General features: G+C 43.1%; 1 protein-coding gene across 1 annotated transcript; it reads right to left on the bottom strand.

Annotated features, from left to right (window-relative positions):
- Positions 1 to 40,899: 40,899 nt before the first annotated feature.
- On the bottom strand, positions 40,900 to 112,736 carry LOC148016419 (tudor domain protein (DUF1767)). The gene is made up of 6 exons (XM_087663976.1): positions 112,295 to 112,736; positions 82,102 to 82,266; positions 42,812 to 43,070; positions 42,220 to 42,546; positions 41,675 to 42,021; positions 40,900 to 41,548 (listed from the first exon to the last, which is right to left on the bottom strand). Exons 1-6 carry the CDS (start codon positions 112,532 to 112,534, stop codon positions 41,396 to 41,398), a joined length of 1,491 nt encoding a protein of 496 aa, XP_087520102.1. The 5' UTR covers positions 112,535 to 112,736; the 3' UTR covers positions 40,900 to 41,395.
- Positions 112,737 to 144,179: the final 31,443 nt, after the last annotated feature.

Below are 144,179 nucleotides of genomic sequence, written 5' to 3'. Positions count from 1 at the left end.
AAATAGAAGTCTCTCACATCCTACACCTAGCTAATGTGGTAGGTATTTTATTTTTTTCTCGATATTTACATCCTCACAATCCTTTAGTGACTCTATCCACCACCACATATTGTTTGACCCCTTCTTGGTTGTAGCTAAGCTAATAATGAAATCCATGGTTACCTACATCCTGTAAAATATTACACGGCGCAGCGAACAGAATCTGAGAAAGAGATAGAGAGTACACAACAGATAAGAGGAGAATCAGTAAAATTCTTTAACTCCAAACAACTGATACAAAGATGGCTCTGTCCACCCGTGCGCTTCCACTAAATGAAGCTTAGATGGCGATCTAGACAGAAGATAGGTGAAGAGCTTAAGGCTAGCTGGAACAACAACTCTGACTGGGTGAAAGATAAGTGTAAGATGGCTGCGAAGGGGTTTAGCTTTTATAGCCCACGAAGGTCGTTAGGTCGGCCTGCTGACCGACCTACCATATGAGCCTCCACTAGTCGGCCAGGGAATATTCCAGGGAATATTCCCTTTACCATCGGGCCGGGGGCGCTGCCCCCGGACCCCCGCCAGGGGGGCCGCTGGCCCCCTTGGGACCCCCCAGCCAGGGGCCGCTTCCGCGGCCCCCGGACCCCACAATAGGGGCCCCTTTTAACTCCCTTACCACGCAACTCAATGCAATGTGCCTCAAGTTGCTACCAGCTTAACCACTCTGTCTAACCCAAAGATTAGACCCACAACAGTCACCTTTTTTACCATCCGGTCACATAGACCTCATCTGATATACAAGTCAGGACTCAACCAATGTCCGGGCTCACATTTGGCTTCTCCTTATAATGGGGGCCTTACAACTTTGAGCACCATGGATCATTGGTAGCACCTAATGAGGGTGGGGCATTGATCATATCTAACACCCCCCCTCAATGTCCACCCATAGGTGAACTATCTCCTCGGCCCAATGCCGAGTCTCTGAAGATGAACTTGAAGCAGATCCTTCGTAAGTGCTTTGGTGAAGATATCTGCTCCATTCTCCTCTGTTGGACAGTAGACCAATTCCACTAGCCCATCCTCCATCAAATCACGCACATAGTGATACTGGATCTCTATATGTTTGGTGCGTGCATGAAACACTGGATTTTTGGCAATGGCGATGCAACTCTGATTGTCACATCTCAGCACAGTCGGTTCTTCATCCTGCACTCCCATATGCCATAGAATCCTTCTTAACCATACGGCCTCACATGCAGCAAAACAAGCTGCCTTGTACTCTGCTTCGGTAGAAGACAATGCCACTGTTGGTTGCTTCTTACTAATCCAAGAGAAAATTCCTGAACCCAAAGAGAAACAATAACCAGAAACTGACTTCCTGGAATCAATGTCTCCTGCCCAATCTGAGTCACAGTTCCCCACAAGAGAAGTTCCGAAACTGTATGTGATACCATAGTCAAGAGTTTTCTTCAAGTATCTGAGCACCCGCATCCCAGCCTTCCAATGACTCTCATGAGGTTTGTTTGAGAACCTGCTCAAAACACCAACAGCAAAACTGATATCTGGTCTGGTATTACACAAGTAGATTAGACTGCCGACCAACCTCCTATACCTCCCAATGTCTGCTAGTACTGATGTATCCTCAACGGATAACTTTACATTCACCTCCATAGGTGTACCTATCTCCTTGCACTCGGTCATGCCAAATGCCTTCAAGATCTCCCATGCATACTTCTTCTGAGAGATGAAGATTTTTCCTGGCTCTTGCCAGACTTCAATCCCCAAACAATAGTGCAGCAAGCCCAAGTCTGTCATTTCAAACTCAAAACTCAAAGCCTTTCGAGTTTGGTTGATCATATCTTCATAGTCACCTGTAATAAGAAGGTCGTCCACATATAGGACAATCACTACAGACTTTTTACCATCCCTGTAAACATACAAGTTAGCATCTGAGGCACATCTTTTGAAGTTTAGGTTTAAAAAGAACCTATCTATCCGCTGGTACCATGCTCTGGGGGCTTGTTTCAGCCCATACAATGCCTTCTTCAGTTTACACACTTTGTTCTCAGAATGGGGGGCCTCAAACCCTGGTGGCTGAGCCACGTACACCTCCTCCTTGAGGTCACCATTTAAGAACGCTGACTTAACATCCATTTGGTACACTGGCCACTTCTTGTGGGCAGCCACTGCAAGTACCGTGCGAATAGTGGTCATTCTGGCAGTTGGGGCAAATGACTCTTGAAAATCAAACCCTTCAACTTGTGAAAATCCTTGGGCAACCAGTCTAGCTTTGTACTTTTCTAAGGTACCATCAGCCTTGTACTTTACCTTCCAGATCCACTTGGTGCCAATAATCTTCCGCTTTGCTGGCCGATCCACTAGCTCCCAAGTGTCATTCTTCATTATGCTGTCATACTCCGCCTGCATAGCAGCCTTCCATGATGGATCTGCAAGTGCTTCTTCTAAGTCAGTTGGCTCCTTTACTTCTCTCATAATCTCAACCATCAAGGCCATGTTGACTATGTGAGCAGAAGCCCTCCTTTGCTCCTCTATTCTCTGAGACCTCCTTGGTCCGTCTGCCTTCTCCTCAACAGATGCAGGCATAGGATTATTGTGGTCATAGAGCTGCTTCACCCAGCGCGGCAATGGCTTTTCCGGTGGGGTGATGTCAGGTTGGTGAACTTTTTCCTCATCATCTGAAGATGATGCTTCCTCCTCCTTAAGGATAGGGATAGCTCTCGGGACAGGTTCATAGTGGACTACTTCTTCGCTTGATGATAAAGTGGAAGACCTTGCCTTCTCCTCCTCCACTGTATGCGGCTCCTCCTTGAACACCACATCACGGCTCGCGATGATCTTCTTTGCCTCTTGGTCATATAACTTGTAAGCCTTCTGCTCATCACTATAACCCCAAGAAGATACATTTTCTGCTTTTTGGTTGTAACTTGTTTCTCTTCTCATCTGGAACATGTGCATAACATTCACATCCAAAAATTCTGAAATGTGAAACAGATGGTTTCTTACCAGTGTAAGCCTCATGAGGTGTTTTTCCCTTGAGAGCCTTTGTGTAGCTCCGATTTAGAATGTAGACTGCAGTATTAACAGCTTCAGCCCAAAAATGGTTAGGCAATCCCTTGCCCTTTAGCATGCATCTTGCCATCTCCACAATGGTACGATTCCTGCGTTCCACAACACCATTCTGCTGAGGTGTGTGAGGCGTCGTCAATTGACGCTTGATCCCTTTGCTCTTGCAAAAGCCTTCAAACTCCTTTGAGTTGAACTCACCACCACCATCTGTTCTAAATTTCTTCACACTTTTCCCTGTTTCATTCTCAACAAGTATTAGCCATTCTTTAAACTTACCAAAAGCTTGAGCCTTATCACGAAGGAAGTACACCCACATCTTCCTACTGTAGTCGTCGACAATCAACATAAAATAAGAAGATCCCCCCAAGGTCTGTGTAGGCATCTTACCACACAAGTCAGCATGCACCAACTCTAGAGGAGCATGTGCTCTATTCTTGCTTTCTTGTGGAAATGCCTTTCTCTGTTGCTTGCCCATCATACAAGCTTCACATGGTTCCTTCAATTCAGTTATTGTAGGTAGGTGAGCAACCATACCTTGCTTTTGCATCTCCTTCAATACTGCAAATCCGATGTGTCCAAACCTTTCATGCCAAAGCTTACTTGTGCCCACTCCAGCGGTGGCTGTAAGAGCACTTAGCTCATACAGGTTGTTCCTTCTTTCTCCTTTGCCAACAATTGTGCCAGCACTATCAATAATTTCTGCACCTGTCTTCTTGAACCTCACTTCATGACCAAGATCAGTTATGGCAGCAACTGATAAGAGATTTCTCCTGATTTCGGGAACATACAACACATTTGAAAGCTTTTTGACTTCACCATTTGCAGCAACAAAAGAAATAGTACCTGTGCCCGCAGCAGGGCATTTAGCATCATTTCCAACCGTCACAGTGATGGATTCTTGTAGAGGCTGCATAGAACTGTATAGACCTTTCTTGTTGGTCATGTGACGGGAGGCCCCACTATCCAACACCCAAGAGTCAGTGGTAGATTCTTCTTGCGCCGAGGAGCACACTTCCTCAATGGTCGCCATGAATAATTCCAACTCTGCTTCAGCCGTATTGGCTATCTCTTTCCCTTTACTTTTAAGGGTACCATTCTTTTCATCTGCCTTCTTGACACGACAATCTGCAATTGCATGTCCTTTCTTCTTACAGTAGAAGCACTCTCCTTGAAACTTCTTCTTGCCGCCCTTCTTCTTTTTGTCACCATCATTTTTGGTGGAGGAAATACCTTTGCCTTTTGCATTGGCAGAGAATGCAGCATCTCCATTGTTGCTTCCTTCTCGGGCTTTCAGCCTCAACTCCTCCTCCATTAATAATGCACAAAACTCCTCAAAAGTCAAAGCTTGAGGTCTCACCTGAGTATTAAGGGCAGTTACTAGTCCATCAAACTTTTGTGGACAAATCCGAAGACACCTCCGAGCTAGCTCTTCGCTAGTCTTTTGTATCCCAGCGCCAGCCATCTGGTCGCGCAGATTCTTAATCCGAGTGATGAATGCTTCAACCGTCTCTCCTTCAGCAAACTTCTCCGCTGCTAGTTGATTCTCCAAGTTTTGAATCCTTGTTTGGTTTCGTGTTTCATACTGACTCCTTAGTACATTCCAAGCCTCTGATGCTTTGGTTGTATGCTGAATCAGAGTCAAAACACTGTCAGAACAGCTTGTAACTAAGGCACACAATGCATCTGCATTCCTTCGTTTCCAAGCTCGTAGAAGATCTGCATTCGGAGGAATCATCACACTAGGATTTGATGGGTCGGGGATAGGCTGTGGTTCTGCGTCAGTCCCCAGCACAGTCTCCAGAAGCTCCTAAGAATCAAGGATAGTTGTAATTTTGAACTTCCACAAGGTGTAGTTTGTACCATCTAACTTGTCTTCGCTGAAGGTTGGTGGACGAATCCTCAGTGTTTGAATAGCCGGTACAGCAGCACCACCTCCTGCACCGCTTCCTAATGCGCCAGAACTGCTTCCCGGAGTCGACATCGTTTCTCTTTGCTGTTGAAGCCTTTGCCTCTTGCACGCTCTCTGATCTCTAGAGCCCCCTGGGCTCTGATACCATGTAAAATATTACACGGCGCAGCGAACAGAATCTGAGAAAGAGATAGAGAGTACACAACAGATAAGAGGAGAATCAGTAAAATTCTTTAACTCCAAACAACTGATACAAAGATGGCTCTGTCCACCCGTGCGCTTCCACTAAATGAAGCTTAGATGGCGATCTAGACAGAAGATAGGTGAAGAGCTTAAGGCTAGCTGGAACAACAACTCTGACTGGGTGAAAGATAAGTGTAAGATGGCTGCGAAGGGGTTTAGCTTTTATAGCCCACGAAGGTCGTTAGGTCGGCCTGCTGACCGACCTACCATATGAGCCTCCACTAGTCGGCCAGGGAATATTCCAGGGAATATTCCCTTTACCATCGGGCTGGGGGCGCTGCCCCCGGACCCCCGCCAGGGGGGCCGCTGGCCCCCCTGGGACCCCCCAGCCAGGGGCCGCTTCCGCGGCCCCCGAACCCCACAATAGGGGCCCCTTTTAACTCCCTTACCACGCAACTCAATGCAATGTGCCTCGAGTTGCTACCAGCTTAACCACTCTGTCTAACCCAAAGATTAGACCCACAACAGTCACCTTTTTTACCATCCGGTCACATAGACCTCATCTGATATACAAGTCAGGACTCAACCAATGTCCGGGCTCACATTTGGCTTCTCCTTATAATGGGGGCCTTACAACTTTGAGCACCATGGATCATTGGTAGCACCTAATGAGGGTGGGGCATTGATCATATCTAACACATCCACTTGCCTTCAAGGATAGGTAAGGACTATAATAAACTACCTGGCTTATGAGTGCTATCCTTATTCTTTTGACACGGTACATATTTAGAAACATAATCTTTCACATCCTTCCATAAGCCCTTCTAATGAAAACTCTTGGAAATCTTGTCATAAGACTTAAAAACACCCAATGGGCAAAGAATGCATCTCCTCTTTGATCTTCTGCTTGAAGTAAGAAGTGTAAGGGATATCAATCTTGTCACTGAACCAAATGAAGCCATTTCTAAATTAAAAATAAGAGTTTTCCTCCATAATTCCTTATTGTAATTTTTGAAATATATGGAGTTCTTCATCCAAGAGATTGGCTTCTTACAACTCTTCAATCCAATCCCTATATGAAGCTTAGTAATGGATGAAACTATAGATGCCCACATTCTAAAGAAAGAATCAATCATTATATTGCCTTTATCCCTCATATGACTAATGTCAAAATCATAGCTCTTCAGTGTAGCCATCCACCTACACTGCTAGGAAGTAAGATTTGACTAAGAGAGGAAATACTTAACGATCTTGAGACACTCTTAACCCTAAATTGACTGCCATACAAATAATGGTGCAATTTCTTTATTGCATGGAGGATAGCCAATAATCCTTGGTCAGAAACATTCATTGCCACTTTCTTCTCTATACGCTTGTGACTTTTGAATGAAATAATTCCATGCTTCTGTAACAAGACTACACTTGTGCGTCTTCCACTAGCATCACACTAAATGGTAAATTCTTAGAGAAGTCCGAGCAAATGAAAATAGGATTAAAACTTATTAACTCCTTCAACCAATTGAATCTTCTATTAGCAATGGCATCCCAAAAGAAGGTTTCCTTCTTGAGTCTATCAGTCAAAGGAGTTGCAATAGTTGCACAATGCTTAATAACTACAACAAAATGATAACAAACCAAGAAATCTACGAAGGGGAGTAGTATTTGTAGGAGTTGGCCAATCTCTAACACAATATACCTTTTTAGAATCATCCTTGATTCCTTCCTCACTGACAATGTGTCATAAGCATTCCACCTCAATCTACATGAAATAATATTTGGTATCCTTAGCAAAGAGCATGTGGTACTTCCTCATGTGGAGTAAATGATTCTCTAATGATCTACTATAAAGAAGAATATCAATACAAATTTGAAGAGAAATAGCTTAAGTATCTTAGTCACAAGACTTTGGTAAGTGGCTAGGGTAGAGTGCGTGCGAGAAGCGAGCTTTTTGAGCGAGCATTTGAATGAGATTTTTTGGGCAACCTCCATTCCTTATTCCTCATAGTCCACTTATTCTTCCTCTTCTCTTGGGCATATATCAAGCACCACTATTGCCGCCCACTACCACCACTATCTCCACCACAACCTCTACTACCACATCTACCGCCACTGTCACTACCACCTCCATTTCCACCACCATTGTCCCCACTCACGTTCCTCCCCCCATGATAAGTACCTCAAGTATATATATATATATATATATGTATATATATATATATATATATATATATATGTATATATATATCTCTCAAATAGAAACTCCTCTCGTTCTCCCCCTCACACACACACACACACTCTCTCTCTCTTTCTCTCTCTCTCTCTCTCTCTCTCTCTCTCTCTCTCTCTCTCTCTCTCTCTCTCTCTCTCTCTCTCTCTCTCTCTCTCTCTCTCTCTCTCTCTCTCTCTCTCTCTCTCTCTCTATGGAGCCTCAAGAGGAACACCAAGGAAAAGGGGATTCTACTGCAAGAAAATCTATCTTGTAACATCAACAAGCTTTTATTTCATTCTTTCAATGACCAAAACAAAGAAAACAGCAAATATTCACGCAGCATCATGCTAGATATCTCCCGCGAATTTGATAGAACCAATCATAATCTTCAACATCTTCATAGAATCTATCAATATAACAAGGAATATAAAATAATACACCATTTTTGAATGGAAATCAATCACATAGTATTCATCTTCTATGCCTTCACAGTTTTCTCTCTCAATCTCTCATATACAATTACATTGTTTTGATAGAATTGGCTATCTCTGGCTCTCTCTCTCTCTCTCTCTCTCTCAATAGTATATCATCTCCTCACTATAATACTCAATAATAACTCTCAATAATCCTTCTTAGGTAGTGGATGCACCTCCCAAGAGGTATGTCTGATGGGAAGAGACACCAGAGCCACTACAGTGCCTCTTCATAGCTCACTAATGTCACTGTCACTCCAGTCTTCTCTTCAGTCTTCAACAGCTGCTTCTTCCATTTGTTTTAGCTCTTTTGAAATTAGATTCATCCTTTTCAAAAGTTAGAAAAATTTCCCAAAGTCACACATACTTTCTACAGAACACTTACAGAAGATCTACAAAACAGTACAGTACCAGAACTAGAGCAGATACAGAACAGTTATAGAGCAGAGACAGAGCAAAGATAGAGGCTCTACATAAGGTTTACAGAGGGTTACAGAAGGCCATCAGAACCTCATAACTCATACTAAAACCATTCCAAACTATCAAAAACTATTTAATAAGCTTTCAAAAGATCTCAATCTTCATCAATCATCAATTCGTGCTTCATACAGAAGAAAATCAGAACAAAATAGAAGCTATACAGAAGGTATAAAAAGCCAATCAGAACCTCAACAAAACCTATCAGATCATTACAAAGCTTCATATCTCCACTAAGAATCATCATGAACTTCCAAAAAATAATCAATATCATCCAAAGCACTCTCAAATACTTCCATTATCAACCATACATCACTCTAAATCCATAAAAAATCAATCATTCATACCTCAAAAACAACAAAAATCAGTCAAAAATTCAGTCTTTTTCCACTCTCAACATATCCCCACACTTAGAAAGGAAGCATCCTCGCGACCTAAGGAAAATAAGAATATAAGTTCACTAAAAAGCTCAATTTTATCTTCCGTAGTATCTTCAATAATCTTGCCAAACCATGACCCCTACTTATCACTTGTATCTCTAGAAAAAACTACTAAAGGAAAACTTCATTATTTATTAACTCATCTGATAACCAATTAAAAGTCTTAACAAATTTGCAAAGGATATGAGAGGTTCTTGTTTAGCTTTCCACCATAGGCTTTCCATCCACCATTAATAGTTTGAAAAGAGCTCTCAAACAAATTATTCAACCAATACGAACTCATCATATACAATTAATTACAACACACACAAACACTAGCACAACCATCTGAATGACACTTCCAAAAAGAGAGATATATATTATTAAGAATCATTCAAAATACATTGCAAAGGTATCAATGAAGGTGATCCCTTTTGAAGACTTGGTGGTTTCAAAAACGATCCATGGAGAAGCACGAACTCATCATATACAATTAATTACAACACACACAAACACTAGCACAACCATCTGAATGACACTTCCAAAAAGAGAGATATATATTATTAAGAATCATTCAAAATACATTGCAAAGGTATCAATGAAGGTGATCCCTTTTGAAGACTTGGTGGTTTCAAAAACGATCCATGGAGAAGGACTCATCCACAAATGTCTTTGGAGGATTTTGAAAGAATTGAAGGCAGCATATCCTTTCTAGCAAAACAAGTATCTGCTAGGCAGACATAGGGCATGAAAATATAGGACATCCAACTGTTGGGAATCGATGATCACATTGACATTCATACAAAGTTTTGGAATGGCCTTTTGATCATTATGGGAATGCCTATGCATATATGCTAGATACCAAGCAAAATGAGCTGTCAATCTCACTAAAGAATCTAAAGATTGTGAATATTGGTGAGCAAAATGGAGGTAATTTCGGTATGCTTGACTAGTAGTGGTCCAGTTCCCTAGAATTAGTGGACAATTTATTTGTGGTCCCGTGAGAGAATCAGTCGAGCTCCATCCTCTTCTTCTGGAAATCTGCTGATCAAAGCCTTTATACTCACTAACCAACTGAGGGGGTTAAGAAATAGAAGTGGCAGGAGATGGAAGTGGAATAAGTAAAAGAGGATGAAGAGATGGGTAGGAAAAATCATAAAAGGACGAATAAGATAAAGAAGGAGTGGCTGAAAATTTAAGTGAATTGGTTAGGAAATGTGTCAATTGATAAACAGGAAAAGTAGAAGGTATATGGATAGATGGAGAAGGGCATGGTGGAGAAGGGGAAAATACTCGATCTTCAATGAAAGAACAATAGGTAAATATAGGAATTTGAGGAAAACCCTGAGGTTGAAAAAGAAGAGGTAAGATAGCTGCTGAGTTGGTTTGATAAAGGGAAAGATAGGTATCATAGCGATGAGTCATTTGTTGATAGTATAATAGGTTAGGAATAGAGGAACCTAAAACAAATCTTCTTTGGTAGGCATTAAAAAAGGATGAATCAAATGGATGGTTTTTGGAAAGATAAGCTGGGAGATCCATCCTCAGTTGGTTAGTGCTATGTACATAAGTAGAAGCTGTATTCTAACGTTGATTTAGGACCACAAAATTAATCATTGAATGCCATGAATTGTCAGGGCAAGTAGCCACTTTTGAAGAATAACATTGGAACATGTCATCTATCCAACACTCCAAATAGTTGACATACAAGACAGCTTGCAAAACCACATCCCCCACATACCAGGCCAGCTATACATCATTTGAAATCAACAGATCTCATCGTAGATACATGTAAGACAACAATATGGTATCCATCGTCACAGAATCTTCAAAAACCATACGGACCACTTCTGTCAGCAAATCAGGAGACCAAGCCCCACTCCAACCATCCTTGGGAAGAGGAAGATCCATAGTTGAAAGCTTCATATAGAAGGCCAACTTCTACAATTGATAGTGGACAAAGAAAGAATGGTCCGGAGGAACATACTCCTGAAAGTACTCAAATGTAGACCGTAACAAATCCATCCTGGACTGCAAACTTTCCACTTTATCTTGAAACAATGGACACAATGTGGCCTGTCTATGGAGAACTGCCAGGTCTTGCTGAGAGATAGAAGGAATAATAGGAACATTGGGGCTTGGAGGAACGGACCGTGACTGTGTCAATTGGTCTTGTAACTGCTTAATCTGGGAAGCTTGTGATTCCACTGTATTATGAGCAGTCTGTAAAGCTGACAATTTTGCATCTAAAAGAGTCTGAAACTCTTGAGCTTCTTTGGACATTCTCTCTTTCTCCTCCGAGACTCTAGTGACCTTTGATTGAGCTTCTATTAACTGAATCTTTAAAGAAGATATTTCTTCTCTCTGGGTCTCAATCATTTGGGTTTGCTACTCCATCTGCTTAAACAGATCTGCAAGAGTATCTTTAGTAGAGGCTAACTTTGTAGTTGCCTTATGCAACTGGTCTTTGGACTGCATCAATTCTTCATAGAAAGAAGCATATAAATGTTGAACACAAGCTGTCACTGAAAGTTCAATTGAACTCTAGATGTCATTACAAAGGAATGGAATAGCATCTCCTGATACTAAACTGTTCAGTGAAGGGATTGATATTTCCAAAGAACCCTCTCTATGTGCCCTGAATAAATTGTTACATGTAAGGTAGGCAAGGAGGTCACTGCCAAATGTAGCAGAAATTGTGACTGAAGGAAGGACTGAGGGAGTTTTATCTACCACACGCTTCAAGCACTTCCGCCACTGAATGACCAATGGAGGAGGGGAATCAAGATCCTCTATGTCAATAGGGTCTGACTCTTTTGAAGGTGGAGGGGGAGGTACTGGATCAGATGGAGGAGGTGGTAGCACACCCTTCTTAAGGCTTGAGTATGTCAAGAAAGCATATAAGTAGGAACCATAAGTGATATTTGTGACATTTCCTCTGGTCACTTTGACAAAGTGTTGGTCCATCTTTGTAAGCAAGTAAGTACTCCAATCAATAGCAACCCCTTTTAACACCATCCTAGAAGCTGTGAAGAGCTATTTGGACAAATAATGGGATGGTGTTTTGGCAGTCATAAACCTGTTTTGGAGGAACTGGCAGACTAACTTCCAAAGAGGATCAATGATCATGGAAAAAGATACTCCTGAAGTGTTTATCACTTTCTTGACATCCAGAATCTCCTAGGTCTGCTTCTGTAACAGCTTGAAAATCTCATCGTTGGAGAATAATTGTCTAGCTATAATAAAGGGCTCTCCTTTGTAGGGAAGAGACAAAGCCTTCCCTAACCCTCGGGGTGTCAATACCATGAAAGCACTATGAACCAGGCCCAACTTCTTACTATATAATGTAAGAAACTCATCACACATGGATGGATTATCTGGAATCAATGGGAATGAAGCAACCACGAAAGTCGCAAGTCCTGCTTTCGCTATATGCTCAAAAGCCAGTAGGGAAGAATAATCTCGACTGATCACAGCAAGACATACTGGATAGGAGAAGGAGCGTGAGACGCCATTCAGATGGAAAACACACATACCACAAACACAGAAAATTACAAAGAATGCCTGCAAAACAGCTAAAATAGCTTATAAAAAAGAAATCAATCAAAAGAAGGGCACACACACAAACGTAGGTAACCAATTTACCACCCCAAAAAACCCACATTCTAGAAAAAATTCGACATGACCTCTACACATACGCGATCAAAAACTTCATACAATGTAACAAGCAGTCACCCAAAACCCCATATCAAGCAAGAAAAAGAAAGAAAAACTTCAAACCGCACCCATAATCGTAGCACATAAGCAAACCATAATACCATAAAAATCTAAATCAGGGCCTGACCATAACTTTGACCAACAATGTCAGCTAAGAGGATTTTACGCGCCCATCCCACGAAGCGTGTTTATTAAAAAGGGGGGAAAAAGTGTAGTGAGGGGAAATGGTTTTAATGAAGGGTTCATTTTAAGAATTTATTAATAATGGGTGACATTTTATTAGGTTATAAACCTTAATAAGAAAACAACTGTTCCTTCTTAAAATTGTAATTGCAATTTATTAGGGTGAAGCGGTGCTTTAACAAAACCCGAACTGTGATTCCCAAACTGGGGTCTCTAAATATAAATTCATTAATTAAAAATTAATGGTGATGTGGAGCGCTTTTTTGCCAGCGCGTGCTTTCTTGTGACGGCTGGTTCATTCTTATTAAAAATTAAGGTGCCTCTTAAGCGCACGTAGTGCGTGCAAAGTGAACGGTTGGTTGATTGTTAAGTTATTCGAAATTGTGTGTTTAGCGCGAGCACGCGTAGAAAAGTGTTTGAATATAGTTCATTTTAGCAATTAATAGTGGTTAAGGGATAATGGAAATGAATAAAGCAGAAAAAAAAATCCTGGTAGGGATGTGTATGTAATAGACTGAAGACGCACTGACTAGTCCCAAATGTAGGGAATCCAGTAAAAAAAACAAACACCACTAACTGGAAAAAATAAAGCACCTTAGTGTTTTTGTTTGATTTTTATTTTATTTTTATTTTTTATTTTGTTTGTGGTTTTTAAAATTATATTTTAGGTGTGTTTGTATTGTGTATATTGTTTGGTTTGGTTTATTTGTTTTGTTATTATTTATTTATTTTTTACATAATTAAATCAAGATATAGGACACATGAATAAGTTGTGAAGTGTAAGGGTGGAATTTCAGTAATCCAACAAGTATCAACAATGTGTTTGAATTTATCCATGATTTTTCAACTGATTTTTGGAATTTAAAATGAATTTTCATGAGGTGAAGTATTAAAATTTAGGATTTTGGCTTTAAATAATATTTTTTCCATTTATGAAAGAATTTTCAATTGAGAAATTATTGGCAAAAGGGGCAAGGGGATTTGTTGAATTTTTTTGAAAATACTTATGAATTTTTACTAATTTTTAATGAATTTTACTCATTTTGCATGTATTTTTGAAGGAATTTTAAAATTTTAAAATTTTTGCAATTCATTTTCTTGAAATTCCACTTAAAAAATATACCAAATGATTTTAAAAATATTTAAAAAATTAAAAAAATTCCATAATTTTTTTGGATTTTAAATGAATTTTAATGAAATTTTGGAATTTTTTGGTGTTTTATATTTATTTTTATGTGTTTTTATGTATTTTTCGGGTTTGAAAATAAAAGGCGGTACTCGCGCTGCATTTGAACAATGGAGGATAATTGCGTGTGAACGGCTGAGTGCAACACTCCACCGCACGAACAAATCAGAAGCGCGTCCTCGTGCGTAAACACGCGCTAGCCACACCCGTACACCGAGAGCGGTTGCACGGCGTGGGAACAAGGGAGGGAGAAGGGGCAGAAATGGGGGCTTTAAGTGAGTAACCTAAGTGAATTAGGTGAATTGAGTATGGTAAGTCAATGAGGGTAGCATAGTCTGGTAAATCAATTAGGTTAGCTTAGACTGTGAAATCAATTAGGTTAGCTTAGTCGATTAAATCAATTAGGTGAGTTAAGTCATGTAAATCAATTAGGTTAGTTTAGTCTGTTAAGTTGATTAGGTGAGGTTAGTCTGTTAAGGTGATTATGTTAGTTTAAACTAGTAAGGTAAGGAGGTTAGTTTAAACTAACTAGGAGAGGAGGAAACGCTGGCTGGCGGGGTGGGCATCGACAACGGCGGGGAGGAGAGGAGGAGAGGAAGAAAATGGGCGCTGACGGGGCGGGCATCGACGACAGTGGGAAGGAGAGGAGGAGTCAATGCAGAAGCGGAGCTTGAAGCCGCGGAAATGGACGGAGACGACCTCGAAGATGGGATCGTGGGGCCGATGCGGAACAAGGCGATGGCGGCGAGCGTGCAGGACGATAGGACTATGCGTGCTTGAGGTGGCGGCCCAGCGCGCGAGCGAAGCCGAGAGGGAGGAGGGGCCGACGGCCGTAGGGGGAGGAGGAGGAGAAGCTGTCGCGTGGGGGAGGGAGGGAGGAGCGGTGGTGGAGAAGAGAGAAGAGAGGAGGATGGAGAAGGCGTGGGGGAAAGATGGAGGAGGGTGGGGCAAGCCAGGGAGGAGAGGAAAGAGGACAAGGAGCAGGGGAGGTGGTATGGTGGAGAGAGGAGAGAAGGCCACAGTGAAGGACGAGGAGTAGGGGTCGCACGACAAGCAGGAGAAGGTAACCAATTTTTCTTTTCTTTTCTCTTTTTTTGTGGTCCTTTTGTTTTTTCTTTTCTTTTTCTTTTTCGTTTGGCGCTTTGTTGTTGTTTGTGTTATTTATTTATTTATTTATTTATAAATGTAGGATTATTTGTGGTTTTTTTGGTTTTTTTTTAAATGTAAAGATGAATTGTTTGTGGTTGGTTTTTTTTGTGTTTGTTTTTTTTTTAACTTGATTTTGTTACATTGTTGTTGTTTTTTTTTTTAAATATTGTATGAGTATTTTAATTTTTGTTGTTTGTTTTTTTTTGGAAATAAATTAAAAAATAAATTGGGTATGGGTGTGAAAAAGAAACGCACCCCTGTCCCGCGCACATGTGCGGGGCGCGAGTAAAAAAAAAATTACAGCGATGGGATTAGATGGGGCAAGGATGGCGACGCGCGAGCCACAGATGCCACGAGGCGTCCCGAGGCGCGTAAAACCAAAAACAGACATGTTCATGAGCGACACGAGAAACGCGGTCACACAACAAAAAGGAATACAAATTAATAAAACTCAAACCGGACGTCAGATCGAAAAACCATAAAAAGAAAAAATGTGCTGGGAGACGAGGGAAAAACGATGGAAAAATACAACCCAGGTTTCGGGGCAAAATCAGGGTGTTCACATGGGAAAAACGCAAGAAACAAGCCCAAAAACACATACGGGTATTAATCTCGAAAAATCCACGTATCGAAACGAAGTGCGGAAAGAAGGAAAATTGTGCAAAATAAGGTGTCCAACAATCCTATCATAGCAAAACATAGTTCCAATCGAAATAGGACGCGTTTACATGGGAAAAACCTCAAAAACGGACCAAAAAATGGACTCGAAAATTAAGACGGGAAGAACCATGCACCAGAATAGAGGACAGTGTACAGAACAGAGTGACGTGTCCTGTGCTAATGGCAGAGACCCATCCCGTTGGGTGCAGAGGGAATACTGTGGGATCAATCCCCTTTAGATCTTTGTACGACCAAGCAAACACATCTAAGTTCTCTTTGACTAGGTCTCGCAGGACCACTAGTTCTTCTTCTAGAAGATTGAGACCCACTTTCAAGTGACGTTAAGTACCGTCAATATCCAAGAATGTTACTTGCCTTTCACCTTCCACTTCACGGATAAATGTCCCACGGATTGCTTCTGGATAGAGGTCTGACTCTTTCAAGAGAGTAGTATCCTCGTCTAATGTTCCATTAGAACCAGTGTCCTCCTTCTGAACAGATGACTCATTTGTCTGTTGAGGTTGCTGAAAGGGTATCACAGCTTTGCTTGCTTCTGTGTAAGTGGTAATTTCTTCTAGACTTAGGGATTCATCTTCAGAGGATGCGTCCAGGAATGTCACATAACACGGATCTTCTAGAGGCCGTGGCTCTGAGGGCTTTGGCTTCTGTTGGCAGGGGGCATCATCATCATCTTTTCTCTGGACTGAACGGTCAGGGCAACAGGAGCCACTGGCGAACTTAATTTTTATGCTTTTAATCCATTGCTTATACAGATTCTGCATACTTTGTGGTCCATTGGTCAATCCAAATGGAACCATGGTCATTCCGTACAACATCCTAAGATCTTCGGCCTCTGAGGTCTCTGTAGGAACATCAACAAGTTCATCCATTATCAGAGGAAATTCTTCATCTGCACTCTCATAAGCTGCTTCATTTTCTTCCTCATCATTTTCATCCTCTTCCTTTGGAGGCTTTATCTCTACTTCTGTAGAGGCTCTGTTAAGAGAAGAACATATCTTCTACCTCTGCATCTGCTTCTACTTCTATCACAGCTTCTGACTCTGCTTCTGCCTCTGTCTTTGGCTCTGTGTCTGTTACTATCTCTGTGATTGTCTCTGTATCCGCTCTGTCTCTATTCTGTATCTGCTGTGTCTCTGTATCTGTTCTGTCTCTGTGATTATCATGTAACAAGGAGAACAATACATCCATGCTTCTATTTCACTGTTAGAGGTGATTTCAGAAATTTAATTCTAGTTGAGGCAAGTATTCTCCCATGGACAAGGATTTTGCTTCCCTTGGTAGTTGGCTTATAGTGCCCATTGTTAGGGACTGTGCCTTTGTTTTCTTAGGAAAGATCTGCTTAATAGCCTCTTCGTCTCCTGATGTACCATCTATTACCTCGTTGGAGGAGTCAGTTGTGACTTCGATGGATGTGGATCCATTCCCTTTTTGCAATCCATGCAACTTTAACACCACTTTGTTGGGTCCTCTGCCTAGGGTCAGGGGTTCATTTGAACCAGTCCGTCCTGGCTCTCACTTCAAAAAGCCAAGGTCTTCCCAATAACAAAGGGTATGAGGTCCCGTAAGAATTTGGTTTGACCACTAAATATGTCAGCCAATAGTCTCTTCCTGCAAGGGTTGTTTTGATGTATGGGAGGATGCCCAACAGTTTGATTTTGCTTTGGTCTGCCAATCTGATGAGCCACTGTGCAGGTTGAATTCCTTGCAACCCTAAGTCCTTCATTGTCATATCCGTCATTATGTTTACTGATGAGCCTCCATCAATCAATGCATTTGAAATAAAGCATCCTTCAATCCATACACTCATCTCTAGGGTTCTAGGATCTAGGAAGGCATTAGCGATATCAACTTCCTTTACAGGCTCTGGGGCCTTATTGGTCTTGGTCACTGTTGAAGAATAAGGTCTTGGTCACTGTTGAAGGAGCAATCCTTAGTCCACGTCTTCTTGTCAAGATGCTTTTAAATTTCTTTCGGTAGCTGGGAGATATCATCAGTAACTGCCAGAATGTTAATTTTGGTTTAAAAGTGTCTAGGTCTTTTACCAAGTCATAATCTTTGATAGGATCCACATGCTTCTCCAGCCTGTTGGGGAATGGGGCTACACCCATTTTCATCTTTCCTTTTTCTTCTAATAATTACATCATCGGCACTTCTTCTATTTTTGGAAGTGCTTCTGTCTCATCTATCTCCTGGACCTCTGGTCCTGCTTCTGGGACTGTCTCTGTAACTCTCTGTGGCACTACAGTGCTCTGTGCTGCACTGTTCTGTTCTGTACTGCTCTATCCCTCTGTTGACAAGTTGAACTTCACAATCTTGGCAGGAGAGTTATTTTCGTTCTAAACAATTGATTCCTTCTTCTTGGTACACGTGACAACGGCAACTTCCAACTCTACCAAATTGGAGGCCGGCTCTTGTACCTTCTGTTGGCTATCAGTGGAATTGGCCTTTACAAGGGCTGGACTTGGACAGTCCTTTGCAGTGCGGCCTTCTCCTTTGCATACGCTACATAAGGGCTTGTAATCCACATATCATCTAGGGTTTGGACAATTCATGGAGATATGTCTCTTTTCTCCACACCTATAACATTCCACCTCTGATCTCTAACCACCGCCAAACTGTCATCCTCTGTAACATTGAGAGGGAAACCTCCTTGGACCAAAATTAGGACTAAATTCTCTAGGCTTTGGTCCAATATCTTGTGTTGTCATTTTGGATTCCAGCAAGTTGAATCTCCATTTTCATCCTTCTGTCTTTGTTCCTGCATCTCTTTCAGAGAGCAAATATCCTCTATATGGTTCTTCCGCAAACAGTAGGAACAAAAGGCTCCAAGAATGGTTGGTTTTCAGTTACATTTAGTGGCTAAAAGTCCCGCTTGATGACACTTTCTGCACCATGTATTAGAGCGCATCACATCTCTTCCAGCCCCCATAGGGGTGGATATATTGGCAATATTCACCTTCAGTGTCTATAGCTGCTCTGTAATCACATCCAGAAGCTCTTTCTTGATACTTGCAACTGAGTTGGATAAGTAGTCCTTTAGATTTTCACCTCCTGAAGTACTTGTAGTAGGGTTTTGGCAACCTTCTGTAATTACTGCATACACTGGTTGGGTCGATCCAGAAGGTCCTCTATTCTGATTCTAATTTAGAGCTCCTATTGAGACTTGGGGTTGTTGATTCCAGTTGGTAGGGTTCCACTGTTGTTGAGTGGCCATTGGAGAAACTGTTTGAGGCTACTGTTGTTGTGGTTGAACCATCATTTGAGGCACTGTCATCTGTGGTGGTCATAGTGAACTAGGTGCATTATACTGCGGCATTGTTTGCATCTAGAGATAAGGGTAGGAAACTGTCCCTGGAACTGCATTTGGTGGATATACCATTCCTGGCATGGTAGGAGGTAAGACTCCTCTTCCTGGAATCATTGACAACCTTGGTTCAACTTCGTCATACAATCTTGCACCTTTCACTACAACTTGCAGATTGACTAGTCTTCTCAATTCCACGAACTTGCGAACTTTTGGTTGTAGGCCTCTAAGAAACACTCCTTTCTGAATACCTTCATCCAAATGATGGTTAGTCCATCTCTTCAGAATGGATTCCATTCATGAGACATAAGCTTCTACTCTTTCTCCAGAGGACTGACTTAGGTTCATGAACTCCTCTTCCATCCGCTCTTCAAAACCTTCACGCCTGAATTTTATGAGGAAAGCCAACTTCAAGTCGTCCCAAGTGCCAAAAGTTCCTGCTGCTTGTCTCTTATACCACTGAAACGCCGCTCCCTTGAAAGTGGCAGCAAATATTGCTAACCAATGCTCAAGGGTTCTGGCATTGTTAGCCACACATGCTACATGAAGATCAGGGTCTTCCTTGTACTCTCCCTTAAAAACTGGCAATGGGACTACACTTGCTGGCATGTCATCAATATTTTCAGGACGAATCTAACTAGGAAGGGGACCTTGAGTCGCCATGAGGACTTCTGTAAAGAATGCTTTTAAAGCGCCAAAGGAAGCTTCTGCTGCGAGCTCATTCTCAACTTTGATTTTTGCCTTCTCTCTTCTCACGTACCTCTGGATTCGTTCTAACGCTTGCCTCTTGATTGTGTCATTTATCAGGGGCTTGGCTCCAACCAGTTGGTCTATACTCAATAGGATAGAATCAGAGAGGGGCTTCAGTCTCTGGGGGATTCTCTGGCCAATAACTCTTCTACTTCCTTCTTTTCAACATCTCTGAATTCGGCTTTCAAACCACTACAGAGAGGGAGATATTCCATTCTGAAAGTTTCAAAAATCATTCTTTTTAGGATCGTTGTTGTGTCATTATAATAATGCCAGCTTCTGAGGGTTTCAACAGTGTATGTTGTGAAAAACGCTCTGTCTACCAACTTCCAGTGCATTGCTAATTGGACAAGCATAAGATTATCAGTGCACCAAGCATCCCACATGTCTTGCTGTTGAGCATCCACGAACAAATTCCAACTCCTTTCCTTCTTGTTTTCGTAAACCTCCATAGACCACGACTCCTGAAGCTTCTTCACGATCTTCCACTTGATAATGTCTGGAAACTTCTCAATGAATGCCAAATCTTCCATGGATGGTCATTCTCTCTATTTTTGCTCTTCCATTTGTTTCCAAACAGTTTGCCACCAAGATACAAGTTTCTGCTGCTTCAATAGGAAGAGGAAATAGTCCACCACATAGAGCATGCATCATGATGGTAACATGTTTTTGCCATTGTGGGATAAACTTCTTGTGGAAAGTGGATTTGATAATGAGAATCTCCAACTCTTCAGTGGAAGAAGGAACTTTGCAAACATCCATTGGATTCTCCTCTTCTTGGCAATGCCATTTCCTTCATTTTCAGCCTCTTTTGATGCTTGTTGATGGCAAGCTTCCCCGACTGCGCACCAAAAACATGGAGTCCCAAGAGGAAGACCAAGGAAAAGGGGATTCTACGTCAAGAAAATCTATCTTGTAACATCAACAAGCTTTATTTCATTCTTTCGATGACCAAAACAAAGAAAACAACAAATATTCACGCAACATCATAGTAAATATCTCCCAGGGATCTAATAGAATCAATCATAATCTTCAATATCTTTATAGAATCCATCAATATAATGAGGAACATAAAAGAATACACCATTTTTTAATGGAAATCAATCACGTAGTATTCATCTTCAATGTCTTCATAGTTTTCTCTCTCAATCTCTCATATACAGTTACATTGTTTTGATAGAATTGGTTATCTCTGGCTCTCTCTCTCTCTCTCTCTCAATAGTACATCATCTCCTCACTACAATACTCAATAATAACTCTCAATAATCATTCTTAGGTCGTGGATGCACCTGCCAAGAGGTATGTCTGATGTGAAGAGACACTAGAGCCACTACAATGCCTCTTCATAGCTCACTAATGTCACTATCACTCCAGTCTTCTCTTCAGTCTTCAGCAGCTGCTTCTTCCATTTGTTTTAGCTCTTTTGAACTTAGATTCATCCTTTCCAAAAGTGAGAAAATTTTTCCAAAGTCACACATACTTTCTATAGAACACTTAGAGAAGATCTACAAAATAGTACAGTACCAGAACTAGAGCAAATACAGAACAGTTACAGAGCAGAGACAGAGGCTCTATAGAAGGTTTACAGAGGGTTACAGAAGGCCATCAGGACCTCATAACTCACACTAAAACCATTCCAAACTGTAAAAAACTATTCAATAAGTTTTCAAAAGATCTCAATCTTTATCAATCATCAATCCATGCTTCATACAAAAGAAAATCATAACAAAACAAAAGCTATACAGAACCTCAACATAACCTATCAGATCATTACAGAGCTTCATATCTCCACTAAGAATCATCATGAACTTCCAAAAAATAATCAATATCATCCAAAACACTCTCAAATACTTCCATTATCAACCATACATCACTCTAAATCCATCAAAAATCAATCATTCAGACCTCAAAAACAACAAAAATCAGTCAAAAATTTCACTCTCAACACACTCTCTCTCAATTAGCAACTTCTCACTTTCTCCCTCTTTTATACTCTCTCTCTCTCTCTCTCTCTCTCTCTCTCTCTCTCTCTCTCTCTCTCTTTGTGTCACTCCCAGGGACATATACACACACTCTCTCTCTCCCTCTCTCTCAAATAGCAACTTCTCTCTTTCTCCACCTCTTACACCGACCCACCCACCCACCCACCCACACACACACACACACACACACACATCTCTCTCTCTCTCTCTCTCTCTCTCTCTCTCTCTCTCTCTCTCTCTCTCTCTCTCTCTCTCTCTCTCTCTCTCTCACAAATAGAAACTTCTCTCTTTCTCCCCCTCTTATACACATAACACACACTCTCTCTCTCATTAGCAATTTATCTCTCCCCCCTCTTAATTTTTCAAGGATCATGTATATGTTTCTTCTATCAAAATGTTACTATAGATAATATTCTTGAGGCACGTTAGTTCACCAGTGTCTATGGTTGGTACATCCTCCACCATTATATGTTCATAATTAAAAATTGTATCCCCCCTGCAAAAAGGCATATATTCTTATTGACATTGAATTGTGGGGGAAAAAAAACCATGAGTCATGCTTGTTCATCGGTAGTAGCTGCCACACCCACTGGCACGATTAGTCCATGTTCTTGAATTCTTTCCTTCTAATAGAATGTTTTTAAGCTCTGATATTATCTAATCTTGGCATCTGTAAAATTCATGAGCATCATTTCTTTAACTCTATGCACATGGGCCACGTTTGTCGATACTACAAATCCAAGTCCTTCAATTCTTTCACCCTGTGCACAATACAAAATATTCTTGTTGTTACTTCAATGATGAACAAGATTTACATGCTTTCATATCATGAGTTTTGTGCATAAGCAAGCTTACCATCTCGATGCTTTATAATACGTGTGTCAGTTAGATACAATGTCATGTCCTCGGTTATTGCCTCACCTCTTTTCATTGTTGTCATGCATCTCTCTATAGTGGTGTGTAAGGTAACCCTCTCCATTGTAAGGTCTAGAAGAACTTGCTCTATCCTTCTATCCATGCCAATGACATGGACCTCCTTAGTGGTGCCTTCCACTACAAATCAAGTCCATTAGAAATATGTCAAGGGATAGAATTTTACAGATCCTTTGGAACAATATGGATGAACATGTTATAAATGGCAAACTTGCAACTTTCAATTGTCGTAGATCTATTGCTTAAGTGCATTGTTTGTTGCATCTTGGGGATTGCAATTTGCTCTTCATGGTATCAATCAAGGGGCCTACATGGTTTGGTGGTTACGATTTATATTCAGTAAAATACTTTCACTACAGGAATACAAGAGATGCTTAGGCTAAAGTACTTTAAAACATCAAATATTTTGGATGTGGAGAAATTGATTGGCCTTTATTCAATGATATTAGATTTGCACTTACTCTTATATTTTCTTTTTTCGACAATTGCACTAGTAGTATCAGTCTCTTGTAAACCAATTTTAGTATATTTATTAAGAGACACCCAAGTCCAATATACTCCTAAGAATGCAACTCATTTTACTTACCATGCCTCTGGAACCTTGTGTCTCTTATGTTTGTTTTTTCCTTGAGTATTTTTGGCACAAATCTTTCTCATTGGAGGGGTATTTACATTCTGGGTAGTCAAGAAAGATAGGGCATCTTTAATATACATTCTCATCCCATTCTTGCTCTATCTGGTAATCCTCATACATGCATCGATCATCCTATAGGTCCACCCATTCCTCGCATTCTCCTGGCAGAGTTTGTATAGCCCTCCTCTCCATCTGCCCATACATGAGCCTAATATGCAAAGTTGCCATTATATTTCTCAAATGGATTGGCAAGATAGTACCACAAACATGCTATAATAGAATGATATTGTGAACTACTTGTACAAAAGCATCCATGCTGTCAACTTTGATGACTTCTGTGACTCTATATCTTCATTTGGCTTGAAATCATGGAAGAGATGCAAAACATTTACTCTCTATGTTTTCTCTTTATCTCCTACATGTATTGGAAGAACAAATTATGTTCCACTCAAATGTTATAATAGTCCTTCCAACTCAAGAGCAATCTCCTTCCGTTGTCTTGCAACATGACCCAAAAGGTATCTTGTCTTACCTAACTTTGAAATGGTGCATTTCCATTTGCTTAAATCAAAGTTATGTCATTTAATACCAATTCATCATACTTATCGGCATTACTTAAGCCTGGATTGAAGACCTAGAGTTTGGAGCTTCAATGCTAGCCATGGCTTCTTCTCCTCGAGGTAAGATTTCATCTCTTGCCTCTCCCCGGCCCTCAGAACTCTTTGCAAGTGTTCCTTGGCTTCATTGGGCACCTTGTATGCCCCCATTTGCCCCCTTATCCTTAGGATAACCAGTAGGCCCCACAGTAGTAGCTCACATTTTTTTTGCGCCTATTTGGCTCAAAAATCCCATTTTTTTCTCATATCTTGAGCATCGGAAACCCGATTTAGGCAAGGTAAGAGTCTAACTTAGGGTTTTGGCACGCTCCGGACGCAATGGCAATGTCAGGTCTACTAAATCCTGATCAAAGAATGTTTTGCAATAGATCTGAGTTTGATTTATGACAAGAAAATGTCATGCTTTTAGCTTATGTGATACCCCCGAGGTTTTGTATTTGATGCCCAGATGCTTTGGGGATGTTTGCCCAATGTTTTGAGATGATTTAGGACTTGGTTTGAGCTTCCATTGCTTGATTTATGCTGTAGGGATTTACTGTTGTACATTGTTTGGACAACAATGTTTTATCACAGAGGACTTATGCATAATGCTCTTTGTTAACATTGGGGTGTCCTCCTGTTGGATATATTGATGCTTGGTCATCATGGTTTATGCCCGAATATGATATTTGAGAGCTATTGAGTCTTGATTTGGATATGAACACTTCATTGTTGGTTGGGATTTATGCTACCTTGGTTGACAAGTTATTTTACCTCTAGTTTGGTTATGCCTATGGTCTACGAGTGCTCTCGACTACTCAGGATGATATGCTGATGTATTTGGATGATGCCACTTTTATTTTTATGCTCCCAAATGCTTCTTAAGCAAAGAATCAAGCTCAATTCTTGGTTCACTGTCATTTTCTTTGCAGCTGGCATTTCACTTGACAAGATTTATGCCTCATGCTACCCATTATGGGACTGATGTCTAATGTGGATGCTTTTGGATTCGGTTGTGGTAGTATGACAAATGTTTGGGATTGAATCAACTTGCATTTGAGAATTTTGTGGAGAAGTTTTCATTTGGTCGACTTATCACTTATGCATCTTGGATGCTATTTGGCCCTTAATGGCCTGATTATGGATCTTGGATTTACTTAGATACAGATAAATGTTTGAGCAATACTTGCTCCATTGTCTTGGCAGTTGGTTATTGAGCTTTCATTGCTCATTGATGCTTGGTTCTTTGCGGGTTACTCCTTGATCAGTGGACTTCTTGACAGTGCTTGGGTTTAGCAGTTATGGCTTTGTTTCTTCTATGTTCCCTAGCTTCTATGCTAGTTGGGTTGCTTTTGCCCATACAGGTCAAAGAGCAATTGCTCTTGATGCTTAACCGGCTATGCACTTTGTCTACTATCATGTACTTTACAGAGCCACTTATTTGGATGTTGTTGTATAGATACTTGGGCTTCTCTTGGAGCTTAACCATTGCAAGATCTTATGCCACTTACCGGTCTTGCATTGACTTGGATGCTACTATGTGGTCTAATATACTCTAGAGTCATGTTTGCCATTACCGTTATGGGATGATTTCATGACTGAATACCATATGCTCTTTTGACAGATGTCTTAGCTATTACACTAATGTGGTTGGTTATGTCATGCACTTAGCTACGAGTCTTTTTCATGTGGGAGCTTCTACATCCCTAATTTATGCTTCTATGCTTCCCTCTCTAGTGTGGATGGAAGAGTACTTGCAGTAGCATTCTTCTACCACTTGTGCTTCTACTGATAGTTGTCTTGATGAGCATGTTCCCTATGTTGAAATAGCCCTAGAATCTTTGAGTTCCTTGGATGTCAATAGCCCTATTCATGATGACTTGGATTCCTTGTTGCCTTCTATAGGTTCTTCTACTTCATATATTATTTGCTTCCACTGTGGGAAGCTTGGGCATGTTAAAAGAAAATGTTTTAGACGGATTAGAGAGTAGCAGAGATAGAGACGGACTCGACATGAGCACAGAGTCAACGATGTAACAAGTGTTACCGCTCTTTCTAGTGGTGAGGTACATGTGGTTACCCATGATGATGTAGCAAAGCATGTACTCTTGTCATCTTGTTTTCCTACAACTTACTTGCTCAGTGATCAAGCCTATGCCTTTGATTGGCTTTTGGACTCTATGGCATCTTGTCATGTTACCCCTCATAGAGCATGGTTCTCTTCTTACAGGGAGGTTGACGGATGTATTGATTTGGGCCTTGAGCAAACTTATGCTATTGTTGGTACAGTGAACATACACCTAGCTTTGCCTAATGGGACTTATCTTATGCTCAAAGATGTCTTACATGTTCCTATGCTCAGTAAGAGCTTGATGTCTATCCATCAGTTCCATGATGCAGGTTGTAGTATCTCTCTTGTAGATCGATCTTGGAAGTTTAGTCGTGGTTGCTTGGTCTTGGCCAGAGGTACTAGAGATGGTTCTCACTACCAAGTGCATGGCTCTCATGTGGGAGATTCTATGGTTGCAGTTACACAGATACCACATGCATTGTTATGGCATTATTTCCTAGGCCATATGCACCACACAGAGATGGAGATCTTGTCTCATTCATACTCATTGTTGCTCCCATGTCACATGCAGATCTTAATGCTTGCCCTGATTGTTCTTATGCTCCTTGCAGAACCCCTTTGGCTCATGGTGATCGTGAGACACATGATCCTCTAGATCTTGTCCATTGTGTAGTTTATGGACCGCCCATATTCTTTATTCATATATATGAGATAATGCAATAAGGCTATCTTATCATTCTTGATAGCACCTACATTGTGTGCGCTCTTCTCTCCCGTATCTTCCTCTTCTCCTTCTCCACTGCTATTGTATCCCCTTCAGGATATGCACAAGCACCAAGCCCATGTCAACCCTTACACATAGTAAGGCTTCATCTTATTACAATTAACTTTATTCTTAAACTCTACCCCCTGCAAATCTGCTAGAAGGTTCGTAGAGCCATTCTTTCCTAAACGTACAATCTTGTATGGCCCATATAGACAAATAGCTATTGATTTCAATTTTCTTAAGAAGCAACAAAGTTTGATAGGGAGTAGACACCCTGAAGAGGGTACCCCCTCAAGATTCAACTGTAAGTGGTGTGGCAGCCAACATTCCCCTAGGAATTGTCCAAATGTTAAATGTGACATATGTGGAAAGTCTGGCCACTTAGCTAGTACCAATTAGAGCAAGATTAGTTCTCTCCAACAAGGAGGTAAACAACTAGGTCAGGTTAATCATCTAGCGCAAGGAAACAATATCTAGCAAGATGAGGGACCAAAGCGAATATTACAAAGAGGGAAAGCCATGGTAGTGGAGCTACCTAGCGGCAGTGGAGTTAGCCTTATTGAAGCCGTCTGTGTCAAAGCCATGGTAGTGGAGCTACCTAGCGGCAGTGGAGTTAGCCTTATTAAAGCCGTATGTGTCAATGGCACTTCTTCTAACCTACAAGTTATTACGAGAGGTCAAAAGGATAAATGAGTTGATAGAGATAAGGTAATACCTGTCGAGGGAAACCCTAGGAGAGATAATGAGGGGACGTAAGTCCTTAATCCTGATATGAAAGGCAGACCTCTAAAGGTTGTAGATGGTAAAATCGACCCCAATAAGGATAAGGAGTTGCCAAAGAAGAAAGTAAAAGGCATGAAAGAGGCACCAAAGCCAATTCAAAGACCAAAGGAGAGAATGGTCTAGCGAGAAAAGTGAGCTTATGCTGGCTATCATGAATTTGATTTAGCAAGTTCTCTTTGCGAAGTTAAGTCAGATGTAAACCTCCTACAAATAATTAAGTTGTCTCCAGGAGTGCATAAAGAATTTAAGAAGATTCTTTGCATTGGGTATATTGTCAATCCCTTGGGAATAGCGGGAGTAGGGGATGATTAGTTTGAATATGTTGAAAAGCATTATCCAAGGATAGCAACATACGATAATGGAATATTAGAGGATCATGCTATTGTGGACATTGGATCCTCTATCAACATTATGAGTTTGGAATTGATGGAGAGGTTGGGATTAGATATAAAAAAATATGCCTCCACAATTCTTTGAATGGATGATGATAGTTTAAGACAACTTGAAGGTTGCATTACTAAAGTTCATGTGACCATTGCCAATGTGAAATGCATTCTGGACTTTAGGGTCATTAGGTTTGTGGGGGCAACCTAGCTATCAAGTATTGCTAGGCAAGCCGTGGATTTGCAGACTGTCAGGTTGATATACATGCTAGTCAGTTGATCTTTGGCAGAGGTGCTAGACATGTGGTAGTAGATGCCTATCATCCTAAATCTCCCCAAAGTGAGAGTTCCTTTATCTTCGTCAGAGTTAGATACATTGGATGCTCCATCTATTAGTGAGACGTCATCAAGTGACGAATCTAACAAGGGGTACACTATAGAGGATATCTATCGAGTAACCTTGAATGAGCCAATAGAAGCTCAAGAGAGGATAAGGAATGTAGATTTAATTGAGCTAGACCTTGCCACATTGAATGATTCACGGACAATCAAATTAGGGTCCATGCTCAGTTTGAAAGAAAGGAAGGACTATGTATCATTGATTCAAGAATTCCACGATATCTTTGCTTGGAGTTATGATGAGTATAGAGGTATTCCTCCTAGTGTGGCTGTTCATATTATCACCTTAAAGGAAGGTAGCCACCCTATGAGACATAAAGTAAGGTATATGCCTTTCGAATTAAGGGACAGACTATTCGAAGAATTGACAAAGCTTCAAAAAGGTGACCTAATATTTCATGTTCAACACACGAAATGGTATTCACTAGTTGTTATCAAGAAGAAGAAGAAGAACAATCAAATTCTCGGCTTTGCATAGATTTTAGAGAGCTAAATACACAGACAGTTAAGGATTACTATCCATTGCCATTCATTGATCAGATTTTGGATCAAGTAGGGAAATCTATTCGTTTATGAATTGCTTTGCTGGATACAATCAAATGTCTATTGCGGAGAAAGACAAATTGAAAACAATGTTTATCACTGTCTTCAATACTTTTGCATACCATGTGATGGCCTTTAGTACATGCAATGCACTTGGTTCTTGGCAACAAACAACTGATAAGACTTTTGGTGATATGTCCCCAGAGGAGTTAAAAGTCTTTATTGATTATTTGGGGATAGTCACCAGAAGGGAAAGACAGTTGATCATTCTAAGGAAATGTTTTGAGCATCTTTGGGGTGCCCTATGGGTTGTTACTGGGCCATGTGGTTAGTACAGCTAGTATTGCAACTGACCCTAAAAATATAAAAGTTATAGTCCCTATGAGCTTGCCACATACTCCAAAAGAGGGGCACAACTTTATGTCATCATCAATGGGGTATTATCAAAGATTTATCAATGCACTGGCAAAAAGAGTGTTGCCATTGATGAACCTTCTATCTTTTAACTGTCTATTTGAGTGGAGTGAAGCTTGTCAAGTATTCTTTGAGGATATGAAGCAGGAACTAGCAAAAGCACCAATCCTAAAAGTACCCAAAAGAGGTGAATTTTTCTATATATTTTCAGCAGCCACAATGCATAGTATCAATTGTTGTTTAGGTCAAATTTGGGAAGAGAAACGGTATCATCCAATTGCCTTTGCTAGCACGAAATTGGGGATATTTGAAGTCAATTATACATGCATGGAGAAATTGTGCCTTGGAATGGTCTTTGTGATGAAGAAATTTAGGCATTATATTCTCTATGAGAAGAAAGTATTTTTCACGAAGGAGAAAGGACTTAGATTGTTACTAAACAAGTTGTAGCCGCTTGACCATTTAGCAAAGTGGTTAATTACTTTGCAAGTGTTTGATTATGAGATTAGGAGTAAGCCACCGAAGCTGCAGGGTATTGTGGAATGTCTTGTAGATTTTCACGAGCCAAATGAGATTCTGGTTGAAGGAAGTGATATTGAAGGTTTATTCGAGATTGATATAGCTTCCATCCATTCCTAGTACGCCACTATAATGCACTATCAATCAATAGGAGGATTTGGGGCTACTCTATTGAAGTCTGAAAAGAAGAAGATCAAGCAACAAGCATTGCACTTTTCGATTATAGTGGGTGTCTTGTATCGAAGAGGAGTAGATGATATCTATCGTCGTTGTGTAGTACCCAATGAGGTACCATTCATTCTTGAGGAGCGCCATGATTCAGCATGTGGAGGACATTTTGCTGGATGGCTTACTGTCCAAAAAAGCTCTCCATGTTGGATATTGGTGGCTATCAATTTCCCAAGATGATTTCAGTTATGTTAAGTGCTATGATGTCTACCAAAGACATGATGCGAGGGAGAATCGTAGGCAACCTCTAAGCCCTATTTTAGTGACATTACTCTTTGAAAAATGGGCTCTTGATTTTATGGGACCAATATACCCTTCATTAACTATACGAAAGTGGTATATTATTGTAGCAATAGACTACTTTACAAAGTAATCTAAAGCTTGAGCAATGGTGAAGGACAATGCTAAGGAGACGACCAGTTTCATGATGGAGAAAATTTTTTGTTGTTTCGGTCCACAAAAGGAGATTGTGTCTGATTGAGGGACACACTTCTTGAACAAAGTTATAATAGCCTTGACTGAAGCTTTGAAGATTAAGCACAACAAGACTACCTCACATAATCCTCAAGCAAATGGTTAAGTCAAGAGTACAAATAAAAAATTGGTTGGAATCTTATCCAAGATTGTATCAGAAAGTAAGTGCGATTGGGATAAGAAATTATATGTGGCAGTGTGGGCTTATAACACAATATTCAAGAGAGGTACATGCCACACCCTGTTTAAGCTAGTGTATGGGGAAGAGTGCATTTTGTCGTTGGAAATAGAGCTGCCCAATGTGCATTTCACTCTTAATCATTCATTGGGAGAGGCGGAAGCATTACAAGAAAATATACTTCTCTTGCACATCTTGATGAGGTTCAATTGCAGGCTTTACTACATCAAGAGGTAGAGAAGTGGAGAATAAAAGCCCTTCATGACCTTTGGTCCAAGAAGTACAATTTTTTGAAAGGTTAGTTGGTGTTGTATTATGATGCTTGTCGTGAGCTATTTCCAGGTACTGATCATATCAATATAGTGCTTCATCACATCCTTAACTTGGCCAAGGGCATTCAAGGAACTTGACTCATAGCCGCGATCATCTACCTGTTGTTCCATTGGCCTAACCACTTGGTTAGGAATCGGCTGTTGATTTCCTAGAACAATGGTAGGATTTATCGTTTGGCTTCCAACATTTGGTGGAGCCATCTAACTAGCCATAGGCATGGTCACACTGGGAGGATCTAGCAACATAGGTATATTTTGAATCACATTTCCTCTCCCATTTTAGGAGGACTCATGGGTATCCCTTGACTGTCATTCGCCAATGCTTAAGTATTTCCAAACCCTAAACTTGGATTCCAATTTGCCCTAGAGATATAAGCCGCTTGTAATTGTGATTCTACCTCCTCTGCTCTTGTTAATAGCCGTATCAATGTCAGTAAGAGCAACACTACTCAACTACACTTGAATGTTAGTTTAACCCATTCAAAAAGTATTGCAACTGAGTAGCAGTTGGAAAAGGAATATAGGTTTGCAACTTGTGAAATACTTCCTTCAGTTTCTTGGCATATCGACGAACATTTTCATGAGGTTCTTGATGTGTTACATTGAGGACACGTAGCCAATATTGACCTCCCCTTTTAGGAGCGAATTCTCTTTGAAAGGCTGCAAAGAAAATAACTTTTGAAATTCATTGATATGAAGTTATGCATCTTCCTCTGCTAACCTATTAAAAATGGAGAGAGGAAACCTTAAGACTGGTAAGTCTAGCGCTCCTACTAGAATTGCAATGGGTTGTGCCATGGTGACAACCGGATTCGCTAAAGGAGTTTGAACAATCGGAACTATTACTCCACTCGAAGTGGATGGACTAATTGAAAGAGGGGAAGTACTAGAAATTCCTCCTCCTAACGGGCTATGCGTCAAGCTAGGGTTACTAAGACCCTGCCCTTGTAAGGATATTTGACCACTCCTTTGCGGAGAATATCTTCTAATGACTTAGGCCCCCCGTCTAGCCCTTTCAACTCTTTCTTGCTTCTGAAGTTCGGACTGACAATCTTTTAAATCTAACTCACAGCCTTTTGGCATACACTAATAAATGGGTCCTTATTGATCGAGATTTGAAAACCATCACTTTTTATTAGCGGCTCTCGGCAAACGCACCACCTATAGGGATCTAAAATGGCCTTGATATTGGCTCTAAGGCACTAACCGGGCCTCACTACTCACCTAAAATTGCCCCATACAGCCTCGCGGCTAGGAGCGTCTTAAGACTTTGTGTTAATACATTTTTCGTAGTCCAACAAATAACTCCTCTCCTACTCCTCAAAAGGAGTCCCTAAACACTACAGGGATTGGCCCCAAGATGTGCTGTGAACATAAAACACTTTCAAAACAAAGTCTACTCTTTTGATAAATTGATCCAAGAGATGATATATAAACCTCACCAAATAAACCCCCAGTAATCAAATAGCTAGCCTTATGACTTGGGATACCTCACACACTCAGCGTCGTCGGGTCAACACTCATACAAACAGGTGCTATGCATCCAGGATTCGATACCATGTGGTGCATCAATGCAAACGTGAATATAACCATCGTGCTCAAATAAATATTCATTGAAAGTCAGCAATGTGCAAGTGTGAAGACAATTCTTTTCGTAATTTTCTTTTCTACTAGGCGAATGCTTCATTGGTTAGGGCTAGCACCGAGTTTCCTCGTGCTACTAGTCCGTTTAATTTCAAACAACCACAAACTCTATATGAAATGTAGCATCAAACATCAAAATTTAATGTTTTTCAACCACTCAACAACCCCCTACCGTTTAAGATTTTGGTTGTATTGATAGGTGTACACGTGATTTTTCTGTGTTTTTTTAAATTAAAAGCAGTAAAAATGCACTCTAACAAAGAAATGGGGTTGAACTAAGGCTAAACCTCATGTTTCAGCTCCATTATACAATCACGCACATTAATCTTATTTTTCCTTATTTTTATGACGCGAAAAAACTAATTTTCTTTATTTTTCTATATTTATTTATAGAAAATTACATATAATTACTCATTTTCATATGTAGACTGATTACTCTTACAAAAAATGGTTTTCTTAGAATATTTCATTCCATGGGAACAGCAAATGCACACCAAAAACCCAAAAACCGCATATTTTCCTAAAATCGCCTAGTCTCAGGTTTTGCATGTTGTGCATACAATCATTATACGACTGATTTTTTATTATTCTTTCAATATGACTGTTCAAACAGAGAATTGGCAATCAAATCCAAGCATTACTAACCATTTCAAACAAGAATTCATCATAAAATAGTAAAATCTACATTTTTCTCATAAAACCGCTCATTATGATGTGTGTTTTTTTGCATTGGAGACCCACTGATGCTCTTCCACAGCCACTGACGATCTGTCCAACTTGGATTCATGTGTCTCTCCACTTCCACTTGATCGTTTGACCAAAAACATCCATCTCTTTTACATTGATCCATAAGAACAATCCACAAGAGGAGAAAGAAATACTAAAAACAAATCTCTTTGTTTAATGCATCAAATCCGGTGATTTCAACAGTGATAGAAAGTGAAAAAATGGTGGAGCATGCTACTCTGATCATTCCTTGTTTGATTGTTGCAGATTTAATAATGCCAAAAAAATAAGGATTTTGGGGGCACCGAAAAAGACCCCCCCAAATGATCCGTGAAAAGGCATGTTCTTTCATTTGTGGCTTGTTTAAATCTTGAGCTAAAGCTTTTTAAAAAAACTTATTCACTTTGGAGTTTTCACACTACGGGGAAAGTTGTGTTTTTTTATTTTGAGGGGCAAACGTGCTCGGAATTGAGATCCATCTAGACGGCTGGCTTCATCAAAATCTATAGATCTGGCCATTGTGGCATACTTTGTGGCTTCCAGATCATGTAGCTGCTTCATAATGTGAAACCTTGCGGGGATTAAATGGGGAGTCAAACAAACTCTGATCAATAAACTGAGACTTGCATTGGGTTCCTGGCATCAAACTTCATCTAGGAAAACTACAGCTCATCAACGCAACTGTTTCATTTTGCATGAAAATTTGGTCTTTTCCGGCCTCCTAGGCTCTTTTTCACTTCAAAAATGGCCTTTAAAATCTGCATCTCAAGCTCACCTTTCAACGCATCCAACTCATCATGAGCACTCTCAACAATGGACATATCATCCACATAGAGGATCAAAATCATAAGGCTGCATCACAAGTCTCCTTCATGTATAAACATAGATCCATATCACTATGGAAATATCCTTGTGAATGCATAAAAGCATCAAACTTATGATACCGTTCCCTATATGCCTGCTTAAGGCCATAAAGGCTATTTTTGAATCCATACACTAGGTGGTCCATGCCACATTCTACAAAGCCCTTAGGCTACTCCATGTAAGTCTCCATGAAGAAAAGTTGTCTTGACATCCATATGATAAAGATCCAAGTCAAGCTAAGCAACCAAAGCCAGTACCAAACGTAGGGTAGTCATCTTCACAACAAGAGAAAAGACTTCATCAAAGTTCACATGCTCCTACTTGAAACCCTTAGCAACCAATCTGGCCTTGTATGCTAGCTTGGGGTGTCCATGGGTACTTTTCAACTTGTACACCCACTTGCATGGCAAAGCACGCTTTCCACTAAGCAAAGGAACCAAATCCCACGTATGATTTTTCTGTAGTGAGTCATATTCTGACTGCATGGCCCTCTCCCAATAGTAACTATCACCCTTGCACATGGCCTCATCATAAGTAAGAGGCTCACCAACATCTATCACCATAACATAATCCACAGAGGGCTCAAACTACACATGCTATCATCTATCTCTAGTAGACCATCTCAAATCACGTTGTGGGACCTAGACATCGTGTGGAGCATAAGGGACCTTGGCCACTAAAGCTACAAGCTGTCTAGCTGGTTGTACAATAGCAAGAGGCTCCTCCTAAAATATGACCCTGCGTACCTCAACAACATGCTCAGGCTACTTATGCATTTTCTCCTCATGGAAAACAACATCATGGCTATGGATAACCTTCCGAGCTTGTGGATCCCATGGGTGATAACCCATCTCACCTGCATCTCCATAACCAAGAAAGATGCATTTCCTAGACTTAGGATGCAATCTATTGCGCTTGTCCTTCGGTACATGGAAGAAAACCTCACAACTAAAGACACGCAAATGAGCATATGAGGGAGGTTTTCTAGACCATATCTCCTCTGCAACTTGATAATCAAGAGCAATACTACATGGGGACCAATTTATCAAGTGTACGGTAATAGTAATTGCCTCAACCCAAAAATATTGTGATAAGCATGCCTGGCTAAGCATACTGCAAATTGACCTATTTATGTGCTCAGCCATACCATTTTGGGGTGGAGTGTACGGGGTGGTAAACTAAAGCTTAATACCCCTCTTGTTACAAAGCCACTCAAAGGGTTTAGAGACATACTCACCCCCATTATCTAACCTCAGGCATTTCAGCCTATACCCAAACCGTTTCTCAACCAAAGCAAGCTAACGTTGGAATGTAGCCAAGACTTCCAATTTCTGCTTAATAGGATATGCCCAGACCTTACATGTATAGTCATTAATGAAGGTAATTAAATACTTCACGCCACCTAACAGCTTGCAGGGCATAGGTCCACATACATTCGAATGAACAAGAGCCAAAGATTGACCTATGCATAACATACTAAACTTTTTATGTATATCATGTGTCTACCTGCCATATAAACAATGATCACAAGGCTTAAAGTACTTATAATCAAGGGACGGAAGATACTATAAACGAGTAGGCATTTTCATTCATTTCAAAAGGACATGTGCTCATTTGTGTATGAAACTGTATTTACTACCAAAATGTGGTTAATTAACCCATATACAAGGAAGGGTTAGAGAGTATTAGACTTAACACCACATGCAATGACAAGATTTTCACAAATAATCTTACATGAGGAATCACCAAAAGAAACTACATAAACTGCATCATCCAAAGTGCCAGTAGAGATAAAGCTCTTCATGAGAGCCAGTACATTACATACATCATGAAGAGTAAACATGTTGAACCAAACTGCATCTAGATATCACTAGTTCCAACTATCTCCAATGCTAGATCATTACCCAAGCAAATAGATCTAGTCAAACTGTGGTAGGAGTAAAACCACTCTCTATGAGGGGTCACATGAAAGGAAGCCCCTGAATCTATTCCAACACTAATTATATCCTGACAAAGCATCAATCAGCTCTGTGAAGTATCAAGAGAACGAGTTGCAAGTATGAAATCATCATCAACATTAGTCTACACAACATTAATCTCTTCAATCTTAATACTAGACTTGTTAGGGACAATGCTGCAATCATCATTTTTGTCATGTACTTTACTCTTGCCCTTTTCTTTGCACTTGTCCTCGTGCAGTTTATGGCACTATGGCCAAATATGTCATACTTTCCCGTAGTAATGACAAGTCAATGCGGACTTACGGCAGCCAGGGACTTACTATAAGACTATCCACGTGAACTGAGAGCGAGATTGTTGGGAATCTCCCACGGGGTCATTACCACTCCTGCCATTATTTCCTCTAACTATCAAAGCATGAGAGCTGCGTGAAGCATCGACATTCTTTCTATTAATCTCTTCATTCAAGAGTTCACCATCTACATCTAATAATATTAGCCCATCAATAGGGATGTTTACACACATAGCAATACGAATTGTATCCCATGATTTAGGTAGTGTAACCAAAAGGAACAAAGGGGGCAGATTGCTCTTGAATTCAATCATTGTGAAGACAAATGGCTAAGAATGGAATGAAACTCATTGTCCATGAGTTGCTTCAACCAATACATCTAAGAGGCGGGACTCTACTTGTCATAGACATTGTGAATCTTATCCCATAAGTTACAAAATGCCCATTAGAGACAACATTATAGAACACTTGCTACTTAGAGAGGGAAAATATGATGGACTTACATAGCTCATTTAATTTAGCCCAATCCTCTGTATCAATATATTCATGCTTGACACCCTGATGTTTCAAAGGCTTAACATGTATCTTCTACACTAAAGCTTGCCAGATTTGGGCCTTTCAATAGCTGTAGTTGGTGCAATCCAACTTGTCAATATTAAAGATAGCACTATCATTAGAACCACCAACCATACTCAGACTAAGTAAATGCACAGAAGGGGCAAAATAGGTTGTTGTAATAACCTACAAATTATCCCCAAAACCACTACTAGATCAAGTTAAGGGGTACTAACCAAGTAATGAGTTGTCCACAAACTCAATGCAAAGAACTATCAAATGGAGGTTATTGCTCGCATAAATAGTGTGTAGTAAACTACAATTACATGTTGAAAATGAAGTACAATAGCAAGAGATCAATGCCAAAGAGAGGCAATCATTGATACAAGATAAACTGCAACTGCCAGGGGATAGCTCCAACTAGTAAGTGAATATGTGATTAGCACCGAGAACTGTCAAATACATCCCATAGGCATAACTATCATGCATAGAGTAGGTCTCATGGGTAATAGAAAAGACTAACCAAAGGCACAATGAACTGAGCAATGTAATGGAAGCTTAATACATTGCCAACCAAGATTCATACATCACTAACAACATCATGACAAAGATATATGCCAGCCCAAAAGTAATATCAAATTAGCCCACTAAGCATCAACTACATGCATAAAGCATGCCGAGAGCATGTACATGTCACCAAGTCCCATAGTCTCACTGTAAGACCCTCAAGCTCAGCTGCATAACCAAATGCTCAATGTAACATCCAAGTATCAAGTAATGGCTCCCACTGAAACAAAGTCAAATGCTAGACGAGAAAACAGGGCTCAAAACATCAAGTGGAAGGTATCCATACATCCAAGATCCAAGTAGCATACATCTGGAAGCATCCAATCCAAGTAACTTGCAAAGCGCTTACTCCAGCATCAAATGACTATACATAACAATGAATGAAACAATGTCAAGAGTCAGCTTCAATCTCAACTCGAGCATTCCAGAAGCATAACCAAGCAAGATCAATGGTATACCCTAGTGTAGCATCCAAAGTGGTCGAGAAGCGTCAACAAGCAATACGCATAAAGTTTCTCTAACAAAATAGCATTCAACCCTGCTTATTACAGTAGTAAAAAACCTCTATAAAGCTCAAATCAGTCCCATAACATTCCACTACATTGGCATAGCATCCGCAGATGATGTAGGCATCCCAAGAAGCATAAGTGACCTCAGACAATGAGGTAACTGCTATCCTAAACTGTATGACAGCAAATTGTCACAAACTGTGAATCAATGGCTAATCCTAAGAGCTTCAAATGATGTGCAGGATTACAAGACCAATGTCGGTGAAGAGTCCACAAGATTGCGAAGTGCCGAGAGTAGTTTTGAGAGATGAAAAATGGGAATGAGAATGTCAAAAACTGAGAAATAGCAACAGACGCAATTCACGATGTTGCTACTACTCTTGCTAATGGCATTGAAGCTCTCGAAGCACTCTAAGGTGTTCTAGTAAATAGAGCGATGCCCTAAAACAAGCCTCGAGGGGAAAAGAAGTCGAATAGAGGATAAGTAGAGCTCAATGCATACCTCGAGGTAAAGAATCCATGGATGCCATTGAAATTGTAACCTCAAGATATTCTCCACAAGTTGAAGCAATGTCGAGTCGAGCTCAAGCTCTCAGTGAAGATGGCTCTAGTACCAGTTGAAAGAAGTGAGACCCAGAAGTGGAAGCACTTAGCAGAATCCATAGATGCCATTGAAATTATAAGCTGAAGATATTCTCCACAAATTGAAGCAATGTCGAGTCGAGCTCAAGCTTTCAAGGAAGATGGCTCTAATACCAATTGAAGGGAGTGAGCCCCTGAAGTGGAAGCACTGAGCAAAAGCAAGAGCTATGGTGGAAGGAGCAAGAGCAAGAGAGAGAGAGACACATACATACACAAAATGTGGAAACTCCAACCTACACAATGTGTGATCAGCTTTTCCTTTATTCAAATGTCATTGAAAGAATAAAGAATAAAGTGACAGCGATTAACACCTACCACATGTAGTGTACAAGTGTACAGATAACTAATATATGGTGAAGGTACTATCAATGTACCCCCAACACCATGTTCATGATTTACAAAATCAAGATGACAGTTGTAAACATGTATATCAATTTCCAAATTGAATCCCATAGTATCCCACATTTTCATTTCCTCTCCTTTGATCATTAAGATGGCATACTAATGCTCATTGGCTTGTTGAGAAAGCTTCGGCTTCTTAATAAAAGCATAATCAATAATATTATTTCAGCGATAAAGTTCTCAATCATTACTCTAGCCTTTTTTTTAAACAAATCTATACATTCTACCTCATATGGCCCAAAAGTAGACTATCACATGATTATTGATATGCAACACCTATATACATTGTCTCCATGCAAAATAAGTAAACATTTGTGCTTTTCATGCTCAACTAGTTTTAAAGTTCACTTTGTATGGATTTATTGGTTCCCCCAACCCCCGCGTTAAAAACATGCAAAACAATCAATTTTATCACTTTCAAAATCTTCTTAACCCAATCTTTGTGGTTTTTGCTTTGACAAAGGTTTTCAATATTTTTGAAAATGCAATTTTCTTTTAATTTTTTCCACAAGGATAAAGGTGCTAGACACCCTACACTTGGACTCTATATACATGGGGTTTGTGAGTACATCCAAGTGTGTATTATATTCATAGATCTTTGTGGACTTTGTCACCTCTTCTAAAGTATTGGGTGCACTACATTTATACTCCAATTTACAAGATTTGTTAAGCCCCTAACATTTTAGGATCATTTGCATTCATAGATCCTTCCGATGTTAGGATCATTTGTAGTACTTTGTGATGTTCAAGCATCCACCCCTTTGTATGAACTTGTTCCAATTTTCAATAATATTGTTTGAGCTCTTTTATGGTTTCTCTACCACTAATATGACATAGACCCAAGGACAAGCTAGCCTCAAGCACTTAGTACTTAAAGCATCGAATGTTCCCTAGAATTTATTGACTTTCATTAGAATTAAGACTTTAAGTCCCATATAGTCTCTTTCTTTCTATTCTTTCTCCTTTTCTTCCTCACAACTTAAGTCCCATATAGTCTCTATTATATTGTATAAGTGGTGTGTTCTCGAGCCTATGAAAATCTACCATTTTTTAGGGTAAAATGGTATCTTTGTTTTTCATCCTCCACCAATAAAGTACAAAGATTTCATGTATTTAAACGCACAACCTACTACCTTCAAATAGGTGCTTTGTCCTAACTTGCCAAATTTCATGCAATGTAAGCACTGTTAACAAATTCTTGGCTTTGTATCTTCCACTTTAGTAAAAAGTTGCATTTGCATTTTTAAACTATCCACCTAAATTGTGAAAACTAAGTGTTGCTCAGACGTAGCTACCTGATCATCAGATTTAGTAGAGGCAAGTGCACTCTGGAGTCCCTCTTTAAAAACACAGCTCCTCAATTTCATGAACTACAATGTATACTCGTCCCTGCTGCAACAACAAGGCTAGTGTACAGATTACTCAGAGGCATATGCCAATATCATATCTATTCTAATTGATCACACACTCTAGAGTACCTAGCCCTTTAACTCCCACCCAACCTAATGCTAAATCTCATCATGGCGTGTGTACTAAATGATACATGATGTGATCATTCATTGGAGCTTGATTTGCAACCACGAGTAGAGGTTGTAGAATAACCATGTACCCATATCTGCTCCAAAATAAAGCAATTTTCTCATACAAATAAAAAGAAGAGTAGCAAAAGTCTGGCAAGGCTACCAAGTATCACAGAGGACAATTTCATCTTTAACAAACAAAACAGGAATTCGTGTAAAAATAGATGCTAACAGGACATGCATGAAGGCAAATGTATATCAAAAAGGAAGAAGCTCATATAAGAGGAAGAGTTGGTCATAAAAAAGCTGAGGTGTTATAGATTGTTTTTAATAATCATTTGGAGCAACAGGAGGTCAAGGGGTTGTGTACAATTACAGAGAAATACGCAAACCAAATCTTTGAGCTAGTACTTGCATTTGAAGCTTACAGGTCAGGATCGTGTGCACGTTGAATGGGGGAGGGCATGGACCTCACCTTCATAAATTCCAGAGGATAGAATCAACCCTCCACTATACATATTGTATGATACTCACATAGCTTTACACACTACACATTCTGGAAAGGTTTTCTTTTTTCCAATCAATTTTGCCAAGTGATGAAAATGCTCATGCCTTTTGTTTCACAGCCATACTGTCAAGAACATCAAGCACAAAATATTCTAAAGCTTTTTACATGGACCACAGAAGGAACTATTTGATTGTGGTAATAGATGGATAAAAGCTTCCACACACGCTCAGAACTTTGATCTGAGAGACACCCCATACAAACTATGCTTACCATCCATGCCTTCTCCCTCTGCCTCTACCCCTGCCTCTTCCCCTTCCTCCCCTCTTATCTGCTTGTTCATTGAAGGTTTTCTCTGGTGCATAGTTAAACATGCTCAAACGAATCTGCTCTGCTTCCTGTGATGCCCCTGATGTTGTAGCCTGACATAATTCAGAGTGCAATTGAAGTTAAGCTTGACAATACAGTCAACATTCTGATCTCTGAACAGTGAAATCAAACTACATATTCTTTCTAAAATTCGAAAGGAACTTCAAGATCACATTTACCTCGCCACTTCCAACATTTAACTGATTATGAAGCCTCCAAGCAAGGGCTTCATCACTGTCAGTTTCTGAAACACACTTAGCTGACAAGTTTGAGATCCCCTTTCTTGATTCCCATTCGTCGAGCGTAAAAGTAGTTTTCTCCTCATGATTTCCTCCTCTTCTTACTCTTCCCCTCATCGTTGACCCACCTCTATGTTGACCAGTAAAAGGGTGATCTATTTTCTTATCTAATAGCTTCTGAGCAGCTGCCCTGTTTTGAAGGGGTGTAGCCTCTACCCCCAAGGCAAGTGCAGCCCGAATAGCATCTGCTCTTGAACTTATTGCACTTTCTGAGGTTGCATTTGTATCTGAAATACAACATACACTAAATAGCATAAAAGCTCTAAATTTACCAAGTCCTATGTCTAAATATTGCTTCCTATATAGCTGAAGATTGTCTAAGAAGCAAGTGAAATGCAAAGATTAAGCAGGGCAAGGCCCTTGAGACAAAAGTATGTCAAACATTCACCGGACAAACTCCCTCTCAGAGCAAACCATATGTGTACCATTCTCAGATAATTGCGAATCAGGAAAATCCTTCATTGCTTGAGCACCAGTCTTCCTGTCTGTATCTGAAGCTGATCCTGCTGCAGCAAAGCTTTCCATATTTGGATGCAAAGCTGTGTTCACAACAGTTTGAGAATTCATCCCATCCTCAGCAGGCCGATAGTTCTTTGGCCGATTCACTTCACACCCTAACCTCACCCCATGAGAGAGTAGCTTGTTCCGTCCCTTTTCGTGTTTGTTCTGCATTGCAGGTCTAGCCTTTTCATTCTGCAAGTTTGGAAGGTCTGGCATTCCCACTTGCAAGCTGTCATCCTTTCTCGCCTTAGCTGAGCACATGAATGCAGAAAATAAAAATCTAGAGTTTGAAGATGAGAACTAAGAAAATTACAACCCAAAAAAAGAAAAAAAGACAGTCCAAAAGTCCCTTTTTATTTGGCAACAAAATTGCATGGAACAAAATAGGAGCTGGATACACTTGGGTAAAGTGGAATCAATTTACTAACAAAATCACCAGTAGAAGAAAAACAAATGAAAGGTACTCCTCGGGAAATAACTCACTGACAAATAAACTGTGGATGCAAATGAACTCACTTGATTCTCCAACAGGTGGTGCTAGTTGTAACTGTCTCTTATGTTCCTGCTTAGACAAAGACAAGCCATGAAATGGGGGAGGACCAGTATCACCGTCAGCTCGAGCTGATTTCAAACTTGCTCTTGCTAATACTGAATATTTGCGTTCCATCTCCCAGCTATCAAAAAGTGACTGAACACAACCCCCTAAAATAGAGATGGAGCGAGCATCACCCAGTAATATGCCATTTTGAACAGAGGTGCCTTTCTCCAGTTTGACCTAAGGAGGCAATCACAGTCTGCACTCAGATATTATTCTCAAGTCAGACCTGAGATCACAATTGTCACACAATTTCTTCTGCTCCATCTATCCACAGATCCACTTGAAAGATTTGTAGATGAGTATTAACAAGGTTCAAAAATCAAACACTTCATTTTTGCAACTTGAGAGCAAAATGGCAGTAAGGAAGAACAGATTGAATAAATGAATAAAGAGCTTTGCAACGAATAAAAGACTCGAATGGCGGATTTCTTGGAAGCCTACCTTGCAGGATCCCTTGATACGAACTTGGGTCTCCTAGTTATAGAGTTCAAATTTGCATATTTTGGGGCAAGTTGGCTCCTCATCAACCCATACAATACTCTCCTTTTCAGAAACTCAAGCAGCTCTTCTTGTCACTGAATTCTAGTTGACTAGAATGAATTACATCCTTTTTGCCTTTGACATTCCTCTACCTGAATTTTGAAGCCACATAACTCATGATCTTTGCCATTGTGCATTTGCATACTTGACAGAACGTGTTGATGTCAACCTGGCCCATTTTGTCAAAAGACGTAGGGTGCAGCTATGGTGGATGAAACCCTGTGAATGAAGCGCACCCACATGCTCACACACAGAGCTCTACTCACCATCTCTACTAGAAGCAGTGCTGTTGTTTTAGCATGCACGCACCCAAAGGTCTACATCAGCATATTTAATTCTACAAGATTTACATGAGTAATCACCACAAAGAGAGAGAGTGAAAGAAAGAAAGATATATTAACGTCTACATAAGGCCAATGTGGCCTATGAGACAAAATCCAAAGTACATCCATGTCTGATGTCATCTCATCAGTAAGGTAAAGATAACATTACAAATAAGTGGGTGGCCTATGAAACAATACTAAAAATAACAATACGATGGGACTATACTAGGGTTGAACCATGTGTAGTGTTGTTCCATCGATAGAAAAGAAAAGGAAAGGAAAGGAGAACCATATCTGATAGAACCATGTACAAAAGTGTGGTGGAGACTATGGGCTGTAGCTGATCTCAAGATCTACACATGATCTCAGCTATGATGCGGTCCCTAGCTGCTTCATTGATATGCCTAGTGGTGAGTCTTCGGTGTCTCGTGACAATGGCTCTAATCCGATTGTGGTGTGGCCTCCTCGGACGTGGTCCTAGTAGACGGGGTCGTCGCGCTCGACGAAGGGAAATGGCTCTACCCAATGTGACTCCACGGTGTGGCTTGTAAGGTGTCTGGCAGGGTGGCTCTGTCTCTGCTAGGCTGGTGGTGTTAGTAGGGTCGGCTCTGTAGAAGTCGTCTGTCACTACTCTCTGTGTGTGTCCCTCTGGGTGAGCTGGCCTCCTGTCTCACAGTAGTGCAGTTCAGCACCTCTCGAGTTCCAGGAGGAAAAGACCTAGGCATCTCTGATCCTCGTACTCCATGACGCAACGAAGGGGTACAAATCCATCACGGAAGAGGCAGTGGTACCATCCTCATATGTCATAGTATACTATGCATCTACATATGTAGTGCTCCTCCGTCTTAGGCTCTCGACCACAAAGCTGGCAAGTCCTATCCTCTACTAGGGTATTTGTCCATCTGCCTATCTCCATCTAAAGCCTATGTGAGGAGATGTGAATCTGTCCAATAGCAACCCGTATGCTATGGGAGAGATGGGTGTCCATATATGTTGGCCGAATAGTGAAACCATCATCAGAGAGACACAAGAAATGACTCCTATAAAACTCCATCCTCAATCCTAGAGGGAGTGGTGGATGGATCCATGTCCTTGCTATCTCAATCCTCAAGATACCAACTCTGATCACCTGGTTCAACTCTGATCAGCTCAAAGAAAGTGTAGGGCAGTCAAGGCTATAATCCAAAGGTGGAAGACGGGGTCAATATCCAAACCATGTAGACTCATCCAAATAGCCATCTGTGAAAACCAATAGTTCTTCTCGCCTCCTGCTCTAGTTGTCTAGATGAGGTTAGTGCCAATCTAGAGTATCTATGGCGTGAAAGTTCCCATAGTCTGTGCCAAAAGGTCAGTGCCCTGAAGAGTGCCTCCGTAACTATAGGTGTTGCCCCTAGCTCTACTCTGACAATGGGATGTGGGGTGGAGGGCTTACTCCTAATCATGCGTGCTATCATCATGATCAATGGCCTTTCCATGCTATCCCAACCATCATAATAATCCCTCTCTACTCCAATCTAATCAGTGAGTGAGCTAAGATGCCTGCGGTACAAGCTGCAACCCCATACCTCTGCTCCATATAGTAATGTAGGTGTGACCAGGGTGTCAAACAACCAGAGTTTGGTGCGGGGCTCTTAGAACTGTATGTGAGCACATTAACTCTTGAGTGCCCCTAGTGCTGTGTATCTACGTGCCAGACGTGCCTCTGATGCCCCTCTCAACGAAAAACGTGGGCCAAAGAAGGTGACTCCCAAATAGACATATTCCCTCACATGCTCCAGTATGTCTCCCCCAAATGTGAACTAGTACATAGATCTAGTCACCCATGCTCAGTCTATGTAATCAGATACTTCATCTATATATAGACCAAACAATGTGGGTGAAAGTGAACATCCTTGTTTCACTCCTATGGTACTGTCAATCCTCTCTGATAGCCCCCCAAGTGCTCATACATGACCTATCACTGCCTCTTATAATGCATAGACATCCCATCATATACCCTCTGGTACTCCAATGTCCTACAATCTCTACATGATGCGTGTACAAGGCACTATATCAAAAGCTTTGCGAAAGTCTACAAAGCAACAATAGATCCTCTTGTCTCAGGCTCGACCCTCCTCAAGAATGGCTCTAAGTGTGAGATTATGGTCCAACGTGGTATATCCTCGTCTGAAACCTGCCTGTCCTTGTGCTCTCTTGCCTTGCATTTCAGCCCACTCACTGAGTTCATGCTCCAATATAAATCCATATATCTTGGCCAAAGTATGACCGATCATGATAGTCCTGTAGTTGCTAGGAATCAGGAGACCACCACTTTTAAATAGCAGAATTATAGTATTGTCTGACCAACTCATAGGGAAACCTTCACATACTGCTCTATTGAACATATGTGCTAATATGGGTACTAATATGTCACAAGCATGTGAGAAATGTTCTGCTACTAGTCCATCCTCATCCTGTGCCCTCCCATTTTGTAATCTATAAATTGCATCCCTAACCATTTTCCATGTGAAGAAAGGCAGATGTGTTGGCCTACGAGAGAGAGAGAGAGAGAGAGAGAGAGAGAGAGAGAGAGAGAGAGAGAGAGAGAGAGAGAGTCATCTGAGAGCCCATCCCTACCACTGGCCGTCTGACCTGCAGGTTGTCGTCGCAGCCGTCGCCCGTCAGTCCTACGGGTCAGGGTCCCTGCCGTCACCCGTCAGACCTGTGGGTCCTGGTCCCTGCAGTTGCCCATCAGACCTACGAGCCGTGGTCCTAAGCGCCCTATTGGACGGTGTTGTGTTTCATTGTGTCTATCTGCTGCCCCGTCACTTTGCCACACCGCAGACGCCCACCTTCATTCGACCGTCGTGTTGTCCTCTGGCCCTCCTGCTCGCGTTTGTCCATTTCTGCAAAGGCACCGAACTGCTGTAAACCCTAATCTCGACGGTCGTCAGAGAAACAATCTCGACCAGGTACGTTGCATCTGCTGCCCCAATATTCATCTGTCGTGCATCCTCCTGCCTCTGGGCACCACACTCTACACGCTGCCATGCTGTGTAGTGTGAGAGTTTCATCGTGTGGCAGTGAGTGACAGCATCCTGCACAGATCAGAGTGCTCACTGATCTGCATCGAGAGAGAGAGAGAGAGAGAGAGAGAGAGAGAGAGATACTTGTGGTCTGCAAGCCTGCAACAGGGGAGACAAGCAGTTTATGCTCAGCATCTAGTTCAGTGATGGAGAATCTGCAGGAGACAAATGGTATCAATGTGGCCTTTCTTGACCAACACTTGGGAATTGGGAAAGACCAAGTTCTGCGGATTCGGATAGCAATTCTTTGGCGAGGATTCCGGGCAATTGACAAAAGGGGAAGAGACGGGTAAACATCAGAAGATGTCGCTAGAAGACCCGCTCTTATGCCCCCCAAATTTGGCTCCACCAGAGGTCAAGGCTTCTGGTCAAGGACCTGATGGGTCTCTTCAGTTCATGCTGGCCACTACCAACCATCTTATGTCTGATTATGTACATGTTAATGAGAGTAAAGCTAACTCTTTTCCGAAAGGGGATCATGTAGTAGCCGTCATGGCAACGGAACTGGTTCTACAGTAGATTGTTGCCTTCCATGAGAGGGCAGCCATCCTCTATTTCACAGGAAGGATTCCCTTGATCGTAAGGATTCGTACCTGGCTGCAGTATGCTTGTAAATGTGCAACAGTGCCAAGAACATGCTTCAAGGCCTATGCAGGCCCCTCTTGTTGAAAAAATTTATGATGGTCCCAAGGGGTTTTTTGAGGTGCTTTTTCGCTCCTCGGAAGTGCAGTCTTTCATCATGCAGCGCATCCCTTTGTTTTTGGATGGGCAGCTAGTTCACATGGTCCCTTGGAGGCCCATGGCCGAGTTTCAGGAGGTGTTGAGACAAGCATGCCCTATTTGGGTGGAGGTGGTTGATTTCTCTGCGCATCTCTCGAGACTTCTCTCTTTGGTCTTGAGAACCTTAGGCGAGGTGTTGGTAGAGCCTCGGCTGGCTTCCCGCAATCGAAATAGGGTACGCATGCTTTGGGACACAGAAAAACCTCGCCTAACCAAAATCCATTTTCAAGTCCCAAGACTGCAAACCTTGGTTTATGAGTTGAAATGGGATACTTTTGCAGGACATTGTTTCAGATGTGGCCAATTGGGCCATTTCATTTCAGAATGTGACAAAAATCCAGAGGTTTTGCAACACACTATAGATTCAGACATGGAGATGCAAGAACACCATCCTCCCCACTCACTTCAGCAACCTCAAGTTGATTTTGAGATGCTTCCCTAACATGGTCGGGATGATGGTAAGAAGGAGATTTTACAAGTGGGTCTTGAGCGTATTTCCATTCCGGTTGTCCAGAATGTGTCTCCTCGGGAAGATTCTTGGGTTTCAGTGGTTAGACGTAATGCAAGACAAGCTTCTCGTTCGGCTCCTGCCCACCCATCGCCACACCCCATTACTCGAACCTTTCAACGAAGAGGTAAGGGGTTTTACATAAACCCTCTATCTTCCCATGCTCCGGCGGGGGATGATAACAAGAATTCCAATTCTGCTTTGCACTTTGATGCACAAGGGAGGCTTGTGCCTCCTAGGAATGTTTTTCGGTCACAACAACAACAGTTCCCTTCTCCTGCTTCCATTGCTAGTTTGCAAAGGGCAGACCTTGTCAATGTAATCCGAAGCGAGATGGAAAGGTTCCAAGCAACTAAAGCTTTAGATATAAAAGGAAAAGGAAAAGCGGTGGTTTAGTAGTTTTCTCTTTGTCGATTTATTATGAGAATTGCTTTGTGGAATGTGAAAGGTATCTCTTCGGGCAGCAAGCACTATCGGTTGTGGAAAGTTGTGCTTGCTGAAAATTGGGATGTTTTTTGTGCCGTGGAGCACAAACAGCATTCTTTGGCTGGATCTTCTTATGTGTGTAAGGATTATGCTGTCTTCTTTAGTGGTCGCGCTTCGCATAAATCGAGAGTTATGTTGGCTGTCAAATCCTCCCTGCAACCAGCATTGGTTTCTCAAGATACCCATGGCCGATTTCTGATTCTGGAAATATGTTATGAGGGGGAGGTTTTGTGGATTGTAGGCGTGTATGCTCCTTCTAATGCAAGGGAGCATCGTCAGCTTTGGGATGACCTACACTGCCTCGCCTTGGCTCGTCAAGGTTTTGTTATGGGTGATTTTAATGCCTGTGTTTCTGCAGATCAAGTGACCTCTCCGCATTCAGTTATGGATGGCCTGAGCGATAGGCTTGGGATGCTCTTGTAGCGGCATCTTTGAAATAGGATATGTGGTCCTGGATGTATCCATCACAAGCCGGATATACTTATCACTCTCTTCAATATCCAAATGCTTGGGCCAGACTGGATAGGATCTACATCTGCCAAACTAACTCATTTCTTCCTGCAATCATTGACATGTGGGTGGAAAGACAACATGTTCTGTCAGATCATTACCCTTTGGTCCTGGAAATGAGCCACATACCTGTTCATGCATTCAAGGCTCTTCTTGCCCATTTGCCTCTTCGGTTTAATCAATCTTTTTTGCAGCAAAATCAGTTTTTAGTAGATGTTCAGCAACTCATAGCTTCTTTTAGCACGAAGGTCCTATCTAGAGGGATGGAAGCATGGGCGGTTTTTAGAGATAATGCGCGAGCGTTATCCCAACAATATGGTATTCAGCATGCATCCTCATTTCAAGCTAAATTGCAGCATGCTCAATCTTTATTAGCTCATTGCTTGTCTCTGTGTCAATCTAGGGATTCCAATGATGACTTGCTCACTTGCATTGAATGGCTGAAAGGCAGGGTCCAATCTCTTCTGGACAAGAAATATGCAAAATACAAATTGTTACCAGAGCTGAAGCTTTACATGATAACAACTATCAAACTCATCAATTTTTTGCTTGTCTACAACAGAAATATGCCCGGGAAAATATTGTGCGCTTAAAGGATAAGCACGGTGATATGGTGACTGATCCTGCCTCCATTATTCGGATGACTGTTGACTTTTACAGGGCCTTGTTGGGTCCGCATGAGATTCTTTCAGATGCTGTTCTTTCTGCTCGAACATACATATGTGACCTCGTTAGTAATCAGGTCGAACCAGAATGGGTAAATTTAATGGAGGCCGATATTTCTGAAGATGAATTGGAAGAAGTGTTGTCTCACTTGCCTCGAAGGAAAAGTCCAGGTTGGGATGGGCTTCCTAATGAGTTGTTTTCAGCCCATGTGGAAGTGCTTAAGGATCCATTAACTCGATTGTGTCAGCAGGTATGGAACTCTGGTATGATGCCTTCAGATTGGAAGATAGCAGTCATCAGATTACTGCCCAAGGTTCCCTCTCCAACCTCTTTGAAACAATGAAGGCCCATTTCAGTTATGGGATCGTTATATAAAATCTTCTCTAAGATTATTGCCAACAGATTGCAGAAAGTCTTTCCGCACCTCATTTATCCACGTCAATACGGTTTCATTAAAGGTCGGCATATAATGCACAACATTTTGAATGTGCAGCTAGGAATTGATTATGCTAAAGCTTCTAGCCAGCAGGTTATTATGCTTCAGCTGGATATAGAGAAGGCTTTTGATCATGTTAGTTGGTCATTTTTGCACCAATTAATGTCTACAATGGGTTTTGGGCCCCGTATGATTTATTTAGTTGATACCATCAGTCAGGGTGTTGAGGCACATATTGCTCTTAATGGAGGGATTACGGAGAAAATTGCCTTATCTCGGTCTCTTCGGCAAGGCTGTCCTCTCAGTCCCTTGCTATTTGCTTTGGTAACTCACCCAATGCTCTCATTATTGGATAAGTTGGCAACTCAAGGTGAGATAGTTGACTTATCTCTTCCTAGCGGTGGTCGGTTTGGTGGGTCAATCCTTGGCAGATGATTCTTTCATGTTCCTTCAGGCGGATCGTATTAATGTTAATCGGGCAATGGTGGCCTAGAATCTTTTTGCTTTGGCATCGGGTCTTCACATTAATACTCAAAAATCCACCCTTCTCTCTTGTACGGAAAATGATTTGCAGACCTTGGGATGGAATGGAATTGTGATCCAAAGGGGCAATATAACCAGACACTTGGGATATCCTATTGGTGTGGAGGTTACTCCCAATGCCTTGCTGGATTGGATGGCATCCCGAATTCATGACAAGTTCATGTACTGAAAATCTCAGAGTTGGCCTCTACATATTAGGCTAAAAGTGGCTCAATGCATTATGATCAGTATGATCTCATTCTTTCTGCCATTGCTGCCTTGGACTAAGAAGTCCCTTTTGGATTTGGTCCAACCTATCAAATTTATGCTGTGGAAAAAGAAAGGCAATCGTTTGGGGCAAGTATGGATCTCCTGGCAACATGTGACCACTCCGAAAAGGATAGGGGGTGCAGCTTTGTTGGATGTTAATTTGCATATGGCCGCTTTGAGGTTGTCCCTTTTGCAGAGTCTATGTATTCAATATCATCCTTGGTTTGTTATTGCCAAATTCTTCATAGAAAAGACTGGCGTCTCTCATGGTAGCACAATTATTCATGCTTCCTAGTGGCATGCGCTTAATTCTACAAGGCCTATAATGGTCTCCCAATCTTTTCTCCTTTCGCATTTGATTGCTTCTTGGCAGGAGATGCTTCGTTTTGCAGTTTGACACCCTAAGGATATTCGTAAGGAGGAAAATTCGCTACAAGAAGAAATACTTGCTTCCTCAAGGTTTGCAGCGAGACAAGTTTAATTGGATCGCTAGGTTAGGGTTGAAGACAGTGTGTGATGGTGTTATCCCTGGCAACCCCACCTTTATTCCTTTAGACGTATTCGTCAGCACTTTAGGGTGCCTCGTGGATACAGGGACATTTGGGTGTGCATACAGGACAATCTTCGGAGGTTCTCTCCTTTGCCTGTGCTACAGCCATTGCATCCATGGCGTGACTGGATGTTTGTGCTACCTGATGATTTTGAGAAGAGGTCAGTTAATTAGATATATCATTAGATGATGGAAGCTAAGAGATGGGTCACGGGTAAGGTTAATAAGCTCTGGCATCTCAGGGATAGCAAAAATAAGTGGCGGGAAAGATTTATCCAGCTTTGGAAGTCTGAGGTTCCGTATCAGGGTAAAGTGTTCATGTGGTGACTGCTCATTGGGGGGCTTCCAATGGGAGAAGTGCTCTATGCCCGAAAGATCTCTACAGGTCGTCGTGTTTTCTGTACTACATGTGATGAGACTGCTTCACCTTTTTGTCTCCTGCCCTGTTGCGTGACAGATCTGGAATTTCATTTCCCGTGTCCGGTTCTCGGTGGCTCAACTTACCAGTTCATTCATGGATTTTGAGAAATATGTCCTCTATGCCCTCTTTGCCTTCAGATTGTTCCTGCCTATTCCATTTCCTCAGATGGACAGCCCTGTGGCATATATGGTGTACTCGCAATGTCTTTATTTTTGATTCGGCATCGAGCATCCATGGACATGTGGCCCATGTGTGTGGATTGGTGTTATGGCAAATCTCTTCTATGATGTCAGCTGACCTGGTTCTTCCAGATATTGTTACTCCCGGGCTGGCAATTGTTCGCTCTACTACAGTTGTTCCTTCTGTGTGATTTATTAGAATGGGTCATGTGATAGGTTGTTCCGGTTGTTCTGAGAGCCTGCAGGCCTCATGTAAATATTCTATAGAGTGAGTGTGAGAGAGACAAAGTATGCTGACCTAATGGTCTGATGTAATAGAATGTAAGAGATACAGAGAGAATGTTGACCTGATGGTCTAATGTAAATATTTGCTACTTAATTCAATTATCTTCAAGAAAAAAAGAGATGTCTACTCAACCCTATTAGAAATTTACCAATTCTTTTGTGTGGTGTGTGGACAGTTATTTAAGTGTCAAAGTGTGGTGTGGACACCTTGTGTCATAGGACTTTAATGTGGTGACACTAGACCATAGAGTGAGTTAATGTAACTCTAGTTAACTAGAGTGTGGAAGATTGGTTACATCAACCTTAGACCTTAGTTGTACTTTTATTTAGTACTTGCAATCAATCATTACATGAAGAGATAGCTCTCGCACTCTCTTCAGCTCACATTGTGATTGTCTACTATCTCTCATTTCTCTCTCCTCCATAGCTGGTTCTCACATTTGGTACGAGAGCTACCTTGAGCCTGCGGTCCCCTTGCTGCTGCCGGCTCCATTCGCCAAGGAGGAGCTGAGAGGGATGTTGCTGCCAGATCTGCCCAAGAGAAGGAGCTGAATGGGAGTCTTCCAGACTCCAGTCCAGCTACGCCACTAGTAGTGCCAAATCCACCTCTACCCTCAACCAAGGCCACCTCTGCCAATGCCACTTCAACCAGGGCTGCCTCAGTCCAATGCTGCCTCGAGCATCTCCAGCGCCTATCATCCACTACCAGTAGCCACCTATGCCTGTGGCACTACCCCATTCCAACACCGCCCTGCAGGCTCCCGCCTGCTCTGCCTGAGTGCCACCACCTCTACCAACTACGCCCCACCTTGTCCTATCTAGCCAATGCCACCTGCCAGCTGCAACATGTGCAACACCAGCCCCAGCTGTGCTACCAAGTCCACCTGCCTGTGTTTTGCCCTACATGGCCTGCCAGCTGCGCTAAGTCCACCGTCGCCACTGTCCTACACCCAGTCCATCACCAACAGTCTATCTTGAACCATCCAATACACATCTCGAGGAGGTTAGAGGACTCAAATTTGGGGCTTTTCCCCGATTTGAGGTCCTTTGCATAGATCTTCGCTAAAATCACCAACATTGGCAATTTCTTCAACATTTCCATGAGAAATTTGGACCTCTTGTGCTTTTTGGGTCCAGCACATATCCCCAAAGTTGCTGGTTGCTGTCAATTCACATCTCAAGGTGACAAATCATCAGATATTAAAACTTCTTTCCATTCCTCAAAATTTATTCGAGAAAATTTGGGGCTTTTGCATTTCACGCATCCCAACGCAAAAAACAGGTACAGATACAGCATTTATTTGCTGGTTGGTACAGTTTGGGCATGAACATTTGTGCAAATTTAGGGATTCACAGCATTAAATTGCTGAAATTCAATTTTTTTGGGCATGCATTCCAAAGTACAGCAGTGCATTGATGTTCTGTGCAGATTTGGCACACTTTACAAGGCATTCCAGGCAGAATTTGTTTTGAGACAATTTTGAGATTGCATCCTCTATCCCATGTTGGGAATACAGCACTCTTCATCTTGGAAGTGTTTGTTTGCAGATTTTTGTGTATTTTAATGCAGCAATGGCACAACACGGTCACCATGATCACAACAACATTTTGGGTGTCCTTACTCAAGAAGACAAACTGGATGGCACCAATACCTCCTTGTGGAGTTTCATGGTACAATCTAGTGCTAGACGACAACCAGCTGCCCCTGCTATTGCCCCCATTCCTCCTATAGTCGATCTGATGAGATGGGACTCCAAAGATACACAGGTTTTTTCTTTAATTTATCTATCATCAAAAGAGCAATAATACATCATATTTGATCTTGTAGGATCTCAATGGCACCATGGGATATTCTTGAGGATATGCTTGCAACTAGGAATGAGGCCAAAGTCTCTTACGTGAGAAAAGTGTTGGCAAAGGCACACATGGATGAGGGTGATGGCATGACAGATCACCTTATCTACATATAAGATTTGAGAGAGCAACTGCAAAATATTGATGAGGTGATAGTAGATGCAAAGATGGTCAACATCACACTCAACTCTCTATTGAGAGTGTGTTGCAGCTGGAGGAGTGAGCAGGTGAGTGAGAGCGGCAGAGAGAGAGTACGATCTGATTTGGGTGTACCAACAATGTGTTGGTACACAAAGAATAAAATGTATTTATACTTAGGGCACATAAGGGTGCATTCAAATGTACGATATAATAATACACACAGAGGTGAATAAAGGACCTTAACATCCCAACAACCTCCCACTTAAAGGTTGAAAGTGAACATTTAACCAACTCCCACTAGTCGTATGCAATGCTCGTGCTGAGCCTTGCTTAGACTTTTAGTGAGAACATCTATAGGGTTGTCCTGTGTTTTGATCTTCATCAATGTGATTAGACTATCTTCCAAAATCTGTCTAATGAAAAGATATCGCACATCTATATGTTTTGTGCATGAATGATACATGGCATTCTTAGCCAGATACACAACACTCTGGCTATCACGTCCCAACACTGAAGTACTCATAGACATGCCGAGATCCTCTGCAAGTTTGCTCAACCATATAGCTTCCTTAGAAGCTGTTGAGCTAAAAATGCATTAGCTTTACTTAAACAGCCCCAAAACATGCTTAATTAATGAAGAAACCTTGTTTATTCAAAAGAAGCACAATCCTAAAGAGTTTTTGTGTCCCATAAGCACAAACCCACTTGGGAGGGCCCAAATTTTCTATAAATATATATGCTGCCCTCCATTCAGCCCTCAATCTCGTTTTGGCAGATTTCAAGTGTTTCAGCTTGATGCCCACACCCCGTTCGTGAAGGACATCTCAGCCAAAGCTATCCATTGCTGTCTCCATCAGTTGGTGCCTAATTTCCAATCCTCTTCACGCAGTTTGGAGTTGACTCCAACCAAGCGACTGCTATTCCTGTGCAAACCTGTTGCCGTACAGCCTGCCACGTCATCACTGTCCTGCAATTTGCATTTTTAGTCTTTCTCTCTCCTGCAAGCTATCTTGCCTACGTTTTTAGCCTTTCTCTCTCCTGCAAGCTATCCTGCCTACGTTTTAGTCTTTCTCTCACCTGTTGCCTGCGTTTTTAGTCTTTCTCTCTCCTCACTGCTATCTGCATCAGATCCAGCTTCTCACAACTACATTTGCTAGTGTTCGATATCCGAAGGCTGCCTTGTTGCAATTCAAGATCTGATTCGGGATCCGTTCAAAGTATGACATACTCTCCAGCTCATTATCCCTGCCTTGATCCTTGAGATTCAAGAGTTCGAGGTACAGTATTCATTCACTGCATAGTGTGTTTGTTGCATAAGCATCGTATATTCAGTAGTCATATCACTTCATTCATTCACAATGTTCATTGTCTTTGAGTTACCCTAATCCTAACTGTGTTCTTTTATCAGTGTGTGCTTTGTGATATGGTTTTTATTTATGTTTCTGTGTTAGGGTATTTCTTTACAGAAGCTTCAAGGTAGCTGATATGTATTTAGCTTCAGTAGTACTCAATGCTACGATGTTCTGCAACCTAGAGTACCAAGAAACGGCCCCACCAGCAATTGTAAAAACATACCCACTAGTGGACTTGTGAGTGTCCAAGTCACCTACCATGTCTATATCCAATAACCCTACAGACTAAGTGCACCCTGCCCATGGCAAATACACTTTCTTTGTGTACCCTTTAGATATCGAAGAATACACTTGGCAACCTCCCAATGTGTTTTTCCAGGATTTGACATAAACCTACTAACAACTCCCACTGCATAAGCAATGTCTAGACGAGTAGCAACCATAGCATACATAAGAGAGCCGCAAGCTAATGCATAAGGGACTCCTTTTATAGAATTGGCTTCCATGTCATCGTTTGGGCTGTTTGCTTTACTAAGCTTAAGATATGGAGGTAAGGGCACCCCAAGAGGCTTAGCTTCAGCCATGTTAAATCTGTACAGTACCTTTTCAATGTACTTCTCTTGAGATAAGAACAGCAATTTCTGCATTCTATCCCTGCAAATCCTCATGCCTAATATATGCTCTGCATTCCCCAAATCTTTCATAGAGAAAGTTGATTTCAGCTGATCTTTGAGAGCATCCAAACTAGTCTTTCTTTTTCTAGCTAGCAACATATCATCCATGTACAAAACAAATATGATGGGGTTGCCATCTATATCCTTTTTCATCTACAAACAATGATCTGCATGGTTGCGTGTAAACCCATGAGAGAGCATAAAAGTGTCAAATTTTTTGTACCACTGCCGTGGTGCTTGCTTCAGCCCATACAAGCGGTGTTTTAGTTTACACACCAACTGCTCTTTTCCAAGAACTACAAAGCCCTTGGGCTGTTTCATGTAGATTTCCTCATCAATGTCACCATGCAGAAAAGCAGTTTTCACATCCATTTGGTACAGCTCTAAGTCCAATACAGCACAAAGAGCAAAAAGCACACAGAGTGGTCATCTTCGCAACAAGTGAGAAGACCTCTTGGAAGTCAATCCCTTCCTTCTATGCATACCCTTTAGCAACCAGTCTTGCTTTGTACTTAGGTTTCCCATCAACTGTCTTTACTTTGTAAACCCATTTGTATCACTCTTTTCCTTTCCTTTGCTATTGCTTCTGCTTCTCTGTCCAGCATTTGCATTTTTCTTTTCAGCCCTACCTCTAACATTGTAAGCTGAGTTGCTACCTTCTCCACTAGACTTATACCTAATTTCTTCATTCAGATTGAACCCCTCACACGATCGTATGAGAGATTGGGGTTATTACTGAGAGAAACCACCAAGGTCTCCCAGGAATCAGGCAGTGTCATGATCAGAAAGATCGCCCTCAACTTATCATCAAAATCCAAATTAGCATCCTTGAGCTTATTTAAAATACCAGTAAATGCACTCAAGTGCTCATCTGCAGGCTTGGAATCATCCAGCCGCATATTTACCAACTTGTGCATTAAATGCACCTGATTAATAAGTGTGATGATCTCATAGGTAGTTTTTAATTTCTCCTATATTGCATAACCAGTATCTAAGCCCTTAATGTCTGTAAAAATGTCATCAATGACACCCATCTTTATATAAGCCACAGCCTTTTTGTTGACTCTGGCCCAATCTGCATCAAACATTTGTGCGGGTTTATCTTCCTACAAAGCATCCTCACAATCTTTAAGAACAATATGCCCTGCATACAATCTTTCCAAAGGTCAAAGCCCTGACCATCAAACCGTTTGATTTCCATCAAACTCTTAATGTCGGAATTGGAAGAATTTGCAGTCATTTTTATCACAAAAACCAGCCACCACACAGGCAAATACTGCAGAAATTTTCCAAAATCTGCACAAAGCCCCAAATTTCCAAGTCCAACAGTGCATAAATGTCAACCAATTTGACCCAGCTAAGCAAAATTTCATCAATACATGAAAAGCCCCAATCTTTACTATTCACTCCCTGCTGGTCCCAGTCTTGTGGCTAATGCCTGTGGTCTCAGGAATCGCGCACAACCTGTGCTATGATACCAGTTGTTGAGAGTGTGTTGCAGCTAGAGGAGTGAGCAGGTGAGTGAGAGTGACAAAGAGAGAGTACGATCTGATTTGGGTGTACCAACAATGTGTTGGTACACAAAGCATAAAATGTATTTATACTTGGGGAATGTAAGGATGCATTCACATGTACAATATAATAATACACATGGAGATGAATAAAGGACCTTTACATCCCAACACTCTCCTCCAAAGTCTTATCTTGGTTTCCATACTTCATTGAATTTGTCCTTGAGGGGGCACAACAACCCCTTAGATTCGTGGAGTTAACATGCCTTTTTTTGCAAGAGGAACAAACTTGGAAGAATATAGCTATGAGATCGGGTGATATAGCTATGGTTTCAAGGTATAAAGGCAAAGGCAAAGGTAAGCAACAAGTGAAAAATTAGCCCAAGGCTGATATAGGACAGCCATCTGCCAAGGCTGCCCAAGACACAAACAAGGGAAAGAAGAAAGGAAAATGCCACTACTGCAAGAAGCCCAAACACTACATAGATGAATGTAGAAAGAGGTTAGCAAAGGAGAAAAAGAAGGGATTCTGCTTAGCACACATGTTTATGCTTCCACCGCTGCTCCACTTCTGACAGGATCAGCCCCTACTTTGCCTCGACAATGGACCAAGCAATTAAGCAACTGCCACCAATGCAGCGTATCCTCATGTGAGTCAATTCCTAGCCGCCTATCCCATAGTGGATCTCCCCGTCGATGTAAGAAATGTAACACCTAGAGAGAGAGACTAACTCATCTTGAGAGCCCTAGTGTGGTCAACAAATTGAGGGTACTTGATATGAAAGCTAATCATTCAGCAGCTCTACTTGCATTCACTTCATTGATCTCACCATGAGTAATAATCTTATGTCATCAATCTAATATATATACGCATATCTTGGGTTTGACAAGAAAAGCACACTTGTATCCGCATGAGTAAGCTGAAGGAAACTAATGATCATCATATAAAGGTTGGGGTCATGATCAGAACGACAGAAGCCACTCAATAGAAAGAACCAATCAATCCGTTAGTACCAAGCCTTCGGACCTTACTTCAAGCCATTGAGGACCTTCCACAACCTATAGACATGATCCTCCTTCCCCTACACACGAAAACCAAGAGGCTAATCAATATAAATCTCCTTCCTTACATCCATCTGATAAACCGGCCAATGGTAATGAGCTGCAAGAGTCAAACCAACCCAAATAGTAGACATATGGGATGCAGGTGCAAAGGTCTCAAAATAGTACAAACCTGCCCTCTATGAAAATCCCTTGGCAACAAGCCTAGCTGCGTGCTTGCCCAAGGTGCCAACTGCCAAATATTTGGTCTTATTGACCCACTTCACACCTATCACTTTCCACTTCTTCGAACACAAAACCAACTCCCAAGTTTGATCACACTTGATGGATTCAAGCTCCTCTTGCATAGTACCATAGATCCTGTGCAAGATCCTCATCAATAGTAGTACACTCATGATCCTGTAAAATCCGAGACATAAGGGCATAGTTCACACAAAATGCACTATCCTGTATATCCTGGCTCATGTACATGGCCCTATCTTGCTGTGACGGAGATTGAGAGGCCTCCAGTACTTGTAATGCACATGTTTGGGATAGGGACTCCCCATCACTAGGTAAAGGTAGATCCCCCTCATCAAAAGAGGAGGGCTCCCCCTCAGATGGCTCAACACCCCCTCGAGACAACTAAGGAGATAGATGAGGAGTAAGAATACTTAAGGAATGGGGAATAGAAGAAGCTATCAAGGGTGGAAGAAGAGGGAATAAAGAGGGAGAAGTCGAAGACCAAGAAGGGGTGCCAATAGAAAACTTGGAAAGAAGGGGAGGGACTAATGATGTGGACCCCAACACGGGCAAGCAAGGGACTCAGCAAGGGGAGGGAGTTTGGGGTAAATTGATGACAAAGAACCACCTGCAATAGAAGCACCATCAGTCGGATCATCCGAGGCCGCAACCTCATCAAATACCACATCCCTACTCACCTCAATCTTTCGTTTCATTGGGTATTGGAGCTTGTAGCCCTTTGTAGTCATACTATAACCAACGAATATAAAAATTCTTTGACTTTGGATAGAGCTTGCCCCGTTTCTTCTTGTCAACATGGACATAGACATCGCACCCAAAGATGCAGAAATGAGACACAGAAGGCTTCTTCCCAAAGGAAGCTCATATGGAATCATGTCTTGTAAAGCCGAAGTCAAAGACCTATTGCAAACCGTGTACTGTTGTAGCAACTACCTCACCCCAAGGGGAATGAGGAAGACCCAACATCAAATGAGCCATCTCAAGCATGGTCGACTAGTGTGTGTTTGGATGAGAATACTTCATCCAAACCTCATGCTCTTTGTGAAACCTATCAAAAATCTTGGAGAGAAGCTCTCCTCCATCATCAACTCTTACACCATGAACTTTTAAAGAGGTTTGTATTTCTACAAACACCTTTTAATCACAAAGGTTGGAGTATGCCTCATTCTTGTACTCCAATTAATACAGCCACACATACTTGAGAAAGTCATCAACAATAAGCATTGAATGTTTGGCCTTTCCAATAGAGACCATGCCCATAGGTCCGCACGAGTCAGTATGCACCAACTCAAGAAGAGTTGTAGCGCTGTGAGAAGCAACCTATGGATAAGGCTACTTGCCTCATAAGTAGCTAGGTTATAAAGTGAGAATGGGAGGAAAATCTGAAAGTCCCTCCACTAGCTTCTTCAAAGAAACCTATCTGATGGAGTCAAAATTCAAGTGCCCATAACGGGCATGCCAAAGCAACCCAAGTTCGTGGAAAGTCCATGAAGAAGGGGTGGTGAGCTTGTATTGCCCACTCTCCTATGTGTATATCCAAAGAATAGAACCTATAGAGGAGTCCTCAATGGTCACAACATCCTAGGTGAAGACCACACATGTGCCTAGCTGTGTCAAACCATGGACAGAAAGAAGGTTAAAACCTCAATTGGATACGTAAAGAACTTTGGCTGATGAAGCCTATCTATCTAGTAAAAGACGGACAGTCTCCACTCCACGACCTAATACACAAGAGTTGTCACCAATGGTGATAGAACCACCTCTAGAATGGAGATCCTAAACCTGTTGTGTTAGAAGGTCGTCTGTGAAGAGGCCCCACTGTCAACAAGCAATGCTTCTCCTTGGTGGAAAAGAAATTGTATCTTCCACCTCAAAAAAATGAACAAAGATAGACTCTGTAGCAACAAGAGTAGCCTTCAAATCCCTTGAACCTTCCTTCGGCTTCAAATGGGGATACTTTTGCTAGCACTTCTCCTATGGATGAGTACTCTTTCCATAACGTGGGCACTTAGGCTTCGACTCCTTATCATCCTTCTTGACGTCCTGCTTCTTCTTCTTCTTGTTTGCCTTCTTGTTCCCTGTCTCATTGCAGCAAAGGCGAAGCACAAGCAGATAGAGAAAGAGAGCTGTGAGCTGAGAGCTGACACGATGATCGAGGAGTTCAATGACCCAGAGCTGAAGAGAGTTTGACACTGATAGAGTGAGAGTGAGTCGTCGAATAGGTATGTACCAATGTGGTACACACAAAGAATAAAAGAATGTATTTATACTTAGGGTACGGTACACTTACACCCGTTAGGGTGGGTTCACATGTGTGAAGTAATATATACACGGGAGAGTGAATAAGGGCCTTTACACCCAACAACCTCCCACTTAAAGGTCCTGAGGGAACCTTTAACCAACTCCCACAAGTCTAATGCAATGCTCATGTTGAGCCTTTGCAAGACTTTTAGTGAGAACATCTACAGGGTTATCCTGTGATTTGATCTTAGTCAAGGTGACTAGACCATCATTCAGAACCTGTCTGATAAAATGATACCGAATATCAATATGTTTGGTACGTGCATGAAACATGGCATTCTTAGCCAAGCATACAGCGCTCTAGCTATCACATCTAAGTACAGGTGTTTTGGTGGGCAGCCCAAAATCCTTGACCAAATGACCAAGCCAAACTGCTTCTTTTGAAGCTTCAGTGGCTGAAATATATTAAGCCTCAGTGGTAGAGAGTGCTACTATTTTTTGCAATCTAGAGCACCAAGAAACCGCCCCACCCGTCAAGGTAAAGATATACCGACTGCTGTTAGACTTGCGAGTATCCAAGTCACCTATCATGTCTACATCACAATACCCTTGCAGATCCAACGTACCCTTACCATAGCGATTACATTTTCTTTGTATGCCCTTAAGGTACTGTAAGATGCATTTCATGCTTCCCAATATGCTTTGCCAGGATTTGACATAAACCTGCTTACAACTCCCACTACATAAGCAATGTCAGGTCTAGTAGCAACCATAGCATACATGAGAGAACCACAAGCTGAAGCATAAGGAACATCCATCATAGTACCGGCTGCCTTATCATCTTTTGGGCAATCTGATTTGCTAAGCTTAAGATAGGGTAGAAAAGGTACACCAAGAGGCTTAGCATCAGCCATGGAAAAACGATCAAGTACTTTACTGATGTACTTTTCTTGTGAGAGAAATAAGAGTTGTTGCTCCCTATCTCGTGTTACACGCATGCCCAAAATATGTTCAGCTGCACCCAAATCCCTCATAGAAAAGGCTGAATTCAGCTGCATTTTCAATGCATTAATCTGGCTTTTATACTTACCAACAATAAGCATATCATCCACATAAAGCACAAGTATAATAAGGCTTCCATCATCAGCCTTCTTAATATATAAGCAGTGAGCTGCACTACTCCTGTTAAAACCATGTGAGAGCATGAAGGCATCAAACTTTTTATACCATTGTCTAGGAGCATGTTTCAAACCATACAAGCTTCTCTTAAGCTTACATACCAAATGCTCCTTTCCATGTATAACAAAGCCTTCAGGCTGTTTCATGTACACATCTTCTTCCAGATCACCATGCAGAAATGCAGTTCTAACATCCATTTGAACAAGTTCAAGATCCATAGATGCTACAATGGCAAATAACACTCAAAGAGTGGTCATTTTGACAACAAGAGAAAGCACTTCTTGAAAATCAATGCCCTCCTTTTGTGTATAGCCCTTAGCCACAAGCCTAGCTTTGTATTTGGGTTTGCCATCCACACATTTGATTTTATAGACCCATTTGTTAGAAATGACTTTCCTATCCTTGGGCAATGTAACCAAATCCCAAGTATCATTCTGATACAATGACTTCATTTCTTCTTGCATAGCTAGCTCCCACTTTTTCTTTAACTCACATGATAAGGCCTCTTTATACATAAGAGGCTCACCTTCATCTGTGAGTAAAATGCAGTCCAAAGAAGGATCAAATCTTTCTATAGATCTTCTGACACGTGTAGACCTTCTTACCCAATGATTTGTGTTATCAGGTAATGGATCCACATCCAAAGAAGTGTCAATGACCTCATTGTTTGGCTACTAAACTGCATGTCCAAGTTGCTATAATACAATTCCAGGCTGCTGTAATTCATTTTCAGCATCCTGATTTTGATGCTCAAGCTGATGTTCAACCTCCCCTTCCTACCCATTTTCATCTCGCTCAATAATGATACGCTGATTTTCATAATCACTATCAAAAGGAGCTGAATTTTCAGTGGCTGATAGCTACTCAAGTAATTGATCATGCTGAAATTTAACTTTTTTTTTGTCTGAGTCATTAGATGTGACATTTTTCAGCAGCTTTGACTCATTGAATATCACATCCCAGCTACGTAGCACCCTTTTTATGCTTGAAACCCAAACTCAATAGCCCATTTCACCTTCATCTCCATAACCCATGAAGTTTGGTTTTGCTATCAATAGGGACATGTACGTAGCATTCGCAGCCAAAGACTCTTAAGTGGTCATATTTAGCAGGTTTGCCAGACCAAACCTCTTCAAGGATGCCACTTTCAAGTGCACGATGTGGAGATCGGTTGCAAATATGCACCGCGGTTTTAAGTGTCTCTCCCCAAAACGATTGCGAGAGATTAGCTGTGGACAGCATGCACTGAATCTTCTCACATAATGTGCGATTCATTCGCTCATCCACACCATGAGAAGATGGATTGTAAGGAGTTGTAAGCTCTTATTTAATCCCATTGTCATCACAAAACTTATTGAATTCTTTAGATATATACTCTCCCCCATTATCTGTTCTTATGCATTTTAACTTTAGGCATTTTTGAGTATTAACCAATGCATGAAACATTTTAAAAGCATCCAATGCCTCACTTTTCTGCTTAAGCAAGTAGACTCATAGCCTCCTAAAATGGTCATCAATAAAAGACACAAAATAACAGAAAACCACTATGAGTTTTTATTGGCATGGTGCAAGCATCACAATGGACTAAATCCAAGATACATGCCTTCCTAGAGGCTCCATGAGAGTAGGGACTCTTTACATGTTTACCAAAGACACAATCATCACAAAAATCAAGCTTTGAGCTTTTTACATCAACTCTTCCAAGTGAAGAGAGTACCTGCAAACCCTTTTGACTTATATGTCCAAGACACTTGTGCCACAACTCCATGTGTGACTCTATTTTGACAACTACAACAAACTTTTCAGGAAGTGCCTTGCAATAGAGATAATACAGAGTCCCCTTTTTACCACCTCTAGTAACTAGCATAGATCCTTTCTATATTTTCCACATACCACCACCAAAAGTAGTGAAATAGCATTTGTTATCTAGCTACCCAACAGAAAGCAAGCTCTTATTGATGCCAGAAACATACCTAACATCATGAAATATCAATTCCTCACCATTTTCTAGAGCCACATGTATGGTGCCCATTCCTTCAATATCACATGCATGATTGTTGCCAAGGTAGACTTTTCCAAGATTACCTTTTGCATAACTAGGAAAACACTCCAGAGATGAAGTTACATGAAAAGAAGCACCGTTGTCAACAATCCACGATTATGACAAACCATCATGAGCTAACAACAAGGCATCTATCACATCTATTTTAGTGATATGCATGTCCACTGTCATAGCAAGCAGATCTGAAAATGCAACCAGCAAATCAGCATCTTTATCGTCTTCTATTTCCTCAATAACAACACTAGATACAACATTTGCTTTTTCTATGTCTTTAGGGGTAGAGTTGTCATCCTTGTCATTCTTTTTGCCTTTTGCATTAGCCTCCTTCTTACATTCTTGTTCCTTTTTAAAGTACCTGCAATCGGGCTTTTTATGCCCTTTGCGACCACATTGATAACAAGTTACATCTTGTTGTTTTTCCTTGCTTATGCTGCGATTTTTATTTTTATTTGCAGCATTATACCTTTTTTCATGTCTTCCTCTTACATTGTAGGTTGATCCACTATTTTCCCCACTTGCCTTGCATCTAATCTCTTCATTCAAAATAGAACCACACACACCATCAAATGTCAAGTTGGGGTTATTGCTCAATGACACAACCAATGCTTCCCATAAATCGGGCAAGGTCATGAGTAAGAAGATAGCCCTCAATTTAGGATCAAAAGCCGGCAAACCTGCATCCTGTAAAACTGACTCAAAATACTAGTGAAAGCATTTAACCTGATTGACAGGAGTTGTATTTTCATAAGTAGCCTTAAGCTTTTCCCAAACTGCATAGGCAGTATCAAGCCCCTTTATATCAATCAAGATATCATTTGTGACGGCCATTTTAATGTAAGTAATGGTATTTTTATTCATTTTAGCCCAATCCTCATATGACAAAGCAACAGGCTTATGTTCTTCTAAAGCATCATCACAATCCTTTAGAAAGAGTATACCCTGCATACAATCTTTTCAAAGATCAAAACCATTTCCATCAAATTTACGAATCTCAAAGAGATTCCTTGTGTCAGATATAGATGCACTGCCAGCCATCTTCAACAATACACAACTGCAATAAAGGACTGAATGCTTTCAGCCAATAGCAAGGTTTCTAAATTTAACAGCAAATACACACTCTTGTACTTCCAAAGTATCCAAGAAGCAAATGTTTAGCTACAAATTTCAATCTCAAGTACTGATTATAGCATATGCACGAATCAAATCTGATACATTTGTCAGAGTGCAACGGTGCGGAAGCGTAGGACTGAGAGAGAGAGAACGCAGAGAGAGAAGGGAGAGAAAGAGACAGTGTACAATGAAGATCTGCTGTATAAAGAATGCTGAATACAAAGATATATACGGGCGCAGTGCGCTGGACTGCGTGTCTCCACCTCGACGATGCGACCTGCTGTCCACCTCGAAGTCTGCTGCAGTCTGCACTGTCTGCTGTCTGAAATCTGTGAACAGAGACAGAAAACTGCACAGCACCGGTCTGTAATCTGCGACAGAGAAGAGTGGGCAGACTGCTGGAAACGTCGGCAATATATAGCCGAAAAACTGCCTGAAATGGGGCGCCAGAAAATAGGGCAGGTCGGCTGCATTAAATGCAGCCGACTGGGCTGCAGGCAGTCCGACTGTGCAGCCCAGTGGTGCGCAGATCGGACGCAGGTAGCTCACGTAGTGAATTCCCAAAGGTCCCCAAGAACAAAGCACTCTACTTTTTAGCACAAAAACCAATGTAAAAACAAGCACGACATGAGACAAGAGACAAATTGGGTTGAATCTCCCCCATGCCTTGTGTGAGCGCTTCACAAAGCATGTATTTAATGTATATTTCCAATCTTTTTGCTCAAAAATAGCCCAATTACAAAAATATGACAAGCTTTTAGCTTTTGAGTTTGCTTTCTACCAAAAATAGGAAAATAAAGCTAATGGACGGTGCCCAAAGAGTCTGGCACGCCCAATCTCAATGTCCAAATAAAAATAACATATCCAGGCGCATAAGCGCGTACAAAATAATAATAAATAATCGATAAATCCTAACCTTAATTTATTACGAGTGCGTACTCTAAACTCATAAACGTTTATTAATTTAATATGCATTTTGCGGAATCACCCGCTATGGAATCACCCATGTACACACTAAATTAATGAAACGCCCGAAAAGGACAGGCGTCCCCATCAACTTCTCGCACAAAGAATCCTCTTTGCGTATGAGCCCCGGTCATCTAAGTTTACGGAATCCACCGTAAAACCTCACGGAATCCACCATGGAATATGCCTCCTGGCATCACCCAGGCAATCCTGCCTGCCTGGCAATGATCTCTAACACCCCCTCTCAAAGCCGGGGCAGGGCAGAAGCCTGAGGGATTTGGAATGTTGCCGAAGTAGAGCCTGAGGAAGCGCCTTCGTAAACAAATCCGCAAGATTATCCTCCGTCTTGCAATACTCCACAGTGATGGTATCATCCAGAAGCTTTTCTCGGATGAAGTGGTACTGAATCTCAATGTGCTTCGTCCGGGCATGAAAAACAGGGTTCCTCGCCAAGGCAATGCAACTTTCATTGTCACATCGCAGCAATGTAGGACGAGTCTAGGGGCACCCAAGCTCCTCCAACAGTCTCCTAAGCCACACAACCTCGCATGTGGTGGAAGACGCGGCCCGATACTCCGCCTCAATAGACGAAAGGGCTACCGTGGGCTGCTTCTTGCTACTCCATGAAATAACACCTGCACCCAAAGTAAAGCAGTAACCTGTTGTAGACCGCCTGTGGTCCACGTCACCGGCCCAATCCGAGTCGCTCCAACCTGCAAGTACAAGATCTGACCCATCTGTCCCTGCGGGGTAATGAATCCCCAAATCAGACGTCCCCCTGAGATACCGAAGTATCCTCTGAGCAGCCTGCCAATGCGCCGTCTTAGGTTCACTCATGAACCCTGCCAAGAGCCCAACAGCAAAACATAGATCAACCCTCGTGTTGAGAAGCCAAATCAAGGACCCTATCAACTGTCGATAGCGGGACGCATCCGCCAAAGGAGAAGCTGAATGGGAAGTGGCCTTCCAGTTCGGATCCATAGGAGTAGAGAGGGCCCTACAATCTTCCATCTCAAAAGACACCAAGAGCTCTTGTACATATCTCTGTTGGGAGAGAAAGATCCCCCTCTGAGACTGATAAATCTCATGGCCTAAAAAGAAATGGAGTAGCCCCAAATCCGTCATCTCGAACGTCCGATGTAAAGCTGACTTTGCCTCCTGGACCTGCTGTGCATCATCACCTGTGACAATCAAATCATCAACATATAATACAAACAGCACACAACCATCCTCGGAAGTGTGAACATACAGCTGCGGATCGGCCTTAGACCGCCGATATCCCAACTGAGTCTGGAGAAACGAATCAATCTTCTCGTTCCAAGCTCGCGGGGCCTGCTTGAGACCATACAGGGCCTTCTTCAACCTGTAGACTTTCCCATCTGAAGAACCAAAGCCAAGAGGCTGCTCAACGTAGATCTCCTCCTTCAAATCACCATTCAGGAAGGCCGACTTCACATCCAACTGATAAACAGGCCATCTCCTATGGCCAGCCACAGCAAGAACAGCTCTAATGGTTGCCATACGAGCTGTGGGGGCAAAGGTGTCATGACAGTCAATCCCTGGGCGCTGGGCAAAACCCTTAGCAACAAGGCGAGCCTTGTGCTTATCCAAAGTACCATCACTGAGATATTTGGTCTTGAAGACCCACTTGACTCCAATCACCTTCTTCTTCGGGGGGCGTGGCACAAGTGACCAAGTGCCATTCCTCTCAATAGCCTCCAACTCAGCTTCCATAGCTTTCTTCCATGGGGCGGACTGTAAAGTCTCCTTCACGGAGGTGGGCTCTCGATCCTGCATAACACGGGACATCAAACAATAATTGGAGCAAACAAGCTCCGAAAAATGCGTCTGGTGCCTCCGTGACCGCCGCGGACCATCCTGCGGTCCCCACTCCTCAGGAACCCCCTCGATCCCTGAAACACGGAGTGTGTCACGGGCCCAGCGAGGAGGAGGCCGAACCTCCCCTCGTCGTTCTCCATCAGTAGAAGACTCTGGAATGTCCACCGAGGGTAACTCCTCAGAAGGGTCCGGTGGAACAGTAGACTCTGTGTCAGAAACAGAATCATAATCAAAAGGCACGGGCTCCACTGGAACTGTAGAAGGAGTCAAACTCTCCCCTGGATCTCCAAGAACGGGATGTTCATCACCCGTTGAAGAAGCCGGAACCTCCACAAACCGCACATCACGGCTAGTATATACATCCCGCTTGACGGGATCATACAGTCGATAGCCTTGGGACTGGGAGCTGTAGCCAACAAATACCTGTTTTCGGGAAGCCGCTTCAAATTTATCACGGTGAGCCTTGGGAATGTGAACATAGGCATCACACCCAAAGACTCGAAAGTAAGAAAGATCTGGCTTCGTCCCAAAATAAGCCTCAAATGGAGTCATCCCTTCCACGGCCGAAGTAGGGGATCGATTAAGGATGTGGACTGCAGTAGCCACAGCCTCGGCCCACAGAACCTGAGGGGTCTGTCGGTGCTCCATCATGGTGCGCGCCATCTCAATCACACTGCGGTTCTTCCGTTCTAGAATACCATTTTCTTGAGGAGTATTGGTATTGGCAAACTCCTGGTGAATTCCTCTATCTGCACAAAACCGAGCAAATTCATTAGACACAAATTCACCTCCCTTGTCGGATCGCAAGGTCTTCAACTTCCGGCCTGATCGGTTCTCCTCAAAGAGAAGCCAATCCTTGAAGTGCGAGAAAGCTTCTGACTTTAGTGCCAAAAAATAGGCCCATGTCATCCTGCTATAATCATCCACGATCAGCATGAAGTACGAGCTCCCACGCAGGGACTCATTCCGCATAGGGCCACATAGATCCATAGATACTAACTCCATCGGTGAAGTAGACCGCCGCGAAGCGGTGTGGGGAATGGCATCTCTATGCTGCTTCCCCCGTATGCAGGAGACACATGGCTGCTGGCTCACCACTATATCCGGCAACCCTCGAACAAGCTGTCCACGTGACGCCCTCCGAAGATAGTCATAGTTCAGGTGACCAAACCGAGCATGCCATAATTCAGACTGTGACTGTGAGGTAAGAAGAAGAGTAGAGAGGGCAGTGGAAGACTTCAGTTTGTAAATGCCGTTCTCCTCATATCCAGATGATAGAACCTTCCTCGATTCACGATCAAGGACTCGCACAGTAGAACTGTCAAACTCCACCAAAAGACCAAGGGAGCAAATCTTATGAACTGAAAGGAGATGGTACCCTAATCCTGGTACATGCAAAACCTCTGAGGTATGGGTGCCACCTCATCCATCCGGAATAAGCTGCATCTTACCCCGACCTGAAATAGAAACTGAAGAGCTGTCTCCAATGAGAACCTGCCCACGCGAAGGTCGCAGCTGGGCAACACCATCTGATGAAGGAGTCATGTGCCGTGAGGCACCACTATCAACAATCCACTCTCGAGCTTGGGGAGCCGTCATCGCAGCATCAGAAGTATTCGGTGAAGCGTCCTCAATGACAACTAAATGTAGAAATGCAGCTGATGAGGGTGCAGCCACCGCTCCAGAATCCTTGGTTTCCTTCTTCTTGGTGTCCTTCGAGTCTTTGTCAGGGCAATCCTTCTTCCAATGGCCAGTCTTTCCACAAATATGACATGTGGAGTCTTTGTCCTTGTCCTTCTCCTTGTCTTTCTTGGACTTGTTATCCCCCTTCTTCTTCTTTTGGTCCTTCCCCTTCTTCTGAGAGGCTTGACCTGTCAACGCCTCCGACTTGGAACCATTCTGTCCCTTTAACTGTTCCTCTTGGTCCAAGACCATAGGAACCAACTCTTCCCACCGAAGAGTAGACTCTCGCCCCGAAGCAATAAGGGCAGAGTAAAATGTACCGAATCGTGGCGGCAACTGGGACAAGAGTGCGATCGCCATGTCTTCGGAGGAAATCGGCTTCCCCGCATTCTGAACCTGCATCTGTAGCTGCCTTAGCTTGTTAATGTGTTCCCTTAGCGAAGAAGACTTATTGACGGACAAGGTCCGCATCTGTACCTCCAAAGAAACGCTCTTCATCAGGGTCATCCAATTGTACATTTGATCAAGCTCCAGCCATATCTCACGAGCCACCGTCAAGTGCTCGATGTGAGCAATCACGGCTGTAGTGCATGATAGAAAGAGAAAGGATCGAATCCTGGCATTCAGTTTGTCCCAATGAGACTGGGCCCTGGCTAACTCCGCACGAGCATCGGAAGAGAGTTTGGACTCATCTCTTACCGAAGGCCGGTCAATATCCTCCTGTACCAACTCCGCCAAATCATAGGACTCAAGGATGGCCAACATCATAACGCACCAAATGCGGTAGTTGTCGCCGTCGAGCTTCTGATCTGTAGGAAGAGCCGGTAACACAGGCACCTTCCGGTCCATAATCGCCTGGAACTCCAAATCCATCTCTGTAGACATCTTCACCTGCAATGCCTTCTCAAACGCAAAAGCAGCCCCCTCTGACTGGGTAAACTCAGCCTGCTAAGGCTCTTCCGCGTCCCAAAGCTTCTTCACCCGCCGGAAGCGATGAAAAAGCAAAACCTGCACTTTTAGGTTGAAAACTCAAAACTTCCTCCGCGTCAAACAGCAGTAAACAGCAGCAAATCCACCACCTGTACTCCTTTCCTGTGCGCCCACACTCGTTTCAGCCTTGTTCCAAGGCACAGCCCTCCTGTCTGCCCTTAAACGCAAAAAACGCAAATTTGTGTCGCGATGGAAACTCCCCTTCAGGTTGATTCTGCGCTCAGTCAGCCCTCAAACACTGCTCTGATACCATGTCAGAGTGCAGCGGTGCGGAAGCGTAGGACTGAGAGAGAGAGAACGCAGAGAGAGAAGGGAGAGAAAGAGACAGTGTACAATGAAGATCTGCTGTATAAAGAATGCTGAATACAAAGATATACACGGGCGCAGTGCGCTGGACTGCGTGTCTCCACCTCGACGATGCGACCTGCTGTCCACCTCGAAGTCTGCTGCAGTCTGCACTGTCTGCTGTCTGAAATCTGTGAACAGAGACAGAAAACTGCACAGCACCGGTCTGTAATCTGCGACAGAGAAGAGTGGGCAGACTGCTGGAAATGTCGGCAATATATAGCCGAAAAACTGCCTGAAATGGGGCGCCAGAAAATAGGGCAGGTAGGCTGCATTAAATGCAGCCGACTGGGCTGCAGGCAGTCGGACTGCCACATGGCAGTCCGACTGCACAGTCCGACTGCGCAGCCCAGGCAATCCTGCCTGCCTGGCAATGATCTCTAACAACATTTGCATTAAGGATAGCTCCCACTTCAGTAGTACATCACCAAAATTACCAAATGCAATGACCCAAATGCTGTATTTACCACTATTTCATTGCATAATGAGTATTCAGCAATTGCATGTACCAAGAGAAGCTACCCTTTTTCAACATTTAAAGCATCCAAAACTCTAAAGACTCCCACTCAGCAGTGAATTTGCTGCAAATTTCATTGTCCAGTCTCAAAATGACTCAAAAATACATCACCAATGTGAAAAGCCCAAAATTTCTGCAGTGAATCTGCTCCAATTGCATAAATACATCATCCCAAGCATCAAGTGCGGGCTAATGTTGCAGAAATCTCACGATTCCTGCAAAAGCCCCAAATTTTGAGGTCCAACAATGCACAATTTCCAAGAAATTGGCTCATCCAAGTAAATATTTCACTTGCATTTGAGAATCCCCAAAATTTTCTAAGGCCTGTGCACTCAATGTCTGCAATTTATGGTCTAGAGGTCATTGCAATATATGTCAGGCACCAAATTTGGGAAAAGCCCCAAATTTTAAGACACAAATTTGCACACTATGCTTGTATGTGTGAACACCCGGTATAAGGGGAAAAATTAGATGGAGTAAATCAAAGAAAAGTAGGCCGTTGACCTTCTGCCTCTGCCCCTCGTTCGTGCGGCCAAAAAGCCCTGTCACCCATCACGTGGAAGCCTTCCGTTCCCATCACACAGCGGTTGTTGTGCAGCCCCATCGCGCAACAATGTCATCTCCAACCCTGTCGGGCAGTAACCTCATGCATAGCCACCTACCAATCAGTAACATCGTGCAGCCGCCTGTCGATTAGTAACGTCGTGCAACAACTGCTTGTCAGTCGTCTTTGTCTGACGCCCATTATGCCTGCACGTAACAACCGACCAGTCACTCAACCTGATGCCTACTCATCTACTCCTCAACAACTTGTGTGAGCCATATGCTCTAATACCAGTTTGCAAAGGCGAAGCGGATGCAGATAGAGAAAGAAAGCTGTGAGCTAAGAGTGGACACAATGATCGAGGAGTTCAATGACCCAGAGCTTAAGAGTGTTTGACAGTGATAGAGTGAGAGTGAGTCGTCGGATAGGTGTGTACTAGTGTGGCACACACAAAGAATAAAAGAATGTATTTCTACTTAGGGTACGGTACACTTACACCCGTTAGGGTGGGTTCACGTGTGTGAAGTAATATATACACGGGAGAGCGAATAAAAGGGCCTTCGCACCCAACAATTGCCCCCTCTTGCACCTATGGTTAAGGCCTTCGTAGAGCCAAATCCACTAGCTCCTATCTCTTTAAGACGATCCTCATGATCCAAGACAAGTGGGACTAGCTCCTCCCAAAGAAGAGTCTCCCATACTCTTAATGTAAGAAGGTTGGTATAGAAAACATCATACTTAGCAGATGGCACCTCGATAAGGAGAACCATTACCATATTCTTCGAAGATATCGTCCAATCAAGGGATGCGAGCTCGTCTATCATATCCTCCATTTTGTTGATGTGATCCTTCATAGAAGGAGAGTCATCAGCCAAGAGCATCTAAAGCTTCTTCTCCAAGGTGATATGGTGGGCAAAAGTCTTCCAATGGTAGAGGTAAGAAAGCTTTGTTCACACTTTTGCCATTGTCCGCAATCCATTGGCAAACCACATCATTCAATACAATTTTCCCCTTTCCATTTTTGGTTTCCATTTCCAACCCCAAAAAGGTTTTCTAGGTGCCTCCAAGAGAGTCAGAGCACCACTTGAGAGACTTCAATGGGCAAGACTCGAGACTGTTTGTGCCTATATATACGGCACCACCCATTCATTCACCACCACTACATACTCTTTCATTCATTCATGGGACACTTGTCTCTTCTTTCTCCTTCCACCATCTACACCCCTTCGTGCTACTAGGCGCCAATCTCCATCCATAGGGCTGCATTTATGGTGGCAGGCTCCTCCTTCCCAACTAGTGTCATCTTCCACACCTTGGTGACAACACTCCACCTCCTGGTATTAGCTCCTCCACCTCCAAAAGGCCTCACCTACTTGCATTTGATTGTCTCGATAGCTCCTACTCTGCTTGGTGTCACATTCTTGTCTGGCGTCATCATCTCCAAAGGCTAAAGGACCTTGCATTTGTCTGTTTCTGCCCCTTTCATCATTGGGTAACAATGCATCTGCTTCAGGCATCATCCAACTTCTTGTGTTTGGTTGTCAAGGAAGTCATCTTCATCCATTGACATCATCATCAGCCCCTACATCTTGCATTTCGCATCCTAGTGGCTCCTTCAGTATATGGCAACCTCCATCTCTAGTTGGTATCGGCATCAGTGGCCACTAGACCTTGCGTTTGGCAACTTGACACAATCTATATCAATAGGTATCACTCTCTAGTAGGTGACATCAATTCCAAACTTGCTTTTGCAGACTCAAAGCCTTCTTCAGCAGTCTCCCTACTACAAGGCATCTTTCAAGCTATGGCTCCCTTGTATCAAATTCACTTCGCTTAGCATGATTCATTACTTCATCATTTGTGTTTCTTGAGTTTCTCTTCTCAGTGTTTGCCATACACATTCTGTGTACCCCCCCCCCCCCCCCCCCGCAAACCCTATTATTTCTTTGGTTTACTTCCATAGTAGTCATTTCTTGACATGGTATCAGAGCTAGACGTGCTCAAAGAGCCGCAAAGATCCTCTACATCAAAGAAGGCAAAGACAGGTTGGAGAAATGGCATCATCTTCTGATCTCCTTATTATTTCCCCTACACCACATTGATACCATAGCTTTTCCACCGACAAATGACCTCTATCGTGTGCTCTTACTATGGCAAGAACAATCATACCACCAAAGACTGTTGACTTTAACCGTTGCTCCCTACCCCATCGGAGCACACGCATCTTCCACGAGGCACTCCTTGTGCCACCTCAACTTTCAAGTCCATAGAGATCATTCTACATCGGCTCTCAGATTTCTACACTCAAGGCAATAAGTGACATCCAACGTGCACTAAGTCCTCACAAGCAGTCGAAGGCTCTACGCCCTCACCAGGCAATAAGCCCTCTTGGAGACCACTACCCTACGCTACAAACGTTTCCCCCACCTTTCAAGTTCAATAGCTTCCACAACCCTCTTTTTCATTAGTCCGCTCCTTTACAAGAAAGTGGCTATTCAACTCCTACCTCTTCTTCAACTTCACAATCCATTGAGAGACCGCGACTATTCCCCACCCTTGGCTCAACCCATTGTCGTGTCGCTATGCGCACACCGTGTCAAAAAATCTAGAGTGTGGCTTCCTTTTAGATTTAGAGAGCCAATGCCACTTTAGGCATTAGTGTTAGTGTCCTGGTTCAAAATATTAGATTTTTTTGGACAAGTTTTTAGCCAATTTTTTATATTCTAGATATTATCTCTTGTAAAAATCCATAAAACTATAGACAACTTCTAGATTAGGATGACATGTAAAAGAAAGAACGTAGCTTTCAGCCAATTTGAGAGGATTTTATATAAAAATAGAAATTGGCAAAATCGTGCGACACGTGATCGCTGTTTTCAGGCAGTGAACAACACTCCGAAGTGGGAGATGAAGAAGAAGTGATCTGGCTGAATTTTAGTCAGGTGTCCTGGTATTTAACCCCCCTTTCGGAGCTAATGGAGGCATCAGAATGGCGATCTGCGCAGCATAGAGAAATGTATTATTTTGTACTCGTTTTTGTCTATTAGAGTTATATCTTCTCATAATGCTAAAAGAAACTGACAGGCTTCATCTCTGTTAGTATTCTTCTACATTTTCTAATTCTTTTTTTTGAGTATTCTTCTACGTCTTCAATTTCTTCGAACCCCTTCTCTTCCGTCTACTCCTCTCCCTAAATCTACCTTCACCCTGTTGTCTCTCATCTTCAAAAACTTGGCTTGAAACCTTCAACCCTTCTCTTATCTCTACCATCTCTGGAGTCTAAGCTCTTGAACCCCCATACATTCTTCTCTTGCCAAACCCCTGTGGTGACCTTCAACCCTACGCGCTGCGACACCGTGCCTGCTTCTACCCACCCTCTTCTCCTCACGTTCACAAGGATACCTCCCATTGCACTAAAACTTTTGTTCCACTACAACTCCAAATACTTCCAATGGCACCACGGACAACATTTTCTTTGTCATCAAATGTTTCAAAGTCCATGATCCATGAGTATTTGGATTCCCTATCTATCTCAGAGGGGGATTCAAAGGAAGCTCTTCTTACTTCACCCTCAGAGGGGGCTTCTACTTCTTCTACAACTTCAGAGGGAGTTTCTACTTCTCTAGTTTCTAAGTGAGTCCCTACTCATCCCGATGTTCTTCTCCCACTGCCATTTACTTTTGAGGCGTGGCTCTCTTTCGAATAGTCATTTTCTCTACTTCTACCCAATCTCTAAAGGATCTACCTCAATTGCGGACTAGGATTTTCAGCCGAGACTTAGTGCCTAGGCCTTCATATTCCTTCCAACATGGATTCACGAAGCTAGTGGCTTCTCTTTGAGGATGTCTTTCAAGTTCTTCTGCTCATCCCACCTCCTATTCTTCTTCACAAGTCTTCTTTCAAGTGGCATTCTTAGATCACATAGTGGATCTTATTCTCTCTCTGTCACTCCTCTCTTGTGCTCCTTTTTGGGCTTGAGAGGGGGTGTTGAGAAATCACATCATTCAGTACAATTTCCCTTCTTTATTCCCATTTTTAGTTTCCGTTTTCAGCCCCAAAAAGGCTTCTAGGCGTCTCCCAAGAAAGTTAGTGTGCCACCCTAGAGACTTCAAAGGGCAAGACTCGAGACTACTTGTGCCTATATACATGACATCACCCATTCATTCACCACCACTATAAATACTTTCGTTCATTCACGAGACACTTGTCTTCTCTCTCCTTCCATCAACTACATGCTTTGTTGCTGCCAAGCACCATTCTCCTTCATCCTATAGGCTTTGTTTATGGTGATAGGCTTCTCCTTCCCAGTTGGCATCACCCTCCACACCTTGGAGACAGCACTCTACCTCTTCGCGTCAGCACCCACACCCTGGCATCAGCTGCTCCACCTCCACATGGCATCACCTACTTGCGTTTGATTGTTTGGGTGGCGGCTCCTCTTCCAAGCGTCACATCCTTAGCTAGCATCATCATCTCCAGAGGCTGGGGGACCTTGCATTTGTTAGTTTTTGCCCCTTCCATCATACAGGCGACAATGCACCTACTCCAGACGCCATCTAGCTTCTTGTGTTTGGCTATCAAGGAAGTCATCTTCATCCACCAACATCATCATCAGGCTCGACATCTTACGTTTGGCATCTTGGTGGCTCCTCTGGCATTTGGTGACCTCCACCTCTAGTTGCCGTCACCATTAGTGGCCACTAGACCTTGCATTTGAATATATTAAGGATACACTCCACTTTGCAAGACCAAAGGGAGTAATTAGATCCATCCAACCGATCTTCTTTTGGTAGGGAAGGGAAAACGAGCACCAATCAAATGGTGCTATCATAGGCATTCTAGGGCCAGAAGGATTGACCCTATGGGAGACATGAAAAGAGAGGGAAGGAGAAGGCTGCTCCAATCTTGAGACCTATCAGAAGATGGTGCTCGTTCAAAATGAGATTTTTGCACCAAGTGGTGCTTCTATTAAAATCTCATTCTCTGGATGTCTATCCTAGTGGGTCCATTCTAATGGCATGGTTCAGCTTAGCATAGCTGAGCAACATCGTAGCCTATAGGTTTGGTCATCCATCTAGAAATCAACGTCCTTCATCTCCTACTATGAGATGCTATGCAAAGCATAGTGCCAACACTTTTAGAGTTTAATCTATGTATGTATGTGACTTGGATGATGGCTTCAGCCATCATGGGGGAGCAGGGAGCTTCGCTTAGAGGATCTCATGTTATACAAATGGTTTGCTGTGTATCAAATGAGAATGGTCCATTGGAGTCCGCTGTGAATTTAAAGCTTGTGTGATGTAAAGTCTTTCGGGGCAAACTGGTCACTTTGTGTGTTTGTATTTGAACTCCTCTAGGATTGTCTAATTCGGTTCATATTGTACATTGTACTTGGTGATCAATCAATCAATTTGGCTCATTTGAGCCCTCAATTGTACTCATGGAGTTCATTCACCAAAGCCGCACACTCCCATTTCCAACCACTGATGTTGGAGCTGGACTGACTTTGCACACATGTCCTCTTCATCATCTTCACATCAGCTTTCATAACCCCTAAGTCATTGGAGAGTTACTCTACTGCCCTGATTCTTGCAAAGGCAGTTGTCTACTACTGAAGTAACCACCCTACAAGCTCCTCTAGGGTGTGTTGGCAATAGAAGAGTGTGAGAGTGACTAATGAGGACAAGAGAGAGGAAAGAGTCAAAGAGGAGTGATCTAGAATGAGAGAAATAGAGATGGGTCCCCACATATCCTTGTTTAGGGGATTTTTAGGCATTTGTCCGCTTGAAATAAAATAATGCATTTTTCATGAACAAATCTTTTTGGGCTGTTTTTGTGGAGTAAATTCAAGCCAATGCAAACCTTTAATTTTAGTGGCTATACCTCCTCTAAGGCACAAAAAGGTGCCCACAAGGAGAGAGAGTCTAACTCCACCCTCTTTTTACCCAAAAGGTCCCAACCCAAAGAGATCAAGGCACGACACCAAGGGTGTTGCACTAGACTGCCAAGGGCCTATCAAGATCACAAAGGCGATGTTTATTTCTTTTGGGTAGCCCAAGTTAATGAATCTTATGGTTTTTTTTTTGTTTTTTTTTTTAAGAAAGTAAAGAATAGACATTGGAATCCCCCATCAAAGAATAGTCATGTGGCAAGGTTGTCAATGAAGATCACCACTAAGTAAGATGGGAGGAAAACATTGTCCTTTGTGGTAGTCTAAGAAAGGAAAAAGGGGTAGAGACTTCAATTAGCTTGTGGTGCCAAGAACTAAATGAAAAGCGAAAGAAACAACTACACTAGAGTTTGAAAGCAAAGAGTATAACAATAGCCAAGGTGATAACTGAAGATAATCGAAACTCAACCTTGAGAGAGAAAATAGACAATAGGATCCCCCCATTAAAGAACAATCATGTGGGAAGAGTCTTGATGAAGAATATCATTGGTAGGTGAGATGGGACCCAAACACAAGCCTTTGTGGCAGTCTAAGAAAGGAAGAAGGGGTAGAGAATTCAATGATCTTGTGGTGCTGAGAACCAAATACAAGGTGAAGAAACACCCACACTATAGCTGGAAACCAGGGAGGAAAATAGAGCCAAGGTGATAATTGGAAGATAATTGAAACTCGACCTAGAAAGAAACCACTAGCTCCATCTCCATGCTAGTAAGAATACAAAGGTTGGCCTCAAAAGAGAGGACGATATCCACATCTCCACACTGGACAAGATGTGAATGTGCGACCACCAAGGCATATCAAGGAACATGTATTTTTAATGCTTAACTTGGCATTATTAAGTTGTAAACATGTCAGGTGCACATGTGAAATGCAAGTCAATTAAGTCACAGTGACAACCTAAGTGCCCTAAAAATGTAGTGGGTGACATTGGCAAAAGTTATATTTCGTTATGCTACCAAGGTACTTGTGCGTGCCTAGTGCCAGTTTGGGCCTAATGTTAGGAACAACTAAAAGTTCCAAAGAGGTTAGCACTGTTAGCTTGCCATTTTGTCAATCACTCATCTCCTGGTTGTGAGCTCCATTAGAGTCTAATAGAGACATTGGAACTATGACAATTCTAGAGCATTCAGTCCATCTATATTTCTTTTTTAGTGAGTGTCAGTATGCTTCACATTGTGTAGTGGAAAGTTTCCAGCTTTTCCAGTGGTCAAGCAGCCTAGATGTTTGCAATCAGCTCAAGGCGGCCTACTCTCCAGCTTGCATCAGCATTTTTGCACCTGAGGCAGGCTGGTTGGCCAATTTATGACTGGCTGACTGCATTATATTATTCTCCTGCTGTTGATCTGCTACTTCTAGTCACTTTTGGCTATTTATAGCAACTACCCAGTTTGGGGCAGATCGTCTCAGTTTTCTGCAGGTTGCATACTCCGACATCAAACTCCTTCTCTATCTCCAGTGCTGCCATCATCATCAGCCTGATCAAGTGCCCTCATTGATGCTTTGGGCTGCATGCAAGGACTGGTCAGTCCATAATTGTATTCAGCATTCATTTCAGATTCAGTGTTGTCTTTCTCTCCTCTTTTCTCTCTGTATTCATGTTCCTCTTCCGTTGCGCACTCACATGGTATCATTGCCTAAGTGAGGACACAGAAATTCCAGCCAGAGAAGACCACATTGCTGTTGAAAACACAAATTTTCAGCCTGCTGTCCCAATAAGGTTTAGGCCTTGTGTCATGGAGAATACTTTAGAGGCAAGAAGTACAAGATATATCATAGGTGCTAGCTTGTTGCTTGGGATAGAAGAGCCCTACCTATTATGAAACATATGACCACTACGATTGCCTTTTCCATACAGGATTTAATTCCTTGCACAAGTTGGTATTCCCTAATTGGAGATGCTTGGCAACTCTACCTTTTGGAGATCTGCAACACAGAGATTCACTAATCCGAACTTGAGTAGTAGTATTGTAAGACAGTGGGCACTCATGCTGCACTAAAATCAAATGTGCTTCACTATCAGCATCAGTTTCACCCAGCAGAAGTCCATCCAAGTGAGCATTGATAGAGCTAGAAGGTAAGGCAGTCCCACCACCGTGTGCCTAGTGATGTCCCAAAAATTAGTTGAGAATCCAAGCTTAATCATCTTCCAAAACTAGCAGAAACTCCCAAAGAGAATTTAACACAGCAAGTATTGTTAGAGATGTGTTGATATCCACCATCATGACATTTGGATAGCATTACCTTTCAATTTATTTCATTTATCCCCAACAAAAACCACCATGTGATTGGTTGCCTTCATCATTTGCTCATACAGGTGGCTTTAATGTGATCTCTTTTCCCTTCTTCCTTGTTTGGATTTGCTACACCATCTGACCTGCACCAAACCTGCCATATTCAATTCAGCAAACACACCATGCATTTCCAACTCCTATCACCACCATGTTCTGCCATGCCATCAACAACCCCATACACGTGAAGTAAGCCCATTTAGGCCACTTGCCTAAGCCCACTGAATTGCTTGCTGTGACCCTCCCCCTGGTGTCTAAGCCCATTGAGCCATTGGCAATGAGCTCCCCACCTAGCTTACAGCCTGCCAACTCCAGCAACCCACCTCACCACCTTTCAACATCTGCACTCCCACGACCTACCTGTCATCCAGCCCCTGCATATCCCATCCCTTGCCTCTAAGTCTTGCTCCATCACCCTCCCGGCTTGTTTTGCCACACTGCAGGCTCCTAAACCACCTGTGAGTGAACCTACTGGAATCCATTACACAAATGGCATGCTCCCACATCCACACTTTTTGGGGAGCTTTTCTTTTGTTGTGTGTGTGTGTGTGTTGGTGGTGGGGATTTTGAAAATACAGCACAGTGTGAGCAATGCATATAAAATAGCAGACTCGCATGAACATACTTGACTCCACTGCATGACATGTATAAATTGTATGATAGAAACAAGAAATAAAAGGAAATATCATGCATACATGATGCATCAATGTGGCACGCACCTTGAGCAATGGAAAAAGAAAGGTGACATACAGCCAAAATCACATGGAGACATGCTTCAAGAAATAAACACTATGATCGGTGCCTGAGGCAGTTCGAAAGAACAGATAGAATTTGTCTTTCCATTGCTTTTAGCCTTTGAAAGCATAGGCATATTTAACATTCAGATTAACTTTCCTCTAATAATGTGTGCATACAAATTGTCCGTCAATGTGCCCACATGTATTAAACTAAAAACTTTAAGCTGATTTAGCACTAAGTATATTTCGATTGGCATATACCTTGACCTTTTTTATCCATACTTTGAATTTCTAGCATTATGACCACCTAAAAGCCAGTATAAATGCCAATAGCAAACCTTCAGATATTTGAAGCAAATTTGTTTCAAACGATAAACACCTTTGTTCCAGGAGCTGTGTTAAAGGAAAATGCAGGCATTGATTGGTATTCAATCAGAGAGACAGTAGTGCAGCCATCCGTTACACCAATTCTTAGTAAGCGTCCATGCTGTCCTCCTGATAATCCCTTGCTGCTGCTCTCACAAATATTCTTTACAGAAGCTACCTGGTATTAGAAATAAGCCAATCATAGTTATGTTGATTCAGATTGAAAAGATCTACAAGTTATTATCTGTCATATCAGTATATTAGGGACATGATATTTCAGCAGAAAGGTAGTAAGCACATAACAGATTGAAAAGCCTGTCCACAGTTGCTGCAGCAAGCATTCCAGGTTGCTTAGCAGTAAATAACTGAAATTCATAAATAGTGGAAGCTCTACATGAAAAACAGGCTGAACTATAAATACAAAATAAGTATCAAGGGCACCAACTATATAAGCTCTCCTGAGTGGTGAGCTAATAAAATCCCATTCCCTTTGGAGTCTGAGTGAGCGCCCTATTTGCCAAGCTCCAAAGTGTTTGCTGTCCAAAACCATAAATCCATCTTCTAGCCAAGATCATATATCTGTGTGGCTGGAGATCCATGATCTAGATTCTGAACAATTTAACTTTTGCTTGTATCCTTGGATGCAAACTTGAATTTGTTAATGTTTTAAATTGTTGATCTGTGCTATTGATAATCTCAACCACCCCATAGTACATGTGGCCTCTCTGGCCACAATAACCACCACATGTGGAGGATTCCCACTCAGCACTGGTGGTGGTTGCTGCAACCACCTGACTTTGGCCACAACCCTGATTACTACCTCTCAACACAAGGGCCCCCTCATACTATGAGAGAGGGGATAGATTGAAGCTCGGCTGAGAGTACACAGTTGACAGTGAAGAGAGTGTGAGACAAGACTCCCAATGCAATAATCAAATATTAATGTGCAAGTACAAACGGCAACCCTTAAACCTTAGGGTTGTTAATGCGCGTTCATACGCGAAAGGTGTAAAACACGATAAGTGCCCAAACTGTGTAACATAAGCACATAAAATAAAAAAGAATACAACTCAAGGGAAAAACCTCTCATAAGGAGAGTAAAAAGTACCCCAGTGTCCTACCAAGGATCGCCAATACTCCTCTGTGAGCGTAGGTGTGAGTCAGACCCAACAAACCCCCCTAGAGTGAAGAGTGATCAGGATAGAAGGATCATCCACCAAAGGAGATCAAATTTAAAGCATTGCAGAATACTTTAAATTTGTCACGAGGAAGAGATTTGGTGAAGATGTCTGCCACATTATTAGTAGTGGGATAGTAGACAAGGCTGATATCTCTTGCATGTAGCCTCTCTCTGACAAAGTGATGGTGGATCTCTATGTGTTTCTTGTGTGCATGAAACACTAGGTTCCATACCACTGCAATGGCACTCTAACTGCCAGTAAACAAAGGAGTAGACTCCATGATAGATACATCAAGATCAGCCAACAAACGCCTCAACCATACACATTCAACTGAGGTAATGAAAGCTGCCTTGTATTCAGCTTCACAAGACGATGTGGCAACAATGCATTGTTTCTTGCTAAGCCAAGAGATGCAAGATGAGCCAAGAAAGAAACAATTTCTACTCGTAGAGTGACGTGAATCAAAATCACCGGCACAATCTGAATCACTGTAAGCATGTAGTTGCAGCGGTCCCCCCTTGGCATAAAGCAATCCAAGAGTCCTAGTCCCCTGTAAGAAACAAAAAACATAGTTCACAGCTTGCCAATGTAACATGCGTGGGTTGTACATATATCTACTTAGGGCTGAAATTGCAAACCGAATATTTGGCCTTGTGCTGCATAAATAAATGAGACATGATACATCTAATTGCTGGAGCATACATTTGGATTTCAAACAAATCACTATCATCATGCAAAGACAGCTTGAGTCCAATCTCCATTGGTGTGCAAATTGGTTTACAGTCCTGTAAGCCAAACCTCTCAAAAAGTCTACCAGTATATTTGGACTATGACAATCCAATGCCTCTAGCATCATGAATGAACTGAATGCCCAAATAGTTTACTGCAAAGGCCCCTAAGTCTAACATCTCAAAAGTTTACCGCAAACTTCATTTGAATGCTGAAATCTTATCAGCATGTGTCCCTATGAGCAAAAGATCGTCTGCATAAAGACATATAACCATAGCAAGGATCCCCGCTCTTAACATACGCAAAGAGTAGACTCTGATGAGCTGTTAGTGAACCCTTGGCTAAGTAAAAAGGCATCAATTTTTGCATACCAAGCTCAGGGAGCTTACTTTAAACCATACAAAGCCTTTTTCGGTTTACATACCAAGTGTTCGGATCTCTCAACTGCCAAACCAATGGGCTGCAGTACATACACTTCTTCTTGAAGTTCCCCATGTAAAAATGCAGTCTTAATATCACGCCGGTGCACAATCCAACCATGATGGGTAGCCAAAGCAACCATAGACCAAATGGTAGCATACCGGATGTAGGAGCAAACGTCTCCTCATAGTCGATGCTTTTCTTTTGTGCATAGCCTTTAGCCACAAGCATGTCTTTATACTTGTCAATGGATCCATCTACATTTCTTTTCAGCTTATAGACCCGCTTTATACCAATAGTTTTATTTCCAATAGGCAATGTCACTAAATCCCATCTTTGATTCTTTATAATAGAATCAAATTCAACTTACATTGCTGCCATCCAATGCACACTTTGTTGTGCATCCTCAAAACATTCAAGCTTCTCATCATCAAGTGTATGTGCTGCCATAACAAACTCCATTATATTAGGCATGATCATGCAGATGAGCTTGTCTTCTAGTACAAACAATAATAGGAGCATCCAAATGACTATCTTTCATAGTTTGCAAGCACCATCATCTAGGCATCCACCTAGCTTCCTGATTGTGTACAAGCTCTTGCTAAATCTCAAATTCAGCATTTTGCTGGCTAAGCATTATGTTCACTTATCAAAGCTCCAGCTGTATCACCAAAAGAAATGGGCAACGGCCCTTCAAACACATCATTGGCAACCTGATATGTATTAAAACCAACAAGGGATAATTCTGATTTTTCATCAAAAACCACTCCCTACTGACAAATACTTTCTTGAAAACAGAATCATACAATCTATATACTTTGCTCTCACTGTTGTACCCTACAAAAATGCATTTAACAACCTTGTTGTCCAACTTCTTTCTTAGTACTTTTGGACTATGAGCATACGCAAGACACCCAAAAGTATGAAAATGGCCAACTAAAGATTTCTAGCTGTTCCAAGCCTCAAAAGGCATAACATTCTTTAATGCCTTGGTAGGGCACCTGTTCAAAACATGGCAAGCACACATAGCCGCTTCCATCCAAAAACCATGTGGCAAACTCTTAGCTTTCAATATACATCTCACCATCTCCATGAGTAATTGATTCTTCCTCTTAGCAACCCCATTCCGCTGGAGTATATCCAGTAGTATACTAATGGACAATGCCTTTCTGCTTCAAAAATTTATTCAGCATGGAAGACATGTATTCCCTCTCTCGGTCCGAACCGAGAGTCTTAATCCTGCAACCAGATTGATTTTCAGCAAGTGCAACAAAAGTGAAAAATGCATCATACACCTCTGACTTTTTCACCAATAAGTAGACCCAACAAAAACGAGTAAAGTCATCAATGAAGGTGAGAAAATAATAACAGCCACCCAATGACTTTGTCTGCATAGGTCCACATACATCCAAATGCGTAATTTGTAATCTAGCGGTTGCCTTAAAAACAACATCACAAGGAAATGAGAATTGATACATTTTTCCCAAAGTGCATCCCTCACAAATATGCTCAAGAGGTCTCTCCAAGAGAGATAAGCCATCTAGCATCTGTGTACACTGCATAAGCATCAAGCTGCCATACTTGACATGCCCCATGCGAGCATATCATAACTCTACCTATGACATTGCACGAGTAAGAGTAGATGCTAAATAGACCGATTGATCAATTAAATAAGCATCTAACTCATAGAGTCAATGACATAATGTGCTAGTCAAAACCAAAGTCTCTCACCATACATTTGACATCATCAAAGGTGACGTGTATACCACACTTTACCAAAGAAAAAATGAACAACAAATTCTTCTTTATGGCCGGCACATGTAATGCATGTTGTAAACGGAGAGTAGAGCCATCAATGGCTGTTAACAAAATCTCCTCAATACCCCTCATAGGATAAGATGTAATATTGGCACACTACACAAACTTGCCAACAGGAGCTGCAATAACAAAAGAAAACAAAACCCTACAGGATGTAATGTGCCTAGAAGCACTACTATCAAAGAACCAAGTGCTAGCATTCTCAGTAGAGCTAAATGCTCTATCAGCCCAAGAGGAGTCATAACTACAAGTGTAGAAATAGTAGTCATGATCTACAACAAAAGACACGAACTCTGTAGCAATAGAAGGTGCATCAGAAACAAACATCCGTGACTCATTCTTCTTCTCCTTAGCAATGTGCTTCTTACATCCCGTGATGTAATGACTTGGCTTCTTGCAATAGTGGCACTTGACCTTCTTAGCTTGCATGCCCCCCTATTTCTTGTTGCTGTGTGAAGTACCTAAACTTCCAGAACTCTGCGGAGCATTTTTAGACTGGCTCTGCCCTTGCCCTTCTACCTTGCCATAGAAGCCTTCTCAGAGGCTATTACACCCACCCCACTGTTTTTCCTTGTTTGCTCTTTTTATAGGAGCAAACTAACCAACTGAAGAAAAGTAAACTGCTTAGGAGAAATTCTCATGGTGAGATTTAAGGCCGTATGAAAGGCCAAAGAAGAGAGCGACAATGAATTCATAGTAGTAGAGTTGTGAATCCGAATAATACTCATCTACATTCATTAGCGGCTCGCGCAAGTCCTAAATTTTGTTGAGATGATCTTGCATGGAATCACCTTTATCCATCTTCACATTCTCAAGCTCTTTCTTCAAGAAAGAGATGCGTGTCTCATTTTTTCCAACAAATGTCTGCTCAAGTGTCAGTCATGCTTCTCATGAAAAATCTGTAGACCATATATGCGGGATTACAAACCTTTGAACTACCAATGCAAACAGTGACAATGCTTGAGCATCCTGCATGTCCCAACACTTTTGTCCTACTAATCTCTGGCGAAGTGGCTGAGCTGGAGCAGGCCTTTGACCACATCCTCCTGGAGGAGGTGTTGCATGAGCCACCACTCCAAGAGGAACTTCTTCACCACAAACATAATCTCAAAGTTTTTCCATAATCAACACATTTTTCATCATGAAAGACCATAGAGAATAGTTGTTACCATGCAATCTATCCTCCTTGGATACATATGTGAATACATCACTCTGTCCCTGATTTCCCATGGTAAATGTTACCTTTTCAAAGCACACAAAAGCAAGGCCTAAAACTAGAGCAACCTGGAAAACTGAAAATTCCCAAAAATTACAGCAAGCACTATGCTGTAATTAACAAATCTCATCACAATTTGCCAAAACTGTCCAATGTACACGCTGTCCAATGCACAAACAATGCTCAACAGCACAAAAAATGCAAAAGCTCAAAAATTTTGTTATCCAAAATGCACAAATTCAGTCTATTTCAGACTGAACCTGATATACATATGCCATTGTCTGCACTGAACCAAAAAACCCCAATTTTATGGCCCAAATTTCAAGAAATTTATGCAATAAATGTGTCCCAGACATGTCCAGGGGCAGGAATAGCCTGCCCGAGTAAAAGCCCCTGTCTAACATTCAAATTTTGAATTAAAAAATGGATAAATGTCTCCTTTTACCTCTAATGTTGGCTTTGAGCCAACTGGCCTGGTGATGAGATGCTGGAGGAGACCTGGAACAGGCGGCGCATTTGCAGTCTCACCACCACCTTACCAATTGTGGGATCATACAGCCTCTAACTTTGGTTAGATGGCTATAGCCAACAAAAATATACTTCTTGGATTTGGTGTTAAGTATCCCCTTGTGTTTCTTATTGACATGTACGTAGGTGTCACATCTAAAGACGCAAAAATGGGAAATAAACGACTTCTTGCTAAAGAAGACTTGGTAAGAGACATATCATTCAAGGCAACAATCGATGACCTATTGTGGATGTGAACCACTAGAGAGACTGCCTCAGCCCAAAGGCTATGAGAAATCCCTTGGTGCTCAAGCATCGAATGGGCCATCTCCAATATGGTCTGATTCTGTTGCTCCAACACACTACTCCCTGATTGTATGCTCACATGACAGAACTCCATCTTTATCACATGTTACCTAAAAAACCTATCAAACTCCTTGGAATGGAACTTGCCTCCAAGATTAGCTAAAACCCCTCGAACCTTAAAGGCAATCTATTTCTCCACAAACAACTTCCACTTACAAAAATTGAAAATTGCCTCAGACTTAAACCCAAAAAAAAGGGCCACACATATCCAAAAAAATCATTGGCCCACTAATCATAAGCATAAGATACTCTACTTTTACTAAGGAAATTGTCCCCATAAGCCCACACAAGGTGGAATGCACCATCTCTAAATGCATAGAAGCCCATCTAGTAGCCACATTAGCAAAAGACTGGCAATCTTGTTTGGGCCTCAAACAACTAAGTCACAAAGTAATAATGGAAGGGAAATCCAGTAGGCCCTCCACAAGTCCCTTCACCTATGCCTATTTGATGGAGTCAAAATTCAAGTGCCCATTGTGGGCATGCCAAAGTAGCCAAAGAGTCAAAAATACATGGCTGCCAAGGCTATGAGCTTGTAAAGCCCACCCTCTTATGCACTTGTCCATAATAGATCTACAATGGTCTCATCCACCACAGTAACTACCTCCTGGCTGAAGACCACATGGATCCCCATTTGCATGAGTTCATGAACGAAAAGAAGGTTAAAATCTAAATATAATACATAGATAACTTTAGTTGCAAAGTCTTATTTGTCTAGAATGAGGGGAATCTTCCTCACTCCTCAAACCAATACCAATGAGCTGTCACTAATGGGGATATTGCCCCCTCTAGAATGTAGCTCCTAGATCAAATCACAATGGTAAGTCATATGGGATGATGCACAACTATCCACAAGCCAAGGCTTCTCCATAGAGGAAGAAGTAAGAGGAGTATCTTCCATCTCACAGAGATGAACAAAAATGGACTCTATAGTTGTGGCTAGTGTAACCTTCAAATCTTTGGCACCGTTCTCTCACTCCAAGCTTTGATGGGGATATTTTTGCCAACATTCTCTCTTTAGGATGTGTGCCCTTCCCATAGTGTGAGCACTGAGTCTTCCCCTTCAACATCTCATCTTTCTCCTTCTCCTACTTGCTGGGTGTAAAATCCCTTCATTTTTGTGTATAAAGTTATACAAGTGTGAACACATCCTTATTGTACCCTGACATATAAATGTATTCTTTATTCTTTGTGTACCATCACAATCTGGTACACTATCTTTGCATCCACTCTCTCTTACTCTCAACATTGTTGCTCGTACTTCTGACTCACACTTCCATTGCGCTCTCCCCCTTCAAACTAGTATCAGAGCTGCAGCTAAGGGGTGTGTGCTTCCCGAAGTCCATGCGGGTAAGTTTTAGCTCACACGCACAAAGATAACAACAGGTCCTCACTTCTGCAAATCAGTATGTGCTAAGCTTCTGCAAGTGTAGTTGTCCAAGCACTCTGTGCGAAGAAATACCCTAACACCGTATGACAAAGCACAGACTGATAGAAGAACACAGTTAGGGTTAGGGTAACTCAAAGACAATGAACACAAAGAATGAATGAAGTCATATGACTATTGAATATACAATGCTTATGCAACAAACACACTATGTAGTGGATGAATATTGTACCTCGAACTCCTGTATCTCAAGGATCAAGGCAGGAGTAATAAGCTATAGAGTGTGTCGTACTCTAAACAGATCCCCAATCGCAACAAGGCAGCCTCTAGATATCGAACACTAGTAAACGCAACCAAGGAAGGTTGAATCTGATGTGGACTGTAGTGCAAGAGAGAGAAATACTAAAAACGCAAGTGAGGAGAGAGAAATACTAAAAACGCTAGCTACAAGAGAGAGAAAACAGCAAACGCAAGTTGCAGGAGAGAGAGACTAAAAACGTAGGAAAAACCAGTAGCAACAATCAACATGCTGCAATCAGCTATGAATAGTGTGCGGTAGGTTGAAAACAAGCGCCAAACTGTTGTACACACTGACGGCCACCTTGGACCGCAATGTCCTCTGCGTCCAGGGAGTGGGCAGCAAGCTGAAATACCTGAAATCTGCAAAAACAAGATTAAGGTTGAATGGAGGGCAACATATCTATTTATAGAAAGTTTGGGTTCTCCCAAGTGGGTTTATGCTTATGGGATACACACACTCTCTAGCAACGCATTTCTTTTTAAATAAATAAGGTTTCCTTAATTATGCACGTTTTGGGGCTATTTAAGTGAAGCTAATGCATTTTTAACTCAACATCCCCTCTCAAACCCAACAACGGTGCCACGCGAAGTAGGCCAACCAAGTCCTTTTTTTTCCCTTTATCTTTTACCCCAAGGCATCTCAACCCAAAGCAACCAAAGCATTGGACAAAGGCTGCACGTCGGCTGCCCAATGGCCTACTAAGACTACAAAGATGATGGTTATATTACCAAGGAAGCCCAAGTAATCACCCAAACAAGCCAAGGCATCGAACAAAGGGTGTATTGAGAATAAAGGCTCACCATGCCTTTTATGATGTTCGGGTGTGCACGCACCCTTACATTTGTACTTTATATATATTATCAAAACCTAAAGTGGTACATCTTGTCATTGTACCAAAAACTGAGTGTCATGCTCTCACTCTTTCTGCTCACTCTCTCTACTCGAAACACTGCACTAAACCTGATCTACACTCTATCTCGATCCTTGCACATCTACCATCAAACTAGTATCAAAGCGGGCAAGAGACAACTTGACAGTTGGTCAATTGTCACAAGCAACTGTCAAGCAGACAAGCTAGCAAACAGTCAACGGACTGGTTAGGCAAAGTGAGAGCTGGTAACAACCTGCGGTGGTTAGGCGAGCTGGTGGTCAAGCGAACAGGCGACGTCAAACGGACAACAAGTTAGCATAGGTAACAAGGGCTGCGACAAGCCCCAATAGGTCAACACAAGACCAAGCTGACAACACATGACCAGGCGGCGCAGTTAGACACACACAACAAACAGGGGCATAGTCAAGCGGACGAGACGGGCGACAAGTCGCAGGCAATGGGGTAGATCAACGCATGTGGGCAACATGCAACAAATAATTTATTACCAATTTTTTAATTATTTCCTACAATTTTTCCTTCTCACACTCCTAGGAGTTCGTATGCCCAAGCACAATGTGCAATTTTGACCCTTTAATGCAGAACGGGACAATTTGACTTAAAAATTGCAAAATCAGTGCACATTTGCCTAGGAAATTTTGGGCCTTTCCACATTTTAGTGAAAATTCTTCAAGTTCACATAAATTTGTGCACACCGAACCCAAGAAAATTGGGGCTTTTGCAAAATTTCTTCAATTTGTGGAATAATTGCTTGGTATATGCACTTGGATACATGTATTGATGCAATCTAGACAAATTTTCTTTTGAAAATTTGGGGCTTTTAACCAAAATTGTCAAATTTATGCCCGTGAGTGCTTTTGGAGCAGAAATTGCAGTAAAATTTTGGGGATTTCACATGTAATTGGTGCCTTGGCCTCTAAATGTGGCTGTAATTGCTTGTGGAGTGCAGCAGCAGACACTTAAATTCTCAAAATCTATTTGCAGAAAGAAAATTTCTGCAATTTTTTTTAATTTTGACTGCTTGTTGGTACTTGCAATGTACCTGGTCACTTGTGTGACATTTGGGCCTGCATTTGGTGACTCTTCAGTCAATTTAGTGCTGCAAACTATGGCTACAAACGGTGACAGCAACAATCTTTTGCACATCAAGAAGCTTGAGGGTGCACATAATTTTGCAATATGGAAAAACAGTGTTACAATGTCTTGGTGCAGAAGAAACACGTGAAGCCCATCAAAGCAAAGGGAATAAAACCTTCAGGTATGGAATAAGAAGAGTGGGATGATTTGGATGAGCTTGCACGCTCTACCATTGAGCTCTCAATGTCAAACAACTTGCTCTTTAACATTGAAAAGTTAAATTTAGCATATGCAATGTGTCAAAGACTCGAAGAATTGTATGCTCATAAAAGTACAGCCAACAAGGTTTATTGGCTGAAAAAGTTAATGGACTTTCACATGAAGAAAAGTGCAACCATGTTTGTACATTTGAACAAGTTCAACTCAATTTTCAGTCAGCTGATTGCTTTGGATTTCCATATTGATGATGAGTTCAAGGCTACTTTCTTGCTATGCACTTTGCCTGAAAGTTGGGATACTTTCAGGACAGCTTTGAGTAACTCAAATGCTCAATTGTTATATCTGATGTGGAGAGTTCTTTGCTGATGGAAGAACTCAACAGGCAAAATAATTCAGCAAACAAGTCTTCTAATGCATTGCATACTGGAGGCAGATTTCAGCAAAAGGGCAGTTCTGAAAATAGAGCACACAGCAAGTCTTGTGGCAAAAATGTGGAGTCTCATCATTGTGGCAAGAAAGGGCACTACATGAAACCAGCCTTCCTTCTGTGGATGGATGGTAAATCCCTGATTACAACTTAATTACAGTAGCAAAAAATAAATGCAAATCTGAAAATACAAATTTACTTACTGATCTTGGACACTGCATACCCAAAGCCCCAAAATTGGCACCCCTTTTGGTATTTCTTTAGCTTTATTGAAGAAGAAGTTGATTTACAATGGGATTCTCCTGATCCTCTTCGCAATCCAGCTCCCCTTGCTGTCCAAAGTGACCAGCCAGGCTTCAATCTGATTTGCCCCTTGATTCGGGCACTTAATTGGCCTTCATTCACTTCATAGACGATGGAAATGCCCCAAATTCAATGGCTGGCTAGTCCTCCACCTAAATTTAGCTGAAATTCACCTTCAGCCCTGAAAAATTCAAGTCTTGGAGCTTCCAATTTCTGGCACACTTCCCAAGGCTGCTGCTAATGTGTAAGTGTGCAACAGAAGAAAGAACACAAGCACAGAGAGAGAGAGAGAGAGAGAGAAAGGAAGCAGAAAATGAAGGAAGAAATACTGCATTGATTGAAATGAATGTTGAATATAAAGCTGTGGATTGATCAATCCCTACACACAACCAGAAGCGTTAGTGAGGGCACCAAATCAGGCTGATGATGACGGCAGCACCGAAGACGAAGGAAGATGACGGAGTCAGAGTATGCACCTACCAAGGAAGGAGGGAAGATGATAATACAACTAACTGCCAAGTGGGAAATCACTATAAATAGCCTTAAAAAACCCAAAAACTAGCTGACCTGAAATTTGAGGCCAAAAATATGTCCGCCGACCAGCACTTGATGAATGCTCAAAAAAATCCTGAAAAGGGTGGACAATGTCCGGTAAGTGAGGCAAGCTGAAGAATGCAGAAACTACCCCGGAAAATGCACATAAAATCCCGACTAGAGGAGAAAATGCACTGAAATGCAATAAACTGAGTGCTCTAGAATGAGCTACCTCCTCCGTCAAAACAAGTGATAGACAAGTCAGAGCTCCTAAAGTCCTCGTCTGACTCAGACTAAGGCTTACAGGCATGAGATGACAAGCCATGGCAAACATGATTACTAACACCCCCTCTCAGATCCTGGATGTGGCGGAAGGCCAAGGGAGAAACGGATCTTGGGGTGGCAAGAGGAATGCCAATGTCGATGAAGTCCATCAATGAAGATTGCCGATGAAGAAGCTCCTTACGATCTTGGAAAAACCCCTCTAAAACACTAGGGGCCAGGAAATCCGAAGCCAGATCACCGAGTTCGTCCCCCTCTGAAAGGGATGGGGGATATGAGGAAACCACCGGAGGAGAGGGTGGGGGATGGGAAGGAACCTGTGGAAAATAGGGTGCATAAGCGGGAACGGGTGTAGCAATAGACAGCAACCTCAAAGAACCCTGCATAAGAGAAGGGGAATGGAGCCTGTAAAGCCCGCTCTCCTGCCAACCTGCCCCGATAATAGCCCCTGTAGAAGAATCCTCAATACAAATTGCCTGCTTGGTGAAGACAACCCGGGTACTAAGTGAAACCAACCTTCCTCCTCGAATAGGGTGGTAAATCCCTGATTACAACTTAATAAATACAAATTTACCTACTGATCTTGGACAATGCACACCCGATTGGATCCAAAATTAGCGCCCCTTTCGGTATTTTAGCTTTATTGAAAAAAAAGTTGACTTACAATAGGATTCTCCCAATCCCTTTCGGTATTCCAACTCCCCTTGCTGTCCAAAGTAACCATCAAGTCTTCAATCTATTTTTCCCCTTGATTCGGGCACTCAATTGGCCTTCACCCATTTGATAAACGATGGAAATGCCCCAAATTCAATGGCTGGCTAGTCCTCCACCTGAATTCAACTGAAACTCGCCTTCAATCAGATAGTCAAGATGGAGTCATCTATGTCATAAAAGACCCAGAAGATGTCACCTGCAAGAGGAGAGAGAACGTTGCCGCCTGGAGAGAAAAACTGCCACCTATCCCCCAGATGATGACACCTCCTCCTCTGCTGATGTGGACGACCTCCTATTGGCTGCGTTTGATGCAAACGCAGGCTCCAAAACCTAGAAAACCGTTGCCTGCTCCTCTTGATGCTGCAAAACAGCAAAACGCAGGTATGGAAAGCTACGTTTCAGCCTCTAGATAGCACCGCCAGGGGCTTGAAAGGAGGGAAGAAGGGCTGCACTTGATGGTGTCCTCCTCTGCAATGGAAGCTCTCCTCCATGCTCTCAACTAGGCTCTGATACCATATGAGAGTGTGCAACGGAAGAAAGAACATGAACACACACGCGCACACACACACACAGAGAAAGGAAGCAAAAAATGAAGGAAGAAATATTGCATTGACTGAAATGAACAAAGCTGTGGACTGATCAGTCCTTGTACACAACCCAAAGCATCAATGAGGATACTAGATTAGGCTGATGATGATGGCAGCACCGAAGACGGAGGAAGATAACGGAGTCGGAGTGTGCACCTGCCAAGGAAGGAGGGAAGATAATAATACAACTCACTGCCAAGTGGGAAATGGCTATAAATAGCAAAAAAACCCAAAAACTGGCCGACCTGAAATTTGAGGCCAAAAACATATCTGACCAGCATTTAATGCTGTTAAAAATGCCACGAATACTCAAAAAAATCCCGGAAAGGGTAGACAATGTCTGACAAGTGAGATAGGTTGAAGAATGCAAAAACTACCCCAAGAAATGCACATAAAATTCTGACTAGAGGAGAAAATGCACTGAAATGCAATAAACTGAGTGCTCTAGAATGAGCTACCTCCTCCATCAAAACAAGTGATAAACAAGTCAGAGCTCCTAAAGTCCTCGTCTGACTCAGACTGAGGCTCATAGGCAAGAGATGACAAGGCATGACAAACATAACTGCTAACAGCTAAACCCTAACCTTAATTTATGCTATAAATTAGGGTTTACAACAGAGAAATTTGCAATTTCTCAACCTTCAAGGGTCCAAATGCTGAGATCTTCAGAGCAAGGCTGTGAAATGGCTAGGAGATAAGAGAGAAGGCTATAGAGAGAGAAAATTCAAAGTTTTGACGCAAAGAATGACTAAAAATCTGTCAAATGCAGATGATGCCTTGCCACAACAGCATTAAATGCTATCGCCTACAACTGAGACATCCAAATTAGCTTTCACCTTGTACCTTGATGCAATTGTCTAACTGTGGAGGATCCGAATCTGCAACCCCCTCCTCAAAACTCACTCGTGGCTGGCTGCAATGGCTGAAAATAGGCTGGTCATGGCTGTTCACAGCTCTCCCACATTTGCTACAGCAAGAACGATCTCGTTTTATCTCTTTTTCAACCTTTTACCATCCTGTATGGGCAAGTTTGCCAAGTGGCAGCCTTCCCAAATGGTTTTTCCAACATTACCCATCATTAAATATTAATTTTCAGCCTTTAATTACTGAAAATTAGCCTAATAATTATTTCAATGCCCAAAAAAATAATCTGACTAGCCAATAATTAAATTATCTAGGCATCTTCCACTCCCGAGTCTCTTTGTGCCATCTTTGATCATTAGATCAGTATTAGGTACCATTAAACACTACATCTCTAGTATCACCAACCACCAAGTGCCTGTGCAACATAACTTATAGCAACTTTTGCCTTTGACATCCTGTGATTTTCTCGGGTCTTGGGCTCGTAAATTTACTCTAACCCCAGTTGCACCTCACATGTGCAACACTTACTTAATCATGTGATTAAGTAAGTGAGGTTTCAAAAATACATGTCCTCATGACACTACAAACATGAATATTTTCAATTAAAGAAAGAGAAAAGGAAAAACAAAAACACTGAAGACAACAAGACTAAGAAAAAGGACAGCTAACCTGCAAAGAAGAGCAGTGTGAAGATAGAAGAGGTAAATGTAGTCACTCATGAGAATGACAATGACGGTGATGTACTTCTTGCTTCTTCTTTGACTGCACATGCATTGATTGCAGATTCTGAGAATGACATGCACACTTGGATACTTGATTCAAATGCGTCTTTTCATGTTACACCACATCATGAGTAGTTTTCTGACTACAATGGTGGTGCACGTGGTGCTGTCCGCTTGGGGGATAACTATGCATGTAAAATTGCAAGCATTGGCACTATGAAATTGAAATTTCAGCATGACTCCATGTTTATTTTGCATAATCTAAGGCATGTACCTCGGCTCAAGAAGAGCTTAATAAGCACAAGGCAGCTAGATGATGAAGGCTATCACACCACCTTTGGGGATAGTAAATGGAAAATTTGTAAGGGCTCTCTATGCCACATGCAAAGTATGGGTTTATCCAATCCATCCTAAAGACGAGGCCTTGGATAAATTTAAAAAATTCCTGGCACTTGCTAAAAATCAGACCAACAAGACCTTAAAGTGTCTTCGCTTTGACAACACTGGGAAATATGTGTCCAAAGCCTTTCAGGACTTTTGTGACAGCAAAGGGATTCAAAGGGAGCTCACCGCCCCTCACAATCCACCCCAAAATGGTGTTGCAATCTTCTGCAAAGTGTATGAACAGGGCCATTCAAGACAAGGCCCGTACAATGCTGTCATATGCTGCTTTACCTCATGGATTTTGGGTAGAGGCTGTTATGACAACCGTACATTTGATTAATTGATCACCAAATAGGTCTTTGGGGGGAGAGTCCCCTAAGAAGAGTGGTCGAGCAAGCCACCTTCGTATACTCACTTGAGAATGTTTGGCTGAAAGGCTTTTGTGCACATTCGCAACGAAGAACACAGCAAACTTGAGCCAAAGTCCTGTAAATGTATTTTCCTAGGATATGGTGTGAAGGTGAAATGGGTTATCAAACGAAAAGTACTACGCAGCAATGATGTTATCTTCCGGAAAGATCACATGTACAAATACCTTGAAAAGACAAAGGAGATCAAAAGGGAAGAACGCAGCAAACTTGAGCCAAAGTCCTATAAATGTATTTTCCTAGGATATGGTGTGAAGGTGAAATGGGTCATTAAACGAAAAGTAGTACGCAGAAATGATGTTATCTTCCGGAAAGATCGCATGCACAAACAGCTTGAAAAGACAAAGGAGGTCAAAAGGGTTGTATTCTGGGAGGATGTACTCATAGGACAACAAAGGATTCCCACTAGACCTTGAAAATGCAGGGAATAATGCTGGAACTTATCAACAAGATATTGTTCATGATGTACCACAAATTCAGTAAGAACATATGCCTTTGGAACGACCAGAACCAGCTGTACAGCATGCTGAACCTACAAAACAGCAAGCTGTTAATGCAGATATGCAGGCTGAACAGCCAGCAAATCTTGACCATTGGGTCCGTAGGTCGACCAAAGTGCAAAGACAGCCAGATAGGTTTGTTCTTGGTGTCAATTATGTGGCCGATTATGTCATGTTGACTGATTGTGGTGAGCCATCATGCTTCTAGGAAGCAATGGACAAAAAAGACAAGAAGAAATGGCATAAGGCTATGCTGTCACAGATGGAATCTCTCATGAAAAATGGCACTTAGGATTTGGTGCATTTGCCTAAAGGGCAAAAAGTGCTACCATGCAAATGGATTTACATGTAAGTCACTTCTAGTTCTTTGCCAAAGTACAAAGGCACGACTAGTTGCTAAAGGGACAAGTACGAACATGGAATTCATTTTGATGAAATCTTTTCTCCTATAGTCAAATGACTACTTTGCGAAACATTTTGGGATTGGTTGCATTTGAAAATATGGAACTCATATAGATGAATGTCAAGACAGCCTTCTTGCACGATGATCTGCATGAGACGGCTTGAGGGTTTTGTTGCAAAATGGAAAAGAGCACATGGTATGTAAACTCAACAAGAGTTTGTATGGGTTGAAACTGTGAGAGTGCGCAACGGAATAAGAACACGAACACAGAGGAGGAGAGAGAGAGAGCAGAAAATGAAGGAAGAAAATCTGCACTGACTGTAATGAATGCTGAATACACCAAAGTGGACTGATCAGTCCCTGCACGCAGCCCGGAGCGTCAGTGAGGGCACCAGAACAGACTAGAAGCAATGGCAGCACCAATGCCGGAGTGGGAGAGGAGGGAGTGTGTGCTGAATCTGCAGAAGAATGTATATATGAATGACTAGGGGGGGCTGCTATAAATAGCCCCAAACCAGCCAAAACTGGCCGACCTGGCTGAAACTAGCCGACCTGCCCAAATATGGGCCGACTGCACACAAAAAGGCCCATTGTGGGCTGAGTGCCACCCGAGAAGGAAATGCAAACTAAATCAGCAAACACAAAACTGACAGAGCTCCTTTGTCTCCTGCCAGACTCTGGCAGGAGCTCACAACCAGGAGATGACAGACTGAGAATGAAAATAGAGCAGGCTAACACCCCCTCTCAGATCCTGGGAGGGTCTAAAGACCTAACAACCGCATGTAATGAAGCAAAGAAGCCTGAGGCAAAGGCTTCGTGAAGAGATCAGCCACATTGTCTACCGTGGGACAATAGGCCACCGCCAGCTCCGAATCCACGATCCGCTCTCGAACATAGTGATACTGAACCTCAATGTGCTTCGTGCGAGCATGAAACACCGGGTTCTTTGCCAAAGCAAGATCACTCTAGTTGTCCACGCGCAGCTCCGTAGGTCCTGTCTGGGAAAAGCCAATCTCCGCCAGCAAGCGACGGAGCCAAACTGCCTCCATAGCGGTCGAACATAGGGCCCGATACTCAGCCTCTGTAGAAGAAAGTGCCGCAATAGGCTGCTTCTTGCTGCTCCAAGAGACAGCACCAGATCCAAGGGTGAAAGCATAACCTGTAGTGGATCGTCGCAAATCCACATCACCTGCCCAATCAGAATCACTCCATCCAGAAAGGGTGATCCCATCTCCATACATGATCCCGTAGGATGGAGTCCCCTGTAAATACCGAAGAACACGCAAGGCTGAACGTCAGTGATCCTGTGTAGGAGTCTTCATAAAAGAAGACAACAAAGCCACCACAAAAGAGATATCCGGCCGAGTGTGAATCAGCCAGATGAGAGAGCCTACAAGGCACCTGTAACAAGTGGCATCTGTAAGGGGGACTCCAGCTGCCAAAAGCTTGGACTCAAGGTCCATGGGGCAAGAAATAGGCCAACACTCGACCATACCAAACTCCGAAAGAAGCTCGGAGATGTACCTGTGCTGCGAGATAAAGATGCCCTGTGCCATCTGATAGATCTCCAGTCCTAGAAAGAAGTGAAGGATCCCTAGATCCGTCATGTCGAACTCCTGCCGAAGAATGGACCGAGTATGCTCCACCTGCTGAGTATCGCTCCCTGTAATGATAAGATCATCTACATACAAAATAAGGAAAACACAAAGAGAACCCACAACCCGAAAGTAGAGGTTGGGATCATGATCGGAGCGCTTTTAACCCACTCTGTAGAAAGAAGCGGTCAATCCTCTGGTACCAAGCACGAGGAGCCTGCTTCAGGCCATAAAGGGCCTTCCGCAGCCTGTAGACATGATCCTCCTTCCCCTGCACAAGAAAACCAGGAGGCTGTGAAACATAGATCTCCTCCTCAAGGACGCCATTCAAAAAGACTGACTTGACGTCCATCTGATAAACAGGCCAACGGTAGTGAGCTACAAGAGCCAAAATAACTCAAATGGTAGACATCCGAGCTGTAGGAGCAAAAGTCTCGAAGTAGTCCAATCCTGTGCGCTGTGCAAAACCCTTGGCAACAAGCCTAGCCTTATGCTTGTCCAAGGAGCCATCTGCAAGATACTTGGTCTTAAAGACCCATTTCACACCTATCACCTTCTGTTTCTTGGGACGCGATACAAGCTCCCAAGTATGGTTCCGCTCGATGGAATCGAGCTCTGCCTGCATAGCCTGTCACCATATATCCTGTGCAAGAGCCTCCTCCACAGTGGAAGGCTCGGAATCCTAAAGAATCTGAGACATAAGAGCATAGTTCACACATAGTGAACTATCCCGCTGGGCCTGTAAGCAGGCTGATCTGCGTGGACCTGTAGAAGAAGCAGGAAAATGAGTAACACCTGAATCCTGCATGAGCAAGCGATACCATAAAGGAATCCTAAGAGACTCCTCCTGCTGCGAGGGAGACCGAGTAGGCTCCAGAACCTGCAAAGCACCTGTGTCTGCGAGGGACTCCCCCTCACCAAGTGAAGGTAGATTCTCCTCATCAGAAGAAGGCTCCCCAGCTGATGGCTGTGGATCTCGAGAGGACTCCGGAGGGGAATCTGAAGGGGTGGAAGAACTCATAGAAGAAGGAGTCACATCCGCCAAAGGGGGAGGGGAAGCCATAGTAGGAGGAATGGGAGGGGGAGGGGGCGATGACGAAGGAGGGGTGCTAAGGGGTATCCTGGAAGGAAGAGAAGGTAGACAAGGTGGGGGATGGTCTGTCGAAGAAGCATCTGTAATAGAACCATCAATTGGATCCTCGAAGGCCGAAGCCTCATCAAAGATCACATCCCTGCTCACCTCAATCTTCCGTGTCGTCGGGTCGTAGAGCCGATATCCCTTCGTGGTCGTGTTATAGCCCATGAAGATAAGCTTTCTCGACTTAAGAGTCGAGCTTCGTCTTCCTCTTCTTCTTGTCCACATGGACAAAAGCACCACACCCAAAGATGCGAAAGTGGGACACGGAAGGCTTCTTCCCAAAGAAAAAGGAGTCATGTCCTGTAAAGCCGAAGTCGGAGAGCGGTTGCGAATATGCACCGCTGTAGCCACTGCCTCACCCCAAAGGAAATGAGGAAGACTCCTATGCTCCAACATAGATCGGGCCATCTCCACCATGGTCCGATTCGCACGCTCCACCACACCATTCTCTGATGGTGTGTTCGGATGGAAATACTCCACCCGAATGCCGTGATCCCTGCAAAACTAAGAGAAAAGGTGAGAAGTGAACTCGCCACAGTGATCAGCTCGAACACCACGAACTTTGGAAGTTGTTTGTGTCTCCACAAACACCTTCCACTCGCAGAAGCGTGAGTACGCCTCGCTCTTGTACTCCAAGAAATAAGGCCACACATAATGACTGAAGTCGTCCACAATCAGCATCAAATACTTGGCCTTCCCAAGGGAGGCCATGCCCATAGGTCCGCAAAGGTCGGTGTGAACCAACTCAAGCGGAGAAATAGCCCTCCTAGAGGCAACCTGAGGGTGAGGCTGCCTATGCTGCTTGCCCCTCAAACACCTAGGGCACAAAGTGTGAAGAGGAGGGAAATCTGGAAGTTCCTCCACCATCTTCCTCCGAGAGTCCCGCCGAATAGAGTCGAGGTTCAAATGACCATACCGAGCATGCCAAAGCAGCCCAAGCTCGTGGGAAGCCCTCACAGCCAAGGCTGTGAGCTTATAAATCCCACCATCCTATGTACCTGTCCAAAGAGCATCACCTGTAGAAGCATCCTCCACTGTGACTGCATCCTGTGTAAAAATGACTCGGGTACCTAGCTGAGTAAGACCATGCACAGACAATAGGTTAAAGCCCAAATCAGGTACATAGAGAACTTTAGCGGAAGAAGACCGCCTGTCAGAAAACATAGGTAGAGTCCCCACACCTCGAACAAGAACTGTAGAATTGTCACCAATGGTGACAGTGCCCCCTCTGGAACGAAGATCCTGAAGCCAATCCTGTCTGAAGGTCATATGTGAAGATGCTCCGCTGTCCACAAGCCAAGGCTTCTCCTGAGTGGTAGAAGCTAAGGTTGTATCCTCCTCAACAAAGACATGCACAAATGCAGACTCTGTCGTAGCGGGGGCTGGCTTCGAGTCCTTCTCTTTGGGCTTCAAATGGGGGTACTTCTGCCAACACTTCTCCTCGGGATGAGTACCCTTCCCACAGTGGAGGCACTTGGGCTTCTTCTCCTTCGCATCCTTCTTGTCCTCCTCCTTCTTGTCCTTGGCCTTCTCCTTCTCTTGCTTCTTCTTCTTGCCGCCACCTATACCTGCAGTAAAAGCCTTGGTGGAGCCACTGGCACCCACCTCTTTGAGTCGCTCGTCATGCTCCAAGACAAGCAGGGAAAGTTCCTCCCATAGGAGTTTCTCGCGGGTCCTCGAGGTGATGAGGCTGGTGTAGAAGACATCATAGCGGGGTGATGGCAGCTGAGTCAACAGAATCATCGCCATATCCTCGGACGATATCACGTGACCAAGAGAGGCTAGCTCGCCTCGCATGTCCTCCATCTTCGTGATGTGCTCCTTCGTGAAAGAAGAATCATCAAGACTGAGCATCCGCAACTTCTTCTCCAAAAAAATCTTGTGGGCAAACGTCTTGTACTGATACAAAGGCGCAAGCTTCTTCCACACTTCTGCCGCGGTCTTTAACCTATGAACATGTACAAGAATCGAATCATGTAAACTCATAAAAAGAAAGGAACGGGCTCAAGAGTTGAGCCTATCCCACAAGGCTGCACAGTCCATAGAGGCTCCATCTGACGAATCCACGGGAGGACGGTCAATGGGCGAAGAAACAAGCTCCCATAGGTCGAATGCATCGAGGATGCACTCCACCTTGCACGACCAGAGGGAGTAGTTGGAACCATCCAACTTATCTTCCTTCGGAAAGGAAGGGAGAATCGGCACCTGAATAGAGGGAATCAAGGAAGGCATCCGCACATCTGAAGCGGTCTTCACGGAAGGCACCTTCACGGTAGATGGAACCCTCTGACATGCATGAACTGAAGAGGAACGAGTGCGAGGAGTCTCCTCCCGACGTCGAAACTCCTGATAATCCCGCCTCCGCTCAGAGGATTGATAAGAAAGGAGCTCATCCTCTGAGTCGTCAAAGCCTGAAAACTGGTAAGACATCTTCCAATCTGCAAAATACCAAACACCAAAGAAAATTGTGCCAAAGCCGAAGTATGACCAGCAGTATGGTCACCAACCACCAAAACGCAGGCTGTGATAGCCTACAAACACCTGGAGCTGCAAAACGCAAAGGTAGCTGATGAAGATCACCAGAACAGAAACCGCCAGCACCAAAACGCAGCCTGGGAGTGGGTCGCCAGCAGGAGATGAGCCACCAGGAGTGGAAACGACCACCAGATCAGGAAAACGCAGCCTGATGATGTGTCGCCCAGCTGAAAGAGAGGCCGCCTAATGGTAAACGCAAGCAGGAGGGGCATTTGATGACATGGCAGCCTCGGGAGTAGTCATCTGCAGCAAACGCAAGAAGAATGGCCACCTGAAGGGGCCGCCTGGGCAGTTGGAGATGAGGCGACAGCAACAGAAGAGGGGCGAGGTATCTCTCCACAAGGTTAGGTCCTCCGTGCTCTCAGTCAGGCTCTGATACCATGTGAGAGTGCACAACGGAAGAACACGAACACAGAGGAGGAGAGAGAGAGAGCAGAAAATGAAGGAAGAAAATCTGCACTGACTTTAATGAATGCTGAATACACCAAAGTGGACTGATCAGTCCCTGCACGCAGCCCAGAGCGTCAGTGAGGGCACCAGAACAGACGGGAAGCAATGGCAGCACCAATGCCGGAGTGGGAGAGGAGGGAGTGTGTGCTGAATCTGCAAAAGAATGTATATATGAATGACTGGGGGGGCTGCTATAAATAGCCCCAAACCAGCCAAAACTGGCCGACCTGGCTGAAACTGGCCGACCTGCCCAAATATGGGCCGACTGCACACAAAAAGGCCCATTTTGGGCTGAGTGCCACCCAAGAAGGAAATGCAAACTAAATCAGCAAACACAAAACTGACAGAGCTCCTCTGTCTCCTGCCAGACTCTGGCAGGAGCTCACAACCAAGAGATGACAGACTGAGAATGAAAATAGAGCAGGCTAACAGAAACAGGCACCACGAGAATGGTATTATAAATTTAATACATTTATGCGATCTTAGGGATCCCATCGCTCTCAAGTTAATCACTGCTTATACACCAAGAAGGCAACAAATGGTAGCTTTATTCTCTTGGTTTTGTATGTGGATGACATGCTGATTGTAGACAGGGATGTTCATGCCTTGGACTCCTAGAAGCAAAGCTTACGCGGTAGCTTTGATATGAAGGATCTTAGTAAGGCCAATCACATTCTTGGCATGTGTATACTCAGGGACAGATCGAAGGGTCTTCTCTATCTATCACAGCAAAAGTCTGTTACTAAGGTTTTACAATGTTTCAAAATGAAGGGGGGGAAGCCATTGGTGTACCTTTGCCTCCATATGTGAAACTTAGTGTAGATAACTGCCCTACATTTTATGATGAAAATGCTAAGATAGCCAAGATTCCTTATGCTTCAATTGTTGGTAGCTTGATATACACTATGGTTGCTACACATCCTGACACTGCATTTGTGGTGGAAGTAGTTAGCAAAGTACATGGCATATCCTAGCAAAAAGCATTGGGAAGCAATAAAGGGTATCATGAGATACCTTAAGGGCACAAAGGATTTGTGTATCTCCTTTGGTAAGGAGAAGTCATCTGTTGTTGGCTTCACAGATGCAAACTATGTTGGTCATCCTGACTGCGGGAAGTCTACTTCATGATATGTATTCACGTTCATAAGAGGAGCAGTCTCTTGGATATTTGCAAAAGTGTGTTGCATTGTCTACTACAAAGACAGAGTATGTAGCTACCACTGACGCATGCAAAGAGGCTTTATGGCTTTCACATTTGGTGAGAGAGCTTGGTATTACAGAGGTTCCTAATCTCCATTGTGACAGTCAGAGTACTATCATGCTAGCACCGAATCCTATCTTTCACGCAAAGACAAAGCACATACAGGTAAAGTATCATTTTATCAAGAATGTACTTAACAGCATGAGCATTGAGCTTGTCAAGGTACATGCAAATGATAACCCTGCAGACCTTCTCACAAAGGGTCTTCCAACAGAGCGGATTGCTCATTGCCGCCAGATGATGGGGGTTGGATAGCATATGTGTATTTCAGTTTTGTATATACATGTATGTACATAGACTTAGTTGATTCTTTTCTCTACCTTCAACCACATTGCCTTTAGGTCGAAGGTTGTTGGGAATAAAGACTCACCATGCGTTTTACGGTGTTCGAATGTGCACGCACCCTTACACTTGTACTTCATATATATTATCAAAACTTAAAGTGGTACATCTTGTTATTGTACCAAAAACTTGGAGTGTTGTGCTCTTACTCTTTCTCCTCACTCTCTCTACTCTACATGTTGCACTAAACCTGATCTGCACTCTATCTCGATCCTTGCATATCTACCATCAGGGTGCACATCGGCTGCACAAAGGCCTACCAAGTCCTGCAAAGGTGGATGGAATCAACTATGGACTTTTTCTTCTTCTTTTTTTAGAACTTTGTAATTTTAATAGATTTAACATTAAGTGAGGGTTTCAAATCAATTTTCGTCCTATTGAGTATCTGTAACCCAAACAAGAGAGTGATAAGGGATAGTCAGACCTAAGACCTTCACAAAACAAGCATACTATTTCTACTAGTACTAGGTGTCAATGAAGAAAGAAAATGGCTAAATTGTGGGTGATACAAATATAGCAAAGATGTGAAGCAAGCAAGACAAGCAAAGAAAGCAAGCTAGCTAGGGAGAACTGCCTTGGAGACTGCTATGTGCAATGCCATGAATATGGTGGATTCAAAGTCGACCACTCCAAATGACCGAAAAGGGATAAATGTGCACAAGTGCATCTTTACATGAACAGAATGCCAATGCATGGGGTAATGCAAAGGGAGATGCAAGATGTCATGCTCACACAAAATGCAATGCAACGGTGCCACTTGGACAGTGTCCTCCGTAGGGAAATTGTTCACTTACCCAAGTGTCCTTTTAAAATCATGTCATCCTGATAGTGCGAATGAAGTTACAAATGTCCATAAGTACAATACAAAAGAATAAATAAATGAATGAATGCCGCATCCGTGGTGTGATGATCGGATTACCCACAAGGGCAATGGTACTCTAGTTGTCGCAATAGACAACAATGGGAGAGTCACAAGGAAAGTGAAGCGCCGCCAATAAGCTCCTCAGGTAGATGGCCTCGGTGGTATCATCAAAGAGAGCCCTATACTCACCTTGGCCGTGGAAGCCACCACCGTCTCTTACTTATGGCTAAACCAAGAAATGGGAGCTGTGCCCAAGGTGAAGAGGTAGCCGCCATGGAAACACCGGGTGTTAGAATCTCCTGCCCCATCAGAATCAATGTATTCTTGCAAACATAAACCAAAACCATAAGTGAGGCCATAAGAATAAGTACGCCGTAAATAACGCAACACACAAAGACAAGCAATCCAATGTGACATCTTAGGTGCTGTGAAATACTAACTGAGAATGCTGACTAAGTAATCTAAGTCTGGCCTAGTATGAATTAACCAAAGAAGTGAGAGCCAGACAGATCTTCTAGGTCCCTCTAGAATGAAATTTGGTGGTAAGATCCCCAAATCCCGCATGGTCAGCTGGTACCATACCGAGGTAACGGGTCTCGTAAAGGGAGCCTGGGAGCAGAAGAATCCACAGGTCAATGAGTGAATAGTAGACCAGGCTTAGTATGCACGATCTCCAATGATGCGGCAAAAGGAATCGAATCGAAATTCGGTGCAAAAAACTCCACTCGTCCAAGATGACGTCCCTCTTAACAATCATCTTGTTCATCCAAGGATCGAACAAATGGTAGACTTTTGCTTTAGAGAAATATCCAACGAAGATAAGAAGATCAGCTCCAGGAGTGAGCTTTCGTATTTTATCATCAGGCGTGTATGTGTATGTACGACACCTTGAGACTCTAAAATGGGATATGACAAGCCGAGAGCCAAAGAATGCCTCATACGGGGCCTTTTGAAAAGAGCCGCAGTCAAGTACCGGTTGAGAATGTACACCGCAGTGTTAGCAGCCTCAATCCAAAGGCACTTAGGGAGCCCTATTGCAAACAGCATAGAGCGTGTCATTTTCATGATTGTCCGGTTCCGATACTCAACTCCATTCTAAGAGGGGGAGTTGGTAGAGGTGAGCTGACGAGAGATGCCATGCTGCTGTAGAAACTCGGAAAACTCGTGGGAGATCAACTCACTACCGCTATCATTCTTCATGCAACCAACACAACAACTCGTCTGGTTATAAACTAGTAACACCCAAGCAGAGAAATATGTGAAAGCGTCGGACTTATGCTTGAGGAAGTACACCCACACGTATCTCAAACGATCATCCACTATCAAAAAGAATTACAGCGATGCAGACCCATCCAACTGCAAGGGCTCAGGTATTGAAGATATTCTCTATAAGAGTCGTGTGATGTGTAGCTTCACTGTCTGCAATCCAAACAGGCGTTGATGTGCTTAACTATGCCGAATGGGCCTCTGCAACAACCTTGTCGGGAGGCAACTCATAGATATGGACAAGACTCACATCAAATGTCTCTACGGAGGCGATGTGGTCCTCAACAAACCATTCAAACAAGCCCTCTGGAGTTAAGAACGTTAAAAGTTGTAAAGTTTGACCCATTAAAACGAGTCTTGTCATTGAATGCATGCTTGACGAAAGATAAGGTAGAACCATGAGGTGTCGGGAATGTGGGGTAAGATGGATGTGGAGGATAAGATGGTGGTAATGGTAGTGTAGGTATCTAATAATGAGGAGGGGGGAGAGGTGGGTAAGAAAAAATAGGTTGTGAATCTCCAATGAGTATCAATTGATGCGGAGGCACTAGAATACGAATGTTTCCATAAGGTGCCGGTGGAGGTGGAGGTGGAGGCACTAGGACACATAAGCCCTGTCCAAATGTCAGCTAGGACGCAGCATAATGACCAGAGGGTCCACAAGGTAATGCCATGGAGGCAAACTATGGCACCAACTGATCCACACTCGGGAGAGACTAGGGGGAATACCCAAGCAACAATGATCCCAAAAGTATGTGACGAAAAGATGAAACACCACCAGGCTAAGGAAGAGATGAGATCCGAACAGTTATGCCTAAGTTTGAAGAACCCCCTAGTGTGGTAAATAAAAACACATGTGATCCTACGTGAGAGGCAACATGCGGTGCACTTAATGGAGATTGAAAGAATGTGGTAGCGAAATAAGAGGCTGGGATGGAAGAAAGATTAAATGGATTTGTGATGGATGTAGATGTGGCAAATAATGTGGGTTTCTTTTATCCATTAAATGCACAAAATTAAAATATAATGATGATGATGCACCTACTTCATTTTGACCTTTGAAAACAAAATAGTTTGAAGGAAAAGAAGAGGAAGAAGTACTCACACTTTCTTGTTTCAACTGCTTACCTAGTCTTGAGTCATAAAGAAATATTTGTTTTCATCATTAAAACCAAAAATTGTTTTGCGTACGTCCATCATGAAAATCATTCATACCAATAGGAGAAGGGAAATCATCATTAACAAAATCTAAAATGATAGGCATACATGGCACCGGAGAGAATAAATATGATGGCAACGGAGTGTACTCTATGCTAGTTTCCACTTGCGGATGGCCAATCCTAAGTGGAGATTCTGTCCTTCTTACATGGTCAATAGATCAGTGCACCGAATCTAAAGGGTGAAATTCAAACTTACATTCTATCTATAATTGGGCTCTATGCATCAAAATGAGATCGTACTCAACTGATAGTGATCTCGTAAGGTCGTGGAACTTCATGATAGTCCAATTTCTGTCCGGCCAGGTCAGGAGCTTGTGAAGCAAGCTGCGAGGCGGCCCACTCCGACTCGTTCCACGATGGATTTAGCTCAGATGTGTGAAGTGGTGCGGAAGTAGTATTCGAAGTAATCTACCCTTCTATTGTTCCTACTTCTTATGTAGAGCTTTCAAATCAAAGCCTAAGTTTCTCTCGGAGAACTTGAATCTGATAACATGTGAAGAAATACCCTAACACAAAAACACAAATAATATTGTACGACAAAGCACAAACTGATAGAAGAACACAATTCGAGTTAGGGTAACTCAGAGACAATGAACATAGAGAATGAATGAAGTGATATGACTATTGAATATACAATGCTCATGTAGCAAACACACTGTAGTGAATAAATATTGTACCTCAAACTCCTGTATCTCAAGGATCAGGGCAAGGATAATGAGCTGCAGAGTGTGTCGTACTTGGATCCGGAATCGCAACAAGGCAGCTTTTGGATGTCGAATATCAACAAATGCAACCAAGGAAGGCCAAATCTGATGTAGACAGCAATGCGCGAGAGAGACTAAAAACACGAGAGAGAGAGAGAGAGAGAGAGAGAGAGAGAGACAAAACGCTGGCTATAGGAGAGAGAAAGCAGCAAACGCAGGCTGCAATGAGAGAGACTAAAAACGCAGAAAAAACCAGTAGCAGCAATAGTCAGCATGCTGAAATCAGCTCTGAACAGTGTGTGGTAGGCTAAAAACAGGCACCAAAGCGTCCACGGTGTGGGCAACAAGCTGTAATACTTGAAATCTAAAAAAACGAGATTAAGACTGAATGGAGGGGAGCATACCTATTTATACAAAGTTTGGGCTCTCCCAAGTGGGTTTGCGCTTATGGGATACAAACACTCTAGAAACGCATTTCTTTTTAAATCAACAAGGTTTCTTTCTTAATTAAGCATGTTTGGGGCTGTTTCAGTGAAGCTAATGCATTTTTAGCTCAACAGTCTGCAAGTCAGAGGCGTAACCTTTTCAGGCACGCCACTGTCATTTCTGGTCAATGCAAGTTAGTAATAGCGTGGCTGGCAGGCGATAACAAGCGGCAATCAATGACAGGTCACACGCAATGTCCACAAGTCTCATACACGCAAATTCGGGCACCGGCACGTCACGGGATAGTCAACGGCTACTACATTACGTTTTTCCTGCTAAATTTGTCACTTTTTTTTTCTGAGGTTCTTGACAAGCAAGCCCCCTGCTCACTAACAGGGGTTTACGTGTGTAAGCACAATTCACAGATTTGTGCACATTTGTGCCCAAGGATTTGGGGCTTTTACCAGATTTGGTGTTGTTCATGCATAACAATGACATTGACCCAAAAATTGCAAAAATTGTACACATTGGCTTTGAAATGTATCACTAAAGTTTTACTCAACTAAGCCAAATTTATTGACATCGGTGCACATTTGGACCCGAGAAATTTGGGGCTTTTGCAAAATTTTGTAAAATTTTGTTAAATTTGTCTGTTCTATGCTCTCGAAAACATGTATTAATGCAATCGAGGTATATTGATCAGCGAAATTTTGAAACTTTTGCTGAAATTTGTAAATTTTGGCAAATTTGATGTGTGAAATGCACTTTGGGAACATTGCTAAAGCAATCTTGGTGCTGTAAGCAATGTGATTCGAGTTTATTATCTCCCACTTTTGAGATTTTGGAGAAATTGCAAAGAATTTTGGTGATTTTTTGTGTATCAGAAGTGTTTTTGGGCACATATGTATGATTTGGCTTGGCCGTCTAGCCAAGGATTTTAGTCTTTCTTCAAGTACTCTAGTGCTTGGTTGTGATAGCCAAAGTGCAATATATCTGGCTAAGAATGCCATGTTTCATACATATACCAAACACATAAATGTTCAGTACCACTTCATTCGACAAGTTCTTGATTGTGGTCTTGTCACATTGACTAAGGTCAAAACCCAAGATAACCCTGCAGACGTTCTCACTAAGAGTCTTGCAAAGACTCGGCATAAGCATTGCAACCAATTAGTGGGAGTTGGTTAGCTTTGGGCCTTTAAGTGGGAGGTTGTTGGGTGTTAAGTCCCTTTGTCTCTGTGTATAAAGTTATATAGGTATGAACACACTCTTATTGTACCCTAACATATAAATATATTCTTTATTCTTTGTGTACCATCACAATCTAGTACACCTATCTCTATGTTCACTCTCTCTTACTCTAAACATTGTTGCTCGCACTTCCATTGCAAACTCTCCCCTTCACTACTCCTATTTCTTGCATTTCTTTTACTTTTGATTGACCCCTCATGAAAACAACCCAACCACAAAGGCACGATTGGCAGTTCCAACTCTGTCAATACCAATCTTGTTATGTCTAGCATCCTGCTCCAATATCATTGGCACAAGCTCCTCTCATGTGATGGTGTCCTGAACCTTGGAGGTAAGGAGATTGGTACGAAATTTTGGATATGAAAAGTGTGTAATTAGTGTCACAACCATGTCTTCAAACGATAATTTCTTACCAAGGGATGCAAACTCATCCCATACCTCCTTCATTTTGATAATATGGTCCTTCATATATGAGGAGTTCTCTTTATCAACCAGAGTTCTCTTTCTACTTTAGATTTTAGATTTCTTCAACATTGCATTTACACTTACATTTATTGTTCTTTTCAAATAGTTGTATCACCATTCAAATGATTGTAACTCATGATCTCATAGGTTATTTTGGCCGCTTATGGATGTGAATATATCCTCTCTCTCTCTCTCTCTCTCATAAACGTTTTGCTATTTATTTGCTTTGTTGCTCTTAGTTAGTTGTTTTACATTTTCATGGTTAATCTCGAGTCGATACAACATGATCAAATGTACTCATTTCTTTGCCTCGTAGGCCATTCCAACTTTTTGGAGCAAAAAATAGTCCCCCGCCCCACTCCCCCCCCCTCTCTCTCTCTCTCTCTCTCTCTCTCTCTCTCTCATTCATAATAGGACAGGAGCGAACAAAAACCTGAAGGACCATGGGTCCGTGTATGCGTGTGGCCTTCTTCATATCTACAGGCAGGCAAGGAGCACCCACATCTGCCAGATCAGAGTCAAGGAGGTGTGAAAGGACCAGAGAGTGCCATGTCTGCTGCTGCGACGGCTGCTCGTCCATGAGATTCTCTAGAATGCTCACCACGCAAGAAGGTTTGAGAAACCATCCAGACTTCTGAAGCGAATTCTGAATGTCCACAGCCATCTCTTCCATGGTCGCGGCTCTCGCCAAGCGAAGCAGCGAAGAAGACTAGTGGGCGTAGTTCACTCGCCAAATTTACCTACAACGTTTAGAGCAGCCGATGAGGGCCACGACACGCGCAAGTCACCCAAATCGCTATTGACCTGCACGTGTGCTGGTAATGCACACTCCATTGACAGGGTTTTTTTTTTAGGGTTGGAGAGCCCTTCTAGTGGCATTTTGACCTTCAAGAGAAGGCAAATAATTTTTTAAACCTTGATATAGAAGGGCAAGGAAAAAATTTTGCCCTTCCTAAAGAAGGGCATGATTTTACAAACCTTGCTATAGAAGGGTAGTTTTTAATTTTATTAATTAGTATATTTATATATATTGGTACTATAAGTTACAACACGTTGGAACTTGGAAGAAGTTACAGGCTATACCCCGATCCCTGCCCCTGGAGCCTGCAGGTGATTGACCGCTAACTGCTAAGCCTAAATTCTAAACCTAAATTCTAAGCCTAAAACCTAAAGCCCTAAATTCTAAACCTAAAGCCTAAGGCTTATTGTGAGTGTAAACTTCAAAGCGTTGATAGCGACCGCCGAGTCTCGACTCTCGACTGGCTTGAGCCTTGAGCTTGAGGACTGACTCCCAAGTCTAGACTCCCCAAGTCTGAGGGGCCACACAATAGTATACTATGCAAGAGGGTGGAACTGCGACCTAGCTCATGGACTGCATCGTGACTTGTGCCTCCTGTTGCCATCTATCAAGTCTTCATCAGCCATTGCCAGGTATGCACAAAATGGATTATGGAGGGAGAGTCGCTGGCTAGAGTCTATGCTCAGGCAATAGGCTGGCTGCCTTTGGCTGTGTGGCAGTTGCATGCATAGATAGAGGACTAGGTAGTAGGAGGCACTGGCAGCTTTGCTAAATTGCTAGCCACTGGCGGCTGCACCACTATTGCGCCATTGGCATTACCGTGGTCCGTGAATCACCGTGACTCGTCACATCCATGTCACATCAACATGATCCAACCGTGAGTTGGAGACTGGAGTCTGTGACGTGACCCCTCACTACAGTTGCGAGCATCCAGGCTGCGCGGCGCTGAGTGGCGGATACTAGATAGTGATGTCGCATGCATCAGGCGACCACTTGTTGGAGGGCTGACTCCTGAGTCTCGACTCTCAAGGCTGGTGGTAGGTGCTACTGCTGGCCGCCACAACACTGCCGTAGTCGGGGATTTCCACCATCCGGCAGGCTGCAGCTCGAGCTCGGGGATTTCCACCATCCGGAGTTGAGAGTCGAGGGCCGATGCCATAGTCCGTTGGATAGGATGCGGAGCATGTCATCACTGTGGGAGGCGCTGAGGGTATGCAATCCTCACCATTGGAGCCACTAGTGGCCATGGAAGAAGAGGAGGAAGGTAGAGGGAGGGAGAGTTCGGTCGGGCAAGGGGATGAGGAAGATCTGGCGATGATGCCAGCTTGCTAGCATGGAATCTGGATGGACCGTTCTGTAGCCTGTGAGTCGTGACTGATGGTTGATAAAATTATACGTATGGATAAAACAATCCATTGTAGTCATCTAGCTAGATAAAAAGGTGTATTCAACTAGCTCTCTCTTTTAGAAACACAATATTATACTTTTTTCTAGAGTAAATCTTACACATCATTAGATCTTTATCTCTATATCCTAAACATAGATATTTCAAATCTTTCAATCGGTACACTTGGTTTGTTGATCTACATGGTGGTGTACATGATTGAGAGAATTCTTGCACAGGGAATATCTTGACTATGCATAAGTTGAAATATTTTGCAATGGTATATGCAAGAAATTGTGTGTCATGCCATGTTGTAAATAAACCAATTCACAAGGTTGAAAAATAGGTTAGATTGACATGCTTGTACAAACCTGATAACAGTGAGCTCTATCATCATGACATTAAAGCCTTGATGTATTCTCATGATGAGATCTCGACAATAGGGTTTGCAAATAACTAATCTTTCTTTCTATATGTGTATGCTCAGGAAAGCTCTCATTTGGACCACCTGCATTGGGAATTATGGCCTTTTCGACAAGAATTGGTCGTCCCAAGAAGGACTCTAAGCAATTAAGCCTCTCAATGGCTTTCGTACAAAAGAGAAAATCAGCAGAGGATGTGTCTAGTAGTGCTACAGATAATGATGTTCCAAATGCAAGCTCTAGAACATGTACAATTCCTACAAGGACTATGAGTGTGGACCTCAATGTGAGGTTAGAAGAGATAGAAGATGACAATGGCATGATGGAAGAAAATGTCAATGTCATGCAAAACCTACATGAAATCAGAGAACAATATGAGACACATGCAGATGCAAATTTGGACTATGAAGGGTCAGTTGCAAAAAAAGCAAAGGGCTAGCGTGCATATCAAGAACATTGGAAAGTATACTTTCCATGGAGTTATGTAGTTCATGATGTAGATGGAAAACAAAGAATTCGATGCAAGATGTGCACACATTTTAAGATGAGCAATGTTTTTGCTACTATTGGCAACACAGTTCTTCAACGACCATCGTTGGAGGTACATGAAAAATCCAAGGAACATCTCAAAGCAAAGTTCCTATGGGCAGAGAAAGAGCAAAGAACAACTCTACCTCTTGATACACATTTGCACAACATGGATCAAGCAGAAGTGGACAAAAGGGTTACTCAGATTAAAATGTTGCTCCAAGTCATGTATTTCATTGGTATTAGGGATAAGCCTCTTTCAGACTTTCAAAAGAATGTTGAGGAGTTAGTATTTTTTGGGGCACCATATGTTCCTAGTCAGGCAAGTTATGCATCATATCTTTCTTCATCTTCTGCCCATTTGTTTTTGGAGGCATGCTACAAATCCTTGTATGAGATAGTAAAGGCAGAGATCAGTGAAAGTCCTTTTTATTCACTTATGGTCGATGAGAGTACATATGTGTCTAATGATCACCATATGATTGTATGTATCACATACTTATGTGATAATGGCAATGGACATGTATGTAATAGATATGTTGCATTATTGAAAACACAAAATGGGACATCTCAGGGACTGTATGATGGACTTTCAGAGTTCCTACAAAGCTTTGGTCTATCAAAATCAAAGCTTGTAGGATTTTCCACTGACGGATACAGTGTAATGAATGGGCAAGTAAATGGTCTAGTCAAGCGATTTGCTCAAGAGGTGCCACATTTAGTTGGGGTCCATTGTATAGCACATAGAGATGCATTGGCAGCTAAGGATGCATTGTCTACATTGCCAATCTTTGATATAGTAGAGGCATCAGCTCAAAAGTCATATAAATGGTTTACTAGTTCTTACAAGAGGAACATAGAATTGAAAGATTTGGCTAGTGAATTTGAGCTACCAGTTCATGAGCTTTTGAAGGTGCATGAGATCCATTGGCTCTCTAGAGGACAAGTTGTAAAAAGGCTTGTAACACTTATGCCTGTTTTATTGCGTATATGGATGAGGGAAAATGCAGAGCTGTATATGCTTTTTACCTCGTTTAAGATTCAAATTTTCCTTCATCTCTTAGCTGATGTGCTACATTATCTAAACCTTTTGAACAAAAAGTTCCAGGTTGAGCAAGTGGACATAACTTCGATAGGAACAGAGCTTATGGTAACCATAGATATTCTTGAGGCACTCTTCCTATCAAGGGACTTTGGTCATGGAACACAACATCTCTCAAAGTTTTATGAGCAAGTCAAAGATGGATATGCGCATTTTCCGATCAACAATGCTAGAGCTATGGAAAGGCATCGTCTTCATAACAATTTATTGGGACCTAAGGATACATGTAGCCAGTTGGTGACTTGGGACAATTGTATTGAAATTGGTAAGCAATTTGTTCAAAAAGTCATATCTACACTGTATGCAAGGTTTGGTGATTTAAAGTTGTTTGAGGCTGCAAAAATGTTCAGTCCAAAGGATTATCCACATGATATTCGAGGATGCTTCACAATGGGTGCTATATGGATAAATGCCTTGTTAGAAAAGTTTGGGACCCTTGTTGATGTTGATGCACGCAAGCTTGAGTATGGAGACTTCATGGTGAAGTTAAAAAGAACATGTCCAGGTCAAAGTATGCATATTGCTTGGCATTTGTGGGCATGATATTGAGTTTGATCAAGTCTTTGGAGAGATGAAAAAGTTATGGCGTGCATGCTTGGTTATTGTTGCAAGCACCATTGATTGTGAGAGAGGCTTCTCTAAAATGAATTATATAAAATCCAATGATCGCAATAGATTATCATTGGAAACCTTGAATGAGCTCATGTTTCTTTCATACAATGGTGCTAAAGACCCTACAAATGTTGATTGGGATACCATCTATGCCACATGGGATGGATTGAAATCTCATCTCAATGTTAATGTGGCAACAACCAAGCTCATGTAGGAAAATATGAGTAACGATGTGCTTTGAGTGTGTTGCTATTATATTTGAGATCATCAATGATTGTAGAGACATTTTATTTCCTTTCTAGACTATGTTACTCAATTGAGCTTTAGATTAAAGCCTTTATCATAGCTTTGCGATTTTTTCGAGTGATAACATTATGCTTTTATTTTTTAATACTTAAAATAATTAGTTGTATGTTATACTACATTTCAAATATTCTATGGTATTGTTAGTATTACAATTTTGTAAATAGTAATGAACATGAAAAATCAAAGAAAAGATTGAAGTCCATTGACCTATGCATTGGAAGGGAAAGGGCTCGAGATATTGTGCGACACAAGTTGATGTTGACAAGTGGAACCCACCGCTTGCAAGTAAAGGAAGGGAGAGAAATGCAAAGATAGGAGAGAGAAAGCAGTTGAAGGTAAAAGAAAGAAAGAGCATGCCATTCAAAAATGAACACTGCTCCAACCTTGTAAAAAGAAGAACTCCGTCGAGTGAACCAAGTAGCTCTAAAAATGGAGAAGCTTTTTGAATGGCATGCTCTTTCTTTCTTTTACCTTCAACTGCTTTCTCTCTCCTATCTTTGCATTTCTCTCCCTTCCTTTACTTGCAAGCGGTGGGTTCCACTTGTCAACATCAACTTGTGTCGCACAATATCTCGAGCTACCTCCCTTCCAATGCATAGGTCAATGGACTTGAGTGTGGGGGGCTCTAAATTATCCCAATCTATTCTATCTATATTCTATATTATTTATTTATATTTAGTAGGTAACGAACCGTCCCTACATGGCAAATGTAGAGTACACCCATTTGAAGTGTTCCTTGCCTTTGCAATTTAAGCTTCAAGCATAGCAATAATGGGATGTTCTTGCCTAGTGAGAATGAGAGTTAATACCACTATATATTGAGCACTTTTGAAGTATATTGCTACAATTGCAAATGATGGAGGATGTTCCTAAAGGCACTTGCAATGTGAGTTCATGTCTGAACTCAATACCACTCTTTGCTCCAAGGTGAACATGTTTAAATCCACTACTCTTGACGGAATTCTCTTTAGCGCATGATGTAGAGAGGAAAATAGGAAGGTGCGAAGGCTACAACCGTAGCTACAAAATCAATGTACCTATCCTTCAAGGTTTTGTGGTATTTCTAATTCTTCGATTCACTTTTTGGCTTCTAAGTTTTATCATGGGGATAAATCTAATCACAAGCCTTGGCTAAAGAATACAAACTCTACTCAAGGCAACGATGATGATAATTTAAGATCTTCTAAACCCAATGATGTAAAAGACGAGCAATTTATATCATCTAACCCATCTTTCAGAGCAACTCCTATCATTTGTTACTAATGCAATAGGCTAAGTCACACTACTTGACTTTAATGAGGAAGTTCTTGAATTTGAACTACATGATTCTTTAGTTTAGAATTCATGTATAGTTTCTTACCACTGTTTACTTAAAATGGATCGTTTGGTGCAAGGTCATAAAATGATTGTCGACCACTTTGTTCGACCACCATCGACCCATCCAAATCGACCCGTTTGATTGTCGGCCACTTTGTTCGGCCACCATCAACCTGTCCAAATCCACCCGTCTAAATTGACCATTCACACCAACTTGGCATTCGACCCTCGACCATTCGAATACTCAACCCTCGGACAACCCAATCGGACGGTCCAAATTTGACGTTTGGCCCAATTGCACTCGACCCATTCTCATTCGGCCCTCGATGGGTCGTATCGGTCATTTGGCCCAATTGCACTCGCCCCTCATCCACCCGGATGGGCCAAATCGGCCAGTTGTACTTTGCCCATTCTCATATGACCCTTGTCCACTCAGATGGGCCGAATCGATCATTCGATTCAATTGCACTTGGCCCATTCTCATTCAGCCCTCATCCACTCAAATGGGCTGAATCGGTCATTCAGCCTGTTTGCACTCGGCCCATTCTCATTCGGCCCTCATCCACTCGAAGAGGCCAAATCGGTCATTCAACCCACGTAATTCAAACCTATTGTCTAGATTTTTTCCAAGGTTTGACCGAAAGACCTTGGTTGACCCAAATCATTGTTGTACAAAACCCCGAAGGCCATACAAATGCTTAGAACACCTTTTTGGCACGAGAAATAGGCAAATCAACTAAACGAGGACATCGAATTGACTTTAGCCAACCAACTAGTAGTCCATGCCGCTAAGTAGCGCCAGACTGAGGCATAGACCCCTAAACGGATCCTAATCGAGTAGAATGACACAACACAGACCTTAGGACCAGTAAGAATGACGGGCTTGTGGCTTATCAAGCCAAATTTGTAAATGAGAGTGCAAGAGTCGCGTAGTCACTCTGCCTTCGCACTTGTACTGTTTTCCAACACTTGAAGTACACCTAAGAAAATCCGAAAGCCTAATTGTGCACATTGCACAGAAAAGAGCACACACACACACAGGGTGACTATAAATTGAGGATTGTTCATAATTAACAAGGAACTCACCTAACCCAAGAATGAACCCACCAATAGGAGAAGATCTAGAGACATAGTCGAGTGATCGAAACCCCAAGGGTAGGACCGAGCAAAAGACATAGCAAGGAAGCCAGGAGGAAAAAACACCCCGATCTAATCAATCTCATCAACAACTTAGTGGAGAGAGAGACCATGGACATGGCAGAGACAAGCACTAACCATGGGCGGGACAAGGAGCTCGACCTAGGCAGTCTTCCAACAGAAATCCAATGCGGCTAATTGCAAATTATGATCTACATGCCCAGACCAAACCACCATGGTAGGATGTCTGAGGATGTCATAATAGACCTAGGGGAGGAGAGGAGACTAGCGCACAAAGCTTTGCAAAGCCTGGTGACCTACAATTAGGAGTAGCATGCTAGGAGCTTGCGATAGAACATGAAAGTGTATGAAATTCAAAGGGTGCTAGTGCTAGCAAGCAAGAATAGGATAGGTCCTGATGCTGAGAGGAAAAGAGCACTAGAAGGAGATCTTACACTGAGTGAGCTTCTCTTGAAGCAACTGTTAGACAATGATTCCGCCAAGCAAAGTGCCACTGCAATGGCAACCTCGTTGCTTGTAGGGTTAGGGGTTACTCAGGGGTCCAAGAGCCAATCTAAAATCCCTATAGTCGCAAAACACTTAGATAAATACTAGCCAACGAACAATGACCCTTACAACTTCGTGGAGCAGTTCGAGCAAGTCTGTGAAGCCAACGGCCTCATAGATCTTGCTTAGCACTCAGAAGCTTTCAACTTATGCTTAGGCGACAAGGGAAGGACTTGGTACACCAATCTAGATGGCACATAGCGCAACGACTTCAATGACCTCAAGAATCTCTTCATTAAGAGATTCTCGGAGGCTAGGTACTCAGACAACCTGCTAGTGTAGCTGATGAATGTCAAACAAAGGGATAAGGAAGATATTCGGGATTATGTGACCCAAGTGAGGAGTCTCTTCAAGAGAATCCCAATTGGTGAATGACCAACTAAGAGAGCAGTGTCCATAGTATTCATAAATGGAATACGAAGCGAAGAGCTCTACAAGGCCTTGGCCGGCAACTCAAGCTTACAACAAGATGCACTAACGAGGGTCTTTGAAGAGGCCATTAGAGTGGACGATCAGCTCAAGGAGAGAAACTCTAGGAGCTCGAATTGAGAAGAGACAGCCTCTAAGAATTCCAAGAGAGCTTCAAGTACTCAGCATAAAGGCAAGGGCACTAACTCAAGCCAAGAGCTAGCACATATGAAGTTGGCGCTAGCTAGCTAGACTACAAGAGATGATGAGACAACAAATGCGCTCCCACGTCCAATGCGTGTATTGTGGCGAGAATCACCTGTGCCAACTGAGTGTCAGGACCCTCGGTCCCAACCTTGTGTCAATTGTGGTAGGTTTGGCCACGATGCCATGCCTTGCAGACTACCGAGGAGACTCCCGTACTCGCAATCATATAATCAGCCATACCTAGTGAATAGGCCACCAAACTTCTTCAGAAGGGGAACCCCATTGGCTCTCTCGGCACCCAATGACACCAAGCCAGTCATTCCTAGGATGGAGATAAACCCTACGATCCATCCACCAAGTGACTCTCTAGTCCACTACGTGGAGAAGCCGAACGACGAAGAGCTTTATGTACACCCTTACATCTCGTATGACAAAGAGGGCAATGCAGTCCTTATGGACTACCGACCAGTACCAGTGATGGCATTAGGTAGAGGGAGAGGTAGAGGCTTTGGAGGGTAGACCCAAGAACCATTCACATGCTGGACTTGTGGTCACCCAAGACATATCTCTTCACGTTGCCTTGAACGGGAGTAAGCAAATCGAGACAAGGCTGATCAGAGATGCGCTGAATGTGGTATCACACACCTCTTTGTGATTTCCCTAGATGAAAGCCCTCCTCTAACTCGGCAAATGAGCCATCAACCCCATTGGGGTTGTTCAGTGTCAAGACACTTGATGGGGAGGCCACGCCTATCCCATTGCATGCCATGACCCAAGCACAAACAAAGCAGGCTGGCATATCATTGTTAGAGCCTAACAACTTGGACGCAGCCTCAATCGAAAAGAGGAGCCGTTAGAGAAGGAGGAAGAAACCGGATACAAAGGTCACACTAAAAACAGAGGGCGCCACAACATTGTCTAAAGAAAGAAAGTAACAAGCGTAGAAGCGAAAACGTCAGCCCCAAGGACGGCTGAGAAGGGCAGTACGAAGTTTGGGAAGTGCCCCAACCCAAAGCACCAACTCAAAGCCATCAAAAAGGTGAAGGAGTGGGTGAAAGAAGCCCAGGAATACCTAAAAGATGCGGAGCCCATATTAGAGGATGAGATCGATTATCTCTCAAGAGCACAAGCATGCCGGTGTCGCCTCCACGACCAAAATCGAAAGAGATGCGATTGCACCACAAGAAATGCCCCATAAACAAAGCCTAAACGCTATAGGCCAACGAATCAGCCAAGGCCATTGGCTAAGAAGCGTAGGGACAGGAGAGCGGCAAGCAGCTAGCAATCTCCTCACCTCACTGATAACCACCCCTATGACGCTAAGCCTAGGAGATCTTCTTAGACAACATCTGCCATTGTGGCGAGAGCTAAAATAGTGGATTGAAGGATCAATGGGGCAAGGTGCCGCTGACTTGCACGAATAAAACGCAAAAATGCAGATATCGAGTCTGACACTGCACTCAATGCCAAAATCCTTACACGTCAATGATTTTTGGGAGAGCACTGGAATGCATGCAATCTTGTCGGTCTTAGCTCTAGGCGATATCATAAGGAAAGCAATTGTCGACATGGGAGCAGGAGTCAGTGTGCTAAGCCATGCAGTGCTCTAGACCTAGGGTAACCCACCACTCGAGATGGCCAGGTTTAACGTCACTCTAGCTAATGGAATGAAAGTGAAGCCATTTTGTGTGTTAAAGAATTGGCTAGTAAAAATTGTAGGAGTCCAATTCTCAGTTGATTTTATAGTCATGAAGGGAGTGGACTATGATATCCTACTATGTCGACCCAAATGCGCAATGCGAGAGTCATAGAAGACTAGGGCAATGGACTGATCTTCCTAGGCAATGGAAATGGAAGCAGTAAGAGTAGAGGTGGACAACTAGAAGACCACGTTGGTTGACCTAGATGCCATCTCCACTATGCTAAAGGGTGATTGCCAAAATAAAAAATCATACGGGCCACTGACTTAGTATATCCCTTACCATGAGGACGAGCGAGACTAGAAGCATGCCCTTGCTACAATCGACCTATCGTTCTCGAATAACAAGAAATACGAGCAAGCTGTTAAAGCAGTTGGGAAGACCTAAGAAGAGCCCTCAGTGGCAATCCGCATGATGGCTAGAAGCATGTGGAGAGGACCCAACCTGGTCTCATTCAAGTACCGAACAACAGACGAGAGCTCCACGAGAACTTAGAGCACTTGACCAACAAGTTAGCTGGCAACCCATCAACAAACCTTAAACCACTCGAAGATCTCTTAAATGAACCTAAGTGGTGATTGATCAAAGTGCATGACTTAAACTTGATGTACAATTGGGCCTTAGCCACCAATGAGAGGGACGCGACATGTCAAGACCTAGGAGATGACAACTAGTCAAACAAAGATAGCTCTAACGATGAATATGAGGATTGTTGTTCCTTCAGTGACGAGAGTGAAGGGTGAAAGGGAGCGACAGATCGAATGTTGGACTCGAGAGCTATGGCGAGAGAGCAAGAGCAAGAAAGGGAGAGACTAGAAATGGGAACTCCGGCAGTCACAATGTGTGACCAGGCCTTCCTTTATTCAAATTGTCACTAAAAGAATAAAGAATAAAGTGACGGTGATGGGCGCCTGCCACCTGCAGTGTGCAATGGCGGTGACGGCTAGGCAGAGGCGCCTTTACCCCCAACAACCTCCCACTTAAAGGTGAATCTACCCGAGTGAGGAGTGAAAAGAAAAATAAAAAATACAATACAACATGTACACATGTACAACAGGATGAGGAAAGACGTCATCTCATCCCACGTCCATCAACCTCCTGAGGAAGGCAAAGTGCTCTGTAGAGAGGCTTTTTGTGAGCAGATTTGCAGGATTTTGGTCAGTCAAGATATTGATAAGATCAACAGACTTGTCCTCAATGACCCCATGTATGAAGTGATACCTCACCTCAATGTGTTTCATCTTCGCATGGAAGACCAGATTCTTGGCTAACTGAATAGCACTCATAGAATCCGAATGCAGTGTAGGGATAGCATCAATACCAAGTTCAGCAACTAAACGGCCCAACCAAATGGCCTCCTTGCAAGCCTTAGTGGCTGCAACATACTCGACCTCTATAGTAGAAAGGGATGTGCATTTCTGCACCCTGGACATCCAAGAAACAGCACCTTCAGCATAGGTGAATAGATAGCCAGAAGTGGACTTTCTACTATCTGCATGTCCTGCATAATCAGAGTCAGTGTACCCCATGACTCCTGTATCATGGCTGCCATAGCATATGCACATATCTACAGTGCCCTTCAGGTACCTCATGATACCCTTCACGGCATCCCAATGCTTCTTGCTAGGTGTAGCCATATAGCGTGCCACAACACCAACTGCAAAGGTAATATTTGGACGAGTGGCTATCATGGCATACATAAGACTGCCCATTGTGGATGTATAGGGAATCTTGGCCATCTCGGCCCTCTGGTCATCTGTCTGCAGACAATCAGCCTGTGATACCTTCACATAAGAAGGCAATGGACAACCAATAGGCTTTACGTCCTGCATGCGGAAGCGCTCAAGGACTTTATGAATGTACTCCCTCTGTGACAAGTAGAGGAGTCCCTGATGCCTGTCGCATCTAATGCGCATACCAAGTACGTGAGCGACTTGTCCCAAATCTTTCATCTCAAAGCTCTTCTTGAGCTGAGCCTTAAGAGCATCTAGCTCATCATGAGCTTTCCCTGATCAGCATATCATCCACATAGAGTACCAAAATCAATAAAGAACCATCACGAGCTTTTTTCGTATAAAGACACGGATCCATAGCACTCTGGCTATAGCCCTGTGACTGCATAAAGGCATCAAACTTATGATACCACTGCCTAGGTGCCTGTTTCAAGCCATAAAGACTTTTCTTCAATTTGCACACTAGGTGCTGCCTGTCAGGTTCTGCAAAGCCCTTAGGTTGCTCCATATAAATCTCATCATGCAAGTCCCCATATAAGAAAGTCATCTTGACATCCATCTAGTTTAAATCCAAGTCAAGCTGAGCAACCAAAGCCAAGACTAAGCACAAGGTGGTCATCTTAACCACAGGAGAAAATACCTTATCAAAGTCCACACCATGCTCTTGCTTAAAATCCTTTGCTACCAATCTAGCCTTGTATGCCGGCTTGGGGTGTCCAGGGGTACTTTTTAGCTTGTACACCCACTTGCATGTCAAAGCCTTCTTGCCCGTAGGCAAGGAAACCAAATCCCGTGTCATTCTTATGCAGGGAGTCTATCTCAGACTGCATAGCCCTCTCCCAAGAGTGACTATCACCCTTGCGCATAGCCTCATCATAAGTGAAAGGCTCTCTTGCATCTGTAACCAAGACATAATGCATCGAGGGCTGAAATCTATCTGGTGGACGTCTGTCTCTAGTAGACCGTCTCACGACAGGCTCTGTTGCTTGCCTAGTTGCCTGTCTAATGCCCTGACCATGAGCATCTACTGCAGTTGTAGGCTGTCCAACAGGTTGTGCGGGAGCTCTCGACTCCTCCTGAAATATGACCCTGCGGATCTCAACAACTCTCTCAGGATGCCTATGCATCTTGTCTTCATGGAAGACTACATCATGACTGCAGATGACTTTCCATGCTTGCGGATCCTAGAGACGGTAACCCATCTTTCCTGCATCCCCATAACTAAGGAAAATGCATTTGACACTCTTGGGATCCAGCTTACTTCTCTTGTCCATGGGCACATGGCAAAATGCCTCACATCCAAAGACACAAAGATGCGCATAAGAGGGGGGTTTTCCAGTCCATACTTCCTTTGCAACCTGGAAATCCAAACCACTAGAAGGTGATCTGTTTATGACATGCACAGCTGTACTAATTGCCTCAGTCCAAAAGCTCTGTGGTAGGCCTACATGGCTAAGCATACTGCGTACATGCTCCTAGATGGTTCTATTAATTCACTCAGCCAAACCATTCTTGGGGGGGGTGTAGGGGGCGGTCAAGTGACGCTTAATACCCCTCTCATCACATAACTGCTCAAAAGTACGTGAGACATACTCACCCCCATTATCTGTCCTTAGGCATTTTAGCCTATACCCAGATTGGTTCTCAACCAATGCAAGTCATCTCTGAAACATAGCCAAGACATCAAATTTCAGCTTAATGGGATAAGCCCAAACTTTCCGTGAAATATCATCTATGAATGTAACAAAATACTTTGCACCACCCATAGACTGACAAGGCATGGGCCCACAGACATCTGAATGTACCAATGCCAAGGGCTCACTCATGCGTGGCCTACTGGACTTCTTATGCATAGACCTAGTCTGCCTACCATAAAGATAATGCTCACATGAATCAAAACATGCATAATCAAGGGGCGATAAGTACTGCAAACCAGAAAGAATTTTCATTCCCTTCAAAGACATATGACCCAAACGGGCATGCTAAAGAGATACATGTGGGATAGAACCAATAGACAAAACATGATCAAGGGAAGAAGCTGATACAATCAAGGGGTAGAGACTGCCAGCCTTGGCACCTCTCGCAATCACAAGTCTGCCATGAGTGATCTTCCATGCAGAGTCTCCAAAAGATACATGATAACTTGCGTCATCAAGCTATCCAGCTGACATGAGACTACGTGTCAAAGCAGGACATCCTGCATAACAAAACTGCTGCCAGAAGGAAACTGCAGCCTAATATCACCAATGCCCACAATATCAAGAGAGCTGTCATCACCCAAGCGCACAATACCCAAAACAATACAGTATGAATGAAACCACTCTCGACAAGGTGTCACATGAAAGGACGCGCCTGAGTCCAAGAGACAACACTGTGCATATATATAGTGTATCTCTGTCATCTGCGAAGCATTAGAAGAAGCTGCTAGGATATAATCATCATCATTAACATTCTCAGGCTGCATAACATTGATCTCTTCAATTTTAACACTCGACTTTGTAGGTACTATGCTGCGATTAGAAGATTCATCCTGCACTTTGTCTTTTCCCTTATCTTTGTGCCTTTCATTGCACAATTCATGGCATTGTGGCCTAATATGGCCCTTTTTCCCACAATGGTGACAAGTAACATCTGCATTCCTGCCGCGGGATTTGCTACGTGACTTTCCACGAGACTTGGACCAAGAATTTTGAGAATCCTATCCACGGCCACTGCCACTGCCATGCTTTCCATATCCATCATTCCTGCCTCTAATTGTCATAGCATGAGACACACAAGAGGCATCCAAATTCTTACGGTTAACCTCTTCCTACAGAAGAGCACTCTCAATATCAGATAATTTCAAGGTAGCAGTAGAGGCACATAATGCAGTGCGGAATACATCCCATGACTCATTAAGAGTACCAAGCAAGAAAAGTGACATCCTATGCAAAAGTGACATCCTGCGAAGTCAAGTTCTTGAGTATAGCATGGAATTGGCTCAAGTGAGTAGACATAGTCACATTCTCCTTCATGCGCAGATCCATAAGTTGCTTCAGCCAATACATTTGACTCACTAGACTTTTCTTGTCATAGAGATTCTTGATTTTATCCCACAACTGCCATGCACTCTGTTCTTCCTCAAATACATTGTAGTGAACCTATTCTGTGAGAGACAATACAATGGTGGACTTGCATAACTCATCAAGCTCAAGCCATTCCTCATCTGGCATAGTTGTAGGCGGATGCCCGCTTATTCTCAAAAGTTTGATCTGCGATTTTTGCACCAACACCTACCAAATCTGGCTCTTTCAATAAGAGTAATTGGTACCATCAAGCTTAGTGATGTTAAAAATAGCATGATCAGTTGGATGAACTCGCCATAATGCAGGCTGGAAGACTATAGACAATTCAAAACTGCTTGCTGTTTACTACAGAAAATGACCAAAAAATCACCAAAATCGAGGAAAAATGGCAAAGAAAGTGGAACCAAAGCTGCTGCCCACCAAGTACTAGTGAAAGTATATCATTTCAGAGTGTTTTAGCATGAAAAATCCATGTCAGTCCATACATATATGCTTGCTGTAATAAATTTCAGATTTTAGTAAAAGAGAGCTAACAGTGCCAAAATTGGATCCCAAGGCAATCAGATATTGCCAAGACTAAAGCCAGCATCATGCGGGCATGGCATAAGCATATGACGATCAATAAGCATGAATCCAACACCCAAGTATGTCATACAAACATTTGCCAGTGAGTAGGCACACCCCCCAGGCAACGGGGCAAAGTGTTCCTGCCACTACCAAAACTTGATACAAGTAGGTTTCAGTTCACAAAGATACGGATCCAAAATTGAGACTTAGCTCATAAGCATACAGTGAACCAAGACATATGATGTATCATCCCAAAAGGTAAGAAGTCCCAAAGTCTCAAGTATCTGTAATTGCTCAATGGCATGTAACAGCTCAATGCATAAAAGTACCGCATGCTCAATGTCTGATAAGCATTCAAGAATGCTCCCACTGGCACAAAAGTCATATGTATGAGCTCAAGAGCTCAAGCCAAGGCAAGACACAGTGCCAATGACATAAGTCCAAGACAATATATCAATAGTATATCCCGAACATGTAGGCAGTAGAGCATCCGTATATGTAGCATCCGTAAGCATGTAAGACATCAAATACATCCCAATCCAAACTCTGACAAGCCAAGTAACATCCAAGACTACTCCAAATAATCCAAAATGCATACAAGGTAGAGCATCAATGAGCACTCAAGCTCAACGTATGCATAGGGTAATCAACCGTGACATGAGCATCAAGCTGTAGGCAACGGGTATGCATAAACCCAAGAAGCATCACTGTCAAAGCATATACCAATATCAATAAGTGCGGGCTGAAATAATCTCAAGCTTCCAAAAGCATCCGGATTCAATGACAAGCTCAAAGTCGTCCCTTGATGATCAATACATCATAGCATAACCTAAGACATACATCCGCCGGAACCAATAGACATATGTCAAAGCATGAAATATAGCTTCAGTCGAAGAGTATTTAGCATGCATTTACTATTATAAACTGTGTATTTCCAGCCCCAAAATCAGGCCAAAATCATAGCATTACATGTAGCTTCAATCCCCCAATCAATCAGGATGCAATAGGCATCAAACCAGTTATGTAGTCATGCCCAAACAAGCATAGGCATACAAATACATGCTGTCTTAGACCTGAAATCTATTGTAGAAGATTCTATCATCAGAATTTGGCAAATCTGACATCACCATCGCGTCCGGAGCATGCCAAAACCCCAACTTAGACTCTTACCTTGCCTGAATCGGGTTCCGAATGCCCAAGATATGACAAAAAGAGTGATTTTTGGGCCAAATTTTGAAACAGGCACAAAAAAACGTGAGCTGGCTGGGGGGGTCTGCTGTCCCACGTGTCAACAATGGGGCCCAAAGGGGGCACAAATGAGGGCCAAAGAAGGCCTACACCAAGCCTCAGCAAGCCTTGATAAGCTGGAAGCAAGATCCAAGTGAAGGAAGCTCCAAGAGGTGTGAGCTATGGCTATCCACAACTTGTTTACAGTGTGTGAGACCTGAGAACTAAAGTAAACCCTGAAGGAAATGATCAAATACCTCTAATGTAATGCCCTGAAGGTGCCCAACAATGCCGGGAAGGTGCTCAGGAAGCCGAGGAGTGACGGGAGCTCGAAGGAGTCGGATATGGATGCCGGGAAGGAGACCCAATGCAAGTAGGGAGTTGATGGGATGCTGAGAATGCCACGAACCAAGCTCAAGAGTCGGAAAGCAAAGCTCTGATACTAGTTGAAAGGGAGCAACGGGTTGAAGGTTGGACTCGAGAGCTATGGCGAGAGAGTAAGAGCAAGAAAGGGAGAGACTAGAAATGGGAACTCCAACAGTCACAATGTGTGACCGGGCCTTCCTTTATTCAAATTGTCACTAAAAGAATAAAGAATAAAGTGACGGTGAGACGGGCGCCTGCCACCTATAGTGTGCAGTGGCGGTGACTATCAGTGTAGTAATATACGGGCGGCTAGGCAGAGGCGCCTTTACCCCCAACAAAGGGGAAATCGATACAAAATAATACGACACGAAGGGATAGGTGATAGAGCAAATACGAGCAGACTCTAAGCCACGTAGGGGAAATGCCTTAAGAATCAAAAGAGGAGTCATGCACATGGATTGGGATCGCACCTAGTTGAAGCACCTAGGTGCAATAGACTTTGAGCAAGCCAACCTAGCCCAACCAAGTGCCACGCCATTTCTTAAGACAGATTCACTATCGGAGTTACGGCCACCAGGAGAGACTCCCTCTTCTAGTGAAGATGGAGAGTTTGATTCTGAATTGGAAATAAGCTCAAATAGTGATCCCAAGATACCTTGACCTTCCAAGACTAGATGCACCAAGGGGGACTTACTCGTCCACCTCAGGTGCCATAGATTAAAGGAGGGAAGAAGGAAGCAACCTAAGGATGTGCAAGGCAGAGGAGCAAAGAACACCACAAGACCTACTAGGGAGATTCACCAAGTTCAAGAAAGGTAATAGGGTAGTGATCTTGATGGGAGCTTAACACTAGAATGAGAACCAATAGAAGGACCCGCCAAGGTCAAGGAGGTCAATTTAGCCAGGAAGGGGGAGACACCCAGACCTATCTTTATAGCCGATGACCTAACCAAGGGAGAGGAAGCAAGTCTCATTGCTCTCTTGCAAGAGTATATAGACATCTTTGCTTGGTCCCTGGAGGAACTCAAGGGGGTAGATCCAAGTGTAGTGACTCACAATATACCCATGACACCCATTGCAACGTTGGTCAAGCAGCGACTGTATCCCATGAATCCAAAGCACACCCACACTGTCAAGAAAGAAATTGATAACCTAATGAAAGCAGGATTCATCTACGAGATTGAGCACATAGACTGGGTCTCACCCATAGTCATCGTACTAAAGAAGAATGAGAAGATCAGAGTGTGTGTCAACTATAATAAGATAAACACTACTACGAAGAGATATAATTATCCATTGCAATATACGAGCACGTGCTTGAAAGAGTGGCAGGTAAAGAGACCTATAGTTTCCTAGATTGCTTCTCGGGGTACAACCAGGTGTAAGTGCACCTTGACAATAGGCAGAAGACCACCTTTGCCACTAAGTGGGAAGTCTTTGTCTACATAGTCATGCCCTTCGAGTTGAATAACACGCTAGCTACCTTTCAAAGGCTCATGTGTGCTATATTCAAGGATATGCTTAGGAAGAAGTTAGAGGTTTTCATCAACGATCTCTGTGTTCACTCCACTTGGAAGGAGCACATAGACAAGCTGTCTTTGAATGGTGTCGATTATATCGTCTCTCGTTGAACCCCTTAAAGGGCCAGTTCTGGGTGAAGCACGGATGCATCCTAGGAGACATGGTGTCAAAGAATAGCATTGCCACCAACTTCTCGAAAGTTAGGGTTATCTCATCGATCTTCCACCACCAATCGATTATAAGGGAGTTTAGCAGTTCCTAGGCCATACATAGTATTATCAACGGTTCGTGTTGAACTATGCATTGATTGCTCAACCTCTATACAAGCTGTTGATTATATTTGAGTGGACTGAGGAATGCCAATGCGCATATGAGCAATTGAAAAAGGCTCTAACCACTACGCCAATTCTACAAGCCCAAGGCTGTTGGACAATCACTTTTCATATTCACATTGATGCTTATAAGTTTGTTGTAGGAGTGGTGTTGTGCCATCCTTGTGAACACAACTTAGACTATCATATGAACTTTCCTATAGTAGACAACTCAAAGATACCGAAATGAATTATTCGACAACAGAGAGAGAAGATTTAGCCATGGTGTTTGCTAATAAGAAGTTTTGGCATTATCTTTTGGCTATGCCTTTTACCTTCTTTGTTGACCATCAAGCCCTACTTTACCTTGTTAATAATCTATCTGCTACAGGATGCATAACTTGATGGTTACTTCTACTTTTAGAATTTGACTTCTCTCTGGTTGTGCGTTGTTGTGCCACTATGCGGACATGGTCTGAAAAATCATGGAATGCATCATCATCCGACTTTCTTATTGATCAAGAGAGTCAATGTGATCTGAGTCATTAGTACTAGTGTGAGTGGTATGGATTATCCAAAAATACTAGATTTTTGAATAATTTTAGTCTATTTTTTATATTATTTATTGTAAATATCCAAAAAGTTAGAAAAGCTTCTAGATTAGGATGGCATGCAAAAAGCAAGTTGCTTTTTTAGCCAGTTATGGGATTTTCATAAAAAAAGACAGATTGACGAAATCGTGCGCGTTGCAATCATTGTTGACAGGCTAAAAACTACAGTTTGAACTGAAAGAGGAAGAATAAGTGATCTGGGACATTTGTGAGCAGGTGTCTTGTGGTTTTCCCACATTTCGAAGCCAACGGAGCCATCAGATTTGGGTTTCGAGCAGCAAAGAAGGAGCTGTAATTTTGATGCACGTTTTGTTCTACGAAGAAGCTCCAGGAGATCTAATGCCTGGAGATTGCTTCTGAGTAGTGCAAGGATTCTAGGTTCTTTTAATGCATATTGATTCAGTTCATTGTGATTTGTTATTATTGTGTTTACCTCTTGTGTATTAGTTATCTTCTCTTCCATCTCGTATCTCTACTTCCTTCTACCTCTGATCCCTGGTGGATTCGACCTTTCGACAAAAACCCCTCCGACAGCGTAAAGGAAAGTAGCATTATATGGCTGACCATATGTCTCATATCCCATAGGCAAAGCCGCTGGACAAGGCATTGGAGATGAACTACCTGATGCCCATCTATTTAGCCTATCCAACACAAAAGATTTGCTTAGAGATGATTTGACGCTTTGTTGGGCAGATGACATGGTTTGGGTACTTGAGCACGGACTCCCTGAACGATTGATAGAAAAAGCCCAACTTAGGTGACTTGTGGGAGCTTTCACTCAACCGCCAAGACCCTCGGACCGCTTATTGTTTCAAGCGTTCCAAGCCGAGCACTAATGGCTACCTCTCACATAGTCAATGCGCCATCCATATCTACAAGTGTAGTGAGCTTACCTCCGTGCCGTTTGAGTTACCTCCTCTCCCGCGCACTCCGGTAGCTCCACGATCCAAGTGCAAGCTTCAAGCAAGCTCAATCCTCCCGCTCCAAGCTCCAAGCTCCATTGCCGCGAGCAAGACAAGAGAAGAGAAGAAGAGAGGAGAAGATGGAGAGCTTCTCCTCCTCGGTCCCTCACCCTCACACACTCACTCCCTCATGTTCTCACACTCCCTCTCTCAAGCACAAGTTCAAGCAAGCAAGAAGAAGAAGAAGAAGAAGAAGAGGAGAGCTACTTTTGGCCACACACAAGAATGAGCTTCTCATTCACTTTTCAACTTTATATACAAAACCCTAAATCCCTTTTGGGCGGTCATCCCCTTTTTCCCTTTTTACATGGCCGGCCATAGCCTAGGCCCTTTTTCCCATTGTCCTTCTATCTTCCTAGCTTCCTTTCCACCGCCCGTCTACCTTTACAAATTGCACGGGTGAGAGCCCGGCGCTCTTTTACAAGATTTCAGGGTGCACCTTTTCATTTTAAAATGCACATTTCCCCTTTTGCCTTTGCCTTGGACTTTTAAGGTTGCCCTTGCGCTTTTGGCCTTTTCTCCTTTTCTTTCTTCAGTTGGGCTACCTTTTTTTCGCCTTTGTCTTGTGTCTTTTCCACTTCCTTTTGCTTTCTTCGTGTTGGGGTTAACATTACCCTCCTCCTAGACGAGTGCTAGTCCCATGGCACTCACCGTCGTAGGTAGCAGGCTGTAGCATGCACCGAAGACGTGGGTGACAAGGACGCCTGTGGTTTCCGTGGAGGAGTATTGGTGGTGGTGTGGCAGAAGGTCCTGGGGGTCTGTTGGTGGCCAAGGTGGCTGGTGGAAGGTTGTTGAAGTTGGTGGTAGGGCATGTTGTGTTGGGGATTGCATGGATGGCCAGCACAAGTGTTGGTTTGTTGGGGATTCTGCGCATGACGATTCCTTGCGGGCTTGTCGGATGGTAAGGGACAAGCATTCAAAGTTGAGTGTTGATAAGGAGCGATTGGAATTTCGTTGGAGGCTTCAATACCTGCAATTTGAAAACCTCTCATGTGATCTCTCCCTAATGGGTAGTGCTAGTCTTTTTATAGTACACAAGACATATTTGATTAGTTTGGGAGACAGGTCGAACTCTAAGCAAGCTGAGAGCATTGTCTTGCACTTGAGGACCCAAACTGTGCATATACTTTGGTGCAGATATTATGTAAGTGCTCGTGCATACTTAGATATTACATAGTTAGAAGACCGTGGGCTAGTTTCTCATAACAATTCATGGATGAAGCAAAGTTGTCCATGTGGAGAAGGAGTACGCATGAAGGCATATGAGACATCCTTTGCATTGTGACTGCACGATGTAGCATACTGAAATACAAGGACACCGCACTTTTAGTAGCTAGAAACTATTGGACTCGCTTGATGAGTACGGTGTACTTTTCATGGCCAATCGTGCGGTGCTTATCACCACTGATTGCAATGGTACGAAGGCAGAGTGCAAAAGAAAATTGTGCAAGTGGGTCAGGGTGACAGGTCTAACTCTAGGCGAGACAAGCTCCCCAGGTATGTCCTGCCCTTGATGTGCCTTGAACAATGGTGGGTGAGTGTAAGGGGCTAGGGGACTAGGGACGAAGCCGATTGACCAAGGTCACCAGACGTACCTAATTTGAGGACCCCTAGGTGCTGTGCTGTGATCATGGGTGCTTCTTATTTTTCCATTCATTTCATTTCTTTTTCTTTTTCTTTTCTTTTTCTTTTCTTTTTCTTTCTCTCCTTTTTTTTTTTTTGCCTGAGTACAACCATTACAATATGTTGAGGCTATCAGCCTTTCAATGGGTTGGAAAATGTCAAGCTTCGAAGGCTCCGAAATGAATAGTACAATGATGATGGTGCCCTAGCCTCGTTGTTAGAGAAGCAGTTGGCGAAAGGGGGAGATACACTTGAGCTATTGCAACCCTCCTTGTGGCACATGCGATGTGGGTACAATTGAGGTGATAGCTACCGTGAGCCAACTATAGAGCTTGACCCAAAAGGGGGCGTGGCCCAGGAATGTTTTGTGGGCCATGCAATGTGGGCGATTGGCAAGGGTGCTTTCGGCAGCGTGGCTTTGCCGCGGCTCGTTGTGGGGTTGTGGGTGTTGCGGTGATTTGGGCATTGAACACTTTCGCACAAGGACATGTATTATCCTGCATCCACTTGTCACTTTATGAGAGCATATGCATTGTGTATGCCGCAACTATAATAAACCAGTACAATGCAGGGAGACATCACTTATTTGAATTTTATGGTGTTGACTAGACATTTATCACCTGCGCTTGATTAGCTTTTTCTTTTGCTAAAGGCGTAGCATATATTAAACGCAGATATGATAAGTTCATACAAGTCAGGAACATGTCAACACTTAACAAGTCAGGAACACTCAACCATTTAAAACAAAAAGTCTTGGCCAGTTATCATTTGATAAGCCCCTTATGCATTATGGGCTACTCGATTTGTACGAGGCGAGGCGAGTCTGGATGGCCGGGTGATTGTGGCTCTGCTGGTTTGGGACTCCCGTGGGGGTGAGCAGGGAACATGTCGGCCGGGATATGAATGGTGTAATCCCGGCTCGCTACCGTCTCCAGAATTTCTTTAAATAATTCATTAAATTCTTCTTTTTCCCGAGCTGCCCTTTCTGCCTTTGAGCGTTTGGGGCCCGAGCAGGAACTGGGAGTACGCACCACTAGTGCTGCCACCTGTTGCGCGTTTCGAGTCTCGACTTTCTTGACTCGAGGATTCTTCGACCTTCGCCCTAGGCAATGTCGCTTAGGGCCTCACTTCTTGGCATACCTCTTGATGGTGGGCACATAGCGCTCCGACGGAGGGACGCGTGCCACATGCTCTCGCCTTCTGCGAAGAGCGTCTTTGCATGCTAGATCCCCATGATTTTCCGTGCGTTCCGCTGCAAAAGGAAACCTGCAAGACTCAATCCAAGGGTTTAGGCCTTGATACAAGATACAATTGTTTTCACAGAAGGGATTTTAGTGTGGTTTATGAAGCGCATATGACCCAAAAAAAAAAGGGAGGGGTGAGGCATGCGGTGTTTGTTGTAGGGGAATGGTCCCCATGCTGATGTTCGCGTTGCCTCCAGTCATTAGCGGACATTAGTTTATGCTAAGTCGCGTGGACTGGTTGTCATGGAGTGGGACAGGGCACATGCTCGAAAGGATAGACCAAAAAGGGAAGAAGGTGTATAGAAAGAGACTCCACCCTGTCTACACCATCAGAGTTCTTGGTCAAGGCCTCCTATGGCGGCAATATGGGTTGCATGTCCTTCACCTGGAGGTGGGGCTGATCACCGGACTTTTAAAAGTGTGATGTGAGGAGGACCTGAGGAGCTTAGCCTGTCAAACCCGACTCTTCTCCCTGCGCTTGATTATCATTGCTTGTGTGTGTTGATATTGTTTATACATGGTGACACAAAAATCAGTGTTTATTTATATACATATCTATGAATCCATGTCACATCACGAGGATAAGAACCAAGTGTAAAACTCGGGGTTGTACCGCAGCATTGCACACGCATCTAGTATTCGTGGCAGCTGACTTAATACTGATAGATATTTTGCCACATCGAGTAGCATGGAACCTTGACCGAGTCTACTGGCAATATGTAACTCCTCTTCGGTGAGAACCTTATCAATCAAAGGGCCCTGTAGCCTAGTCCCAGCCAAGTCCGCACCCCGAATGTCAGTGAGCACTCGAAGGGAAGTTGGTGCCACGTAGGTTGGGTCTCTTTGAGACCGCCATTTGGCCAATCGCTCTTCTAAGACTGTCATGATCTGAGCCCCTAGTTCGGCCATTACGACGCGGCTTTCACACCAACGCCGCTCAAATTGACTCTGGCCTGCTGACAGTCGCTTTAGTAGCTCTATGTCTACGAGATTCGGTCGACATAGCACTTCATTGAACATGACGGTTAAGCGTAGTTCGTTAGCCTCCTCGTCAGGGATGAGTCGCATCTGTTCATGCAGGAGCCTATCGTAGTGCCTGTTAAGATGTTCTTGTTCTTCCCATGATAGAGGGAAGGTCAAGTAATCTCCAAGCTGCTCCTTGGGGATTGTGCCCATGTCCGCAAGGACGTAGACACGCGCGACCACTTTGAGCTTAGCCTCCAACTCAGTTAAGCATTCTGCGACACTTCTATGTTCAAAGAGGGCTTGCTCGGTTGCCATCTCATGCAAAGTTCTAAGAGCTTCCTTAGGCTTTAGCATGGTTGGGGGCTCAGGCCTAGATGAGCAAGATTGGTCAACTCTAGGATTCCTTGTGCTCTTGGGGTTCTCACGTTTCTCCTGAGGTTTTGTTGTTATTTCGTCATGGTTCTTCTCGGATGTGACTGGTATAGATTTGTCACCCTGTTGTGACAGTGTTGTATCCACTCTTGATTGATCAATGTGAGTTCTATTGTCAGTGGATAGAGTGTTGCAAGCAACTGTTGATGGCAACGGTTGCTTTGGTTTCTCAGAACACACGGATGTGTCTGGGGTTTCACCGCTATTAGGAGAGGTATTAATGGGTTCATTGGTGGATGGACTCGATGCTTTATTCATCGGCTCTCCAGTGCCCTTCGTCTCAATGTTCTTGGGGTCCACAACCACCTGCAACTGATGTTGTTTTCACTGTTTTCTCATCTTGTTCTTGGTCAATGAAGGTGCCTCTCTCAACAACTCAAGACCCTGGGCTATATCGACCGTTGATGCGCTTGGTCGGGCCTCAGCATTTCCCTTCTCTAGTGTGTCCTTATGGGACATAGCCATGGTTTGCTGAATAGCCTGGCCCGGTTGTGAGGGCACAACTGCCGCCCTTTTCGGAGAGTCTAGCTTCTCAACCAACTCCCTTGCGTTTAACTCCTCCAGCTTAGGCTTTAGGCCCTTTGAAAGTGCTGGAGTTTTTGAGGAAGTTGGTTGCGACACCTCTTCCATAGGTGAACTTCTAAGGACACGTTCCACAAGGGGCATTGTCATGGCCAAGGGCTGAGACTGCTGTGATCCCGGATTAGAAGTAGTAGCAACTAGTTCAGTGGGCTGGCTACCCTTGGTGGATTGTGGTGTCAGGTCCCTAGGGCGATCAGAAGTGGGTGTGTCTTTTGTTGGCCTTTGAGCACTCATTTGTGTAGATCGAATATGAGCTGATCTAGTCGCATTAGGTGGCTCAGGCATATCCTTGGGTCGAGAAGTACAGATGGCATTGACGGTTGGAAGCTTAGATGGAGGTAGAGATTGGAATTGAGCAGTCGCCCTTGACAACTACTGTGGTGCTTCCTGTGTCCGTCTGGGAGAAGAGGGCGTAGGAGATCTAGGACTCTTGGGTGGACTTGGCACTCGTCGCTGAATGATCTGCTCGAGGTTACTAGACGATTGTGCCATTTGCTTTGTTGAGTGATCAGCCTCGCCGTGAGCAATGTTGTGCCTATGATGTTTGTTCTCCCCTTGGGAAATCAAAGGCTCATTGGGCACTAATGGCTTTTGTGCACGCTCAACATATGATATCTTCTTATTAAGCATGCTAGGTTGAGGCTCTTTCTTTCGAACACTCATGTCTGGTTTCTTACCTCGAGACCTAGGGTTTCTCTTAGATTTCCTCCTGTGCTTCTTTGCTTTTGATGCACTCTGGCCTTCAGTCGACTAGGGAGGTTTAGCAAGGGGTTTTGGTACCCAAATCCATCGGTTGCCTGCATAATACCCTTGAGCCCGAAGCAACGCCTTGGATATCCATCGTGGCATTGTGCTAGCTCTCCATCGATGCCTTCGCCTATAAGGCTTGGGCTTTTTTCGTGGTCTTCTACGATATTTGTGAGTCCAAACTCTGTCCTTGGCCTTGTCTCTTGACCTTCTTGTTTCCGGCATGGCCTCACTCACTGGTTCTCGTTGTTCGACCTGTGCTTGTATCAACTCTTCCAACAAGTCCTTGCCCTCGTTTGTGGGCGTGACTGTTATGTCATCACCTTCCTTGCCTTTCCCTTGAGGTTCGATGAGGTCACCCTTGCTAAAGGTGGTGACTATCCTCACCCCCGGTAGTGTCAGGTGTATCCTCTGTGCTACATAGTCAGCCTCACATTTGGTCGCCCTTTTGAAGGGTCTTCGTAGGAGGGTTTCTTTCCCGCAGCTAGCACTATTTGGAGGAACATGAAATAGGATAGGCAAGCTTTCCGTTTTCAATTGTCGTAAGGATTTTGCACTTCCCTATGAGTGCTTGTGGGTGTCCCCCATAAGGGCTAAGAGTTGCACTAGTTGGTGTCAGCTCTGGTTGGCCTAGTAGGGTCCATGATTCATAGGTCAAGATATTAAAATCTGCTCCTTCATCAATTAGAGCATCGATAGTATGCTCTCTTTTCGCGGTGAGTTTGACCCTAAGATAAGCAGGTGGTACTATGTCTTCATCTTCCGGGTCTTGGCTTGTAAATTTAAGCCTTCTAATAGATGCCCTTGAGTTCTCGACTGCACGACCAGATGTGGATTCTCCACTGCTGTCTTAGATCGTCAGTGCAGTGCTATTCAAGGTACATCTCTCGTCAAGTGTGTCCTGTCTAGTCATCTTGGCCTTTGTAGTTTGCTGATGTTGCATTTTGCTCCAACTAGACACGGTGTGAACACAATGTCTTTGTGTTCTCATGGTGTGGCCTTTTTGCCCTTGATGGCTAGATTGGCCCGTTGAGGTTCTAGGGTCTCTGTTTGTCTCTGTTCGGGTATGGGCTTTAGGCTGCTCTTTTACACGTGAGAATCCATGCTCGTGTAGTGTCATTACTTCACTAGGGTCCAATTTGGAAGACCTGTCACGACGCGCGTTTTCTCTCCAACCTACTCGGGGGAGGTGCGGAGGGCCCCCTCTGCGGGGGTCCCGGGGGGGGGGGGGGGGGCAGTCCCCCCGGCCCGCAGGGCCGTTACGGTAGACGCCATATGCAATTTGGAGGACCGTTTATAGCCAAATTTTGAACTACGTGCTCTAAATTTAGCCCGGTTATGGATCTGTGATGTGCCTTTAGCTCTACGTAGCCTTTGGGGTCAACTTCGGGGTTTAGATGCATCAGAATTTGTGTTCTGGATACCTGTCCGATTTTGACAGTTTTTGGTCCGATTCTAGGTGGGTCCGATCGAACCAGTGGTTCGATTTTGATCACGTCTGATTCTAGGAGTCGGATCCAAAAGTGGTCTGATTTTCAAAGTGGTCCGATTCTGGGAATCGGATCGGACAGGGTGGTCCGATTCTAAGCTGGTCCGATTTTGGGCTGGGTCCGATTTTGGCTAGTCCGAGTCTGGGACTCAGACGGCCTGGTCCGATTGTGAGTGGTCCGATTATGGACTTGTCTGAGTGTCCGAGTCGGACGGATTAGTTCGAGCGTCCGATTCTCAAAATCGGACGGGTTGGTCGGAGTGCCACGTGGCACGTCCGATCGGGCTGGTCCGATTCTGGGAATCGGACAGTCCGACTCCCGAACTCAGGTGGTCCAATTCTGGGAATCGGACCACAGCGAGTTGGTCCGAGTGCGTCGGTGGGCGGGCGCGATTCCAGCGCGTTTGACCCCTCCTCACTGTTTGGTGCACACAATCACCACAAACTTTTTAAATTTGATCAGGGCACTTGTTGGAAAATATCAGACTCACCTGGAGCAGCACGAATCACTGATGCCTAGGAATCGGGGCAGCGCTTCCTCGTCCTGTGAACCAGAAGTTCTCTCTCTCTCTCTCTCTCACACAAGGCAAACCAAGGAAATGAGGTATGTCCTGGCCTCCCAGGCCTCTTAAGGTCCTTTTCGAGCACTGCAGAACCTCACAGCTAGTTCCTTGTCCCTATCTTACCCAGAAACTTGAATCTGGTCCCCTGTTTCCCTGTTTTAGCCTGTTATACAACAACAGAAAACCCCACTGTTTGTCTGTTTTTTTCTTCTTTTTCCTTGTTTTTTCCTACCCTAAATGCATCCAAATCACAAAATAAATACCTACACTACTCCATTCCACAATATAAATCTCAGAAAGCAACAAACCTACTTGCCAAGGAGATTGAATACGATCTTCAACCCCCTCGCTTCCTACCTATCTACCTCAAGCAGCGGTTTGGGGGAAACCCCTTACTTTGATGCTCGATTCGAAGCGCGCAAGCGCTCAAGGCTTGAATCCGTTGGTCCCGGCAATGGAACCAAAATGTGGAAGCTTTCACTCAACCGCCAAGACCCTTGGACCGCTTATTGTTTCAAGCGTTCCAAGCCGAGCACTAATGGCTACCTCTCACATAGCCGACGCGCCATCCATATCTACGGGTGTAGTGATCTTACCTCCGTGCCGTTCGAGTTACCTCCTCTCCCGCGCACTCCGGTAGCTCCACGATCCAAGTGCAAGCTTCAAGCAAGCTCAATCCTCCCACTCCAAGCTCCAAGCTCCATTGCTGCGAGCAAGAGAAGAGAAGAGAAGAGAAGAGAAGAAGAGAGGAGAAGATGGAGAGCTTCTCCTCCTCGGTCCCTCACCCTCACACACTCACTCCCTCACACTCTCACGCTCCCTCTCTCAAGCACAAGCTCAAGCAAGAAACAAGAAGAAGAAGAAGAAGAAGAGGAGAGCTACTTTTGGCCACACACAAGAATGAGCTTCTCATTCACTTTTCAACTTTATATACAAAACCCTAAATCCCTTTTGGGCGGTCATCCCCTTTTTTCCTTTTTACATGGCCGGCCATAGCCTAGGCCCTTTTTCCCATTGTCCTTCTATCTTCCTAGCTTCCTTTCCACCGCCCGTCTACCTTTACAAATTGCACGGGTGAGAGCCCGGCGCTCTTTTACAAGATTTCAGGATGCGCCTTTTCATTTTAAAATGCGCCTTTCCCCTTTTGCCTTTGCCTTGGACTTTTAAGGTTGCCCTTGCGCTTTTGGCCTTTTCTCCTTTTCTTTCTTCAGTTGGGCTATCTTTTTTCCGCCTTTGCCCTGCGTCTTTTCCACTTCCTTTTGCTTTCTTCGTGTTGGGGTTAACATGACTCATTCTCAAAATCCAGTTGTACTAGTTGATAGTAGGCCAACTCTATCGGTTAGGGCAAGATGGACTACTATGCAAATGTGTGTGCGAGCATAAAATGCACGATGCACTTGCAGAGGCACATGGCGGAATAACAGGAGGGCATTTTAGTGGAGACACAATAACCAGCAAGGTGCTACAAGCTTGACTATGGGGGCCTACTCTTTTCCGAGATGTAGCTCAATTCGTGAAGCACTGTGATGAGTGCCAAGGTAAATGTTCGCAAGGACAAGATGGAGTTGAGTCTAATCATTGCAAGGCAACCATTCAAGAAATGGGGAATTGACTTCATTGGGCCGCCAATCAGTTCCGTAGCATAATACTCACAAGCAAGAATTATCATTGTTGCCACATACTACCTCACAAAGTGGACAGAAGCACAAGCTACAAGAAAGAATGATGTTATGACCACTGCCAAGTTCCTTTGGGAACAGGTAATCTCAAGATTTGGCTGATCTGTTGAAGGCATTAGCGACCAAGGGATGCACTTTATCAATGAAATGATCTCTCATCTCCTATCCACCTTCCTAATCATCCATCATAAATCCTCACCGTACTATCCTTACGCTAATGGCCATGCTAAGTCTATGAATAAGATATTAGTAAACATCTTGACCAAGGTAGTCTCCGCTTCGTATAGCGATAGGAATAACAAACACATGGTAGCCTTATGGACCTACTGCACAGCTATAAAATGGCAATGGGACAAACTCCCTTTAGATTAACCTATGGGACTGAAGTAATTCTACCTGTAGAGTTCTTCATTCCTAGCCTAAGAATCGCTCATCAAGAGAGATGGGATGAAAAGGAGGCATGGACAAAGCACCTTGTTGAGCTAGAATGCTTATCAGAAACTCGACTTCTAGCCACCCACGTGCTAATATGTGAGAAGGCAAGATGCTAGAGTTGGTTTGACAAGCATGTCAAACAGTAAGATTTAGAATAGGGAGACTTAGTACTCTTGTACTTTGTCAAGGGTCATAAATAGAAGATGAAGTTTAGAGGGCTAGGGCCTTTCCGAGTTTGCACAATCAGTCAAACTGGCAATGTGGAACTCAAAACCCTAGAGGGTGAGGGCATAGGCTTCTTCAATGGCAGCTGCATAAAGAAGTACTACCCTCTCGTGCACCCACTGCATGAACCACCAATGCTCGAATCTCATGTCAAAGTGTGAGTGGCCACTATCACAGACATTGACGAGGAGGATGAGGTAATAGTAGAACCAGTCTACTTGAGCATAACCGTCTCATTGCTAAGCACACACACACCATCAATGCATTGATTGATGTGAGGGAGCTGACTTTAATGTCTTAACTCATGATCATTGGACTCGAATTGGAAAATCACAATTACAGCCCACTAATGCCAAGCTTAACCCATTTGCACTCTTGGGAAAGTGCAAAATAACAATCTCTATTGAGTTTGAGAGCATGCCAATGATCTTTTATGTGTTGCCAAATACTAAAGATGCAAGTACGGAATCACAGTTAGATCATACTTCAAAAAGCAAGCTCATCGAAATGTTGACTATGAGTCCCAATGCATTCACCTCACCATATGCAACGTGTGTATAGTCACTTATTTCAGCAAGGGCTACGTGACTCCTTCAAAGTATGCAAACCCATCGGTAGAGAAACCCACCATCAAGTCTAAGGAGGGGAATCATAACCTGTCACAACCCGCCAAATCTCAAGATGAGCTAATCACTAGAGCCAAAGCTAAGGCCTACAAACCAAAGCTTCAATGGATGCCTAAACATCATAACTTGCCCTCTAGGAGCACACATCCCTGGCCTCGCAAGGCTAAGGAGCCACACTCGAAACCTAGGAGGCCAAGACAAAACCATACACATCAGTGTACAGTTAAGCCGCAATGGGTTCCCAAGGCCTTATTGCAAGCACAAGGCTAATATGAGGGTAACACTTGGATTCGGGTACCTAAAGCCAAAACGGCCAAAGGCCCTACTCAAACACCACCCTAAACTTGGCCACATGAACCATCACAACATATCAGGCACTCAGACCACAAGAGCCTCAGGCTGCTAAATCTGGAGAACCTTCGACGCCCAACCTCACCGAATCTAAAACAATTTATAGACCAGCCTATTGAACAAGAGGCCCTGCTGCAACCGCATAAGCAACTAGAGCCGCAACAATCAACTACTGAGCTCTCTAGTTCAGTCAAAGCCCTAGCCACCTATAGGCCATAGACCCTCTTATGAGCAGAGATCAATTCTAACCTTGGTCGCGGACTTTGTTGAGAACATGGGGGATGACTTCGTTGCTTGCCTAAGACACTTAGATTCCACTTTCTGGTTGCTTGCTAAAAGCTATGACCACTTGGACTCAGACCTTTTGGAAGAGCCTTTAGCAACAAAGGTGCACACACTACCTTGCTCATGGGAAGAATCCGAATTTATATTCATTAAGGCTGCATACACAGTTGAGGAGTTAATCGCCACCGAGCTTTCCCACGAGCAAGCACAGAAATGACA

The sequence above is a fragment of the Lygodium microphyllum genome, chromosome 23 (assembly GCF_053477565.2).
Source record: "Lygodium microphyllum isolate KBCC chromosome 23, Lygodium_microphyllum_v1.1.10, whole genome shotgun sequence".
Taxonomy (NCBI): Eukaryota; Viridiplantae; Streptophyta; class Polypodiopsida; order Schizaeales; family Lygodiaceae; genus Lygodium; species Lygodium microphyllum.
Note: the sequence above shows the minus strand (reverse complement) of the source record. Positions and strands in the feature narration are given on the sequence as shown.

What these genes read in the sequence shown, in the direction of transcription:
- LOC148016419 (XM_087663976.1), bottom strand. Translation starts at nt 112,534, where the DNA reads ATGGAAGAGATGGCTGTGGACATTCAGAATTCGCTTCAGAAGTCTGGA. An exon ending in ACCACCTGTTGGAGAATCAA is followed by an intron (nt 42,547 to 42,811) that starts GTGAGTTCATTT and finishes TCATGTGCTCAG; the next exon opens with CTAAGGCGAGAAAGGATGAC. An exon ending in TTCGCAATTATCTGAGAATG is followed by an intron (nt 42,022 to 42,219) that starts GTACACATATGG and finishes GTTGTATTTCAG; the next exon opens with ATACAAATGCAACCTCAGAA.